This window comes from Chiloscyllium punctatum, chromosome 28 (assembly GCF_047496795.1).
Source record: "Chiloscyllium punctatum isolate Juve2018m chromosome 28, sChiPun1.3, whole genome shotgun sequence".
Classification (NCBI taxonomy): Eukaryota; Metazoa; Chordata; class Chondrichthyes; order Orectolobiformes; family Hemiscylliidae; genus Chiloscyllium; species Chiloscyllium punctatum.
Window position 1 is genome coordinate 33,964,230 of NC_092766.1, and position 144,179 is coordinate 34,108,408.

The following is a 144,179-nucleotide window of genomic DNA, read 5'->3' on the forward strand; positions in this document are numbered from 1 at the left end:
ACTGGAGGCATGTGACCAGCGGTGGAGTGGGTCCACTGTTTTTTGTCAACTGGATAAATGGTTTGGATGGGAATATTGGTTTCCTGGTAAGTAATTGTTTTGGGTGACACTGACATTGGTGGGAAAGTGGACAGTGAAGAAGGTTATCTATGATACAACAGGATGAACAGTACTGCTGGGATAGTGGGCTGAAGAATAGCAGATGGAGTTTCATTAGATAAATGTGAGGTGTTCCATTTTGGTGAAACAAACCAGGGTGGGACTTGTACAGTTAATGTTCGGGCTATGGGTATAGTTGTCAGTCATTGAACCAGGTACACAGTTCTTTGTAAGTGCTGTCCTAGGTAGACAGGCTGGTGAAGCAGGCGTTTGGGGTGGTTGCCTTCATTGGGGAAAGCATTAAGAGTAAGAGTTGGGATGTCATGTTGTGGCTGTAAAAGACATTGGTGGGGCCACCATAAAAACATTGTTGATCAGTAGGAAGAACTCATCTGGTTCACTGACCTCCTTGAGGGAAGGACATCAAATATTCTAACCTGCTCTGGCCGACATGTGACTCCAGACCCACAGCAATATGGCTGACTCTGAGCTACCCTCTGGGTAATTTGCATGGGGTCAAAGAACGTTGTTCCGGGCAGTGACACCCAGACCCCATGAATGAATAAATAAAAATACCTATGTCCCTCCGTACCTCTGCAAACCCCTCCAGCTGCAGCAATCCGTGCTGGCTTTGTAACACCGTTCAGACCCTGACCACTCTCTGTAACACTCTCACCACCTCCAGCACCTTCACCTCTCCCTGTTCCCATTGTGTCAATAAACCCTGACCATGATTCCCCTTCCCACAGCCCTCCTCCTGCGAGCAGACCCATTGTAATCCATTAACATTTACTCCTAAAACACTCTATCACTTCAGGATTTTAAGTACTTTCTGGTGATCTTCTCAGCCTCATAATTTAGTATGATTCTTTTTGTCCTGAGTGAGGGACCGGTAGGGATTTCTTGCTGAGGGTTTTACTGTTTCAATCGAATGTCCTTTTGTTGCGTGTTTTATACTGTTCCTTCAAATGTTTTCCACTGTTAATTTACAGGCACATATTTCAGCCTGTTTAGCCTATTTACCTTGGTCAGTTCTCCTCTCAAACTCATGTCATTGGCTGTTTTTGTTTCTAGTTGTAGCTTGTTCTTTCTGTGATTCACTTTAAAACTTTATATTTCTTTAAACTGCACTTTATCACAATTTCCCGAAGGATCTCTCCAGGTGACATTACTCATTCACGAAGTTTCATTACACGGTCGCTCTGCGATAGTTATGTCCCCAGCCAGTTGCACAATGTGTTTTTCAAAAAAATACTGAAAAAAGTTAACCGAACTCCTCTTCCAATATCACTATTGTCAGTGTGACTGTCCCAGATTATGTGAATATTGAAGTTTCCCAAAATTATCACAATACCTTTGTTTAAAAATTCCAATGAGTTCCTGTTAATGCAGTGATGAGCAATGAAATACTGTTCGGTGGCTAAAACTGTTCTGCTGCTTGTGTCCTTGGCAAGTAGGAGCCAGAATTTAAATTCAGACTGACTCTACTTCATGATCTGCGGCCAAATGCTTTCTCTGTAATGCCTTTGTTATCCATTATTGTTAGCGTTAGCCATTTTGCCTGAGTTTGCACAAGATTACGAACCACTGAATATTTTTGTTCACCCTGAATCCATGTCTCCCTGGTGTCTAAATCTCTTTTATCTCTGTGACATCGACCTTATTGCAGCAATGTTGTCCATTCAAAAAAAACATAATATTCTCTCTTCCAAATTTTCTGTCACAAATCTATTTGCTGATGTACAATTTTAGTTAAACTCTGTCCCATCCTGTTCCTTTCTGCTTGTCTTGTGGTCCAGTGTCTTCAATAATTTTAATTACTATAACAGATCCTATCGCTGTAACATCCTCCCTTCCCGATAGTCCCTCCACATATTTGAAATGTACTGCATTCCAGACTACCATCCCTATCCCTGTAACTTGGTTCAGTGTCTACAACATGCCTTATCTCGGTAGTCTCCTTCAATAAGGTAAAAACATGAACTGCAGATGCTGGAAACCGGAGTCTAGATTAGATTGGTGCAGGAAAAGCACGGCAGGTCAGGCAACATCTGACGAACAGGAAAATCGACGTTTCAGGCAAACGCCCTTCATCAGGAACAGAGGCCGGGTGCCTGCAGAGTGGGGAGATAAATGAGAGGGGGGTGGGGATGGGGAGAAAGTAGCATAGAGTACAATAGGTGAATGGGCTGGGGAAGAAGGTGATAGGTCAGAGTGGAGGATGGGGAAGGTAGCAAAGAGTACGATGGGGATGGGGGTGATAGGTCAGAGAGGAGGGTGGAATGGATAGGTGTGAAGGGAGATAGGCCATTAGGACAGGTCATGGGGGCGGGGCTGAGCTGGAAGGCTGGAGGTGGGGTGAGATGGGGGAAGGGGAAATGAGGAAACTGGTGAAGTCAACATTGATGGCCTGGGGTTGAAGAGTTCCGAGGCGGAAGGTGAGGCGTTCTTCCTCCAGGCATCGGGTAGCGAGGAAGTGGTGGTGGAGGAAGCCCAGGACCTGCATGTCCTCGGCAGAGTGGGAGGGGGAGTTGAAATGTTGGGTCACAAGGCGGTGGGGCTGATTGGTGCGGGTGGCCCAGAGATGTTCCCTAAAGTACTCTGCTAGGAGGTGTCCAGTCTCCCCAATGTAGAGGAGACTGCATCTGGAGCAACGGATACAATAAATGATATTGGTGGATGTGCAGGTAAAACTTTGGATGTGGAAGGCTCCTTTGGGGCCTTGGATGGTGGTGAGGGGAGAGGTGTGGGCGCAGGTTTTGCAATTTCTGCAGTGGCAACAGAAGGTGCCAGGAAGGGAGGGTGGGTTGTTGGGGGGCGTGGAACTGACCAGGTAGTCATGGAGGAAATGGTCTTTGAGGAAAGAGGAAAGGGGTGGGGAGGGAAATATATCCCTGGTGGTGGGGTCCGTTTGGAGGTGGCGGAGGATTTGGTTTATGTGAAGGTTGGTAGGGTGGAAGGTGAGCACCAGGGGCGTTCTGTCCTTGTTACGTATGGAGGGGTGGGGTCTGAGGGCGGAGTTGTGGGATGTGGACGAGATGCATTGAAGGGCATCTTTTACCACGTGGGAAGGGAAATTCTGATGCCTAAAGAAGGAGGCCATCTGGTGTGTTCTGTGGTGGAACTGGCCCTCCTGGGAGCAGGTATGGCAGAGGCGGAGGAATTGGGAATAGGGGTTGGGAGTTTTGCAGGCGGTAGGGTCGGAAGATGTGTAATCTAAGTAGCTGTGGGAGTCGGTAGGTTTGTAAAAAAAAAATGTCAGTGTCAAGTCGGTCGTCATTAATGGGGATGGAGAGGTCCAGGAAGGGGAGGGAGGTGTCAGAGATGGTCCAGGTAAATTTAAGGTCAGGGTGGAATGTGTTGGTGAAGTTGATGATATGCACAACCTCCTCGCGGGAGCACGAGGTGGTGCCAATGCAGTCATCAATGTTGCGGAGGAAGACGTGGGGAGTGGTGCCAGTGTAATTAAGAAAGATGGACTGTTCTACATAGCCAACAAAGAGACAGGCATAGCTGGGGCCCATACGGGTGCCTATGGCTACCCCTTTGGTCTGGAGGAAGTGGGAGGATTTGAAGGAAAAATTGTTAATGGTGAGGACTAGTTCAGCCAAACGAATGAGAGTGGAAGGGTACTGTTGTGGACATAGGGAGATGAAAAAATGGAGGGCTTGGAGGTCGTGGTCATCGTGGATGGAGGTGTAGAGGGATTGGATATCCATTGTGAAGATGAGGCGTTGGGCGCCGGGGAAGCAGAAGTCTTCGAGGAGGTGGAGGGTGTGGGTGGTGTCTTGAGCGAATGTGGGTAGTTCCTGGACTGGGGGATAGGACTATATCGAGGTAGGCCGACATGAGTTCGGTGGGGTCGGAGTATGCTGAGACAATGGGTCGGCCAGGGTGGTCAGGCTTGTGGATCTTGGGAAGGAGGTAGAACCAGGCAGTGTGGGATCCCAGACAATGAGGTTGGAAGCTGTGGGTGGGAGATCTCCTCCTGAGGTGATGAGGTTCTGCATGGTCTGGGAGGTGACGGTTTGGTGATGGGAGGTGGGTCATGGTAGAGGGGGTGTTCGGAGGAGGTGTCTTTGAGTTGGCATCATGGCTTCAGTGGTGTCAAGGTCAGTGCACCAGATTCCCACTGCACCCCCTTTATCTGCTGGTTTGATGGTGAGGTCAGGACTGGAGCAGAGGAAGTGGAGGGCTGCAAATTGTGAGGGTGAGAGGTTGGAGTGGGGGAGGGGGTAGATAGGTTGAGACGGTTAATGTCTCGGTGGAAGTTGGAAATGAAGAGATCGAAGACAGGTAATAGGCCAGCGTGGGGTGTCCAGGTGGATGGAGTGTATTGGAGGGTGGCAAAGGGGTCCTCAGAAAATAGGCGGGAGTCTTCATTGTAAAAGTAAGCTCTGAGGCGGAGGTGGTGGAAGAAGTGCTCGATGTCACGGCGTGTATTAAATTCATCGATGTGTGGACGGAGGGGGATAAAGGTGAGGCCTTTGCTGAGGACTGATCATTCGTCCTCAGTGAGGGGGTGGTCAGGGGGAATAGTGAAAACTCGGCAGGGCTGGGAGCTGGGACCAGGCATAGGTGTGGAGCTGGGGGAGGCGACGGAGCCTGTAACTGGAGTGGGTGTGGTGTTAGGGGGGATGGGGATGGAGTCATGAGCAGGGGTGGGGTTCCCCTCAGGGTTCTGGGGGGCAGGGATGTGACGTGGGACCTGGGGGTGGTGTCAGCAGAATGCAGATGAGTGGCGTTGATGTGGGTGGAAGTGGTGGCAAACACGGCAGTAGGGGGGCGTGGAAATCACTGACTGTGTGACATCAGCGATGATGTGAGGGGCGGAAGTGATGTAACTTGTGGTGTATGAGGAATTGTGAGGGACTGAAATGGCATTAACTTTATTTTAACCAATAATTTCCTGTCACAAATCTGTTTGACAATGTCATATTTTAATTAAACTCAGTCCCTTCCTGTTTCTTTCTGTTGGTCTTCATTCACATCTCCAAGGTGTTCCAATATTTCAACCTTTCTCTTTGGACTTGGGAATTTCCATTCACCTCAGACCTGTCCCCCTCCTCATCTGTGTCCATTTATAGCACACTGCATAATCCTGGTACCAGAGGAGCCTATCCCAATAAAATAGCTCAGTCCTCCCTGAGTACTGGTAGTAGTGCTCACTGGTCAGAACCACTTCTGATGATACCGTTGTGTGATCCTGATACATTCCTGCACTCTGCTGGTATCACTGTCTCTCTCCATGTGATATCCCTCACTGTGTGGGTCTAATTGCTGCCTCTGTCAGTGTCTCTCACTCTTGCAGCTACTCCAGATCCTGAGTCAACAGCATTCTCCACTCCAGAGGGAAGCAACTGCACAGGCCATGGATGGAGACTGGGAATTTCCAGATCTCTGTGGGACTCAGTGCCATTCTCTATGTGTAACCTTCATTGCATTAGGCTAATTGCCCATTCTGTCTACTTCTCTGTCTCCTGTAGGTATTCCTGATGTCCCTGACTCAGCAGAATTCCCAATTCCTGTCTTGTCCATCACCACATTGAACACAGTTGGTCAGCCAGAGAGAGATGGAGAGTGAGATCTGGAGCCTTCAGTAAATCCTGCAGCCGGTAAGATCACTCACAGAAAACAGCACAGGGAGGAGTTAGTGGACTTTAATTCAGACCCTGAGGGCATGATGTAGGAACAATGCTGGGCAAGGAACATGAGAAAATTCTCAGGCTTCATTATCACCATCTTGTCTGTAAATTCATCTGTTCCACAGAACCCTCCCTCTGTCTGTCAGTTTCTCCATTGTCTGTTTCATTGATACCACTTCCCCGCTCTCTATCAGCCCCTACAATCCTGCCTATCCCTGTAAGCTCCTCCTACCACTACAACTCTCCAAGTTTCTGCCTTTGCCTTTAATCCCGGGTTCTGTCACATCTCTCCTTAACTGAAGAAAAACAACTCTTCAGTTCCTTAAGCCATCCTGGTCAGTGTAGTCCTTTCCAGACCTGAAAAACCTCCCTGTCTTTGTGACTTTTTGACCTCCTACTACCTTCATGATCTCTGTAACCTTCCCGTCACGACAACAAAAAAGCTCTGTACCTTCGTAACCTCCTCCAGCTGTTAGACTCCTCCTTGTCTCTGGGCACAAAGCAGAGTGACCCTGCTTCTCTCATAAATTAGTTTCTGCATTTCTAATGATGATTATGAACTCTTCCTGTTTCTGAAATGCAGTTAGTCTCTGTAAACTCTGCTGGTCCCAAATGATGTAATTTCCTTCGATAACTACAAATCTTTATGCCTTTAACCACCTCCAGATGCAATCACACAGTTTATTTCTATAACCTCCATGAGTGTTGGAGTCATAGAGATGTACAGCACGGAGACAGACCCTTCGGTCCAACCCGTCAATGCCAACCAGATATCCCAACCCAATCTAGTCCCACAGGCCAGCACCCGGCCCATATCCCTCCAAACCCTTCCCATTCCGATACCCATCCAAATGCCTTTTAAATGTTGCAGTTGTATCAGTCTCCACCACATCCTCTAGCAGCTCGCTCCATACATGTACCACCCTCTGCTTGAAAACGTTGCCCCTTAGGTCTCTTTTATATCTTTCCCCTCTCACCCTAAACCTATACCTTCTCGTTGTGGACTCCCTGACCCCAGGGAAAAGTCTTTGTCTATTTATCCTATCCATGTCCCTCATAATTTTTTAAACCTCTATAAGGTCACCCCTCAGCCTCCGACGTCACAGCCCCAGCCTGTTCAGACTCTCTCTGTAGCTCAAATCCTCCAACCTTGGCAGCATTCTTGTAAATCTTTTCTGAACCCTTTCAAGTTTCACAAAATTTTTCTGATAGGAAGGAGACCAGAATTGCACAAAATATTCCAACAGTGGCCTAACCAATGTGCTGTACAGCCGCAACATGACCTCCCAACTCCTGGACTCAATACTCTGACCAATAAAGGAATGCATACCAAACGCCACCTTCACTCTCTTATCTATCTGCGATTCCACTTTCAAGGAGCTATGAATCTGCACTCCAAGGTCTCTTTGTTCAACAACACTCCCTAGGACCTTACCATTATGTGTATAAGTCCTGCTAAGACTTGCTTTCCCAAAATGCAGCACCTCGCATTTATCTGAATTAAACTCCATCTGCCAGTTAGCCCATTGTCCCATCTGGTCCAGATCCTGTTGTAACCCTCTTCGCTGTCCACTACACCTCCAATTTTGGTGTCATCTCCAAACTGTACCTCTTTTGCTCTCATCCAAATCATTTATGTAAATGATAAAAAGTAGAGGGCCCAGCACTGATCCTTGTGACACTCCACTGGTCACAGGCCTTCAGTCTGAAAAACAACCCTCCACCACCACTCTCTGTCTTTTACTTTTGAGCCAGTTCTGTATCCAAATGGCTAGTTTTCACTGTATTCAATGAGATCTAACCTTGCTAATCAGTCTCCCATGCGGAACCTTGTCGAATGCCTTACTGAAGTCCATATAGATCACATCTATCACTCTGCCCTCATCAATCTTCTGTGCTACTTCTTCAAAAAACTCACTCGAGTGTGTGGGACATGATTTCCCACGCACAAAGCCATGTTGACTATCCATAATCAGTCCTTGCCTTTCCAAATACATGTACATCCTGTCCCTCAGGATTCCCTCCAACAACTTGCCCACCACTGAGTTCAGGCTCATCGGTCTGTAGTTCCCTGGCTTGTCTTTACCACCCTTCTTAAACAGTTGCACCACTTTTGCCAACCTCCAGTCTTCTGGCATCTCACCTGTGATTATTGATGATACAAATATCTCAGCAAGAGGCCCAGCAATCACTTCTCTAGCTTCCCACAGAGTTCTCGGGTACACCTGATCAGGTCGTGGGGAGTTATCCAGCACTTCTTCCTCTGTATCTGAACATTTTGCAAGATGTCACCATCGATTTTCCTACAGTCTATATCTTCCATATCCTTTTCCACAGTAAATACTGATGCAAAATATTAATTTAGTATCTCTCCCATTTTCTGTGGCTCCACACAAAGGCCGCCTTGCTGACCTTTCAGGGGCCCTATTCTCTCCCTAGTTATCCTTTGTCCTTAATATATTTGTAAAAACCCTTTGGATTCTCCTTAATTCTATTTGTCAAAGCTATCTCATGTCCCTTTTTTGCCCTCCTGATTTACCTCTTAAGTATACTCCAACTTCCTTTATACTCTAAGGACTCACTCGATCTATCCTGTCTATACCCGACATGTGCTTCCTTCTTTTTCTGAACTAAACCCTCAATTTCTTTAGTCATCCAGAATTCGCTATACCTACCAGCCTTCCCCAACACCCTGACAGGAATATACTTTCTCTGGATTCTTGTTATTTCACGTCTGAAGGCTTCCCATTTTCCATCCGTCCCTTTACCTGCGAACATCTGCCTCCAATCAGCTTTCAAAAGTTCTTGCCTAATACGTCAAAATGGGCCTTTATCCAATTTAGAACTTCAACTTTTAGATTTGGTCTATCCTTTTCCATCACTATTTTAAAATGAATAGAATCATGGTCGCTGGTCCCAAAGTGCTCCCCCACTGACCCCTCACTCACCTGCCCTGCCTTATTTCCTCAGTTTAGGTCAAGTTTTGCACCTTCTTAACTAGGTACACCCACATACTGAATCAGAAAATTGTCTTGTACACACTTAACAAATTCCTCTCCATCTAAACCTTTGCACTATGGCAGTCCCAGTCGATGTTTGGAAAGTTAAAATCCCCTACCATATCTACCCTATTATTCTTACAGATAACTGAGATCTCCTTACAAGTTTGTTTGGCAATTTCCCTTTGACTACTGTGGGGTCTATAATACAATCCTAATAAGGTGATCATCCCTTTCTTATTTCTCAGTTCCACCAAATAACTTCCCTGATGTATTTCTGGGAATATCCTCCCTTAGCACAGCTGTAATGCTATCCGTTATGAAAAATGCCACTCTCCCTTTCTATCCTTCCTGTTGCATTTGTATCCTGGAACATTAAGCTGCCAGTCCTGCCCATCCCTGAGCCATGTTTCTGTAATTGCTATGCGATCCCAGTCCCATGTTCCTAACCATGCCCTGAGTTAATCTGCCTTCCCTGTTAGGCCCCTTGCATTGAAATAAATGCAGTTTAATTTATCAATCCTACCTTGTCCCTGCCTGTCCTGACTGTTTGACTCACTTCTGTTCTCAGCTGTACCCGTCTCAGATCGAGCTTCCAAAATCTTCCCTGTGATTGTTATCACGTCCCATCCCTGCATTCTTCCAAATCTGTGTAAAGTCCTCCCCTTCCTAAAACCCGCCCTGTATCTGTCACCTGTCCCAGATTCCACAACCCTCCCTATCTCTGTAAGACACCCCCCCCCCCCCCCCCCACTCCCTGTCCCAGTTACTACAGCCCACTGTATCACTAAATGCCAGTAGTCACTATAATATCAGAGTAAGGTGTGAAAGCAGGAATACAGTACTGGGTTAAATGATCAGTCGTGATCATATTGAATGCTGGGACCGACTCTGTGGTCAAATGGCCGATACCTGGTCTTCTTTCCTGTGCTTCTCTATAAACTTACTATCTATATAACCTCCTTCAGTCCCCACAGCCCTCCCTATCTCCATAAACTCCTTCAGTCCCCACGACTCTTCCTATCCATGTAACCTGAATCATTCCCCACAAACCTCCCTAACTCCATAACCACCATAAGGCCCCACAACCCTCCCTATCTCCATAATCTCATCCTGACCCAACGACCCTCCCGTTCAGAGTAACCTCCTTCAATCCCCATGATCCTCCTGATCTGTGCAACCTCCTTCAGACCCAACAGCCCTGCAGATCTCTTTGGCCCCTTTCAGTCCCCACATCACTCCCTATCTCCATAATGTCATTCAGTCCCCACGTTCCTCCTTATTTCCAAAACATCTATTACCTGTTGAACCTGTAAGCTCCCTTTTTTCGGATTGATAAACACGAACACCCATAACTCTTTCTTCGGCCAGTCTGAAAGCAAACAGTGTTAGCCTGACAGTAGGTCAGGAGCTGAAATATGTTTGAATGGATATGTCAATGAAGAATAACTGGAACCTTAGAAACACTTTTAATAAAAAGAGGATGTGTTTTTGAGCCTGTTGGATTTTATTTTTATTGGTGTGAATATAAATAGCAGAATAGATACGGGTGTAGGAGTGGTTGGACTGAGGATACGGTTTATTTGAATTTTCAGAAAACATTACACAAGTTTCAATAAGGGCTAAAGAGTAACCTGTTAGAGAATAGGGCACCTTAACTGTCAGAAGGTGGGTGAGATATTAGACGAAATAGTGTTGTCAGAATTTACTGTGGAGAAAGACATGGAAGCTCAAGAAGTTGGGGAAATAAATAGTGATGTCTTGGAAAGAATCCTCAACAGAGGAAAAAAAGTGCTGGTATCTGAAAACAAATAAAGGTAGATCAATCCTCAGTCGCTTATTAGGTCGATCCTAGAATATTGTGGGAATCTGGGGAAGAGATTGCAGTGACCCTAACATATATTTATTTTATCAAGACACACAATGAGTTACCGGAAGACTGGAGGGTGGCTAATGCTGTTCCATCACTTAAGGTCTGCAGGGAGCAGCCAGGGAATCACAGCCCAGTGAGCCACTGCTGGGTAAGTTGTTGGAGGAGATTCTGAGAGAAAGGAGCTACATATATTTGGAAAGGCAAGGGCTGATTAGAGATAGTCAGCATGGCTTTGTGAGTGGGAAACCGTGTTTCACAAACCGGATTGACTCTTCGAGGAGTTGACCAAGAGATCGATGAAGGCAGAGCAGTCAGTGTTGTCTACATGAACTTCAGCAAAGCATTTGTCAAGGTTCCAAGGGATGTAGAACATCTAGTCAAGAGGAAGAAGGAAGCTAATTTAAGTTTGACGAACCAAGGATCAGAAGCAGGGCTCTAGAGAGTTACATGGGGCAGCACGGTGGCTCAGTGGTTAGCACTGCTGCCTCACAGCACTAGGGACGCGATTTCAATTCCAGCCTCAGGCGACTGTCTGTGTGGAGTTTGCACATTCTCTCCATGTCTGCGTGGGTTCCCGACAGGTGCGCCGGTTTCCACCCACAACCCAAAGATGTTCAGGTTAGGTGAATCAGACATGCATTGTTCAAGAAAGGGAATAGAGGTAATCCTGGGAATCACAGACCTGTCAGTCTACTGTCTGTGATGTGCAGATTATTGGAGAGGACTCTGAGATACAGGATTTATGATTCCTTGGAAAACTATAGTTTTATTAGATAAAGTCATCATGGCTTTGTAAGGGACAGGCAATGCCTCACAAAACTTATTGAATCCTTTAGAATGTAACAAAACCCATTTATGGCTCATTGAGAAAGTACAGAGCATGGGATACAGGGAAACCTGCCGGTCTGGATACAGAATTCCTGGCCCATAGAAGACAGAGGGTGATGACAGATGGAAATCATTCAGCCTGGAGCTCAGTGACCAGTGGTTTTCTGCAGGGAGAGGTCAAAAACCCTCTGCTCTTTGTGATTTTATGAACGACTTGGATGTGTGAGTGGAAGAGTAGTTAAGTAAGTTTGCCAATGACACGAAGGTTGGTGGAGTGTTGAATAGTGTGGATGTCTGCTGGAGGTTGCAATGAGACATTGACAGGATGTAGAGCTGGGCTGAGAAGTGGCAGACGAAATCAAATCTGGAAATGTGTGAAGTGATGCATTTTGGAAGGTGAGACTTGAATGCAGAATACAGGGGTAAAGGCAGAATACTGAATAGTGTGGAGGAACAGATGGATCTTGGATTTCATGACCAGAGATCCATCAAATTTGCCACCAAGCTGATGGTATTATTAAGAAAGAATCTGTTGTATTGGCTTTCATTAGCTGGGGGATTGAGTTTTAAAGCCATGAGGTTATGCTGCAGCTCTATACAGTCCTGTTTAGATCCCAATTAGAATATTGTGTTCAGTTTTGGTCCCTTCATTACAGGAAGGATATGGAAGCTTTAGAGAGGGTAAAGGGGAGAGTTACCAGGATGCTACCTGGACTGGAGGGCATGTCTTATGGAGAAAGGTTGAGGGAGCTAAGGCTTTTCTCATTGGAGTGAAGAAGAGTGTGGTGTGATTTGGTCGAGGTGAACAAGATGGTGTGAGGCAAAGATAGAGTGAACAGTGAGCGACCTCTTTATCCCATGGCATACATAGTACAAGGGGGCTTAATTGTAAGGTGATTGGCGGATGGAGAAGGGGAGATTTCAGATGGAGGTTCTTTACACAGAGACTGGTGGGTGGGTGTAATGGGACATTTTAACGGACTCTTGGATAGGCACATGGATGACAGCAAAATGAAGGGTATGTAAGTTAGTTTGATCTTACAGTCGGATACAAGATGGGCATGGCATCATGGCCAAAGGGTCTTGTGCTGTACTGTTCGGTGTTCTGTGTTCTCTATGGTAAACTGGGTAATAAGCTCAGATCAGTGTAAAAGGATATGGCATTCAGGAGGAGCTAGTCCACTGGATACAAAATTGGGCTTGATGGTAGGAGACAGAGGGTGATGGGAGACATGTTGTTTTTCTGACAGGAGACATGTGACCAGCGGTGTAGTGGGTCCACTGTTGTTTGTCATTTGGATAAATGGTTTGCATGGGAATATTGGTTTTGTGGTAAGTTTTTTGAGTGACACTGAAATTGGTGGTAAAGTGGACAGTGAAGAAGGTTATCTATGATACAACAAGATGGACAGTACACTGGGATAGAGGGCTGAAGAATAGCAGATGGAGTTTCATTAGATAAAGGTGAGGTGTTCCATTTTGGTGAAACAAACCAGGGTGGGACTTGTACAGTTAATGTTCGGGCCCTGGGTAGTGTTGTCAGTCAGAGACTCAGGGATGCAGGTAGACAGTTCTTTGTAAATGGTGTCACAGGTAGACAGGCTGGTGAAGCAGGCGTTTGGGATGGTTACCTTCTTTGGGCAGAGATTGAAAGTAGAAGTTGGGATGTCACGTTGTGGCTGTACAGGACATTGGTGAGGCCACCATAAAAGCATTGTTGACCAGTAGGAAGTACCCATCTGGTTCACTTTCGTCCTTTAGAGAAGAATATCTGACATTCTAACCTGGTCTGGCCTGGACGTGACACCAGACCCACAGCAATATGGCTGACTCTGTACTATACTCTGGGTAATTAGCAGTGGGGCAAAAAATGTTGTTCCAATCAGTGACACTCACGTCCCATGAATGAATAAATAAAAATACATATATCCCTCCCTGTCTCTGCAAACCCCTCCAGCTGCAGCAATCCGTACTGGCTTTGAAACACCGTTCAGACCCTGACCACTCTCTGTAACACTTTCACCACCTCCAGCACCTTCACCTCTCCCTGTTCCTATTGTGACATAAAACCTTGACAATTATTCCCTCTTCCATCTGACCTCCTCCTGCGAGCAGACCCTTTGCAATCCCTTTAAAACTTACTCCGAAAACATTTTCTCTCACTTCAGGATTTTAAGCACTTTTTGGTGATCCTCCAAGCCTGATAATCTAATATGATCCTTTTTACTTGAGTGAGGGACCGATAGGGATTTCTTGCTGAGGATTTGTCTGTTTCAATGGAATGTCCTTTTGTTGAGTATTTTATACTGTTCCTTCAAATGTTTTCCACTGTTCATTTACAGGCACATATTTCAGTCTGTTTAGCCTGTTTACCTTGGTCAGTTCTCCTCTCAAACTCATGTCATTGGCTATTTTTGTTTCTAGTTGTAGCTTGTCCTTTCTCTGATTCACTTTAAAACTTTATACTTCTTTAAACTGCACTTCATCACAATTTCCATGAGGATCTCTCCAGGTGACATTACTCATCCACTAAGTTTCATCACACAATGGTCGCTCTGAGATAGTTACGTCCCTAGCCAGTTACACAATGTGTAATTCAAAGAAACACTGAAAAAAAAAATTCTCTGAACTCTTCCAATGTCATTGTTGTCAGTGTGACTATCTCAGATTATGTGAATATTGAAGTTTCCCAAAATTATCACAATGTGTTTCTTAAAAAAATTCCAATGAGTTTCTGGTTAATGCAGTGATGAGCAACGGAATGCCGTTCGGTGGCTAAAACTGTTCTGCTGCTTGTGTCCTTGGCAAGTAGTAGCCAGAATTTACATTCAGACTGACTCTACTTCATGATCTGAGGCCAAATGCTTTCTCTGTGATGCCTTTTTTACCCATTATTGTTTTTGTTACCCATTTTGCCTGAGTTTCTGCAAGGTTGTGATCCATTGAATAGTTATGTCCAACTTTTGTTCACCCTGTAACCACGTCTCTCTGGTGTCGAAATCTTTTTTTATCTCAGTGTCAGAAATCCATCTACCTCATTGATAAGACTTCGTCCTTTTTAAAAAAATCATAATTTACTCTTTCCCACAATTTCCTGTCACAAACCTATTCACTGATGTACAGTTTTAGTTAAACTCTGTCCCATCCTGTTCCTTTCTGATTGCCTTCAGACACATTCTCATGTTGCTCCCATACTTCACATTTTCTTTCTGGATTTGGAAAGCTCCTTTCACCTGGACCCTGTCCCAGCATCCTCTCTGTCAGTTTAAAGCCCTGTCCATAAACCTACAGACATGATTGGCGAGGTCACAGGCCCTAGCACAGTTCCAGTAGGACCATCGGAATGGATTTTTTTATAAATCAGGTATGGGATGTGGGTGTCTCTGGCTGACCAGCCTTTATTGCCCAGCCCGAGCTGCCCTTGAGCTGAGTAGCTTGCTTGGCCATTTCAGAGGGCAATTGAGAGGCAAACACTTTGCTGTGGGTATGTCGTGCAGACCACGTGAGGATGATCAGATTTTGTTGTCGAAAGGACAAGTGGGCGGCACAGTGATACGATTAGCACTCCTGCCTCACAGCACCAGCGTCCCAGGTTCAATTCCAGCCCCGGGCGACTTTGTGGAGTTTGCACATTCTCCACGTGTCTGCGTGAATTGCCTCCGGATGCTCCGGTTTCCTCCCACGGTCCCAAGATGCGCAGGTCAGGCAAATTGGCCATGCTACATTGCCCATAATGTTAGGTGTATTAGGTCGAGGGTGATGGGTCTGAGTGGGTTACTCTTGGGTCGAAAGGCCTGTTTCCACACTGTAGGTAATCTAAGAGATTGTGTTTTTTGTACATCAGCAATGGTTTCATATTTGTTTATGGATTGTTAATTGATATTTTTAAAATTATTGATTTTAAATTCCACCTTATCTTATGATGGGATTCAAACCTGCCGCCCCTGAGCATTAGCTGAGGTTTTTGACAAATGCCCTAACAATAATACCACTCGGCCATCACTTCACCTGCTCACTGGTTGCTCATCCCTGAGCACTGATACATGAAGCTAAACCCATTCTTCCAACATGACTGTGTGATCTTGAAGTCTTCCAGCACTCCAGTGATATCACTCAGTCTCTCTCCATGTGGTATCCCTCACTGTGTGGGTCTAATTGCTGCCTCTGTCAGTGTCTCTCACTCTTGCAGCTACTCCAGATCCTGAGCCAACAGAATTCTCCACTCCAGAGAGACGCAACCGCACAGGCCAGGGATGGAGTGGGATTTTCCAGATATCTGTGGGGCTCATTTCCATTCTCCTTGTGTAATCATCACTGCATCAGTCTAATTTCCCATTCTGTCTATCTCTCTGTCTCCTGTAGGTACTCAGGAAGGTGCTGACTCAATAGACTTCCCAACTGCTGGGTGTCTCATCCATCATCTCATTGAAGACGTTTGGTCAGCGAGAGAGACAAAGGGAAGGGAGATCTGGAGCCTTCAATAAATCCTGCAGTGAGGTAAGATCACTCATAGTGCACAGAGCAGGGAGCAATGAGAGGGCTCCAAACATGACTAACAAGACATGACATAGATACAGTGCTGGATGGGGAACACAGTATAGACACAGCCCATGCTCAAACACCACGTCTACTTTAACTTATGTTGCACTGAGACAGCATCGGGAGTTTACAGTTATCAATCCAGTCCTGTGCTGTCTTAGTGAGCATTAGGACAACAGAGGGGAGAGCAGGCCTCCGACGAGAGGTTGTGAATGCTGCCTGGGATCTTTCTGTTGTGTGTTCTCCCTCCAACACTGTGCTAAGACTCACTACTCTACAACACTGTATCTGTGGCATGGCTTGTGCACCAGTGTCTTCAGTAATTTTTAACTCCTACAATAGTCCCTGTCCCTGTAACCTCCTCCCTTCCCGATACTCCCTCCACATATTTGAAATGTACTGCATTCCAGACTACCATCCCCATCGCTGTAACTTGCTTCAGTGTCTACAACATGCCTTATTTTGGTACACCAATCCTCTTTAACTGGATACAGAGTGATACAGCACGGAAACAGAACCTGTGGTCCAACTCCTCAATGCTCCCCATGTTACCTAAACTGAATGAGTCTCATTTGCCTGCATTTGGCCCTTATCTCTTCAAACCTTCTCCTCTCCATGTACCTGCCCAAATGTCTTTTCCATGCTGCAATTGTTCTTGTTTCTCCCATGTGCCTGAGGCAGTCTGTTCCGTCTATGCACCATCCTCTGTGGATAATGTTCCCCCTCAGCTCCCTCTTTAAATCCTTGCTCTCTCACCACCTGTTTATATCCTCTAGTTTTGGACTCACACGGTGGCACAGTGGTTAGCACTGTTGCCTCACAGCACTAGAGACCCGGGTTCAATTCCCGCCTCAGGCGACTGACTGTGTGGAGTTTGCACGTTCTCCCAGTGTGTCTGCGTGGGTTTCCTCCGGGTGCTCCGGTTTCCTTCCACAGTCCAAAGATGTGCAGGTCAGGTGAATTGGCCACGCTAAATTGCCCGTAGTGTTAGGTAAGGGGTAGATGTAGGGGCATGGTTGGGTTGCGCTTCGGCGGGTGCGGTGTGGACTTGTTGGGCCGAAGGGCCTGTTTCCACACTGTAAGTAATCTAATCTAATCTAATACCCTTGGTTATTCACCATTCTTAGGGTCACCCCGTGGCCTCCTCTGTCCAAGGGAAATATTTAGGACAATGTTACAAATATCTCCAACGTATGTAACAACGTGCTGGCCAATGTCGGCAAATGTGCCAAATGTCGCTTTCCCCACCCTGTCCACCTGTGATGCCACTTCCGAGGAACAATGTAACTTGCACCCCCTGGTCTCTCTCTCTCTCTCTGTTCGGCAACCCTGCCCAGAGCCCTTCCATTAACTGTTATTCCTCCCTGGTTTGTCTTAACAAAATCCAACACCTGAATTTAACTCCATCTTTCATTCCTTGGTCCACTGGCCCAGTTGGTCAAGATCCCCTTTGATAACCGTATTTACTGCCCACTACACCATTCATTTGATCATCAACAAACTTTCGCACAATCACTCCTATATTTTCAACGAAATCGTTAGTGGAGATGATGCACATCAGTGGACCCAGCCCTGATCCTTTCTTCAATAATGGAATCAAACCATATTCTTGTCATAGAGCCATACAGCATGGAAACTGACCCTTCAGTTGATACACACCATAATCTAAAACTAAACTCTTCCCAGCTGCCTGTTGCTGGCCCATATCACTCCAACCCTTCCCTATTCACCTGTTTATCCAAATATCTTTTAAATATTGTAATTGTACCCACATCAACCCCTTTCTCAGGAAGTTCATTCCACACTCAAACCACCCTCTGTGTAGCAAATTGCCTCATACCTTTTTTTGAACATCTCTCTCCTCTAACCTTAAAAATGTGGCCCCTCCTCTTGAGACTCCCCCATCCTGAGGAAAAGGCAACTACCATTAAATTGATCTATAAATCATTTTTTTTTTCATAAACCTCTATAGCATCATTTCCCAACCTCCAGGCTCCAGTGAAAAAAGACTCAGCCTATCCAGCCATTTTTCAGAACTCAAGCCTTCCATACCCAGCAATCTCCTGGTAAATCTCTTCTGAATGTCCTGCAGCTTAATAATATCCTCCCTGTTAACTGGGCGACCAGAACTGGACAGAGTATTGCAGAACAGGCCTCACAAATGTCTACGCAATCTCAACATGACGTTCCAAATCCTCCACTCAATGGACTGAGCAATGGTCAGGCATGCCAAGCACCGTCTTATCCATCCTGTGATGCAAACTTCAAGGATTATGTACCTGAACCCGGAGGTCCCTCTGCTCTAAAACACTAACAGAGACCCTAACATTAATTGGATAAGCTCTATCCTTGTTTGTTTTACAAAAAACATAACCTTGTATTTATTCCGATTGAATTCCATCTCTAGTTTTCCAGCCCATTCACTCCCTCCATCAAGATCCCTTTGTAATCTCAGAAAACCTCCTTCACTGTCCATGATGCCACCCTCCAACCTGCCAGCCCATCACAAATGGCTGTCTGTAGTACACATACCTTTGCTAGGGGCTCCACAATTTCTTCCCTAGCATCCCACAGTGTCCTGTAATACACTTAATCAGGTTCTTGGACTTGCAATAGTTTTGTGTTTTGAAACCTCCAGCACCACCTCTTTTATAATATGTACTCTTTTCAAGTCATAGAGATGTACAGCATAGAAACAGACCCTTCGGTCCCCAACTCGTCCAGGCTTACCAGAAGATCTAAATAAATCCATTCCCTTTTCCAGCATTTGGCCCATATACGTCTACACCCTTACTATTCAGATGCCCATCCAGATACCTTTTAAATGTTGTAATTGTATCAGTCTCCATTACTTTCTCTCTCAGCTCATTCCATACACACATCACCATGTGTGTGAAGAAGCTGTCCCTTCAGTCCCTCTGTAAACCATTCACCTATAACCTTAAACTTATGCCCTCTAGTTTTGGACTTCCCAACTTCTGGGAAAAGGCCTTGAATGCTTACCCTATCCATGGCCCCCATGTTTATTAAACCTCTGTAAGGTCATCCCTCAGTCTCCGATTCTCCAGTGACAGTAACCCCAGCTTATTCAGCAACAACCCGGGCAATATCTTGGTAATCTTTTCTGAGCCCTTTCAAGTTTCACAACATCCTTCATGTAGCAGAGAGACTGGAATTGCACAGAACTGCAATGGTGGTCTAACGTATTACTTTCATTCCCTGAGTTGCCCAGTCTTTCTCCACAATAAGTTCTGGAGTGAAAAAATTGTTTAGGATCTTTGCAAATATCCTGCAGTTCCACACATCGATGGCCTCATTGATCTTTAATGGACACTATTTTGTCCTGAGTTACTTATGCACTCTTAATATACTGATACAATCACTTGGATTCCCCTTTCCTTCTCTGCTGAGGCTATTTCATTTAGACTTTCTCCATTCCTGTTTTCTACTCAAAGTGTATTCCAACAGCCCCTGTATATCCTCAGGGATTCCCTTGATCCAGTTGGCTGTACATGACATATGCCCCCTTTTCCTTGGCCAGACCCTTAATAGACAGTCAGTGTTTCCGAATGCTGTCAGCATTGACCTGCACACAAACAGGAAAATGCTGGCGCTGATCACTTAATTTATCTCACTTTTAAAATATTCTCACTTGCCAAACTTCCCTTTCCTTGTAAATAATTCCCTTCCCCAATCACATTTTGAAAGTTCCTGTCTAATACGATCAAGATTGGTCAGGATTCATTTTATAACTTGCACTTTTTCTGGAGCACAATTACCAAATTCCTCCCTTGCAAACACTGAACACTGGCAGTCCCAGTCTAGGTTTGGAAAGTTCAAAAACCCCAACCATAACAGCCCTATTATTATGGTTGATATTTAAGCTGTCCCAACATATTTGTTCCTCAGTCTGCCACAGATTATTCGGGGTCAGCAGTCCGATCGTATCAAAGTGATGACCCATTCTTATTTCTCTGTTCCACGAACATAGCTTCACTGGGCGATCCACAGGAATATCCTCTCTAAGTACTGCTGTGATATTTCATGCAATCAAAACCCACCACCACACGTCGTCTCTTGCCTCCCCTTCCTGTAGCATCTCCACCTTGAAACAATGAGCTGCCAGTCCTGCCCCTCCCTCAGCTGTGTTTCTGTAATAACTATAATATCCCAGTCCCATGTTCTAATCCATGCCTTGAGTTCATCTTCCTTAGCTGTCTGGCCCCTTGCATTGAAATAAATGCAGTTTACTCATCAGTTTTCCCCCATTCCCTGCTATGTTCTTGCCTGCCTTGTCTGCTGAAATTGCTGTCTTTTACTTGTGCACCAACCTCAATCTTCTTTCTGGCCTTACGTTTATTTAAGGTCCAACACCCTGCCAGACGAGGTTATATCCTCTGAAGCAGCTCGAGCAATTCACCCCACCAGGATATTTGTCCCTCTCCCACTCCCAGTTGAGGTGCCTTTCCCACCCTGTCTCCCTGTGCTGACACCTTCTGGGATCTATGGACTTGTCCACCAAGGTCCCTGTATTCCTCAGTTCTCCGCAAGGACCTACCGTTTATTATGTCTGTACTTCGCTAATCGTACCCCCCACAGAGTATTCCCTCACTTCGATCAGAACTAAACTCTGCTTAGATTATCATCCGATTGACATCGGACTGCAGACGGAGACCATCCTCCTCACTGTGAACAACACCCTCACCTTTCATGTCATCTGCAAACCGACTAATGATACCTTCTGCTTTCACATCCGAGTTATTAATGTTCAATGGTTCCTGCACAGATCCCTGTGGTACACCCGCTGGTGAAAGTATTCTATCCACCAATTTTGCATCCAATTTGCCAACTTGCCTTGGAACCCAGTCCTTTTGGACCAGCCTTCCATGTTGGATCTTGTTTAAGGACTTATTCAAGTCCATGTAAACCACATCATCTGCATAGCCCTCATCAATATACTTAAGCACCATTTCAAAAAAACTGAACTGAATTCCTTTGACAGTATCTCCCTCTGCCAAATCCATGATGACTAAACCGAGTTTACCCTTACCTTTGAACGTGTCGATTCATCCTCACAATTGTTTCCAATAATTTCCCTCCCCCCTGCTGTCAGACTATCTGCTCTGTAATTACCTGGCCGATCACTGCTGCCCTTCTTGAACAAAGGAACCACATTAGCGATCCTCCAGTCATTCAGCACTTCACCTGTGTCCAGCAAAGTATTATATATATCCACCAGGGCCCCAACAATCTCTGGGTAATTCACATGGGGTCATAGAATGCTAGTTCAGGCAGTGACACCCACATCCCATGAATGAATAAATAAAAATAGATATATCCCTCCCTACCTCTGCAAACCCCTCCAGCTGCAGCAATTCGTACTGGCTTTGTAACACCGTTCAGTCCCTGACCACTCTCTGTAACACTCTCACCACCTCCAGCACTTTCACCTCTCCATGTTCGTATCGTGTCAATAAACCCTGACAACGATTCTCCTTCCCATTGCCCTCCTCCTGCTAGCAGACCCATTGCAATCCCTTTAAAACTTACTCTAAAACTCTCTCTCACTTCAGGTTTTTAAGTACTTTGTGGTGATCTTCTCAGCCTCAAAATCTAATATGATCCATTTTGTCCTGAGTGAGGCACCGGTCGGGATTTCTTGCTGAGTTTGTGTGTGTTTCAGTGGAATGTCCTTTTGTTGAGTATTTTATACTGTTCCTTCAAATGTTTTCCACTGTTCATTTACAGGCACATATTTCAGTCTGTTTAGCCTGTTTATCTTGGTCAGTTCTTCTCTCCAACTCATGTCATTGGCTATTTTTGTTTCTAGTTGTAGCTTGTCCTTTCTGTGATTCACTTTAAAACTTTATATTTCTTTAAACTGCACTTTATCACAATTTCCCAGAGGATCTCTGCAGGTGACATTACTCATTCACTAAGTTTTATCACACAACAGTAACTCTGAGACAGTTCCGTCCCTCGCCAGTTGCACAATGTTGCACAATAACACATTGTGCTATTCTAAGAAACACTGAAAAAAATTCTCTGAACTCCTCTTGCAATATCACTGTCAGTGTGATTGTCCCAGACTTTGCGAATATTGACGTTTCACTAAATGTTCACCATGCCTGTATTAAAAATTCCAATGAATTCCTATTTATTGCAATGACGAGCCATGAAATGCTGTTCGGTGGGTGGTCTAAAACTGTTCTGCTGCTTGTGACCTTGGCAAGTAGTAGCCAGAATTTACATTCAGACTGACTCTACTTCATGATCTGATGCCAAATGCTTTCTCTGTAATACCTTTCTTACCCATTATTGTTAGCGTCGTCCATTTTGCCTGAATTTGCACAAGATTGTGAACCATTGAATATTTATGTTCCACCTTTTGTTCGCCCTGTAACCACATCTCTCTGGTGTCGAAATGCCTTTTATCTCTGTGTCACAAATCCATCGACCTTGTTGCAGAGACTTTGTCCATTCATAAAAAAAAACATAATTTACTCGTTCCCACAATTTCCTGTCACAAATGGATTGGCTGATCTACAGTTTTAGTTAAACTTTGTCCCATCCTGTTCCTTTCTGTTGTCTTCAGTCACATTCCCACGCTGCTCTGATGCTTCACCTTTTCTCTTTGGATTTGGAAAGCTCCTTTCACCTGAAGCCTGTCCCTGCATCCTCTCTGTCAGTTTAAAGCCCTGTCCATAAATCTACCAACGTGATTGGCCAGGACATTGTTCCACTGGAATGTGCTGGGACCAATCTGAATGGATTTTTAAAAAAAATCAGGTATGCGATGTTGGTGTCTCTGGCTGACTAGCCTTTATTGCCCAGCCCTTGCTGTCCTTGAGCTAAGCAGCTGGCTCGCCCATTTCACAGGGTCATTGAGAGGCAAACACTTTCCTGTGGGTATGTCGTGCAGACCACGTGAGAGTGAACTGTTGTCTTTCTCTGAAGATCAAGTGCTTGGATTTTTATCAATACTTATTTATGGATTGTTAATTCTAATTTTTAAAACATATATTCATTTAAAATTCCACATGGTTCGAAGTTAGAAAGAAGAAGAGGGTGGTCACTTTGTTGGGACTGTATTGTAGGCTGTTGTAGATACCAGAGGAGCAGCTGTGTAGAGAGATTGAGATAACTATAGGAATAATAGAGGAGTGCAGGCTGGAGAATTTAATATTCCCTGTACTGACTGGGTCACCTCGAGTATAAAAAGAGTGCAATTTTTCAAATGTGTCCAAGGAAGGTTCCTAAATCAATATGCAGAGGGCCCTACTGTACTCAGGCGGGTGCAACAGTGGACCTCCCCTCAGAAGACTAGGTCGGCAAGTGACTGAAGTGTCATTTAGAGAGCACTTTGGGTCCAGTGCCCACAACTGTCTTCGTTTTAACATAGTTATGGAAAAAGATCAGCAGGTCCACAGATTGAAGAGGAAAACTGGAACAGGGCCAGGTTTGGGGCCATTCTGCAGGATCTGGCCAGCGTCAATGCTGTGAATTTAAAATTGCACAACGTCCAGTTATAATCCAACTCGCTTTGGAAGCGCTGGTGATCACCGTAACAGATCAAAGGCTTAAACTAAATTTGTTTCATATTATATTCCATGACACTGCCATCCTGTTGCTATAAATTCTGTACCTTAGGATTGTGCTCCCCAACCACCTGATGAAGAAGCAGTGCTCTGAAAGCTAGTGCTTTCAAATAAACCGGTTGGACTGGAACTGAGTGTCGGGTGATTTTTAACTTTGTCCACCCCCAGTCTGACACCAGCACCTCCATATTATGATTCTAATCGATTGGGTGAGTCTGTTTGAAGGAAAAGGAACAACTGGCAAATGGGAGGCTTTTCAAAGTGTGATCTCCAGAATCCAGGACCAGTATACCCCATTGGGATAAAGAGAAAAGCTGGCAGGGTTAGGGATCCTTGGCTGGTGAGGGATAATAAGGCTCTGGTCTTAAAATGAAGACTGCGTGCATTGGGTTTAAGATTTCCGTATCTACATATTCTTAAAGACACAATCAATCTGTGGAGACCCTACAATCCTCTCAGTCCCTGTAATTCTCCAAATCTGCAGAAGTCATTCCAATGTCTGTGACTCTTTCAATGCAGTTCTACAAGACCCACTATCGATGTGATACCTTTTCATTGCCAGCACCCACCCTGTCAATGTAAGCTCCTCCAGTGTCTCCATCCATCGACTCATTTCCACAATCTTCTCCAGCTCTTCCATGTGTAAACATCACCCTCCCCTCCAACCCTTCCCACTCTGACCAAACTGGAGGAGGTTACTAATGCTCCCTAATCTGTGAAACTGTCTCCAACCAAAATTGCTGTCTTTATCACTTGGAGAATCTGTCTGATTCCACACCCTCTTTATCTAAATAACCTGCAGAACCTAAGCCTTCCTGTGTCTATAAACATCTTCAGTCACGACTACCCTCCATACATCTATTTGTTTTTCCAATCTGTACAACCCACTTTATCTCTGTACTCAGCTCCATTCACCTGAAACATTCCTGTCTGTGTAAAACACCCCATCCTACCAACATCCTTATCCCTGTAAACTGCTTCATTCCTCCCAACCTCCCCATCTCCATGAACTCCTGTAGGGCCGACAGCTCTCCACATTTCTGTAACCTCCTGTGGCTCTATGCTCCTCCCTCCCTGTGAAAGCACCTCCAGTCCCCACAATTCTCCCAGTCTGGTCATCTGCCCCAGATCAGACCATTGCTGTCTCTGTTACCTCATACAACTTTAGCAATGCCTCCTATTTGTGTCACTTCATTCAGATCTCATCCTCTCACTCTTCCCGAAACCTCTTGCTGCCATCATAACCCTTGCTATTGAGAACATGGAATGGCACATTCCAGTACAAGCCCTTCCGCCCTCAATATTGTGCTGACCTTTTATCCTACTCTGAAGATGAAACGAACCTACATACCTTACATTTTACTATCGTTGATGTGCCTATCCAAGAGTTGCTTAGATGTCTGTAATGTGTCTGAATCTGCTACCACGGCTGGCAGTCCATTCCACGCACCCACCACACTCTGTGTAAATAACGTACCAGTCCCTTCCATGCAGACAGGATATCCCAACCCAATCTAGTCCTACCTGCCAGCGCCTGGCCCATATCCCTCGGATATCTAAGCTAAACCTTCCGCCAATTACCTTAAACGTATGTCCTCTTGTGATAGCCATTTCGCCATAGGAAGTAGTCTCTGGTTATCCACTCTATCTATACCTCTCATTCCCTTGTACATCTCTATCAAGTCACCATTCTTCCTCCTTCGCTGTGATCAGAAAAGCCCTAGCTTCCACAACCTACCTTCTATGGGTATGCCCTCCAGTCCAGGCAGCATCCTGCTAAATCTCCTCTGCACTGTCTTTAAAGCTTCCATGTCCTTCCTATAATGAAGCGAACAGAACTGTTCACAATATTCGAAGTGTGGTCTAACTGGGGTTCTGTAGAGCTGTAGCAAAGTCTCACATCTGTTAAATTCAATCCCCCTGCTAATGAAAGCCAACACACCATTCACCTTCTTAACAGCCTGTCAACTTGGGTGGGAACCTGAGGGACACAGGATCCCTTTGTTCCTGCACGCTTCTAAGAATCCTATCTTTAACCAAGTAAAGGTTTTCTGCAGAATCCTCCAATCTAAAACTATCCCTATCTTTGTAAGTTCCTCCAGTCCCTACAACACTCATAAACTGTGAAACCTCCTCAAGTCCATATATTCCTAATGTCTGCAATATCCTCCCGTCCTGATGTCACTCCATATCTCTGTAACCCCCACCATCCTCCAGTGCCCTTCTGGGGAACATTGCAGAGGAAGGAGGAGTTGGAGAGTCTGGGCCATGTTCCGAGGTATGAAGGGCTGCAGAACCTGGAGGATGGTACAAATGTCGGAAGGGACGTGGAATTTGCAGAAGGTTAGAGGTTCCGGGATTCATTGAACCTGCAGGATGGGACAGGGGATGGCTTGTGGAACCTGGAGGATATTATGATTTGAACCACAGGTAATTTTTGATTGGACCATTCAGCCGATCTTACAGTCATAGAGATGTACAGCATGGAAACAGACCATTCATTCCAACCCGGCCATGCCGACAGGATATTCCAACCCAATCTAGTCCCACCTGCTAGTACCTGGCCGATCTCCCTCCAAACCCTTTCTATTCATATATCCATCCAAATACTTCTTAAATGTTGCAATTGTAGCATCTGTAAGATTGGCTGAAAGATCCAATCAAACATTACCTGTGGTTCAAATCATAACATCCTCCAGATTCCACAACCCATTCATGGTCCCATCCTGCAGATCAGATATCCCAACCCAATGTAGTCCCACCTGATAGCACCCGGCCCATCTCCCTCTCAACCCTTCCTATTCAGATACCAATCCAGGTGCCTTTTAACTGTTGCAATTGTACTTGCCTCCACCACTTCCTCTGGCAGCTCATTCCATGTATGTACTATCCTCTGCGTGAAAAAGTTGCCCCTTTTTATCTTCTATATCTTTCTACTCTCTCCCTAAACCTCGCCCTATAATTCTGGACTCGCACACCCCAGGAGAAAGACTTTGTCTCTTTACCCTATCCATGCCCTTCTTGATTTTATAAACCTCTATAAGGTCACCCTCAGCCTCTGACTCTCCAGGAAAAACAACCATCACCTGTTCAAACTCTCCCTATAGCTCATCCCTGGGAACGTTGTTGTAAATCTTTTGTGGACCCTTCCAAGTTTCTCAAAATCCTTCCGATCGGAAGTAGAACAGAGTTGCATGCAGCATTCCAAAAGTGGCCTAACCACTGTCCTGTACACCTGCAGCATGACCTCCCAACTCCTGGACTCAATACTCTGACCAATAAAGGAATGCATACCAAGCGCCTTCTTCGCTATCCTAACTACCTGTGACTCTACTGTCAAGGAACTCTGTATTTCATTTGAAAAATTGCATAGATAGATAGAGTGGCCCGAGGTCTTCTGGGTAATGCTAGTTCAGTCTAAGCTGATAGGTAGAGCCAGTGAAGTATTTGCAGTGCTGTCTGATGAATGGTCGAGAGATAATCCATATGTCAAAAGGCTGTTTTAAGTGTTTATGGATTGCTTATGAAAGGGAAGCCACTACAATTCCCTTTACTGTACCATCGCTATCTGTCAAAGCTCCTTCAGATCTATATCCTCCGAATTGTTGAAACCTGCTCTCACCATTGCAACTCCCATTATTTCCTAACATTGTTGAGTCTTGAAAACCATCCCTTTCAGGTTAATCTCCTCCACTGCATACAACACTCCTAGTCTGTGTAATCTCTTCAATTCCTTCAGTTCCTATATACCGATATATAGGTGTGACTGCTTTGTGGCCATTGTATCCTCATTTATATCTGCAAAAGGCTCTGCTCACTGTAGCACATCCTATGCTCATAAGTGAATCTGGTCTCTCACAAGACTCTCGATCACTCTCTCCTCCAGTCTCGACAAGCTTCCCTAGCCCTGTCGTATCTTGCAGCATGCACACCACTCACTCTCTCTGACATACCTTCCAGTGCATAATACATCTCTCCTTCTAACTGCATCCAGTCTACAACTTCATCCCTGTCGGTGCAACATCCTCCAGTCCATATACTCCTCTCTATTGCTGCAGCATTCTCCAGCTTATTTCCTCTTCCATGTGCTGCAACATTCTCCAGTCCATACTACCCACCCTTTCCCTGTAATATTCTCCAGTCCACACCATCCTCCCTTTCCCTGTGATATTCTCCAGTCCATACCATCCTCCCTTTCCCTGTAATATTCTCCAGTCCATACCATCCTCCCTATCACTGTGGTATTCTCCAGATCCCACAACTGTTGTTAAATGTACGACATCCTGGAATCCTGTGAATGTTTCTACGCCCTGATCAACATAGTCCATGTAACGATCCAAAACCCGATACTCATCCCTATCTCTGGAATCTAATCAAAGACGCTGTATCTCTCTAACTTCCTCCAAACAATAAAATGTTTTCTCCTGCGAACATTCTGTAGCAACTGTAGCTATGTCTAACCCTGCAACACTGTTGCGCCCCCAAACATCTCTCCTACTCTCTAGCCTCTATCAATCCCTCCAAGGCCCTCTCTCGGTGACACGCGCCATGCATTTGCAACAAGGCAGATGGAATGACAGCAGTAACTGAAGGGAACAGATATAATCGAACTGTTATTGTGGAGGTGTGGCTGCAGAATGATCATGACAGCAATGTGATTATTGAGGGGTTGTAGGGATTTAGGCAGGATCAGCAAACAACGAAACAAGGTGCCGTTTTGTTGTGAAGAAAGGACGCAGTCCGTGCATGAGTGAGACAGCCAATTTAATCTGGGAATTAAAATATAGAGTCAGTTTGAATGAACAGCTTCCAAATAGCAAGGGGGATCTGGAAGATCAAATCACAATCCATGCTCGTTGGTAAGTTGGATACAATATTTTCTTGGTGATGGTGGACAGAGGCATGTGGAGTGGTCAATTTCTGATTGAACGTCTGTCGCCAATGCTGTTTCACAAGGATCAGTGCTGCGATGTCTGTGTGTAATTTATATCTGTGATTCAGATGAAAAGGTCAGCAGTTTGAGTGGTAATTTTGCAGACGACATTTGGAAAGGCATGTAATGATTAGGGATAGTTAGGGGAATTGTGGATAGTGAGGAAGAGTGTTCAAGGTTGCAGCAGTATGTAGATCAGCTGGAACATTGGGCAGAGATGTGGCAAATTGAATTTCATCGGGACAAGTGTGAAGTGATGCATTTATGAAGTCAAATGGAAGAGAGAAGTACACTAATTGACTAGTTGGAAACAATGATAAACAGATGACCTTGGATACAAATCCATAGCTCCCTAAAAATAACAGTAGGATGTGGTGGTAAAGGAGGAGTATGGTATGCTTACCTTTATTGGGCACAGTATTGAGTACAGACGTTTGCATGACATGTTGTGACTGAATGAAACTTCACTCGACCATGTTTGGAAGGTTGCGTGTTGTTCTCATCGACATACCACAGGAAGGTTTTTGGGAGGTTGCAACAGAGGGTTGACAGAATATTGCCTGGATGAGAATGTGTTTACTGTAAGGAGGTTGGACGCAGTTGGATTGTTTTGCGTGAGTATCGGAGACTGAGGGGTGACCTGGTACAGGTATGTAGCATTAGGAGAGGCGTGAATAGTGTGGATAGTTGGAATCCTCCTTTCAATGTAGAAATATCAAATACTAGGGCGTACTGGTTTAAGGTGAGAGTGAGAAGTTTTAAGTGAGATGAATGAGGCCAGTTGTCTTTACTGAGAGGGTAGAAGCTGCTCAGGAGGTGGGAGAGGTGTCAATGAGAGCAAACATTTGAAGGGCATTTAGACAGAAACATGAACAGGCAGAGAATAGAGAGATATCGCCCATGTGCAGGCAGATGGGATTAGTTTAGAATAGCATCATGGTCAGCACAGTCATGGTGGGCCGAAGGGCCTATTACTCTGCTGTACTGTTAAATTTTCTAAATAAAAGATGTCGAAACTGTCAAAACCCCTCCGAATCCTGGATGTTTCATTCAATTTCTCTCCCATTCTTCAAAACCCCAATAGGTTCCAAGGGCAATCTACTCCACCTCTTCTCGTTGGAAAATCCCGCCATCTGCAGGATCAACCGAGTGAACCTTCCCTGGCCTGCCTCCAACACAAGAATGTCTTTCCTTAGGGCATGCATACTGTTCAATATAATCTAAGTGTGGTCTGACTTGTACCTTGCATCGTTTTAGCAAAACCTCCCTACTTTTAGACTCCATTCCCTTTGTAATAAATGGCAACATTTGATTTGCCTTCTCTATGACCTGCTGATCCTGTAAGCTACCTGTTTCAGATTGATTCACAAGGATTCCCAAAACCCTTTGTGCAGTCAGTCTGAAACCAAACGGTGTTAGCCTGACAGTAAGTTGGGAACGTGCTGGAATGTGCTATAAAGAATATGACAATAAATGATAACTAGATACTTAGAAACAACGGGAGATATATGATTTGTATAAAAGGGGAAAATTTTTAAATCTGTTGGATTCTATATTTTGGTGTGATCTTAAATGGCAGAATAGATAAGGGTGGGGGAGGCTAGTTGCGGTTGAGGGATATTTGAAATTTCTGAAGCATTTTGACAAGTTTCAACCAGGGTGAAAAATTAGCTCGTGAGAGAATAGGGCCCCTGAAATGTCAATGAGGCTGTCTGTGTGGAATCACTGCTGATGGGGGAGATACTGAACAAATATTTTGTGGACTGGAGGATATTACAGAGATCACGAAGACAGCATGGGCCAGGATTGATGCCTGCGATCCCCTGTGCTGTCGCATTGAGGACCAATACAGAAGAGGTGAAAGCAGGACCCTCACAAGATGGTGGGAATGAAGTCTAGAATGTTGCTGTTCCTTGCCCAGCTCTGTATCTATGTCCTATCTTCCAGGTCTGAATATAGACGTCTACTACCTCCACCCTGTGCTGTTTACTGTGAGTGATCTTACCGGCTGCAGGATTTACTGAAGGCTCCAGATCTCCCTCTCCATCTCTCTCTGGCTGACCAACCAGCTTCAATGAGGTGATGGATGAGACAAGAGTTAGGAACATCCTGATTACCTGTATGAGACAGAAATAGACAGAATGGAAAATTAGACTGGTGCAATGAGGATAACACATGCAGAGTGGCACTGAGCCCAGCAGAGATCTCAAAAGTTCCAGTCTCCATCCCTTGCTCGTGCTGCTGCGTCTCTCTGGAGTGGACAATTCTGTTGACTCAGGATCTCAGACCATCTGTAAGAGGGAGAAATGCTGACAGGGGCAGCAAATAGACTGACACAGCGAGGGATACCACATGGAGAGATACTGAGTGATATCATATTATTAGACACAGTATTAACAGGGAATTGTTTGAATTTGTAACAAAGGTACGGGGATAATTGTGAAGGGATTCAGCCTTCCTATCTCATCATCTCTTTGGCGGTGGGTCACAGACGAGGCTGACTCTCTCCCACTCTTGGGCGGTGTGGGTCCTGAGTTGGCTGTACAGACCGATGTGACCTTTCACAGACTATGTTACACTTAGGGCAGAAGGTGGCCATGGGAAGGGGGTGGGTGGGGTGTTGATATGACAGCGCGCTCCTTGTGCTGTTTTCTCCTGGATTCCTATTTTTCCCCACAGAAAGTCTCGAGGGGCTCGACACCTTCCCAATGCTCCTTCCCCACTTCAGACCGTCTTGGCCCAGGACTTAACGGATTTGATTAAGAGATGAAAAAAAACCTATCAATTCTGAAGAAGCCAATGTTTAGAAATGTGGACACATTTGTTAAAGAGTTCGCTAGGGAGTCTCCGAGCAGGAGGAGTGCAGTAGGAAGAGGAAACGTCAGCGTTTAATCAGATGATCAGAACAGGGAGAATTGAATGTGCTGAAGGTGATGAGAGTGTTACAGAGAGGGGCAAAGGCCTGAACAATGTTACAAAGCCAGTACGAATTGCTGCAGCTAGAGCGGTTTGCAGAGGTAGGGATGGACATCTGTATTTTCATCGGTTCATTCATGGCCTGAGGATGTCACCGGATGGACCAGCATACATGACCCCACTGTTAATTGCCCAGAGGCAGCTCACAGTCAGCCATTTTGCTGTGGGACTGGAGTCACGTGTGAGCAAGACAAGGTAAGAATGTCAGATGTCCCTCTCTCATGGACATACGTGAACTAGTTGATTTTTACCAGATAATCAACAATGCTTATACAGAGGCCTCACTAATATCCTGTCCAGATACACCATGACATCCCAACTCCTACTCTCAATGCTCTGCCCAATGAAGGGTAACCATCTCAAACGCCTGATTCACCAGCCTGCCTACCTGTGACGCTACTTTCAAAAAACTGGACCTGCGTCCCTGGGTCACTGACTGACAACAGTACCCAGGGCCCGAACAATAATCCTACCTCTGTTTGGAATCTCCTCTAGTCCACACCATTCTCTCTGTCTCTGTCAGGTTCTCCAGTCCCTAACACCCTAATCCCTAACCTTCTCCAGTAGATACTAAATTCCTTCATCCTGGTAAACCCTGACAGCCCTGTCTATCCCTGTGAGCTCCTCCCACCAATACCACCCTCCATGTCAATGTATTTGTCTTTAACCTCTCCATCCGTCCCTACCTATGTAATCTTCTCCAGCTCCTACAACCCTTCCTTAGCTGTGAAAAATGTGTAATCTCCTTATCCTTCTCCAATTCTTTGATCTTTATCTTGTTAAATTTCACCCTCATTCCCGACACCATACCCCTCCCGACCACAGGAACCTCTTTCAGTTTGTGCAACCCTCCCCATCTGTGTAACTGTCTCCGACCCAGTAACCTGGTTACAGATTCTAACACAATTGAAATGAAAGGTAGTGACAAATATAATTATTGCAGATGAAATGAAAATTGGTGGAGTTATGATTAATAAGGTGATCCAAGGTTGCAGGAGGTTACAGATCAGTTGGAAAGATGTGCAGAGAAATGGCAAATTGAGTTTAATCTGGACAAGTGTGAGATGATGTCAAAGTCAGATGAAAGTTAGCATCCTGAAGGGACATCGATATACAGAAGGATCTTGGTGCAAGTCAGTAACTCCCTGACAATGGCAACAGAAGTGTTTCAGATGAGAAAGAAAGCAAAGGGAACACTGGCCTTCATTGGTCACAACGTTGGGTATAGTGGGTTACATCTGATGTTGTAATTGTACAAAACTTCTGTTTGGCCACATTTGGAGTACTGCGTGCAGTTTTCATCTCCACACAATAGGAAGGATGTGGAGGCTTTGGAGAAGGTACAAAAGGGGTTTATCAACATGTGACCTGTGTTATGTTTTTAAGGGTGTGTTAGGTGTTAAGAGGAAATTAAACAAAGTTGGATTGCTTTGTGAGAGTATCACAGGCTGACAGGCGACCAGGTACAGGATATAACATTAGGACAGGGACAGATAATGTGGATAGTCAGAATCTCTTTTCCAATGTGTAAGTTTCAAATACTAGAGCGCAGAGGTTTAAGGTGAGAAAGAGAAAGTTTAAATGAGGTGCGTGAGGCAAGTTTTTTTTTTTCTTTACAGAGAGTGGAAGTTTTCGAGGAGAAAGTGAGGACTGTAGATGCTGGAGATCAGAGCTGAAAATGTGTTGCTGGAAAAGCGCAGCAGGTCAGGCAGCATCCAAGGAGCGCGAGAATCGATGTTTCGGGCATGAGCCCTTCTTCAGGAATGAGGAAAGTGTGTCCAGCAGGCTAAGATAAAAGGTAGGGAAGAGGGACTTGGGGGAGGGGCGTTGGAAATGCGATTGGTGGAAGGAGGTCAAGGTGAGGGTGACAGGCCTGAGTGGGTGTGGGGGCGGAGAGGTCAGGAATAAGATTGCAGGTTAGGAAGGTGGTGCTGAGTTCGAGGGATTTGACTGAAAAAAGGTGGAGGGAGGGGAAATGAGGAAACTGGAGAAATCTGAGTTCATCCCTTGTGGTTGGAGGGTTCCTAGGCAGAAGATGAGGCGCTCTTCCTCCAACCCTCGTGTTGCTATGATCTGGAGATGGAGGAGTCAAAGGACCTGCATGCCCTTGGTGGGGTAGGATGGGGAGTTGAAGTGTTGAGCAACGGGGTGGTTGGGTTGGTTGGTCCGGGTGTCCCAGAGGTGTTCTCTGAAACGTTCCGCAAGTAGGCGGTCTGTCTCCCCAATATAGAGGAGGCCACATCGGGTGCAGCGGATGCAATAAATGATGTGTGTGGAAGTGCAGGTGAATTTGTGGCGGATATGGAAGTATCCCTTGGGGCCTTGGAGGGAAGTGAGGGGGGAGGTGTGGGCGCAAGTTTTGCATTTCTTGTGGTTGCAGGGGAAGGTGCCGGGAGTGGAGGTTGAGTTGGTGGGGGGGTGTGGACCTGACGAGGGAGTCACGGAGGGAGTGGTCTTTTCGGAACGCTGATAGGGGTGGGGAGGGAAATATATCCCTGGTGGTGGGGTGCATTTGGAGGTGGCGCAAATGACGATGGATGATACGATGTATATGGAGGTTGGTGGGGTGGTAGGTGAGGACCAGTGGGGTTCTGTCCTGGTGGCGATTGGAGGGGTGGGGCTCAAGGGTGGAGGAGCAGGAAGTGGAGGAGATGCGGTGGAGGGCACTGTCGATCACGTCTGGGGGAAATTGCGGTCTTTGAAGAAGGAGGCCATCTGGGTTGTACGGTTTTGGAACTGGTCTTCCTGGGAGCAGATGTGGCGGAGACAAAGGAATTGGGAATATGGGATGGCGTTTTTACAGGGGGCAGGGTGGGAGGAGGTGTAGTCTCGGTAGCTGTGGGAGTCAGTCGGTTTATAGTAAATGTCTGTGTTGATTTGATCGCCCGAGATAGAAATGGAAAGATCTGGGAAGGGGAGGGAGGAGTCTGAGACGGTCCAGGTGAATTTGAGGTCGGGGTGGAAGGTGTTGGTAAAGTGGATGAACTGTTCAACCTCCTCGTGGGAGCACGAGGCAGCACCGATACAGTCATCGATGTAGCGGAGGAAAAGGTGGGGGGGTGATGCCAGTGTAGCTGCGGAAGATGGACTGTTCCACATATCCTGCAAAGAGGCAGGCATAGCTGGGGCCCATGCGGGTGCCCCTGGCACTCTATTGGTTGGGAGGAAGTGGGAGGATTGGAAAGGGAAGTTATTCAGGTTGAGGACCAGTTCAGTCAGTCGAAGGAGGGTGTCAGTGGAAGGGTACTGGTTCGTACGGTGGGAAAGGAAGAAGCGGTGGGCTTTGAGTCCTTCGTGATGGGGGATGGAGGTGTACAGGGACTGGATGTCCATGGTGAAGATAAGGTGTTGGGGACCGGGGAAGCGAAAATCATGGAGGAGGTTGAGGATGTGGGTGGTGTCCCGAACGGAGGTGGGGAGTTCTTGGACTAAGGGGGACAGGATCGTGTCGAGGTATGCAGAGATAAGTTCGGTGGGGCAGGAGCAGGCTGAGACAATGGGTCGGCCGGGGCAGTCATGTTTATGGATTTTGGGCAAGAGGTAGAAACGGGCAGTGCGAGGTTGTGGGACGATGAGGTTGGAGGCGGTGGATGGGAGATCCCCTGAGGTGATGAGGTTATGGATGGTCTGGGAGATGATGGTTTGGTGGTGGGATGTGGGGTCATGGTCAAGGGGGCAGTAGGAGGAGATGTCCGCGAGTTGGCGTTTAGCCTCAGCGGTGTAAAGGTCGGTGCGCCAAACTACTACTGCGCCTCCCTTGTCTGCCGGTTTGATACTGAGGTTGGGGTTGGAAGAGAGTGGAAGTTGCCAAGCGAGGTCATAGAAACAGAAATGTGAGTAAAGTTTTGAAGTGACATTTAGACAGAAACATGAACGGCCAGAGAATAGAGGGACATGGACCATGTACATACAGATGGGATGAGTTGAGAATGATATCAAGGTGGGCCATAGGGCCTATTGCTGCACTGTTCTATTTTCTAACTTCCCAGCATTTAACCGGTCAAAGCACTTCAGAATCTTGCATATTTCATTCAGTTTCTCTCTAATTTTTCTCAACTTCAATGGGTTCATTCTCAATCTACTCCACCTCTTATTTTATAATCTCTCCATTTCCAACATCAGCCGAGTGGACCTTCTCTGGCCTGCCTCTGATGCAAGAATATCTTTCCTTCGGGCACACACACTGTTCATAATATTCTAGGTGTAGTCCGACTTGTACTTTGCATCGTTTTAGAAAGACCTCCTTATATTTAGACTCCAGTGCCTTTGTAATAAATGGCAGCATTTGATTTGCCTTCTCTATTACTTGATGACCCTGTCAGCTACATTTTTTCAGATTGATAAACAAGAACTCCCACAACCCTTTATGTTTCCAGTCTAAAAACAAATACTGTTAGCCTGACAGTAAGTCAGGAGCATTCTGAAATGAGTAAGAAACGACATATCAGTAAAAAATAACTGGACCCTTAGAAACACATTTTATAAAAGAGAATTTGTTTTTGAGCCTGTGGATTTATTTGTGGTATGAATATAAATGACAGAATAGATAAGGATGTTGGGCGGGGTGTTGGTACGGACAATATGGTTTATTTGAATTATCAGAAGCCTTTGTGCAAGTTTCAATAAGGGCTAAAGAGTAACTGGTAGAGAATAGAGCCCCTTAAATATCAATAAGGTCGCCTATGTGTGGAACCAGAGGAGATGGGTGAGATATTAAATAAAAAAAAGTCTTGTCAGTATTTACTCTGGAGAAAGACATGGAAGCTTGGGAACATTGGGAAATAAATTGCGATGTCTTGGAAAGAATCCTCAACAGAGAAGAGAAAGTGCTGGAATGTTAAAACAAGTAAAGGTAGATTTATTCTTAGTAGCTCATTAGGTCGATCTGAGAATATTTTGGGAAGCTAGGGAAGAGATTGCAGTGTCCCTAACAGAGATATTTTAATTTATATTATCAGCAGACGCAGTGATGTGCCGAAAGACTGGAGGTCGGCTCATGCTGTTCCATCACTAAAGGATTGCAGGGAAAAGCCAGGAAATTACAGCCCCGTGAGCCCAGTGATGGGGAAGTTGTTGGAGGGGATTCTGAGAGAAAGGAGCTCCTTATGTTTACAAAGGCAAGGGCTGATTCGAGGTAGTCAGCATGGCTTTGTCCGTGAGAAACCGTGTTTCACAAACCGGATTGACTCTTCGAGGAGGTGACCAAGAGATAGATGAAGGCAGAGCAGTGAACATTGTCTACGTGGACTTTAGCGAAGCATTTAACAAGGTTCAAAGGGATGTAGAACATCTAGTCAAGAGGAAGAAGGAAGCTTACTTAAGGTTGAGGACGCTAGGATCGTTAGACCTCTATAGGGTTATATGAGGGCGGCATGATGGCTCAGTGGTTAGCATGGCTGCCTTATAGCACCAGGGACCCGATTTCGATTACAGTCCCGGGCGACTGTCTGTGTGGAGTTAACACGTTCTCCCTATGTCTGCGTAGGGTTCCTCTAAGTGCTCCAGTTTCCACCCAAAGATGTGCAAATTAGGTGAATCAGCCATGGTAAATTACCCATAGTGTTCAGGATGTGTAGGATTGACACATTAGTTAGGGTAAATGGAGAGTACCTTAGTTAGGATGGTCAGCGTGAGAGTAATAGGGTGGGGGAATGGTTTTGGGCGGGACGTTCTTCAGAGGGTCCATATGGAGTTTTTGGGCCAAATGGCCTGTTTCCACAATCTGGGGACTCACTGAAGGTAGCCAGGAAGGAACTGAAGAATGGACTTTAAGACAGCTAGAATGGGACATGAAAAATCTTTTTTGGGAAGGATTAAGGAAAACCTTAAGGCATTTTCCACTTATGTGAGGAACAAGAGGATGGTCAGCGTGAGGGGAGGGCCGGTCAGGCATAGTGGAGGGAACATGTGCCTGATGTCACAGAAGGTAGGGGAGGACCTTAATGAATTCTTTGCTTCAGTATTCACTTCTAAGAGGGACTTTGTCATTTGTGAGGACAGCTTGAAAACGACTGACATATGTGAATAGGTTGATGTTGAGAAGGAGGATGTGCTGAGGATTGTGTAAAACATAAAGATAGCTAAGTCTGTTGGACCAGACCAGATATGCCCAAAGTTACTGCAAGAGAAGGGATTGCCTTTGGCGATGACCTTTGGACCCACACTAGGAGAAAGGTCTTGAAGAAGAGCTTATGCCCGAAACGTCGATTCTCCAACTCCTTGGATGCTGCCTGGCCTGCTGTGTTTTTCCAGCACCACACTTTTCAACTTTGCACCCACACTGTCCACCGGAGTCATACCAGATGATTGCAGGGTGGCACATGTTGCTCCCTTGTTCAAGAAAGGGAATAGGGCTAATCCTGGGAATTACAGACCTCCACTTTCTTATGCCTGTGGTATGCAACTTATTGGAGAGGACTCTGAGAGAGCGGCTTTATGACTCCGTAGAAAACCATAGTTTGATTCGAGATAGTCAGTGTGGCTTTGTAAGGGATAGGTCATGCCTCACAAATCTTATTAAATCCATCAAGAATGTGACAAAACGTATTTATGGCTCATTCAGAAAATACAGAGGCATGGGATACAGGAAACCTGTCTGTCTGGATATAGAATTCCTTCCTCATAGAAGACAGAGGGTGATGATAGATACGAAGCATTTAGCATGGAGCTCAGTGACCAGTGGTGTTCTGCAGGGGTCGGTTGCAAGACCTCTGCTCTTTGTGATTCTTTTTTATAAACTACTTGAATGTGGTTGTGGAAGAATGGGTTAGTAATTTTGCCAATGACATGGAGGTTGGTGGAGTGGTGGATAGTGTGGAGGTCTGTTGTAGGTTGCAGCAGGATATTGACAGAATGCGGAGCTGGGCTGAGAAGTGGCAGATGGAGTTTAATCTGGAAAAGTGTGAAATGATTCATTTTGGAAAGTCAAACTTGAATGCAGAATACAGGGTTAAAGTCAGAATACTTGGTAGTGTTGTGGAACAGAGAGATCTTGGGTTCCACATCCATCTATCCCTCAAAGTTGCCATCCAAGCTGACAGGGTTGTTGAGAAGGAATATGTTGTGTTGCCTTTCAATAACTGGGGGATTGGGTTTTCAAGCCGTGAGATTATGCTGCAGCTCTATAGAGCCATGGTTAGACCCCACTTGGAATATTGTGTTCAGTTCTGATCCCCTCATTACAGGAAGGCAGTGGAAGCTTTATGGAGGGTAAATTGGAGGTTTACCAGAATGCTGCCTGTACTGGAGTGCATGTCTTACGAAGAAAGGTTCAGGGAGGTAAGCCTTTGGTCATTGAAGTGAAGAAGGGTGAGGGGCGACTTGGTAGAGGTGATCAAGATAATGTGAGACATAGATAGAGTGAATAGTGAGAGACTTCTTTATACCATGGCATAAATGGCTATTGTTAGTGGGCATAAATAATTTTAAGGTGATTGTTGGATGGGTAAAGAGAAATTTCAGAGAAAGGTTCTTTACACAAAGAGTGTTGCGTGGTTGGAATGCACTGCCAGCGTTGGTAGGAGAGTCAGATACATGAGGGACATTTAATAGACTCTTGAAGAGGCACACGGATGGCAGTAAAATGAAGGGTATGTAGGTTAGTTTGATCTTACAGACGGATAAAAGATTGGCATGGCATCATGGCCAAAGGGTTTTGTACTGTACTGTTCTGTGTTCTACGTTCCGTGTGGTAAACTGGGTAAGAAGCCTAGACCATTGTAAAAGGATACGGCATTCAGGAGGAGCGAGGAAACTGGATACAAAATTGGGCTTGATGGTCGGAGACAGAGGGTGGTGGGAGACATGTTGCTTTTCTGACTGGAGGGATGTGACCAGCGGTGGAGTGGGTCATCTGATGTTTCTCATTTGGATAAATGGTTTGGACGGGAATATTGGTTTCCTGGTAAGTAAGGATTTTGGGTGACACTGAAATTGGTGGTAAAATGGACAGTGAAGAAGGTTATCTGTGATGCAACAGGATGAACAGTACTGCTAGGAGAGTGAGCTGAAGTATAGCAGATGGAGTTTAATTAGATAAATGTGAAGTGTTACATTTTGATGAAACAAACCAGGGCGGGACTTGTACAGTTAATGTTCGGGCCCTGGGTAGGGTTTTCAGTCAGAGACCCAGGGATGCAGGTCCACAGTTTCTTGAGTGGCGATACTGGTAGACAGGCTGGTGAAGCAGGTGTCTGGGATGGTTACCTTCATAGGGTAAAGCATTGAGAGTAGGAGTTGGGATGTCATGTTGTGGCTGTACAGCACATTGGTGGGGCCACCATAAAAGCATTGTTGATCAGTAGGAAGAACTCATCTGGTTCACTTAGCTCCTTTTAGGGAGGGACATCTGACATTCCAACCTGGTCTGGCTGACATGTGACCCCAGACCCACAGCAATATAGCTGACTCTGAGCTACCCTCTGGGTAATTAGCAGTGGGGCGAAGAATGCTGGTCCAATCACCCTCATCCCATGAATGAATAAATAAAAATACATACGTCCCTCCCTACCTTTGCAAACCCCTCCAGCTGTAGCTGGCTTTGTCACACTGTTCAGGCCCGGACCACTCTCTCACCACCTCCAGCATCTTCACCTCTCCCTGTTCCTATTGTGTTATTAAACCCTGATAATGATTCCCCTTTCCATTGCACTCCCCCCTGCTAGCAGACCCTTTGCAATTCCTTTAAAGCTTACTGCTTACACGCTCTCTCATTTCAGGATTTTAACTACTTTGTGGTAATCGTGTCAGCCTCATAATCTGATATGATCCATTGTGTCCTGAATGAGGGATGGGTGGGAATTTCTTGCTGAGGATTTTCCATTTCAGTGGAACGTCCTTTTGTTGAGGGTTTTACACTGTTCCTTCAAATGTTTTCCACTGTTCATTTACAGACACATGTTTCAGTCTGTTTACTCTGTTTACCTTGGTCACTTCTCGTCTCAAACTCATGTAATTGGCTTTTTTTGTTTCTAGTTGTAGCTTGTCCTTTCTGTGATTCACTTTAAAACTTTGTATTTCTTTAAACTGCACTTTACACAATTTCCCAGAGGATCTCCCCAGGTGACATTACTTACTAAGTTTCATGACACAACGGTCGCACTGAGATAGTGACGTCCCGAGCCAGTTGCATAATGTGTTATTCAAAGAAACACTGAAAAAAAATTCCACAATCTCTTCTTCTAATATCACTCTTGCCAGTATGATTGTCAAGATTATATGAATATTCAAGTTTCACTAAATTATCACAATGCCTTATTACAAATTCCAATGAGTCCCTCTTTAATGCAAATGATGAGCAATGAAATGTTGTTAAGTGACCGAAAACTGTTCTGCCGCTTGTGTTGGCAAGTAGTTGCCAGAATTTACATTCAGACTGACTCTACTTCATGATCTGATGCCAAATGCTTTCTCTGTAATACCTTTGTTACCCATTATTGTTAGCATTACCCATTTTACCTGAGTTTCTGCAAGGTGGTGAACCACTGAATATTTATGTTCCAGCTGTTGTTCGTCCTGTAACCATGTCTCACTGGTGTCTAAATCTCTTTTATCTCTTTGTCACAAATCAGTCTACCTTGCTGCAGAGACTTTGTCCATTCCAAAAAAAGACATAATTTACTCTTTCCCACAATTTCCTGTCACAAATTGATTCACTGATGTACAGTTTTCGTTAAAATTTGTCCCTTCCTCTTCCTTTCTGTTTGTCTTCAGCCACATCCCTGTGCTGTTCACATGCGTCATCTTTTCTATTTGGATTTGGAAAGCTCCATTCACCTGAACCCTCTAGGTTTACCTGTCCATAAACCTACCGACATGATTGGCCAGGACACTGGTCCCAGCTCAGTTCCAGTGGGACCCCATCCTAATGGATTTTTTAAAAAAATCAGGTATGGGATGTGGGTGTCTCTGACTGACCAACCTTTCTTGCCCAGCCCGAGCTGCCCATGAGCTGAGTAACTTGCTCGGCCATTTCAGAGGGTAATTGGGAGGCAAACACTTTGCTGTGGGGATGTCGTGCAGACCACGTCAGGATGGGCAGATGTCCTTCTCTAAATGACAAGTGTTTGGATTTATTGTACATCAGTAATGGTATTTATAGATGGTCAATTACTATTTTTAAAATAATTACTTGAAATTCCACCATTTCAGATAAGGTGGTTCAAACCTGCCTCTCCTGAACATTAGCTGAGGTTTTGGGATACATGCTCTAGCAACAATATCACTCGGCCATTACTTTGTCTGCTCACAGGCTATTTATCCCTGAACACTATACCTGTGTATCATGAAGCTAAACCTGTTTTCCTTCATGATTGTTTGTTCCTGATACCTTCCAGCACTCTGGTGATATCACTCAGTCTCTCTCCATGTGGTATCCCTCACTGTGTGGGTCTAATTGCTGCCTCTGTCAGTGTCTCTCACTCTTACAGCTACTCCAGATCCTGAGCCAACAGCATTCTGCACAGGCCAGGGATGGAGACTGGGATTTTCCAGATCTCCATGGGACACAGTACTATTCTCCATGTGTAACCCTCACTACATCAGTCTAATTTCCCATTCTGTCTATTTCTCTGTCTCCTGTAGGTACTCAGGAAGTTCCTGACTCAATAGATTTCCCAGCTGCTGGGTGTCCCAAGCATCACCACATTGAAGATGGTTGGTCAGGCAGAGAGACAAAGGGCAGGGAGATCTGGAGCCTTCAGTAAACCCTGCACTGAGGGTAAGATCACTCACCGTGCACAGACCAGAGAGCAGCGAGATGGCTCCAAACATCAGCTAACAGTGCTGGAGGGGGAGCAGTGTACAGACACACCCCAGGCTCAATCACCACGTCTACTGTAAGTTTTGTTCTTCTAAGACAGTATCAGGAGTGTCACAGTTATCAATCCATGCCTGTGATGTCTTAGTGAGCATCAGGACAACAGAGGGGAAAGCAGGCTTCCCATGAGTGGGTGGGAAAGCTGCCTGGGATCTTTCTGTTCTGTGTTCCTCCTCCAACACTGTACATATTCCATGTCTCGTGGACCAGTGTCTTCAATAATTTGTAACTCCTACAACAGTGCCTGTCCCTGTAACGTCCACCTTCCCTATTGTCTCTCCCCAGATTTGAAATGTACTGCATTTATTATCCTTCCATGCAACTAGTCCATGCTGACTACTGTTCATGAACGAGTCGCATTTGCATGCGTTTGGTCCATATCCCTTCAAACCTTCTCTTATCCATGAATCTGCTCAAATGTCTTTTCCATGTTGTAACTTTACTTTTCTCTACCCCTTCCCCAGACGCTCATTCCATACATGCACCATTCTCTATGTGGAAACGTTCTCCTCTGGTCACTTTTAAATATTTCTTCTCTCACCTCATATTTCTGCCCTCTAGAAATGGATTCTCCTACCCTGGGATAGAAACCTTTACTATTCACATTAAGTATGCCCCCCATGGTTTTATAAACCTTTATAAGGTCACCCCTCAGCCACCTCCGCCCAAGGGAAATACGAAGGATAATGATACAAATATCTCTGCCATGGTCACGGCTGCGACTTTGCCACAATGTTAAGGACCTCGGACGTTCTATACCTTTGTGTTCTAAGATCTCCAGCACCACCTCTTCTGTAACGGAGACTCTTTTCAAGACATCATTGTTTCTCTCCCTTTGTTTCCTGGTCTTTGTCCACTGTATGTTCTGACATGAACTATTCATTTCAGGTCGCGCCCATCTCCTGTGGTTCCAGGCATGGATGGCCTTCTTGATCTTTGAAGGGCTCTATTGTCACTCGATTTGCTTTTTTGTACTTGTGTGCTGTAGAATCTCTTTGGATTCTCCTTAACTTTATCTTCCAAAGCTATCTCATCGCCCTGTTTTGCTCTCCAGCTTCTCCAGCCTGTCTGTTTCTCCACGTGTGAAGCCACATCCAAGGAACAATGTAACTGCACCACTTGGTCACTCTCCTTGAGACAACACTGAACAGAGCACTGCCATTAACTGTGCTAGTCCTCCCTGGTTTGTCTTAACAAAATCCAACACCTGAATTCAACTCCACCTTTCATTTCTTGACCCACGGCTCAGTTGGTTAAGATCACCTTTGATAACTATATTCATTGCCCACTCTAACACATATTTTACTATACACAAACATGCTAACACTAATTCATATATTCTCGTTTATGTCAATAATACACATGTATGGACGCTGCACCAATCCTCATGGCATACCGTTGGTCCGAGGCCCCCAGTCTGCACAACAATCCTCTCCCACCATCCTCTGTCTCCTACTGTCAAGCCCATTTTGTGTTTGATTGGCTTGCTCTCCCTGATCCCATGTGATCTAATCTTACTAACCAGTGCACAAGGCTAAACCCTGTCTAAGGCCTTGCTGAAGTCAGTATAGACAACGTCTACTGCTCTGTCTTCATCCATCTCCTTGGTCACCTCTTCAACAAACTCTGTCATGTTTGAGAGACACCCCTTTGTATGCACAAAGCTATGCTGACTATCCCTAATCAATCATTACCTTTCCAAATGCATGTGACTCCTGTCCCGCAGAATCACTTCCAACAACATTGGCACCACTGGCATCAAGCTAATTGGTGTTGATGTCCCTGGCTTTCCCTCACAGCCTTTTCTAAGTACTGGCACAACATTAGCCACCCTCCAGGCTCCCAGCTCACCACCCGTGGCTGTCAGGGATACAAATATCTTTGTAAGTTTCTTCCCTAACTTACCCCAAATTCCTGGGGTGTACTTGATTAGTTCCCTGGGAGTTGTCTGATTTTAATGCGTTTTAAAACCTTCAGCACCTCCTGTTCTCCAATGTGGACTCTTTTGAAAACATCACTGTTTATTTCCCTGCTTCCCCAGTGTGCTTTCCACATTAAGTTCTGACTTTAAATTTTTCTTTCGGATCTCGCCCATTTCCTGTTGGTTCACACACAGATGGCTTCATTGATCTTTCAGGGGTCACATTTTGTCTCGAGTTAATTTCTGTTGTTAATATACTTGTAGAATGTCTTTGGATTTTCCTGAACCTTCTCTGCCAAAGCCCTGTCCGTTCCCCTTTCGGCCCTCATGGTTTCCCTCTTAAGAGTATTACTACACCCACAATGTTCTTCAAGGGATTGACTTAATCCAGCTGGCTATATAGGACATGTGCCCCCTTTTGTCTGGACCAGAACCTCAATATCCCAAGTCATCCAGTGTTTCCCATTTGTGTCAGCATTGTCCTTCATACTAATAGGAATATGCTGCCCCTGAAATCTTAATTTATCTCGCTTTTGAAAGAATCCCACTTGCCCAACGTCTCTTTCCTTTCAAATAGCCTCCACGTATCAACTTTTGAACAGTCTTGCCTAATACCTTCTGGACTGGGACAAGGCCAGTTTTGATCTTTAACTTGTGGACCAGGCCTGTCCTTTTCCATCGCTATTTCTAAACTAATAGAATTGTGGTGACTTTGCCAAAGTGCTCCCCCACAAACACTTCAGTCCCTTTCTCTCCCTTGTTTCCCGAAGGGAGGTCAGGTTTTATCCCTTCCTCCAGTCGGACCAGTTACATACTGACTGAGACGGTTTTCTTGAACACACTGAACAATTTTCTTCTATCCAAGCTGTGAACATTCTGGCAATACCAGCCTCGGTTTAGAAAGTTAAAATCCCCGACCATTACAGCCCTATCATTATTACAGATATCTGAGATCCCCAACATATTTGCTGCTCAATTTCCCACTGACTGTAGTACCGTCATATCAAACTGGTCATCTAGTGTAATTTCTCAGTTCCACTAACACAGCTTCACTGGACGATCTCCAGTAATATCCTCTCTCAGTGCTGCAGTGATGTTTTCACTGATCAAAACACACCAACCCCCCTCCTCTCTTGCCTCCCCTTCTATCCTTCCTGAAGCATCTGTTCCTGGAACATTGAGCTGCCTGTCCTGTCCCTCCCTCAGCTGTATTTCCGTAATTCCTGTGATATCCCTGTCCCATGCTCCCATCCATGCCATGTGTTAATCTGTATAACCTGTTAGATCTTTTACATCAAAGTAAATAAAGTTTAATTGATCTGGTTTCCCTCATTGCCTGCTGTGCTCTTCCCTGACTTGTCAATTGAAATGACTCACTTGAAATTCTGTCCCAGCCCCAAACTTCAGACTGTAGCCTAAGACCACCCCCTCACTGTGAACAACACCCTCACCTTTCATGTCATCTGCAAACCTACTCGTGATACCTTCTGCTTTCACATCCTAGTGACTAATGCCCATAAGAAACAGCAATGGTTCCTGCACAGATCCCTGTTGTACACCCGCTGGGCAAAGGCTTTCAATCACAAAAACAACCCTCCAACAATTTTGGATCCAATTTGCGATCTTTCCTTGGATCCCATGGGCTCTTCCCTTCTGGACGAGCCTTCCACGTGGGACCTTGTCAAAGGCCTAAATGAACTCCATGTAAACCACAACATCTGCACTGCCCTCATCAATATCTTCAATCATAATTTTAAAGAAACCTCAGCTGATTTCATCAGACATGATCTTCCTCTTCCAAATCATGCTGACTATCACTAATCGATCCCTGCCTTTCCAGTTATTGATTCAACCTGTCCCTCAGAATTGTTCCCAATTTCCCTCCGCCTGCTGTCAGACTATCTGCTCTGTAATTACCTGGCCTATCCCTGCTGCCCTTCCTGAATAAAGGAACCACATTAGCGATCCTCCAGTCAATCAGCACTTCACCTCTGGCCAGCAAAGTATTAAATATATCCACCAGGGCCCCATCAATCTCCTCCCTTACCTCCCATAGCAGGATGGGATACATTTAATTGGGCTCTGGGGATTTCTCCACCTTTATGGCTGTGAAAACATTTAATACCTCCTCCTTATTGATCTTAACATGTTCTAGAACCTCAGCATCCCAACTGAAATCCCCGGCTACAATGCCTTTCTCCTGTGTGAATACAGATGGAAAGTATTCATTGAAGACCTCACTTCCTTCCTCTGGCTCCATGCACAGATTGTCCCTTTGGTTTCTCACAGGCCTTCCTCTTTCCCTGGGAATCCTCTTACTCTCACGATGCTGATAAAATACCTGTGGCTTTTCCACAATCGTATCTGCCAAATATATTTCATGACCATTGTTTGTCCCTCATTTTCCACAATCCCCTTGCACTCTCCATACTTGTGAAGGGCTTCACCTGATTTTATTGAACTGTATTTTCTTTATCAAACTCACGATATCACTGGATCAGTATTCCCTGGACTTGCTGCCTTTACTATTCACTCTTCAAGGAGCACACTGGCCCTGCATTCTCACTGCATCACTTTAAAATACTCCACTTTCCTAACATGGACCCAACTGCAGGGAGTTCCTCCCAGTCTCTGTTTGCCAGATCTTCTGTAATGATCGTGATACTGATAGGAGGCACAGTACTGAGGGGGACAGACAGGAGACTGTGTGGCTGCAGAGGAGACCCCAGGATGGTGTGCTGCCTCCCAGGTACCAGGGTCAAGGATGTCTCTGAGCGATTACTGAACATGCTGAAGGTGGAAGGGTAACAGCCAGAGGTCATTGTGCACATCGGTCCACATGATAGGGGTAGACAAAGGGATGGGGTCCTGTGAAATGAGTACAGGGAGTCAGGTGAGAAGTTAAAAAAGCAGAATATTGACGTTAATGATCTCCAGATTACTCCCAGTGCCACGTGCCAGTGAGGATAGAAATAGAAAGGTAGGCCGGATGGATGTGTGGCTGAGGAGCTGGTATAGTGGGCAGGGTTTTCAGTTCAGGGGTCATTGGGATCTCTTCTGGGATGGAGGTGACCTGTACCAGGGGGATGGATGGCACTGGATGCAGAGGGGAACCAGTATCCCTGGGAGGAGATTTGCTCGTGTTACCCGGGCAGGATTTAAATTAGTTTGGCAAGGAGTTGAAACTCTGAATAAGACAGGGGCCATCAACTAGTCAGGGGAAAATGCATCAGCCATCGAGAGCAAATTTCCTATCCAGGATATCCGGGGCACAGTATAGGGAGGGAAAAGACTTCTAGTTTAAAGGGCATTGATTACAAAGCACGAGGCCTGACTGGTAAGGCAGACAAGTTCAGACCATGGATTACCTCTGGGGACTGGGATAATATAGGCATAACAGAAACATGTCTGAGAGAAGGACAGGACTGGCAGCTCAGTGATCCAGGATACAGAAGCTACAGGCGTGATAGAAGGACAAGTAGGTGAGGAGGGGGAGCAGTCCCTTTGATTAGGGAGGACATTACAACAGTGCTTAGAGACAATATTGTTAAGCGGTCCTCAAATGAGGCCATATATTTAAAAGTTAGAAACAAAAAGTGGTTGGTCAGTCTGCTGGGATCGTGTTTTAGACCCCCAAATAGCCAGCGGGTACAAGAGGAGAAAATGTGTAGTGAAATTGCAGGTACCTACAACAATAATTGAGTAGCATTGGTTGGAGATTTTAACTTCCCCTGGATTGACTGGATCACCCAGAGTGTGAAAGGACCATATGGGGTGGAATTTGTCAAATATGTGGAAGAAAGTTTCCTAAACCAAGATATAGAGGGCTCTACGCTACTCTGGCGGGTGCAACACTGGACCTCCCCTCAGAAACCGTGGTCGGACAAGTGACTGAAGTGTCAGTCAGAGAGCACTTTGGGTCCAGTGCCCACAACTGTCTTCGTTTTAACATAGTTATGGAAAAAGATCAACGGATCCACAGATTGAAGAGGAAAACTGGAACAGGGCCAATATTGGGGACATTCAGAAGGATCGAGCATGGTGAAGGTAACAATTACACAACACCAGGTTATCATCCAGCTGGTGTACACAGGAACCTCGATTATCTGAACGAGATGGGCAGTCAATAGTTCATTCAGATAATTGATGATTCAATTACTCAATTCAATGCCTTTCCTCTCTGGCTTGGAGTTTTCGGTAATGTCTCGTCCCCGTTGAGGTGACTAGGCAGCACCAAACCATGTGTGAACACTCACGCCCAGCCAGTCACCAAAAACGCCCCGCTGCTCGCCCCCAAACCCTTCAACACCATCACCACCCACCCCTCAACGTCGCCCTCCACGCCAGACCCAAACTCATCCAACAGAGACCCACGCCTGCCCCCGCCACCAAAACCGTCCAAAGCCACCCTCCACTCGCCACCCGCCCCTGCCCCCAAACCCATCCAACAACATCCTCTGCCCGCCTCCAACATTGCACCCCTCCTGCCCCCAAACCCATCCAACGTCACCCTCAGCCCGCCCAAAACCTGTCAAACACTGCCCACGTCTGCCTCCAACAATGCCCCTCCAGTCCCAAACCTGTCCAACACTGCACCCCCGCCCGCCCCACCCACCGTTTGCGCCCATACCCCCGGCTGTCCCACCCCTTGTGCGCCCCTGCCCCCGTCATCTCCTCCCCCTCCTGGGTAGCCGGAGTGGACACCAACAGTAAGACAGCTGCTGCCTTTCGTGGTTAATTCTCTAAATAGCGCATGCACACACACGCACACATAGCTGCACACACAAAGTTTTACTACAACAGTTTGAAACGTTCCACCTCTGCACTGTACAGGACAATGTTCAATAGAATATCTAGGGAAGGGGGGAGTTTAGGATTTACCTCTATGTAGAACTCCAGGCTAAGTGTGGGGAGAGCCAGAGAGGGTGGGGGGTCAGTCATTTGGAGATGGTACGTGGGCTCAATGTCCAGGACTGTTCTCAGCAGGATTTCTGTGAGCCGAGATCGGTTTTAATCAGTGCGAACAAAATGAACACAATCAGGGTTGAATCAGCTCTTTGATGTAATGTTTCTATCGGGACCTCGAGATCTCCTTTGGATAATCCGATATTCAGCTAATTGATATTTGGATAATCGAGGACACTCTGTGTGTGGAAGCGCTAGATTTACAAGCGCTGGTGATCATTCTAAAAGATGAAAGAATTAATCAAAACCTGTTTAATATTTCATTCCATGACACTGCCATCCTGTTGCTATAAATTCTGTGTCATATGACCGTGCTCCACAACCACCTGATGAAGAAGCAGCATTTCGAAAGCGAGTGCCTCTAAATAGACTTACTGCAATGTAAGCTGGTGTTATGTGGTTTTTAACTTTGCCCATCCCAGTCCTACACCGGCACGTCCAAATCATGGGTCGGTATGTTTGAATGAAAATGAATTACTAGCAAATGGGAGGTTTTTAAAAGTGTGATCTCAATAATCTAGTATGTCCCCGTTAGTGTGAAGGGAAAATCCCTTACAACCCTTCCCATTTTGACCATTCTGGAGATAGTTACTAATGCCCTCATCTGTGAAACTGTCTCCAACTAAAATTACTGCCATTCTGGAAAATCTGTCAGACACCACACCCTCCATATCTAAATAATCTGCAGAGCCTAAACCTTCCTGTATCTATAAACATCTTCAGCCATGACTACCCTCCATATCTGTTTGTTCCTCCAGTCTATACAACCCACTTTATCGCTGTAATCTGCTCGAATCGCCTAAAACATTCCTGACTGTGTAAACTACTCCATTCAACCAACATCCTTATCCCTGTAAACTGGACCATCCCTCCTAACCTCCCCATCTCCATGAACTCCTACAAGCCATACAGCTCTCTGCATTTCTGTAACTTCCTGTGGCCTCTATCGTCCTCCCTCCCTCTGAAACAACCTGCAATTCCCACACCCATCCCAGTCTGGGTCATCTGCTTCAGATCAGGCCATTGGTGTTTCTGTTACCTTTGGCACTCCAAGCAAACCATCCTAATTGTGTCTATTCATTCAGATCTCATCTTCTCCAGCGTCCTGAAACCTCTTCCTGCTGTTGTAACTCTCTCTGTTTAGAACACAGAACAGTACAGCACAGTTTCTCCTGTAACCACATCTTTCTGGTGACCAAATCATATTTATCCCTGTGTCACAAGTTCTTGCTGATGCTTTGACAATTCCAAAAAAAACTGGAATTGACGTTTTCCCAGAATGTCCTGTCACAGCCTAATTCAGTGATGTACAGTTTTAGTTAAACTCTGTGCCTTCCCGTTCCTTTCTGCTTGTCTTCAGTCACATTCCCACGCTGTTCTGATGCTTCACCTTTTCTTTTTGGATTTGGAAAGCTCCTTTCACCTGAACCATGTCCCTGCATCCTCTCTGTCAGTTTAAAGCCCTGTCCATAAACCTGCCGACATGATTGGCCAGGACACTGCTCCCAGCAGGGTTGTTTTTAATTCACTCCATGGGATGTTGCTGTCTCTGGCTGGCCAGCATTTCATGTCCATCCCCCTAGTGGCCCTTGAGCTGAGTGGCTTGCCAGGTCATTCCTGAGGGCAGTTCAGTCAACCTCCTTGCTCTGGGTCTGGATTCATATGTAGGCCAGACCGGCAGTCCATAACAGATTTCCTTACTTAAAGGGTATTAAGCAGTCAGATGCTACCAGCATTAAATTCTGGATGAACAGTTGAGTGAGAGTAACACTAGACCATTGCCTGGCCGACTGATAGCTCTCTCATCCGTGCGTACCAATCCCAGTGCACCTCCTTCCTGACTGTGGTTTGATCTTGATGCTTTCCTGCACTCTGGTGATATCACACAGTCTCACTCCATGTGGTATCTGTAACTATGAGGGTTTAATTGTTGCCGCTGACTGCACGTTTTGCGGCTACTTCAGAACCTGAGCCAACAGAATTATCCACTCCAGGGAGACACAGCAGCACAGACCAGGGATGGAGACTGGGATTTTTCAGATCTCTGTGGGACTCGGTGGCTTTTTTCATGTGTAACCCTCGCTGCGTCAGTCTAATTTCCCATTCTGTCTGATCCTCTGTCTTCTGTAGGTACTCAGGATGCTCCTGACTCAGCAGAATTCCCAATTCCTGTTTCGTCCATCACCACACTGAAGACAGTTAGTCAGCCAGAGAGATGGAGAGTGAGATCTGGAGCCTTCAGTAACTCCTGCAGATAAGTAAGATCACTCACAGTGAACAGAGCAGAGTGTATTTAAGGGATCGAACGTTGGTTCAGAAGACATGACATAGATACAGTGTTGAAAAACGAACACAGAGCACGATTGTCCCAGTATCAGTCCACACCCTTTTGTTAATTTTCATCTCTGCTGTACTGAGCCTTCCTGTGTCAATATAGGAAGTTGACAGTTATCAATCCAGGCCTGTGCTCTCTTACTGAGGATCAGTACAACAGAGGGGAAAGCAGGCCTCCCTCAAGGATAAAAATCACACAACACCAGGTCATATTCCAACAGGTTTAATTGGATGCACACTACCTTTCGGAGCGACACTCCTTCATCAGGTGATAGTGGAGGGCTCAATCCTAACACACAGAAATTATAGCAAATATTTACGGTGTGATGTAACTGAAATTATACATTGAAAAATTGATTGTTAAGCCTTTCATCTGTTCGAATGCAGTGATAGTTTCACTTCTTTCATGAGTAAATCACAAAACCTTTTTGTCATGGTGGACGCTGCAAGACGTGTCAGATTGTGGACATAGATACCATCATTACACGTGGGGACACCTCCCACCTTGTGAATGGCTGGTACTCATGTGACTCAGCCAACATTGTCTATCTTATCCGTTGCAGGCAAGGATGCCCGGAGGCATGGTACATTGGGGAAACCGAGCAAAGGCTACGACAACGGATGAATGGGCACCACACAACAATCAACAGACAGAAGTGTTCCCTCCCAGTTGGGGAACACTTCAGTGGTCCAGGACATTCAGCCTCGGACCTTCGGGTGACCATCCTCCAAGGTGGACTTCGAGACAGGCAGCAGAGAAAAGTGACCGAGCAGAGGCTGATAGCTAAGTTCGGTACCAATAGCGAGGGCCTCAACCGGGACCTTGGGTTCATATCACATGACAGGTGACCACTATTGCACTATGCACACACACACACAGATACTCCTACATACACGCTCTCTCACATACACATGGACACACGTACACACAGACGTGCACACAGATACCCACACACACCCTTACAGACACACACACTTCCACACTCACACATGCACCCCCTCACAGACTTAAGACACTCTGCACTCACTACACACACGTACACTTTCTCACACTCACAACCCCCAACCCAGACAGACACACACACACAGACAGACAAAGACCCACATGCAGACATATATTTTGTGGGGTGAATTTGTACTTTCAGGGTTACATTGTACTTTGCTCAAAAGCTGCATGCATTCATGTCGAACTCTGAGCTCAAAAACTGCATGAATTATGTAAAACTCCGTTATCTCACTTTTTAGATTAGAATCAATCTAAGCATTATGGCATAGACAGAGAGCACAGGGGGCCAACACCTTCAACATATTGTCTAGCTATCACCATTGTTAACAGCTAACCCGAGAATGCAACTTTGTTAAAAAAAAAAGGTTTTGTGATTTACACATGAAAGAAGTGAAACTATCACTGTATTCTAACAGATGAAAGGCTTAACAGACAATCAATTTTTCAATGTATAATTTCAGTTACATCACACTATAATTTTTTGCTATAAATTTTGTGTGTTAGAATTGAGCAATCCACTATCACCTGATGAAGGAGCATCGCAACGAAAGCTAGTGTGCTTCCAATTAAACCTGTTGGACTATAACCTGGTTTTGTGTGATTTTTAACTTTGTACACCCCAGTCCAACACCGGCATCTCCAAATCATGACTCCCTCAAGGAGATCGCATTGAATCCTGGGATCTTTCTGTTCTATATTCCCTCCTCACACTGTCTCTTGTCATGTGATACAGTCATACAGCAAGGAAACATGCCTTTCAGTCCAACGTGTTTGTGCCAATGTCTTGAATGCTTGTAATTCCCAGAGGTTTTCCTGTTTCTGTCAACTCCGTCCTCCCATATTCCTGCTGTATATTTGAAACCTACTCCAATGCTGACAACTCTCCCTATGTGTAAATTGCTCCAGTGTCGATAACATGCCCAATTTCAATAATCTCATCCTGCACTCCGTACAATGCTCCCTATTTCTGTCGTTTTGCACAATACTTACAGTGCCCCCATCTCTGTAAAATCCTCCAGTCTGGACCAAAGTACCCACCTGTGTACCTTCCTCAAACCCCAAGAGAACATGATATCACTGTAACCTTCTGCAGGCCCTATAACACTCCTGCCTCCTGGCCTATAGCACCACACGACCTCAGTAACCTTCAAACCATCCTTACCGACCTCCTTACGGATATAAACACCTCCTGACCCTTTTCAAGCCACAACAGCCCACCACATCTCTGTTTGCTCATCCACTCCCTACAGTCCCCCCAGTACCTCAAACACTCTCTCTTTGTGGAATTCTGCAACTTGGGACAGCACAGTGGCTCAGTGGTGAGCAATGGTGCTTCATAGCCCCAGGGACCCATGTTCGATTCCAGCATTTGGTGACTGTCTGTGTGGAGTTTGCACTTTCTCCCCGTGTCTGCATGGGTTTCCTCCCACAGTCCAAAGATGTGCAGGTCAGATGAATTGGCCACGCTAAATTGTCCATAGTGTTAGGTGCATTGTCTGAGAGAAGTGGGTCTGGGTGGGTTACTCTTTGGAGAGTTGGTGTGGACTTCTTGGGCAGAATACCTGTTCCCATGCTGCAGGGAATCTAATCTAAACTATCCCTCTGCTTAAATATATCCCTCAATCCATAATCAGCCCCAAACCCTTCAAACTTCCAAGTGTCTGTGAACTCCCACAGCTTCAACATCCCTCCTTAACTGTATAACATTTTCCATTCCTGAAACATTCTGAAAACGTGGATATCCTACAAACCTCCCTATTTGCGTAATCCTCTCAGGACCCTGTGAAACCCCGGATTTGTGGAATCAACTCCAATACTTCTGAGTCTCCCGATCAGTTTCTACAAGACTTACTATCTCTGTAACATTCTCCTGTCGCTATCACCAGCCCTGTCAATGTAAGCTCCTCCAGTCTCCCCACCAATCTAATCATCTCCATAACCTTCTCCCGCTCTTATACCCCTATCTGTGTAAACGTTACACTCCCCTACAACCATCCCTAAAGCAGGAATCTCCTCCAGTGTCTGCAATACTCCCTATCTGTATTAGTGTCTCCAGGCTCTATTGCTGTTCCTGTGTCTCTAAGCTCTGACAGATTGTCCAGCTTTCCGGCCCATATACTTTCCAAAGGGTCAGCGTGGACGTGCTATTTGAAATGGCCTGTTTTCCCAAAGTAGGGATTCTATGATTCAATGATTTGTTCATAAGAAGGGTGGTCGGTGACAGGATCAAGATTGTCTCTGAGCACGCTCAGGGCATATTGAAGTGGGAGGGTAAACAGCCAGCGGTCGTGGTTCACATTGATACCAATGACATAGGTAAGAAGAGCGAAAGGTCCTGCAAAGGAAGTTCGGGGAGTTAGGAGTGAGTTGAAAAGCAGGATCTCCAGGATTATATTCTTGGGATTACTCCCGGGCAACTGGAAGTGAGTCAAGGAAGAGGAAGATAGTCGAGTTGAATATGTGGCAAAGAGCTAGTTTGGGAGGAGGGTTTCTGATTTTTGGATGATTCCGATTGCGTTCAGTGCACGTGGGAACTACAGAAAGGAAAGTGTTCACTTTAACTGGAGGGGTCCCAACATCCTGAAAGGGAGGTGTGATCATGCAGATTTACAGGAGGATGGGATACAAAGCAGCAGGTCAGAAAATGAGCAGAAAGTAAAGGTTTGTCAAATAAACATGCGGAGCCATATTAATGACCATGCTGAGGGAACTAATCACAACAATTTTTAAAAAATGTGAGTTGCAAGTTGGAGTAAATAATCGACTCACTATTATCAGGGATCAATAAATAAGGATGGAGCGCCTGTACACACAATTATTAAAAGAGAAAGACAAATCGATAGAATTTATATTAAAATGTTTTTGAACTAAATGTGTGCAGTATTTGGAATAAAATGAATGAGCTGATAGCGCTAACAGGTATAAATAGGTATGGCATGGTGGGCATGACTGAAATGTGATTACATGATGGTCAGGACCGGGGTGTTAAATGTCCAAGGCTGCTCAGTATTCAGACAAGAAGGAACAGCAGGTGGAGTGCCTCTATTCGTTAAGGATTATGTCAAGGGTGTATTAAGAAATGATATTAGCACGTGGGGCAAATCTGATGATTCAGTCTGTTTTGAAATAAAACGCATTGAAAGAAACCTATTGGTAGGAGCATTTCCAGCCCACAAACTAGCCCCCCTCCCAACGACAAATTACTTTCAAAGTAGGGAATAGCATGAACCAGGAAATAACGATGGCTTGAGACAAGAGCACATGAGTGATTATGGGAATGTAAGCATGCAATTTGCTTGGATTAATCAATTTGGCAAGGGGAGTCTCAAAGAACGATTTGTCGAATATATGATGGATTATTTATTTGATTAACATGTCATGGAACCAAACAGAGAACTGGCTTTGGCATGATGTAATGAGGAAGGAGTGAAAAATCATATTGTAGTACAGGATCATCTTAGAAAGAGTGACCACAACATGTTCGAATTGCACATTCAGACTGTAACAGCGAAGACAGAGTCACATAGGAGAGGTTTAGTGTTGGACACTGATAATTTTACTTGTCTGAGGAAGGGCTTGGCCTGAGTGGACATGTCAAAAAGATTAAAGCACAAGACATTTGAAGAACAGTGGCAACTACTTAGCAAGATAGTCCAACTCCCTCAAATAAAGTGTAATCCTGAGTGGAAGAGGAATTGTAAAAAAGTGAAAAGCGATCCATGTCTTAACAAGGAAGTCAATAATAACATGACGGTTCTTTTCTGGTGGTATTATCACTGACTACTAATCCAGATAATGTTTTGGGGACATGGCTTCAAATGCCGCCACAGCAGATGGTGGAATTTAAATCCAATATGAACCTGGAATTAAGAATCTATTGGTGGCAATGAATCCATTGGTCATGGTTGGAAACATCCATATGTTTCATGAATATCCTTTAGGACCGGAAAACACCACCCTTACCTGGTCTGACCGACATGTGACTTCAAACCCAGACATATTAGGTTGACGCTTAACTGCCCTCTGGGCAATTAGAGACAGGCAATGAGTGCTGTCTAACCAGCGACACCCTCATCCTTTAAGGAATTAAAGAAAAACACTTTAATTGTCAGCAAACAGTTACTAAAAACATAATCAAAATGGCTATGAAGGAAAATGCGGAGAAAACATAAAAAATGATAAAGAACACTTCTCTGAGTAGACAAAAAGTTTAAAAATGCTGAAAGTAAATGTTGGCCTCTGAGAGGATGAAAATGGCGAGGTAATAATGGGAAACTCAGAAATGTCAGAGGTAAAACCAACACTTTCTGTTTTCACAGTGCAAGATAATTTCATCCTAAAATTAAAAACAACTGCAAAGGATCATGATGGAAGTACGATGACGAAGAAGAAGATATTAAATACATTGATGGGATTATAGACAGGTCAGACCCTCAGTATGTCACATTAAAGGATATAAAGCACAGATAGTGGATGTGTTAGTTAGGATATTCAAAAAACCCTTGAATTCTGGAACGGTACCGATGTGTTGGAAAATTAATAATGTAGTACTCGTTGCCAAAACAGGAGATAGGCAAAAATTCACAAACTGTAGACCAGTGAGTTTAACCTCTGGAGTGGGGAAGTTTCTTCAGTAACCGTCAAGTATGAAATAACTGAACACTTGGAAAACAAAGCTCAATTCACCAGAACAGTTTCATGATGGGTAGGTTGTGCTTGACAAACCTGCTGGAGTTCTTTGAGAATGTAACCAGCAAGGTGGATAATGGGGATGCAACAACTGCTGTTCATCTGAACTTCAGAAGGCATTTGACAAGGTGCTGCATGAAGGACTGATCTCGGCGGTTAGAACCGAGGGGTTAAGGGTAGAGTATTGAATTGGATAGAGGATTGACTGACTAACAGAAAGCAGAGCATTGCGATAAATGGTCTTTCCCTGGCGAACTGAAACTCGTGAGGTGCTGCAGGGTTCAGTTCTCAGCCCTCAATTGTTTAGAATCTGTCCAACTGACCTGGAAGGAGAGACAGAGTGTAGCAACTACATTCCCAAATGGTATTAAACTAGGTGGTAAAACAGGCTGTAATGAGGAGCTAAAGAGTTTACAGATGAATAATGGTAGGGTTAGAAAATGGGGCAGATTGCTATATCTGGCAGATAGTGTTTAATGTGGATAACTGCACAGTTGAATTTCCTACCGCCACTCATAATTTCTATTTTCTTGTGTTGCACCACCTACAGTTCTTTGGATGTTATTCACCGTTGGTGGCTGGGGTTGCAGGAGTCGAGAGGTTTGTTTGAGGGAGATGCAGGTTGCTCTGTGTGTCCGGAACAAGACATGAATGTGGAGAAAAGACCACAGTCAGGCCTTGTTGATTCCCACAGCAGGCCTGGCAACCAGATGGCCTATTCCTGTTCTTACCTCCTGATGTTTAATTGCCTGGAGTAATCCACTTCAAAATGTTACAGTCAGACAGACAGTCTGTAATTAATACGCCCATTTCATAATAAAGGGACAAATGGCCACATAGATCAGAAGTAAAGACTTGGCAATTCTTTTGAGATTTAATGACTATTTGCTGCAACTGCATCTGGGGACTGGGTGATGGGACAACAAAACAGTTCAGCAACGTTGCAAATTTATAGGTTAGATATTGAGTAAAAGTATTATGTTATCAATTCTGTTACAAAGTGTCTCTCATCTATATCTTATGAAAAATGTGTTGAATGTATTGTGGGAGAATACAAAAATTGAATTGGTTAGAAAAGGAAGATGTGAAGTGGATATAAGTCATAGAACATAGAACATTACAGCGCAGTACAGGCCCTTCGGTCCTCGATGTTGCGCCGACCTGCTGTGGTTCTGTTCGCCGAACTGAGAATTTGTGTTGCAGATGTTTCGTCCCCTGTCTAGGTGACATCCTCAGTGCTTGGGAGCCTCCTGTGAAGTGCTTCCTGATCTGTCCTCCGGCATTTATAGTGGTTTGAATCTGCTGCTTCCGGTTGTCAATTCCAGCTGTTACTGACTGGAACTGACAACCGGAAGCGGCAGATTCAAACCACTATAAATGCCCGAGGAAAGATCACAGAAGCGTTTCCCAGGATGGTCCCAAGCACTGAGGATGTCACCTAGACAGGGGACGAAATGTCTGCAACACAAATTCCCAGCTCAGCGAACAGAACCACACTAATGAGCACCCGAGCTACAAATCTTTGCACAAACTTTGGATACCAATCTGAAGCCCATCTAACCTACACTATTCCATGTGCGTCCATATGCTTGTCCAATGACGACTTAAATGTAAAATTGACGAATCTACTACCGTTGGAGACAAATCATTCCATACCCTTTCTACTCTTTGAGTAAAGAAACTACCTCTTACAACTGTCCTATATCTATCACCCCTCAATTTAAAGCTTTACCCCCTTGTGCTCGCCATCATCATACTTGGAAAAAGCATCTCTCTGTCCACCTTATCTAACCCTCTGATTACTTTATGTCTCTATTACGTCACCTCTGAACCTTCTTCTCTCCAATGAAAACAGCCTCAAGTCCCTCAGCCTTTCCTCGATACCCTCCATATCAGGCAACATCCTAGTAAATCTCCTCTGCACCCTTTGCAAAGCTTTCACATCCTTCTTATAATGTGGTGACCAGAACTGTACACAATACTCCAAGTGCGGCTGCACCAGAGTTTTGTAAAGCTGCAGCATAGCCTCATAGTTCCATAACTCGATCCCTCTATTAATAAAAGCTAAAACACTGTATGCCTTCTTAACAACCCTGTCAACCTGGCTGGCAACTTTCAAGGATCTGTGTACCTGGACACTGAGATCTCTCTACTCATCTACACAACTAAGAATCTTACCATTAGTCCTTTACATTGCATTACGTTTACTCGAACCAAGGTGAATCACCTCACACTTGTCCACATTAAACTCCATTTGCCACCTCTCAGCCCAGCTCTGCAGCTTATTTATGTCTCTCTGTAACCGACAACATCCTTCGTCACTATCCACAACTCCACTTCGTTTCATCTGCAAATTTACTAACCCACCCTTCTCCGCCCTCATCCAGGTCGTTTATAAAACTGACGAACAGCAGTGGACCCAACACCGACCCTTGCGGTACCCCACTTGTAACTGGACTCCAGGATGAACATTTCCCATCAACCACCACCCTCTGTCTTCTTTCAGCAGGCCAATTACTGATCCAAACTGCTATATCTCCCACAATCCCATTCCTTCGCATTTTGTACAATAGCCTACTGTGGGGAACGTTATTGAACGCCTTGCTGAATTTCATATACACCACATCAACCAGTTTGCTTTCATCTAACTGTCTGGTCACCTTCTCAAAAAACTGAATAAGGTTTGTGAGGCACGACCTACCCTTCACAAAATCGTGCTGACTAATAATCAAATTATTCTTTTCTAGATGATTATCTAGATGATTATAAATTAAATCTCTTATAACCTTTTCCAATACTTTACCAACAACTGAAGTAAGGCTCACTGGTCTATAATTACCAGGGTTGTCTCTATTCTCCTTCTTGAACAGGAGAACCACATTTGCTATAATCCAGTCTTCTGGCACTATTCCTGTCGACAATAATGATTTAAAGATCAATGCCAAAGGCTCGGCAATCTCCTCCCAGACTTCCTAGAGGATCCTAGGATAAATCCCATCCAGCCCAGGGAACTTATCTATTTTCACACTCTGCAGGATTTCTAATGCCTCTTCCTTGTGAACCTCAATCCCACCTAGTCTAGTAGCCTGTATCTCAGCATTCTCCTCGAAAACACTGTCATTTTCTAGAGTGAATACTGTCAAAAAATAATCAGTTAGTGCTTCCCCGATCTCCTCTGACTCCTCACACAACTTCCCACTACAATCCTTGATTGGCCCTAATCTTACTCTCGTCATTCTTTTATTTCTTAAATACCTATAGAAAGCCTTAGGGTTTACCCTGATCGTATCCGCCAACAACTTCTCATGTCTCCTCCTGGCTCTTCTCAGCTCTCTCTCTTTAGGTCTTTTCTGGCTACCTTGTAACCCTCAAGGCCCTAACTGAGCCTTCACATCTCATCTGAACATAAGCCTTCTTCTTCCTCATGACCAAAGATTTCACTTCCTTCGTAAACCACGGTTTCCACGCACTACAGCTTCCTTCCTGCCTGACAGGTACATACTTATTTCGCACACTCAGGAGCCTTTTGTTGAATAAGCTCCACTTTTCTAACGTGCCCATCCCCAGCAGTTTCCTTGCCCGTCCTATGCTTATAAATCTTGCCTAATCGCATCGTAATTGCCTTTCTCCCAGATGTAACTCTTACCCAGTGGTATACACCTATCCCTTTCTATCACTAAAGTAAACATAACAGAATTGTGATTGCTATCACCAAAGTGCTCACTTACTTCCTTTTCTAACACCTGGCCAGGCTCATTACCTATTACCAAATCTAATGTGGCTGTACCCCTTGTTGGGCTGTCTACATGCAGTGGTAAAATGCCCTCGTGCCCACTCTGGGCAAAAACTGACCCATCTATATTACTCGTACTATTGTGATCCTAGTCAATATTTGGAAAGTTGAAGTCCCTCATGACAACTACCCTGTCTCTCTCATTCCTATCAAGAATCATCTTTACTATCCTGTCCCCTACATCTCTGGAATTATGTGGAGGCCTATAGAAACTCCCAACAGGATGACATCTCCTCTCCTGTTTCTAACCTCAGCCCATTCTACCTCTGTTGACGATTCCCCAAATATCCTTTCTGCAACTGTAATACTGTCCTTGACTAACAGTGCCACACCTCCCCCTCTTTTACCATCTTCTCTGTTCTTACTGAAACATCTAAATCCTGGAACCTGCAACGACCATTCCTGTCCCAGCTCTTACCTTGTCTACGAAATGGCCACAACATTGAAGTCACAGGTACCAACCCATGCTGCAAGTTCACCCACTTTATTCCGGGTGCTCCTGGCGTTGAAGTAGACACATTTCAACTTCTTGCTTGGCAGTGCCATCTTGTGTCCCTGAAACTTGATTTTGGACCTCCCTACTCTCAACCTTTTCTATATTTGAACAACAACTTTGGTTCCCATCCGCCTGCTGGATTAGTCTAAACCCACCCGAATAGACTTAGCGATTTCCCCTCCCAGGATATTGGTACCCCTCTGGTTCAGATGAAGACCATCCTGTTTGTAGAGGTCTCACCTACACTAGAAAGAGCCCCAGTTATCCAAATATCCAAAACCCTCCCTCCCGCATCATTCCTGTAGCCACGTGTTCAATTCCTCTTGCTCCCTTTTCCTTGCCTCACTAGCACGTGGCATGGGCAACAAACCAGCGACAACAACTCTGTTCGTCCTCGCTCTAAGCTTCCATCCTATCTCCCTGAATTTCTGTCTTAAATCACCACCTCAATTCCTACCTATGTCGTTGGTGCCTATGTGGACTATGACGTGGGGCTGCCCCCCTCCCCTTTAAGGATCCCAAATACACGATCAGAGACATCACGAACCCTGGCACCTAGGAGGCAGCACACCAACCGTGAGTCTCTCTCGTCCCCAGAGAACCTCCTATCTGTCCCCCTAACTATGGAGTCCCCAATGACAACTGCTCTGCTCCTCTTCCCAGTTCCCTTCTGAGCAGCAGGGACAGACTTTGTGCCAGAGCCTTGTGCCTGCTTCTTTCCCCTGGTAAGTCGTCCCTCCCAACAGTATCGAAAATGGGATGCTTATTGTTGAGGGGAATTGCCACAGGGGATCCCGGAGCTGCCTGCCGGTTCCCTTTCCATCCCCTGACTGTAACCCATTTGCCTTTTTCTTGTACCTGAGGAGTGACTACCTCCCTGTAACTCCTCTCAATAACTCTGTCTGCTTCCCGAATGATCCAAGGTTCATGCTTCTCCAGCTCCAGATCCCTAACACGGTTTTCGAGGAGCTGGAGTTGGGTGTACTTCCCGCAGATGTAGTCAGCAGGTACACTAGTGGTGACCCTTACGTCCCACATTCTGCAGGAGGAACATTCAACTGCCCTCACCTCCATTCCCATTATTCTAACTTCCCAAAGAGTCTGTTAAAAAAATAAGGAAGCAAAAAAACTCGCTACCTTACCAATCTGGCGCACAGAAGGATTTTTTTGGTCAGAGGAGGAGGAGACACTGCCCGGGTAGTGTTTTTGGTAATGCACCACACAAATATATGACTTCCCAGAAGTCGTTTGCTCCTCCCTCACACCTCTCAGAAAACGGAGGCCCGACTCCCGAGGTAAGTCCCTTTTAAGTCTTTATATAGGTCTACGCATGTCAAGGGACGGGCAAATATTGGTCTTTGGATCATAGTTAGGAAAATGTGTCTGTGTATGAACACAATGACGAGTTGAATGTAAGAACAGTGCATTATTTCAATGAATTATTTCCTTATTATTGAGCCTTCGAGTAAGTGGAAGAGCTACTCTTTGTTTTCCTTGTCTAGACCCCTCACGTTGTTAAACACTTCCATCAGGACCACCTCTCAGCCTTCTTTGCTTAAAAGTAAAATCAAGTAAATCCAGCCTCTCTTCAGTTTGAGTACACTCTTCTCTTGTTACTTCTGAAAGGTATCAATATTAAATTTCATGAGCGATTGATCTGTTCACCTGAACAACAGGTTTATACCATCCTGTAACCTCACACGTTCCTCCTCACTGTGAACCACGAGGTCATCTTTCTGTCATTCACAATATTATTTATCATTCTCTCCAAATTCCATCCCTCCCATTCTCATAATCGTTTATGAAGTTCACAACTAAGCCTTGATTTTCTCCTGTTCTTCAGATGTTGTTCACAGGGAAAGTATTGAGAATTCCATTCACTTGTTTTTCCGATTTTGGTGAATTTACAACGTGACGCAGTTCAGTTCTTTTTCACGAGGGAGCCACAAATTTTATTTTAGATATGGAGCTGGATTCCACTTTTATACCATGCTCCTCTCTATGTTTTAATAATTAAGCTTGTACATAATTAGTATTGGATTAGGTTTAGATGGCTTTCCCTGCAACATTTGTGTTCCACGTGGACCTGGATAATGTTCTTTGTATCGTTCCCTGCAATAGTCAGAGGTGAAGGAAGTTTCCGTCTCTACGATAGAGACACATTCATAATTTTGTTTGAAAGAGTTGGAGTGATGAGGATAAAGATTCAACTAAATTCTATATTTAGACTCACAGCAGGAGATCGAATCATATCGTCAAGTCCACCTTGATCTGGAAACAAATTATTAAATCATATGCCCACTTTTCTCTATATTGTAAAAACATTTTCAAACTATGTTCTTAGAGCAGTGTGGATTTATAGCTGCTCCTGGGATTGCAGGCAATTAAATATTTAATATAGTCTTTTTGCAGTTGATATTATAGTTTATTAATTTAACATAATTGTTTCTATTTTGTTCTATTAACATTCAAAAACATACAAAACAGCAAAAAAACTCACGATTTTCTTTCTAACGAACTTTTTATTAAAAGAGTTTTTAAGGGCGGTTTACAAAAAAAACGGAAAGTCTATTTTTGTTTTAAAAGGTTTCTTTTATTATACTGCAGATGTTTTTTTGTTTTGTAAAATTAATTAATTAAAATAAGGAGGTATACCTTCCTTCCAGAGATTCCTACACATTTTAAGCTCTGGAGAAGACTATTTTCTTCTCGGATTTTATTGAAGAGGAATATTTTTATTAATTTAATTAGCTAAATGGTTGATTTTGTTTAATTTTTCTACGATTGATACGTATATGTAAATATTTTTACAATTTTAACATTATTGTCTATTGGTAATGAAAAGTAACAGAAGGTGTCGTAAAAAATTCTGTTTTTAGGCATAACAATACTAAGGTCACATATAGGGCACAGAGAGGATGACTGGTAGATTAAGAAAAAAGTATTATCCAGGATATCTGTTTTATAGATGTGTGGCTCTCAGGAAAGATAAGAAAGTAGTTCAAAATTCTCCGGTGGCTATTCCTCTATCAAAATGCTTTTCAGCTTTTCAAACAGCTGAAAGGGATTGTCTCTCTGAGGAAAATGGAAGAGCAATCAATTATTGGGCACTTGGAATGATTCTTATGTTCAGCAGCGTTTGAGAAGATTTAGTAGAATTATTGCTTCAGTGGACTTTTCTATCAAGGGCATTAACAGAAGATTCTGTGGCAGTGACCGTTAATTGAGGAGGGTTTGTTGATTTCCCTGTGCGAGGATTAAGAACGTCTCGAAACATTTCAAGCACGTTGTTAAAGGTGAGATTGAGTAGAGAAACATTATTGTAGATATTGGCAGGAATGATATTTTTTAGGGAAAAATTAAAGCAGTACAGAGTGAACTTAAGAGGTGAGGTAAAGTATTAATAATAAAACCTTTAAAGCAATTTACTCCCAATGCCAAACCCAACTGGGAAGGAAGAAAAGGTTAACGGAGAAAAACCAATGGCAGAAGAGCTACTGTGTTGTTGAGGGGTTTCGATTTTTGGGAAATTGGAATCTATTTTAGAACAGAAGTGACCTGTTCAGAAAGGAATTTGGTCTAATCTAAACCGGAACGCAGCCAATACCTTAGCAGGGAGATTTGCTCCTTCTATGTAGGGAGACTTTATGTTGATAGAGTTGACAAGGGGGATATTCCAAGTAGAATTATAAATGGTAGGATGGATGGAGAAGTTTATGAATTGAGGAGTGCACATCAATTAGAAAAGAAAAACGAGAGAGTCAAAAGTATATAGTAATTCTGAAGCACAAAATTGCATTTATTTCAAAGTGAGTGGTCTCACAGGGGAGGTTAATGAACTCAGGGCATGTTTATTTAATATGGGATCAGGACATCATATGTATGACAGAAAATTGTTTGAGAGATGTTCAACTCGGAAATGTAGTGCTGGGAAAGCACAGCAGGTCAGGCAGCATGTGCGGAGCAGGACAATCAATGTTTTGGACAAAAGCCCTTGATCAGGAATGGACTGATGAAGGGCTTTTGCTTGAAGCATCGATTTTCCTGCTCCTTGGATGCTGCCTGACGTGCTGTGCTTTTCCAGCACCACACTCTCGACTCTAACTTCCAGCATCTGCAGTGCTCACTTTCGCCTGAGAGATGTTCAAGACAGGCAATTCAATGTTCCAGTTGTAAAGTGTCATAGAAAGGATGGAAAATATATATGGAGGTCAGAGAGGGGCGGTCTGCCATTTTTCATTAAGGAATAAATTATTTCCTGAACTGGGGAAGATATTTCTGGAAAAACTATCCAGTTAAAATATGCAGGTAGTGTTAAAACTTAGAAAACAAAGTTCACTTTGAACAGATTGCACTAAATGCTCTGTTGTGAAAAACCGTCCAGTGAAAATATATTGATCAAAATTAAAAATAAGAAAGGAAAGAACACCTTGATTGTATTGTACCATATGCTTTCCAACAGTAAGAAAGAAATTGAGAAACAAACATGTAAGGAGAACTCGGATATATATAAGCTTAATAAGGTTGTAATAATGAAGGATTTGAATTTTCTTAAAATTGATTGGGGCTACCGCAGTGTTAAATGGTTGGATGGTGAAGAATTTGTCAAATATGTTCACGAAAATTTTCTTCGTCAATATCCGGATGATTCTAACAGAGAAGGAGCAAAACTAGGCCTTCTTTTGTGCAATAGGCAGGACAAGTGACTGAAGTAAACGTGAGGGAATATTTTGGGCATTACAATCATAATTGTATTAGTTTCATAATAGTTATGGAAAAGAAAAAGCCTTTCATTAACGTTTTTTTTTAATTGGAGTACCATAAACTTTAATGGCATGGGACAAGGACTTAACAAGTTTGATTGGAGTAGACTGTTAGTAGGTAAAACAATGTCTGACAAGTGGGAGGCGTTCAACAGTGTGACGACGGGAGTTGAGAGGCATTATGTTCCTATTAAAGTGAAGGGAAGATTAAGGAACAATGGACAACTACAGTTATTGAGCTTTTATTCAAGAATCAAAGAAAACCTTACATTAGATGTAGACAACTGTATTCAATTTTATCGCTTAGTCAATACTAAGTGTGTGGGGCATTATTTCGAGAGAAATCAGAAAAGCAAAAAGTCGATATGAGATAGCATGGGCAGATAAGTTTAAGGATAATCCAAAGATATTGTGCAACTACATTAACAACAAGAAAGTAACCATAGAGATGGTTGGGCCTCTCAAAGATCATGAAGGATATCGATGATTTGAACCCTGAAGATGGGGAATAAAATCATCCCATCTGGTTCCCTCGACAGCAACAAACACACACTATTGCCTGCACCTCACATTCATCCAGCTTGAACTCTATCTGCTATCTGTCAGTCTATTGACCCATTTCATCAAGATTCTTTTGTATTCTTATAAGACATTCTTCACTGTCCACTGTGCCATCAGTTTTGGTGTCATCAACAAACTTACGAACCATGCCTTCGATATTCTCACGCAAATCATTTAGATAAATGACAAACAAAGAAAACCCCGAACCAACCTCTGTGGAACACTGCTGGGCACAAGCCTTCAGTTCGAAAAGCAACCACCCACCATTACTCTGGTTCCTGCTATTGCACCAATTGAAAGTGCTGGAGAGAAACCCCACAGTTCAGGCAGTATCTGAGCGGAGAATAATGGAATTAACCTTTTTTTAAGTCCAACATAACTTGTTCCAGATAGGTTCATATAAGACTTGGTATGTTAACTCTGTTTCTCTGCCCAGATCCGGTGTCATCTGTTGCATTTCTCCATTATTTTGCATTTGTAATTCAGATTTACACTATCTCTAATATTTTGCTTTTTCTTGATTGGTCTGGATGTTGGTTATATTTGGACAATATGCTCCATTCCTGTCCCTATCACTTGTGTCAGTGATACAAGTATTACACCGGAGTCTGTTCCTTCTTTAAGTTCTGAAAATAACTGCGCGGATCTCACCAATGTGATTTTGATTTTAAAGGCCTTTTAGAGACAGCTACACTTGATGAATAATTTGGAATAGTTTATTAATTATGATATTGTCTCTGTGTTTTATGACTAGACTTGTCTCCTCAGTCTCTGAACATTTTCAATACGTTTCACTAAATAATTACAACAAAGATGGTTGTCATGCAGCCCATCATCTCTGTACCAGCTCCACATTAGCTGTGTCTTCACTCTTACTCTGCTGCAACTCATGTAACCCAACACATTTTGTAGTCTGTATTTTTATTTCTGTACATCCCATCCCGATATAAACAATCTTAACAGCCTATATAACCTGTGTCTATATATAAAATATAATTATGTACATCACACTTAAATTGTCCTATTCCATTCACATTGTCACTTTGCATCCATGTACCAAAGGTCATCAGTTATCTTGCTCTGCATTGCATTTCATTCCATTTGTCAGAATCAGAGATAGCTGAATGCTCGTGACTGGGAGATATTACTGCACTCCCCTCAGGTCTCCTCAGACACTGGCCGCAGCCCTTTCTGTCTAATAGCCATTATCATATTCATTCCATCCCTTACTCATTAATTCATGACTTTTAATAGACAAAGTTATTGTACATTGTGAAGGACCAGGCCCGACCACACAAAACATTCTTAAGCACGTAGCCCAGTGTTGCCATTTGTTGAAGGTAAGTGTATAGTGGATATTCCTAGCGTGAATTAGTTAGTCCAACTGCCTACTTTTAAACAAACAGAATGTATTTGTAAAAATAAGGTATGAAAAACGAACCGAAAACACCGTAGCTGAATAATTCATCCTATCCAAAACTCTCAGGCTACCTCGAATTAAGGATGCTGATCCAAATTACTTGCAACAATCCCAATAAACAAACCCACGCACACAAAGAGTAAAAATTACATAAAAAGCTGATAGTTTACAAAGTCCGAGGACTGAAGGAAGGGGAGAGCGTCCAGTTTCAACAGTGACCCTGACTCTTCTGAACTGAACTGACCTGTTCAGCTGGAGAACTGGCCACATCCCCTTGATTACACCGGTTTTTGTTTAAAAGGCTCGAAAGCCTTCTGCCCGAGGCATTATCTGTTAGGTAAGTAAAAGACAAAGGACCCCAATGAAGCATTCAAAATTGAGACATGTTGGAACATTTGCTCCTTTAGAAACTCTCTGAAATAAATCAAGGACAACATAATCTTGTAAAGATCCCACCTGTGTGACAACTCCCCCAATATAAAACTGAATCTTCAATATCCAAGATGGTTTCAGTTGTCAAAACTCCCAGAAATAGTAGTTTCTACTCTACAATGGGCATGTACATTTGTTTACTATAAACATGTAAACATGCACAACTACATCCAGATTCAGTGTGTGGTCCTTCCATCATTGATTGCCTCCATTTGTCACTCAAGTCTCAACAATGCATTGGAAATCATGTTTTCAAGACCTGCCATGTGCACAATTTTCAAATTGAATGGCTGAAACAACAGGCTCCAGCTAAACAGTCTCGCATTTTTGTCCTAAAAAAAATTCTCAAAAAGACTTCATTGAATTGTGATCAGTGTAAATGGTTGTCTCCAATGCGTTGCTGTTAATATAAACACTGAAATGTTGCCAGACCAACACAAAGCTCACAGTCTCTTTCTCAACTGTTGAATATTTCTGCTAATGAACGTTCACCTTCTTGGAGGAATACCCAGTATGTTTCACTGACTTCTCGTCATCTTCCTGCAAGAGCCCAACACCGATATCCACATCATTCGCACTTAAATCCACCTTTTTTTGCATAATCAGGTGTGTCTGATCGTGGGGCAGTGGTTAACACATATTTCAAATTCCGTCAAATGCCTTCTGACAGTCCTCTGTCAAAGGAAACTTCTTGGCTTTCTTTAACAATTCAGTGAGCGGAGCAATCACACTGCAAAAATGAGGCACAAATATCCGATAAAAATGACAATCTCAGGAACTACTCATTTTGTCAACAGGATGCGAAATTTCCCAATTACAGTCACTTTTAAATCTCATGGCACTGTTTACCTATGTTCAATAGCATGGCCAAGGAAGGTGACCTTTGCTTTAGCAATTCACTTTTCGCTAGGTTTACCACCAAGCCTGACTTCTGAATTCGATCGAACAAGTCCGATAGATGCTGTAGTGTTCCTTCCATGAGTCACTAAATATCACAAGTTCATCAATGTACACCACAGGTTGGATAATCCGGCAACTTGTTGGTTCGTGCGTGAAATGTGGCTGGCACATTTTTCATGTAAGTTGCTTGTCCCACATTTTCAATGCAGTCTTCCAACCGTGGAACTGGGCATACATCAATGTGTTTAACTGCTTTGACGTTACGATAGTCCACACATAATCACTGGGTAGCATTTGGCTTTGGCACCATGACTATGGGTGATTTCCAGTCACTGTAACGCACGTTGATGATGTCATCTTAGAGCATGCGTTCAAGCTCCTTCTGAACCCGTGCCAACTTTCGAGGACGATGCCTGTAAGGATGTTGTTTAATCGTAATGGCATCTCCTATAGCTACATTATGCGCTATTAAGTGAGTACTTCCAAGTTAATATCTGCATATCTCCACGTATGATAATAATAAATCTTTCTGATCATTTCAATTTTTCTCATGAAGGTTAATCAATAAATTATCCCAATTTTAGACAAGAACCTCATTGTCCCACTTTAATTTGAGGAATGTCCGATTCAGAATCCTCTCAACTTGGTTCTTCCTTCTGTGCCAAAATCATTAACTCCTTATCCTCTGGCTTTCCTTGCCTATCAAAGTACATTTTGAGCATTTTCACATGACATACACTGTGAGATTTCTTTCTTACTGGAGTCCCTATCAAGTACATATCCTCACTCAATATCCTTTGTATTTGATAAGGTCTACTAAACCTTACTTTTCAAGGTTCACCTATAACATGAAGTAACAATAATACCTTATCCCCGATCGCACAAATGCAATTTTTTGATTTCATGTCGGCTTCCTGTTTTATTGCATGCTGCAATACTTTTTACTGCTGGCTAGCCAATTCCCTACCACTATTAATCGTTCCCTAAAACGTGAGACCTAGTCCAAATGTATGGCCTTTGAATTCTGATTTACTATTTTCTCCTTAATCAATATTAATAGTCCTCTCACTTAATGCCCAAAAAATAATTCAAATGGATTGAATTTGCTCTGTTAATTTGGTGCATCTCTTATCACAAAAAGCGCAAATGGAATTCCCTTACCCTAATCATCTGGATAATCTTGATCATAAGCCCTCAACATGGTCTTTCATGTTTAATGTCACCTTTCCAGCGCTCCCTGCAATTTTGGATGGTATGCAGTCGATTTGAATTGCTTTATTCCTAAGACACTATAGTGAATAAATTAGATGTGAAGTTTGAAACTTGACCTCACGCTATCTCTATTGGTAGTTCGTGTGTATTTTTTAAAAAGCGTAATTTCTTTGCAATTCCTTTAGTTGTGATACTGCATCTTGGGATGGCCTCTGGAAATCTAGTCAATGTATCCAGTATTGTTAACAAATACTGGTGCCCAACCTTTTGTTTGATGTTGGGACGTGGCCAATCAATTAAGACTCTTGTGAAAGGTTCTTCAAATGCAGGAATAGTTCAGAAAGGCGCAGGTTTTATTCTCACTTGTGTTTTTTCCAATTACCTGACATGTATGACACGACTTGCAAAATTCAACTACATTCTGTTGCAGTCCAGGCCAGTAAAAATGTCTCTGTGTTTCAGCCTGTGTTTTCCTCACTCCTAAATGACTTCTGCTCATGTACCATTCACATCATCTCTTTTCTGTATCCCATTGGCAATATGATTTGATGAACTTCTGCCCAATTATCATCTCCTTGAGTATGTTATAGTCTCCATTTTCCTCATTTGGACATCATTTTTAGGGTAATGACACTCAGGGATACATTCAAAATTCCTAACGTATATGCTTTTTGATAAAACTGCTTTACCCTTTTTTTTCTTTCTGCTGTAATTCAATTAGTTTAAATCAGCTAAAAATATTTGCATGATGCCCTTTTTGCTCAATAGTTTTTTTTTTCACAACTATCTGATGGAACAACGTCTCGGCAAATGCCACTTCTGCTTCCTTATCTTTACATTTTTGATATCTCCTGTTTCAACTGGTCACATTGGGGCTTCATTACCCACACTCAGGAAACTTCCAGGATAAGACTTCTGCATTGCTTTAGTTGCCTGCGTCTCCACTGGCTTTTCAACCAGAGTTGGCAATACTCCTACCGGTGAATCAGCTGTATTTTTGCAAGGGTACTTTGTATTGCTGGAGCTCTGAGTTTGTCCAATACTCATACCACAATTTCACCACACTATTCTGGATACCCTATCCTCATTTTACATCATTGTGCGCTTTTTGACTCAGGGTGAATTCCGTTTAGCAGTACCTTTTCTGGAAATAGTCCTTCCGGTGTATATATCTCCTGATCTTTCAGCATCACGGAATAAGAGGATCCTGTGTTCCTTAATATTGCATCCTCTTTACGTGCTCTATGTCAGAAAATTTCCTTTTGAGGTGTATTTTCTACGCAGATCTGCCATTTCCTCCTTAACAAACCTCTTATCAGCTTATACACTCTGATGCAGCTTTCTAGCTTCCACTGTGTTTTCTGTTACCACTCCAACAAAACTTCCAAGCTTATCCTATTTTCCTGCACCTGTTTATTTTTCCCTGAACCCACCAACACAGTGCTTTCATGTGACATAATTTATTGCAATGAAAACACCGGAGCTTTTTAACTTCTTTGTTTCCTTCAAGTGTTTCCTTTGTAGCCTGTGTCATGTTATCCTTATGACCTTCTTTGAGATCTGCCTTTCCCTCCCACGTGAGGATTTCTCTTTGCTCCAGTTTCTATCCCTCACGGACTGAAATTGATTCTAGAAGCCAAACCACGTTTTATGGACCAATTCATAATCATCAGCCACGTCAGCTGCCAGCCTTGCCGTTTTAACTCTCTGCTCTTCCAAATGTGTTTGCACTATGTCAGGCAGTGAATCTTTGAACTTCTCCAAAGTAATTGTCTCTCTCAGAGCATTGTAAAGCGCTTTTGCAGCTATCAAAATTACTTCGTTTGATCCTTTCAAACTCAATATAGGTTTGACCAGTATCCCTCCTTATATTCCTGAAACGTTTCAACAATATAAGGAGGGATCCTGGTCAAACCTATATTGAGTTTTAATGGATCAAACAAAGTAATTTTGATAGCTGGAAAAGTGCTTTAAAAATACAATAAACCCACGATGCTCTGAGAGGAACAATTACTTTGGAGAAGTTAAAAGATTCAATGCCTGACATAGTGCAAACACATTTGGAAGAGCAGAGAGTTAAAACGGCAAGGCTGGCAGCTGAAGTGGCAGATGATTATGAATTGGTCCATAAAACGTGGTTTGTCTATCTCTGAAGCACAAACCCTTTCTATTTTTCTTTCTCTCCTGCTAAGGATATTCATTGTTTTTTTTTTCTTTGCTCTGCTAAACCTATTCATTCTCTTTCTTTCTCCTTTGATTTTAGCCAAAACTCAAACTGCTTCATTTCCGCTTTTAACTCAAGCTGCGTCATTTGCAATTGAAGTCTGCTCATCTCTATAGATCCTGATGGAGTTTCCAGCAAATTGGAATGCTGTACTGCTGCTGCAATCATCTCCTCTTTCCTCACGTTGGGAGGTAGCTTCAACGCAAGCTTGTCCACTAATTTCCGCTTGGACTTAAGTACATTCTGTAAAAAAACCCAAGGTTTTTCCACCTCAAAAACATCCTTTGTTCCTGCAAGAGCCATTACTATCTGAAGCTCTTTATCCCCACCAAATCAACACACGGAATAGGAGACACTAATACTTGCCACTCACTGCCTAAATCCCGCAAATGGCCCCCATTCTGTTATGGAACAGGCCCGACCCCACAGAACATTTTTAGCAGCTAGCTCAGACCGTAACTTTGATATTTCTTAAATGTTAGAGTGGAGTGGATCTTCCCAGAGTGAATTAGCTGGTCAGACTGCCGAGATTTAAACAAAACATTTATTTACCAAATTACCGAATGAAACAGAAGATACCAAAAATAGAATACCTGAATAACTAATCCTATATAAACACGACAGGCTATCCAGACTTAAGGATCCTGTTCCAAAATACTTGCAACAATCTCAATAAGCAAACTCCTTAGCACCAAGAGTAAAACTGACACAAAGGCTTACAGGTTATAAGGTCAGAAGGACAGAAGGAGGAGGAGAGCATCCAGTTCCAACAGTGACCCTGACTTAACTAACCCCAGAACTGATCAGACCTGTCCAGTTAGAGAGTTGGCCACGTCCTCTTGATTGTCCAAGTTTCTTATTAAGTACTAGAGAGCCTTCTGGCTAAGGCATTACCTGTTAGATATAAATAAAATGAAAACTTTCAGAGTTCAGACATATTGGAATCTTTGTTCATTTAGACTCTCTGTAAAAAACTAAGGACAACATAACCTTGTAAAAGAACTGGTTTTGTGACAACATGCCATACATGGCTTTGAACTGAATTCGGTAAATGTAAGTCTACCTGCTTTGAAGCCAGTAAAGTGTATTCAAGTGTTTGTGGGTTTACATAAAACAAAGCTGAATCGCATTGTGTGTTGAAGGTTCAACAATGTTTTATTAGAGCAACGAGAGGAATATCCAGACAGATCCACACTTCCTGTGTATGGTCAGGGAAAATATGCCCACTGAGAATTGATTGTCTGGCGTCTGGTCTAGTTGAGGAGAGATTAGCACTTTAACTTCATCTAGATCGCATATTTTGTGGGTGGCTGTGTTGGAGGGTGGTGGTGGTGGAGGGGTGGGGGGTGGGTGTTCAGGTACTTACAGCATTGCAAACGACAACACAGCAGAATCATCTAGCCTGTGGTCAGGAGACTTCCATCATTCTCCCTCACAACTAGCTTCACGAGAGCAATAGGTGATGGGAGATGTGACCAATAGTCAGCGATGTCAACATTCAATCAAGTTCAGTTGTTATTTGTGATCTGAAGGTACCATACTGAAAAGGGTTAACTGGATCTGTTTGTTCAGTGACTGTGATTGATGTCAGTCTCCATGGATCCTAATGATGTCGCTGGATGGTTTCCCTCTTCTATTAGTAAGGGGCTTCTTGCAGTGATTTAGCCCATTGTAGCAGCAGAGGCAGCACCTGCAACACCTAGAGGAATCAGCAGTTGCAGAGGCGGGGAGAGGAGAGGTCACAATCTGAGAGTAGACTGGAATGTTTTAACAATGGTTCAGAATCTGAGAACAGTAGACTGGAATGTTCCAACAATGGTTCAGAATCTGGGAACAGTAGACTGGAATGTTCCAACAACGGTTCAGAATCTTGGAACAGTAGACTGGAATGCTGCATCAATGGCTCCAAATCTGAGAACCCGAGGATGGAATGCTACAACAATGGACAGGAATTTATCCTGGGGTCTTTTATATGTTTCCCGGTATTGGAATATATTTTACCTTCGGATATTATGTGTACTGTGGATTATTCAGGCTGGTTACTATCCCATGCTCGCTATTGTTGGCGTTCCTGGTAAGTCTCCCCATCTCTATCTACTTATTAATCCCATAAGCCATGGTGAACTTCAGTGCTATTTCTGTTAACTATATTTGGCAAAGTTGGAAACTAATGTCTTCAGTTTCAGATGCAAATGCATTCATTACCACAAATTTCAAAACCGCCCACACACACATCTGAGGACAAGACCGTTCACAATCCAGAAGTATCTTTTTGCCCTGAATTGATTTATGTCTTCACATTCTCTCCATCACCAAACAGACCCACTACCAGCTCCATGGTATCCCCATTCCACAGCTTGACGTTTGTTCAGTTGCTAAATACACCATTTTACATGCCTTGGAAAATTTCAGACTTCATGGTTCCACCTCTCTTCTAATCACTCTTTCCATTGCAATGTTTCCATTATGACCTTGCTCTTGTCTCTAAAGTAAATTCATGTCAGGGACACTATGTCAGAATAAGAATGTCACTGGCCACGTAATTCAGTGGTCCAGGTTACTACACTAAAGACACTGTTTCCAATCCTATCTCAGACGATGAGAGAACTTAAACTTAAATGACAGGAACTGGAAATAAAATCGAATCTCACTAATATGACCCCACTAACATTTTGTCAATAAGTTTATCTATTTCACTGATGTCCTTTGATAAAAAAATCTAACATTATTACTTGGTTTCAATAAAGACGACGTCAGGTCCATAGCAATGTGTTTTGCTCTATACTGCTTTAAGGAATGACCTCACAGTAAAGGGCATTTAGTGAGGGCAATAAAACGGTGCCCTTAACAGCGATGCAGACATCTGGGGAAGACATCCCATCTAATGACATCTGGGGAAAAAAGAATGATGCGTGAGGTCAGAAGAATGAGGAAATACCAGAGAAACTGAGCAGATTTGGCAGCCTCGGATCGAGATAAAAATAGAATTGGCATTTTGAATCCAATGACCATCCATCAGAACTGCACACAACTGGGAAATAGTGTGATTGATGTTAGTGACAGGGACGTCTGTTGTGAAGGGGTGAAGGAGGGAATTGAGCAGATAGAGAAAGAGAGAGATAGAGAGAAAGAAGCAAATAGAGGGATTGTTGATGTACAGCTGGAATGGAAATAAAAATCAAGATTAATCTTATTTTTTTTTCCTGTTGCGATATTTACAAAAATCCTGTACATGTCAGGTATACATCTTAGTCACGGTTTGAAGTGAGTTATGTCCCTTTGTCTCCCTTTCCTAAGAGTAATCATCATTTAAAAACTCATTAATGGGATATTGGGAAGCATGTCATTCCCTTTCCACGTTGTCCTTGAGAAGCTGTTGGTGAGCTGCCTTCTTGACCACTGCAGTCTGTGTGCTGTAAGCATTCAATACTTAGTTCCGTCTGGTTTAATTTCTTTGAGATTGATATACTGTGTGATATAACTGAGTGGTTGGGCTTGGACATTTCAAACGGCAGACGAGAGTTAACCACATTGCTATTGATCTAGAGTCACATGTGAGCCAGATCAGGTGAAGATGATAGATCTCATTCCTTGAAGGGCATTAGTGTGCCAGGTAGGTTTTCTGACAATCGTTTCATTGTTTCTTAATTCGTGATTTTTTCATTGAACTCAAATTCCAATATTTGCTGTGGTGGGAATTGAATCTGTGCTCTGGGCCATTACCTGGGTCGCTGCATTAATAATCCGGAGATAATACAGCTAGGCCATCGCCTCCTCAGCATCTCCAAACATCTCCAGTGATGTTGCTGTTGGGGTGGCTGTGCTGGAAGTAAAGTGTTTCGCAGGGCAAAGAAATGATTTGGCAAAACATACCATCCTTCTCATTTTGTATTTATGAGAAGGTGAGATGGTGGGAAGTGCTCTTGGTGAAAAGGAACTGAATGCCCTTGGTCATGAGTCACTGACAGAATTCAGACAAAGCAGCAAGTAATCAGCACAGTATATTGAATAATGTCCTTCATTGAAAAATGATTCAAATATAGGCGTGAAGACACCTCCCTGCAGTTGTAGAGAGATATTGAGACAGCACGTGGGGCACTGTGAACAGATTTTCTCTCCCTTATAAGGAATAATATCCTTGCCACAGTGAGATAGTGTAAAGGACTTTGACCAGACTAATCCCTGCAGTGATGGTACCACGAGGAGAGTGTGAAGGAAATGAGTGTTTAATCTGTAATGCTGCAAAAGATTAAAAACTGGTTGCAATAAAACTTGAGCGTTTTTAAGCAGGACTCATTATTTCCATAACAAAACAATGATAGCGTGAAATATAAAATGTTTTCCTGCAGAAAATGTTTTCATATGTGTACAGATACATTGATAGGAAAGGTTTAGCAGGATATGGGCCAAGTGCAGGGAAATAGAGTTAACATGAATGGACATTTTGTTTGGCATAGTCTAATTTGGGCTAAAGGGCCTGTCTCCCTGCTGTTAAACTCTTTGACTCTCTGATAGTTTACACTCTCTGTGGAGACCCCATGTTGGTTGTGAGACAGCTGCAGATTCTGAATGAGCTATCACCATCTCAACGTACAGTTGGAGTGAGACCCTGCACTAAGCATCATGTTGTTCACAAACATGTCAGCAGATACACTCTGATAGAGTTGGCCATTCCCAAAAGTTTCTGATCTCCATGAAGAAGACGAGCCTGTCTTCTCGGAGATGGCAGATGCCTCCTTGCGACTTGGGACAAGGCATCCAGTGTGCTTTTCTCCATCAGAAAACCACATTAATGTAACACATGTGTAAGCATTATCAATGGAGCCAGGAGGAACAACTTGGGCCAGTGTGTCGGTGCAGTCTCTGCTTCATTGGTTTGTCGTGTTGCAGCATCAATGACAGCCTTCTCTTTCCGTGTAACAATTTGGAGGAGCTGAATGGCCTCTTCTTTTCGTGTGTCAGCGTCTCGAGGGATTGCATGTCCTCCTCCTCATCCCAGGGAAGAGGTTCATTGTTGGGTGACTAATGATAGCTGCTAACCAGCTTGTTGTGCTGACTAGACTCCTTATCGTCCTGTGTAATAACAAACAAACAGGAGGCTGGAAGAACACAACAAGCCAGGCAGCATCAGGAGGTCGAGAAGTCAATATTTCTGGTATAACCGTTCTTCAGGATACGGGGTGGGGGTATGGGGAACTGCAGATAACGTGAGAAGGAAATGGTCGGGGATGGGGAGAGCAGAGGAAGGGGAATTGAAATGGGTGGTGACTGGGAGTTCTCTTTGGGCCCGGCTGTGTTGGTTGGGAAAATGTGCTCTTAGTTTATGTTTGGTCTCTCTAATGTAGAGAAGACCACATCGGAAGCACCTGATGGAGCGCACTAGGTTGGAAGGGAGGCAGCTGTATTTCACCTGGAAGGACTGTTTGGGGCGCTGGATGGATGTGAGGGAGGTGGTGTACAAGCAGGTAGTGTAACTTTTCCGTTTGCAGGGGCCGTGCCAGTGGGGATTGGAGGGTTTGGTGAAGAGTGTGGCACGAACCAAAGATTAGAGAAGGGAATGGCCCTTGTGGAAAATGTTCCAGGTGTTGGATCCAACCTAGTTTACTGTATCTGGTGCTCCCAATGTCGTCTCCTCTACATCGGCGATCCCAAATGTAAACTAAGGGGATGTTTTGCTCAGCATCTCAGCTGGGCCCATAAGGGCTGAGCGGACCTCCCAGTCACTCCCTATTTCAATTCCCCCTCCCACGCCCTTTCCAACGTGGCCATCCTTGACTTCCTCCATTGCCACTATGAAACAAACCGCAAATTGGAGGAACAACATTTCATCTTCTGCCTGGGCAAGCCTACAGCCCGGGGGACTCAACATTGAGTTCTCCAATTTCAAATAACCTCTCCTCCAATCTCCCAAATACATTTCCAGCCCCTCCTCCTCCCTTCCATTCCTCTGATCAGCCATTCTTCCATCTCCCAATTGGCTTCATTCCTCCCATCGACCAACCCGGTCACAACCTCTACTTTTGTTCACCTATCCCCACCCCACCATCCTGATTCCACCTCTCCCACTACACCTCTTTGAATGTAGACCCCCTTAACCTCCCACACCAGTCCTGAAGAAGGCTTTTACTCAAGTCATTGACTTCTCACCTCCTGAAGCCGCCTCTCTTGTGTTGTTCCGGAGTCCTGACTGTCTACTTTGAATTCCAACATTTGAAGATTTTAAAAAAAAATCTCTTCTTGTGGAAGAACCAACAGAGGGTGAATTGGTTGTGTCTCTTCTTATCGAATAGTTTTGATGATCTGAATGGCTTTCTCACATTCCAATGAAACCAGCTTGACATGCTGAATGAGCTCCACTTTCTATACTGTGGAAATGTCCAGGGTCCAGCAGTGCTGACACACAAATGTCATCTGCACGTTAACAGCATGAGCTTGATTATTGTCCAGAATTTGATGCTTTATGTGATCTTCACTGAACATCTTCACTTCTGATCGAATGACGGAAGGAAAGAGATTGATGAAGCAGCTGAAAATATTTGTGCTAAGGAAGCTACCCTGAGGATCACCTACAGAGATATCCAGGGACTGAGAGGATTGATGTCCACCGACTACATTGTGTTCTGAATGACCCAAACAGTGGGGAGTTTCCAACTGATTCCTATTAAGTTCAATCTTGTTCGGACTCTTTGAAACCTTGCTCATTCAAATCTTGATGTAATGTCAGGGCCAGTCACTCTGACGCTGTGTTCATATCTTTTGTTCATGTCAATAGGCCAAGGTATATTTGTGGGGAGTGTTTCCTTCTCTCAGAGGGTAGTGACTGTTGGGGCCTCTCTATACCAGACATTTGCATCCCTGAAATGAATGGGAGGGGTTAAGGAGGGTGTCAATTGATTTTGAGAGAGTCGAGGGCTGCAAAATTATGGCATGAAAGAGAAATTGCTGCCAAGAGCAGATCAGCCCTGACTTTACTGAAGGGAAGGGCAGGCTTGAGGAGCTAAATAGCCTCATGTTATTCCAGCATTCCCCAGAGTCCAGTCAGTTTGTGCTCTCTTCTATTTCCTGTGTTACTGACCTGAAGTAGCCGAATAGACTGATCCTGTCGCTGCATAACAGGATACCGGTGCTGCATGATATAATCTCGGTACAATTGTGTAGGTTCGATGGGCTGATTGGCCTCCTCCTGTAACTGTATGTCAGGCTCCTGGGGTTGAAAAGACTTATCTTGTCCTGGTGTAACTGAAATCCACTAGAATTTACCACCCTAGATCTAGATCTACCACCATAGCAGAAAGTGAGCACTGCAGATGCTGGAGATCAGAGTTGACAAGTGTGGTACTGGAAAAGCATGGCAGGTCAGGCAACATCCGGAACAGGATCATCGATGTTTTGGATATTCCTGATGAAAGTCTTCTGCCTGAAATATCGATTCTCTGGTTCCTGCCTGATCTGCTGTCCTTTTTCCAGATCCACACTTTTTGAAGTCTACCACCCCGACCTAACAACCTTCCTGGTCACATCATCAAATAACTATAAGAAACTTTTCAAACATATAGCCATTCTCAATATTCCTAATCAAACCTGTATTTACAAACTAATGTATATTTTATCTTTCAGAATTTTCTCATGTCACGTACCTATCACAGATGTTGAACTTACTACTCCATAGTTACAAGGCTCTTTTTTCAGTCCTTCTTAAATAAGGGCACAATATTTGATACCTCCAGCCTTCCAGGATCTCAACTCTGATTAATGATGATCAAAACTATCAGCTAGGTCCCCTGCAAATGCTTCTCTAGCTCCCTACAGTGTTCTTGGATATATCTGGTAAGGAACGTGAGATTTATCCAACCTCAAGCATTCTAGTGTGTCCAGTACCTCCTATGCTGTGATATGGACTGTCCCTAAGAAATCACCATGAACTTCGCCAAGTTCCTAAGTATTCGTGTCTTTCTCCATGTTAAACACATCGGAGAAATATCCATTGATGATCTCGCCCATCTCTTATGGTTCCACACATACATGTCACTTTCGTCTTTGAAGGGTCCTACTTTCTTACTAGATTTTTGTTTTTCCTTTAATATACTGAAGGTATCATTTGAGATTCATCTTAATCTTCTCAGCCCTCTTTCATGCCCCCTTTTCACCCTACTGATTTCCTTCTTCAGTAAATTCCTTTATCCCTTATATACCTCCTGGGATTCACTTGATCCCAGCTGCCTGTAACGGAGCTGCTTTTTTGGAGGGCGTCAAAGTCTAAATATGTCTTGTCATCCAGGGTTGCCCATTCCTGCTAACTTTCCTTTCACCCCTAAAATAACAAATAGACCTTGAACTCCAGTATTTCACATTCAAAGGACTCCCACCTGCCAGAGGTCCCTTCGCCAACACCGAACTATTCCAGCAAACCCCTGCAAACTCCTACCTAATTCCATCTAACTTCATCTTGCCCCAATTTAGAACTTGAAGCTGTGGACCAGTTTTGTCTCTCTCCATAAATATGTGAATATTAATAGAACTATGGCCATTGGTTCCAGTGTGCTCCCACACTGTCACCTCCGTCACCTGTTTTGTCTTATTTCGTAAGAGCAGTTCGAATTTTGCCCCTTCCCGAGTAGGCCCAACTACATACTGCTTGAGGGAATGTTCCTGGCATAATTAACGGATTCCACCCCACCAAATCCCTTAACGCTCTGGCAGTCCCAGTCAATGTTATAAAAATTAAAATCCCCAATTGTGTCAAGCCTTTTGCTTCTGCATATCCCACCTCTCTGCAAGTATATTAGTTACTCTAATTCCTGGTGACTATTTCAGGTCCTATCGTACAGCCCCCATAACATCACCATACCCCTTCCTAGTTATTAGCTCCATCCACAAATCCTCGCTATTTGATCCTTCAGTTATTTCATCTCTGATTACTGCTGTGATACTCCCTTTAATCAGAAATGTAACCCCCTCCCCCCTTTCCACCATCCCTGTTCTGCCTAAAGCAGCTATGCCCTGGCACATTAAGCTGCCAGTCCTGTCCCTCCCTTAGCTATGTTTCTGTAATGCCTGTAATATCCCAGTCCCACATACCTGTCCATGCTCTGAGTTCTTTGGCCTTCCCTGTCAGTCCTCTTGCATTGAAATAAAAGCAATTTAATAAAAACAGGCATTCCTGCTCCCTGTTGTGTTCGAGCGTGACCTGTCTTTTCACTGGACTGTTTATGATTACTGTATCTCCTTCCAGCCTCGCACTTGCCACCCTGCTCTTGAGGATCTCACCCCCTGTCAATCTCATTTAAACCCTCCTTGGAGCATGAGCAAACCTGACGCCAAGATATTTGTTCCCCCCTCCAGTGCCGGTGCCACCTGTCCCTATTGAACAGGTCAACTCTGTCACAGAAAAGACCCCAATGATCTAAAAATCTGAGCGCGTCCCCCCTGCACTAATTCTTTAGTTATGCATGTATCTGCCATATCCTTCTATTCGTACTTTCCTGAGCTCATGAAATAAAAAGTAATCAGGAGATTAACACTTCTAGGTCTTGGTTTTTAACTGTTCTCCTAGCCCTCTGTAATCACACTGGAGGACCGCAATCCTATATCCATGTGTACCATTTGTGATGCCAACGTGCACAATGACTTCGGGCAGCTCACCCTCCATCTTGACAACTTTCTACAGTCGCTCAGAGACTTCCTGGACCCTGGCTCCTGGGACGTAGCACAACTTGCTGGATTCCCGTTTGAGGCTCCAGAATCTCCAATCTGTCCCTCCAACAATCGACTCTCCTATCTCTAAGACCCTGTTTAAATTTACCCTTTCCCGATATGCTCCCACACCAGTGGTAGTACCACCAATTTGGCTACCGCTGCTTTCCCTTGAACGGTCGTTCCCTCCAACAGTATCATAAGTGATATACATGTTTTCGTGGGGAATGGCCACAGGGGATAGCTGCATTCTCTGCCTTCTCCTTTTGCCATTCCAAACCTACTCTCTGCCTGGAACATGATAGGGAGCAAGGACTGGCTGTTGGATTAAATTGTGTTTATTTAAATGCAACAGGGCTGACAGGTAAGACTGATGAACTCAGGGCATGGACCTTTATGTGGGACTGTACCATTATAGTCATGATAAAAACATGGTCAGGATGGTCGGTCTTGGGTGTGACCACTACACTAAAGCACTTATATACGAAGTTCACAGCATCCCCGATAATCCCGAGTGCATCCAGCTCCAGCTCCCAAACATGGTCTTCCAGGAGATGCAGCTGGGTGCACTTTCTACACGTTGTGTCAACAGGGACAGTGTAAATCTCTCTGAGCTCCCACATCCCGCAGGAGGAACGTACAACTGGCGTAACTGCTATCTTGACTGCTGTAATACTAAATTAAAAGGACTTTATTTGAACTTGTCTGTACGTTTTTTCTGAGCTGCTGCTGTCTGAAGCCTCTCAAACTAATGACTTACTAATTACTCTGCTACCAACTGCATTTTCTCTATTCCTCCACATTTACTTTTGTTTAGGGAAGAAGGGAGACACGACAGTAATGCGATGTTTGTGCCTTAAACACTCCTTGACACCCAAGCCCATGACGACCTGTCCTCCAGAGCACGTCATTACTTGTACTTGGAGGGTGTCTTGCTGAGTCTTTCTCCTGCTGGTGGTGGCTGCGCTGACACAAATATTCATCCCAACAGCCAATCCGCGTTGTCCCAGTCTCCTGGTCCTTTCTGTCTATTAAAACTGCATTTATGAAATCCTTGAATCCGTCGATTGCATTCCGAACTGTGTCTCACACCAAAGGGAGAGAAGTTATCTTCAAGTGAATACAGGGCTGTTGGAAAAAGAATTGCATTAGACATTGAAGCAACATTCTTGCTATCTGCCCACTAAGTCTGCTTTTCTGTTCAATTCCGTTATGTTTATTCTGATAATACCCCATTCTACTTTATTTCATTTTCCCTATAAACAACCCTTGTTTAAAAATCAGTCTGCGTCACCCTTCAACATGTTTAATGATCTAGCCTCAACAGCCCTCAGAATATTCCACAATTATTTCTCTCTCGCTGTTGGAAAATGTGGTGATCTTTAATCCCATACCTTATTTCTAGCACTCTGTGTGAGAGTTGTGCCAACATTAGATGTTATCATGTCCCATCACACCTTCGCTGTGGCCAGAGACAAGAGAAAAAATAAAAATGTCAGAGCCTGTACTCTTCTCCCTCAGCTTCCCCCATCAGCCTAAGTTACAGCTCACTCGGATCTAGGGATTTGCCCACTCTTTCCCCTGAATAAACTTCCAATTCTTTCTTGGCTTCTCTATCATTTCGTTCAAGGGGCACACTGTCACTCTCCCTGAATCCAGGAACTGCTTCTCCCAACTGAAGACCGATATGAAGCCCGTGGTTAACATATCCTGTGGCTCCGTGCACAGGTTGCCCCTTTGGCCTCTAATACACACCCTTCTTTCTCTTGTTACCCACTTTCTCTTAATAAACTGATATAATGTCTTTGGATTCATGTTAATCTTACCCACTAATGTTTTATCGCGATTCCCCTTCTGCTCTTCTACTGAAGTTTTAAGATTAGCCTGACACTTTCTATATTCATTTAGTGCATCCATTGACCTGTTCACTTTGTACCTGCTTTAAGCTTCTCTTTCGTTTTTAATTCTGTTCTGATTTTTTTGGTTGACACGCGAGGTTCTCTGGGATTATTTTCCAAATTTTCATCTTTCGTGTAACACGTTGGGTGGACACTCTCATTAATTCCATTTTGATCAAGTGATTCCCCCATCCCCCCGCCACATGGTGTTCTGCTACAGTTTCACTCAGAAGCCACTGCACTTTGGCCAGATCCCGTCATATTATTTCATAAAATCGGTATCCCCAATTCAAAAACCTTTTATTTATCAGATAGTGCGTTTTTAAAATCTTTTCCTTACCAAACATAAAATGTATGATGTCATGGTTACTGGCCGTATACTGCTCTCCCAATCCTGCCTGCAATATCCTGACTGACTTCATTCCCTACAGTGAGGCACATCACTGCCCCACCCATTGCTGTATCTGCTCCTTGATGATACAAGGAGCTTTCTGGAATAAATTTCAAGACATCGGTCCCCTCTTAAAACGTTATCACGGCCCTAATTATTGCTAGGAAATGAAATGCCTGTGTATAATAAACCTATTATTGTTTTTACACACCTCAGTAAAGTGGTTTTATATCTGCTCCTGTACTCTATTTTATCTGGGGATCTATAATATGTCCCCAGCAGTGCCTCTGCCATGGTTTTGATCCTGAACTCTGACCACCAAGCCTCATTAAAAAATCTTTCCAAGATATTGTCCCTCCTGACTGTAGTAACTGACTCCATAACTAATAATGCAACACCACCCCCTATTTTACCCCTCTCCTGTCCTGCCTATAGTTCTTGTACCACAGCATATTGAGTTGTCAGCCCTGACCTCCCTCAAATGAATCTCTGTAATGGCAACAATGTCACATTTCCACATGCCGTCTTTTTCCCTTATCACATCTGCCTGTCTGATAATATTCCCAGCATTAAGGTAAAGCATATCCACCCTGGAGTATAACACCTGGAATACTCTGCACCTTGGAGTTCTTGAATCAATCAGTGTACCTTATCAAGCTGCCCAATTCATGAACCAAAACTGTAACTTGGGGCTGAATTAGTATTTGTTGGAATGCAATTTAGTTGTTAATAAATTTATTAATCTAATGCAATTTTTCAGAACTGAGCAGTCTGCTCCACATACAACGAGTTTCTGCTGATGAATTCCCTGCTCAGTGTGCAGATGGGACAGCCATCAATAATAGGGAAAATGAGGATGGCAGATGCTGGAGATCAGAGTCGAAACGTGTGGCACTAAAAACGAACAGTCAGTCAGGCAACATCTGAGGAAGAAGAGAGTCAAAGATTTGGGCATCACCCCTTCATCAGGAGCGCATTCATGCCTTCCCATATTTTCAATCCATGGTTCACAGGATATTGGGAACCATACATGCTAAGTGAAGCAGCATGGTATATAGCCCTGAAATGGAAAGAAGTCAATCAGTTGGTTGGACAGGGAGTGGACAATTTCAGGCAAAGTACAGACTAATTGAAATACAAACATAAGAATAGATAAATCCCCTGGGCCAGAGGACAAAACACCCTAGGTTGCTACAAGAAGAGATTTCTGCGCCTTGGCGATGATCTTTGCGTCCTCACTCTCCATTGCAGTAATGCCAGATGATTGAGGGTGGAAAATGTTACTCCCTTGTTCAGGAAAGGGAATTGGGATAATCCTGAAAATTACAGTCCAGTCAGTCTTACATCAGTATCGGGCAAAGTAGTGGAGAGGATTCTGGGAGACAGACTTTATGATTACTTGGAAAATCATAGCTTGATTAGAAATAGTCAGCATGGTTTTGTGAGGGCCAAATCATGCCTCACAAACCTTATGGAATTCTTTGAGGATGGGATCAAACACATTGAAGAGGGTCGAGCTGTGGATGCGGTGTGCATGATTTTAACAAGGCGTTTGATCACATTCCCATTATTGATTCATTCAGAAAGTAAGGAGGCTTGGGATATGGAGAAACCTATCTGTCTGGATACAGAATTGACTGCCCCATAGAGACACAAAGTGGTAGTAACTGGGAAGTACTCCGTCTGCAGCTCGGTGAAAAGTGGCGATCTGTACGATTCGGTTCTGGGATCTCTGCTGTTTGTGGTTTTTGTAAATGATTTGGATGAGGAAGTGGAAGGGTTGGCAATTATATTTGTCGGGGAAACAAAAGTCAGTAGAAGGTCGGTAGAATTGTGGATAGTGTTGAGGGCTGTTGTAGTTTGCACTGGGGCATTGATAGGATGAAGAACTGGGATGATAAGTGGCAGGTGGATATCAACATGGAAAAGTGTGAAGTGATTCATTCTGGAAAATCACTTTTGAATGCAGAATACAGGATAAAAGATCGGAGTGCTCCTCAGGTCCACAACAATTCACCCTCCTGTCTAGGCATCTTTCCCTGCCACCACAGGAATATAAGACCTGTGCTCACACCTCCCCGCCCCCCCCCCCCCCATGGCCCTAAAGATCCTTCCACATCCATCAAGGTTTCACCTGCAGTTCCACACATGTCAGCTACTGTATCCGTTGTTCCTAATGCGGTCTTCTATACGTTCGGAAGATAGGACCTTTACTTGTAGAGCACTTCAGAGAACATCTCTGGGACACCCGCAACAACCAACCCCACTGCCCCGTGGCCCAATGCTTCAATTCCCCATCCCATTCTGCTGAGGACATGCAGGTCCAGGGCTTCATCTATTGCCACTCCCGTACCACCTCATCTTCGACCTCGGGACACTCCTACCCCATGGCATCAATATGGATTTCACCAGTATCCACATTTCCCATCCTCCCACCTTATCACAGTTCCAAACTTTCAGCTTAGCACCGACCTCATGACCCGTCCCATCTTTTTATTCAAAGTGGGAATGGTTTTTTTAGATTTCCCACAGAGTGGAAGCAGGCCCTTTGGCCTAACAAGTCCGTACAAAACCTCCGAAGAGTAACCCATTTCTTTCTGACTAATGCATTTATAACTATGGGCAATTTAGCATGGACAATTTACCTGGCCGGGGCATCATTGGACTGTGGGAGAAAACCAGAATACCCGGAGGAAACCCATGCAGACATGTTGGACAAATGTGCAAACTCCACACAAAGAGTCGCCTGAGGCTGGAATCGAAACTGGTCCCTGGCACTGTGAGACAGCAGTGCTCACCACTGAGCCACCATGCCCAGCTGTCCATCTTCCTTCCCACCTATCTGCTCCACCCTCGCTCCGATGTATCACCCATTACCCACACCTCCATCCAACTATCACACTCTCGTTACCTGTCCCTAGCCCCAACTCCTCCCATTGATCACTCCACCCTCATGGATCCCATTCTTATTGCTGATGAAGAGCTATTGCATGAAACATCGATTTTCCTGCTCCTTGGATGCTACCTGAGCTGCTGTGCTTTTCCAGCTCCAGCCTCACGACTCTAACTTCCAGCATCTGCTGTCTTCGCTTTACGTCTCCACTCAGTGCCTGTCAAGGTTGCAGATGTACGGAGTCTGGGAGGTAGGCCAGATGTCATCACCGTAAGTAATTTGTGTGGTGTGCTTCTGACTCTCCATGTCCACACATCTGCTCTCTGGGCCAGGGTCTGAGTGAAAATGAATTTGTAAAGCATGGTTGCTAGCCAGTCATTGATGTCTAATTTGGACAGCATTTGTATTTACACAGAGACCAGTGATAGCGTGGTGGATAATTTACCACCCCCACCCCCCCGCTCCCCCAACCAAGGTGGATTCCAAATGATTTGTTGTGAAATAATTCTTGAATGACTGCCCTGAATCACGTGGTCGTGCTCTGGATACATTGAGGTGCCGGCCAGGATCTCACTAAGTGCCACAGGCAGCGATGAGGTTCAGTAACACGCTGCCTGAATTCAGATCCTTTTAAATCTATTTTCAACGAAGCTTATTATTACAAGGTGATGAGTTTATGATCCGAATATTGGCAATGTTTCATGAATTGCACAAAAATAAGATGTAAAGTATGATTATTCAACCAAATAATAATTACATCATCTCTGAAAACAATGAGTTTGATGTTATATTTATGGAACAAAAATACAAGCTCCTGTCAACATTTATTGATTCAAAAATAAAGATGGACATTTTATTTTATTTCGAACAAAGAATATGCTATCTGACTATGGACGTAATTACAATTACATACTCATTGTCAGTATTCAAATAAATACATTGTCACACCAACATTTGGAATGTGCTTGGCGTCTGACCGATTGCATATTCAGATTGAGAAAATAATTGAATAATCATAAATAAAAAGCATTCTTATATATTTAAATAACAATCAGTTTAATTTATCACTTTAATGTACGAGCGTCAGCTATTTATCAAAAATTGAGAAATGACTAATTCTAAATGCACTGTGAATATTAACTTAAATAAATGATTTGTGATATTACTTTGTAGTGAACAATAATTTGAAATCTTGCATTTTTTTAACGAATGAAAGGCATTTAATACGACATTTGGTTAATGATATAAAACAATGAACATATTTCCGTATGAGAGAAAAGTCAAACATTTGCACAGTGTTTTGTGCCAAAGCAAAGAAATATTTGTTTCAGTTTTGCATATAAGATTTAAAATAGTTATGTGCTGAGTAATAATTAGACTTCATCATCAAGCTGACATTGCAATACTTGCATTTTAAATGGTTATGCTGCAGCAAATATGATCAGATATTCGCCAGCATTTGCAACGGGAAATAATCAGATACTGATGTTGACTTGCATCTGTACATGATTGAATACAGAACTTTAATGGACAGAAGGAGGCTATTGGGCCACTGTGTATGCATCAGCTCCGGAAATTTGCCAACCGGTCTCCGCAGCCCTTTACTTTCATAACTTACAAATATATATCCAGTTCCCCTTTGAATCTTCATTCGCAACTCTCCCAGGCAGAGCATTCTAAATTCTAACAAATCTCTCAATAAAGAGTTTTTTCCTTATCTCACTCCTAGCTCTTGTGCTGACAATCTTGAAACTAGGACTCCTTAGACGCTGAAATGCCAACGAACAGAAACAGAGTATTCGTATTTTCAGCTGCCATTTTTTCCATAATTTTGAGCCCTGCAATAATTTCACAGCTTTGTCCGTTCTGCTTAATGAAGAGTAATCCTAAATGTTCGCATCCTACCTTTAACCAGTTCGTTCATTCCAGTTGTCATTCTGATTATTTATAAGGTTACTGGGTATACTTCTACAAAGTAATGCGGTGTTTGTTTGTGTGTCTGTATATGTTCATGTGTGCATTTGTGTGCATACGTCTGTCTGTGTGTGCAGGCGTGTGTGTGTGTGTGAAAGAGAGAGAGAGAGAGAGAGAGAGAGAACAATCCGCTGGAATGCCTGAATTGATCCCAGTGCCACCTGGAAAAGGTAATGATTAGGCAGGTGGTATAGTGTGACATGTGGTTAAAGACCTAGTACAGGGGTGAGGGTTTCAATTTTTGGATCATTAGGTTATCTTCCAGTGCAAGTGAGAGCTTTCAAAAGTGGACAGGTTGCATCTTAACTGGAGGAGCACCAACACCCTTATGTGGAGGTTTGCTAGTGGAAATTGGGTGAATTTAAACGAATAGACCAGGAGGCTAGGAACCAAAGCAGCTAGTCAGAAGCTGAGCAGAAGATAAAGGTGAATAGGACAGCAGCCATGGCCAGTCTCATGGCCATGATGAAGGATGGAACATGTCAATTCAAAATGTGAGTTGGAGATTGGAATACATCATAGAGATGAGGAGCATAATTATCAGGGAATAACAAATAAGGTTGGACAGTGTGGGGTTGTGAGGGAGCGAAGTGTGTGAGATCAGGAAGCTAAAGTATGAGAAGGGAAAGTCAAACCAATAAAACATATTTAAATACTTTGTACCTAAAAAGCACAACGTTGTTGGAAAATACTGATGAGCTGACAATAGGTACAGAGACAAATGTGTATGACCTGGTACAGATTGCTGAAACATGGTTGCAGGGAGATCAGGACTGGGCAGTGACATGTCCGAGGGCACTCATTATTCCAGAAGGTTAGACAAGGAGGAGCAAGAGGTGGAATTGATGTATTGGTTAAGTATGATATCAAGGCTGCACTAAGAAATGATATTTGCAGGATGGAACGGCATGTAAATCAGTTCAGGCGTAAATAAAAAGCAAGAGAAGAAATCTCTTGGGAAGAGTAATGTTCTGCTACTGTCCCCCCGAAGTATTTCTGAGGTTGGAAATAATGACGGCTGGTGACAAGGGCACAACAGCGGGCTGAGCATGCATGAGGACTCAATTAATCAACTTGGCTAAGGTAGCCTCGAAGAACAGTTCGTAGACTGTATGAAGGATTGTTTTTGAGAGCAACATGTCATGGATTCAACCAGAGAACGGGTTACTTCAGATTTGATTTTATGTGACAAGGAAGGATCCTTTTGTAATCAGTGTCCGCAACATGCTGTAGATTCAAACTCAGATTGAATGTAAAAGGCAAGAGTCGCATATGACGGTTTTAGTGTTGAGCAATGATAATTATATTGGGCTAAGAAAGGAGTTGGCTTTGGTGGAATGGCCAGGAAAAAGAAACAAAACTATCAAGGCCAGGACAGATAAAAAAAACGTAAAGACACAAGGAGATACTAAATAACCTCTCAATTAAAGTATATAGGTGAGGGGAAGATGAATTGCGTAATGGAGAAAAATCATCCATAATTTGACAAAAAATCAATAATAGCTTGAGGGAAAAGTCTCGGGCAATTCATTTTACACAAGTTAGTCACAATCCGGAGGACTGGACAAGGCAGTGGCATAGTGGTGTTATCGCTGAACTGTTAAGCAAGAGAGCCAGATAATGTTCTGATGACCTGGATTTTAACTCTGCCATGGTAGATGGTGGAGCTTGAATTCAAATGTGGAATTAAGAGACTGATGGTGTTCATGAATCAATTGTAAGGGAAAATTCATCTGGTTCATTAATGTCCTTTAAGGAAGGAAACTTCCATTCTTACCATAGATTCATCACTCTCTGACTGAAGACCTTTCTCCTTATCTACGGTATAAAAGGTCTTCCCTTTACTATGAGACTATGCCTTTGGGTCCTTTCCCTCCGAACAATGGAAGCATCTTTCTAACACCTACTCTGGCCAGTCATTTAGTATTCTGAATTATTCAATTAGATCCCTTCATCCTTCTCAACTTCAACGAGTTTAATCCCAGAGACCTCATATGTTAGGCTTTTCATTCCTGATGCCATTCCTGTGAACTGCCTCTGAACACGCCCCGGGGCAGTATATCCTTCCTGAGATATGGGGCCCAAAACATCACACAATAATCCAAATGTATTCTGATTAGAGCCTTAGAGAATCTCAGAAGTACATCCATGTTATTATATTCAAGTGCTCTCAAAATAAATGTCATCATTGTATTTGCCTTTGTGACCAGCCGTGCCACCTGAAATAATGAAATTATTATGGACAATAAAAAATTTCCATGGAGTTACAAAAATGAACAATGATTAAGGCATGCTGGGAAATGGATCCCGGCCTTGAGTAAACTCTCTTGAGTAATCCACATGCTGTCGAATCCAGACAGGCTGCAGCTACGGACAGACGGTTTTTAAACAAACTTGACAACTACAGACCATGGCATACAAACCTGGAGCTGAACTTGAATTGGACAACGGAATGCCTCCATTGGGCCATCAATGCGCCAACCCTTGCTTGGGTCTGATTGATCAGAGTTATCCAACATGGTCATTCTGTTGACAGATCATTGCATATCCTCTCAAAATGAGGTGAAGTCTCTGAAGAATGAGAATCACTGCAAAATCCCATTTAGCGCAGTAAATTGAGAATAACCACCAAAGCAGAAGTTACCTCCAAGTCCATCGTAAGAAAGAGAAATCAGCACGTGGAGCAAGGCAATATTCTGTTGGAGTGGTATATGATCATACAGAGTTAGGTTAAAGCATATGGTAGTTGGTAGTGTGTTTTATCACGTTACAGTACAATTTATTGTGGTAATATTAATTGAGTTCAATAAAGAGATGTTGTTGTTTATTAGTCGACTCACAGTTCTTTGGTGAATGCAAGATTTTAAAATACACTGTGTCGTGATATAAAAGTTTCCTAACAATTGGTTCGCCTGCAAGTTTACCTTGAGAAAACCTTGGTCAAGAACTCCCAAGTCTCTTTGCACTTCAGACTGAAGAATTTTCCCGAATTTAGAAAATAGTCCATTCCTATATTCTTCTTACCAAAGTGCATGACCTCACACTTATCCCCATTGTACTCCATCTGCCACTCCTTTGCCCACACTCCTAATGTGCCTAAACCCTTCTGCAGCCTCTCCACTTCCGCAATGCTACCTATCTCTCCACCCATCTTTATATCATCTGAAAAGTTAACCAGAATGCCCTTAGAACATTCATCTAATTTACAAAGTAAAAAGACGTGGACCCAACTCTGAGCCTTGTGGAATATCACATGTCACTGGCTACCATACTGACATGATCATTTTTATCCTCACTTGCTGTTTTCTGCCTTTTTAACCTTTGTTGTTCTCAATTCCACCCACACAGATTCTACACCATCTGTCCATATTTCAGTGATGGGAACTGAGTGATGGGACTGCAAAACACTTTAGCATTGTCGCTAATTTATAGCTTGGACATGGACCAAATATATGACATTTTCGTTTCCACTGAATTGTGGCGTCAACCTATGTGTTTGACGAAATATTCTGTTTGCATTATGAAAGAATATAAACACGTGAACCTGCTTGAGAGGACACAGACAATTTCAAATGTTTGTATTCTTCCATAATACAGTCAGAATATTTGGTCAAAGACATCGGCTGCCGCCACATTCTAATGGAATTGACAATGTCATTTTTTTTTGTTTTTATTTGCATATGAATAATACACGAGTTAATAAAGAGATATAAGTTGGTCAAATGAACAAATATTGCTGTATGGAGATATAATGGAAAATGTGTCTGTGTTCAAATATGTTGGAAGATTAATGGAAACGCACGAATTATTTAAATGAAGAGATTGAATTGAGGAACAGAGGTATCAGGCACCTGGATCATACAAAAAAGATCGTGTATATCAAGGTTTTAGAGAGGCCAGACAAATGTTGAAACTTTTTTGAAACAAAATTTATTAAGAAGTAGGAAGAATATTCTACAGTTTTACAGGGTACTGGTGAGACCACATCGAAAGAGCTATGGTCATACTGAAATGTAAAGCAGTCCAGTGAAGATACACTCAACTGACTCCTGTGAAGAACTGTATTTCAGGAGGAAATATTGACCAGACTGGCCCTGGATCTTCTGGAGTTTAGCTGGACAATATGTGATCTTGTTTAAGCTCATAATGTTCCGAATAGTCTTTTTAAATTGAATTCTGAAATGATACTTCAGTTTGTATGAGAGATTACAATAAGTGGATGGAAAGTAAAACTGAAGAATATCTCATTTAATATGACGTGTGTTGTTTCAGCCCTCTCAAAGTATTGTATATTTGCAAAACTCTCTTCCTAGAGAGTGATGAAGGCGAGGACATTTAATATTCCTGAGGCAGAGGCAGGCAGACTCTTGACTAAGAATGACACAGTAACGTTGTAAGGGCAAAGAAGGAACACTTACGCCTGATGCTCGCTTCTACTTTTTGTTGCCTTCAGCTTCCAAAAAATTAGGAGATCATTCTCATAAACATGAAGAGTTTTCCTTTCAGCTTGATGGGCACAACTTTCCAAATGTGTTTTTTAAACAAGTGAAAAACTCCTTTGAAACTGCTTTAGAAATTAGATAATGTCGAATAGATGTCTTAATAGTGCAGCTTCCTTCCAGTTGTTGTTGTGAGGTGAGTTTCATTCGCAAAGCCACCGATCTGTTGCCTATGTTTAATTTCCACTCATAATGTGTTAGTGAAACCCAGTGGACCTCGTGGTGCAGGAACAGTAACATTTTTGTTTCAGAGAGAGTTGCAGGATTCAGAACAAGTGACAGCGAAGGGACAATGCTTTCTATTCAAGTCAGAATGCAACGTGACCTTGGAGACTATATTCTTCACCAAATGATGCTCACAAGCTATTGCAATGGCGAGACTATTTTCTGTTTTCAAGAATTAAAGTGCTAGAGTCTTATAGCACACAAACAGGCCATTCAGCGCAACATGTCTACACCAACCAGAAAACACCAAACTGCATTAATGGAAGTTGCCTCAAGGCGCATGGCCGACTCTGCTCTGGAATTTTGTGCTCATTCAGCTGCTGATTAAATGCTGCATTAACTTGTAGTTATTCGTGACCTGGGCTGTCAGTTGGCCTTTTATTTCAATGTATTTACGAAATGGTTTCTGCAAATGCATCACACTATTTCAAAGTCCGCAACAAGCTCATCAGATCAGTAAACATGGTTATATTGTTCAATTATTATTAGGAAATTGGATTTTTCAAAAAATCCATTAGGGATTTTAATGGAGCTCGTCCAACATTAATTGCCATTGAGCAGTTCCAGTCCAGTTGGTGTTAGACCACCCAAAGTGGCTGTTAGAAGGGAGTGCCAGCTGTGCATGTCATCTGCCAGTTTAGCTGAGAGTAAGTATTACTGGTGGTGGAGGTAGTGTTAAACAAGCTGCGGTACTGTGATGAACAGCTGGCAGAGGGTGGTGTTTCACAATATATCATGGAATTGTATAATAAAGAAGATGCCTATCAAATCGGGCACCATCAAGTGTTGATACAAGTGCTTTGCCAAGTTTGTACGGTTTCGTTCCTCAACCACCCTCACAGGCAATGCATTCCAGAAGCATATCACCCTCTGGGTTCAAAACAGATTTCACAAATCATCACTCAATCTCTTGTCTTTCACTTTAAACGTGTATCCCCTTGTATTTAACCGTTTGACTAAGGGCAACAGCTGCTGTCTGTTCCCTCTGTCTATATCTCTCATGCTGTTATACACCTCTTCGGGTTCACCCCATAACCTTTTATGCTCCAAAGTAAAGCAAAAGCAAATCTAGCCTATCTCCATGGTTTGAGTAATCTCTTGTTTTGTTATTTCCGTCAAAGTGCAGCATTTCACATATTGCAGTGTTAAGTTTTTGGGTCATTGATATGGCCATGGGAACAATCCTTTTGTAACCTCCTGTAACCTAATACTTTCGTTCTCACTGTGAGCCATAGGACAGATGTCGAAGGTCGTTTCTTTACTCAGCGACCAGCAGGGGTGTGGAAAGCACTGCCTGCAACAGTCGTAGACTCACCAACTTTAAAACCATTTAAGTGATCATTGGATTGGCGTATGGATGAAAAATGGAGTAGTGTAGTTTAGATGGGCTTCATAGGTCGGCGCAACATCGAGTGCAGAATGGTCTGTACTGCGCTGTAATGTTCTATGTTCTCTATGTGCACAACCCTGTCAAACTGTATATCCAATGATTGAAATACTTATGTAGCATACTATTCTTTCCAATTGGGATACCCCTGTTCACATTCATCGAATGCATGTAGTGTGGAAACAGGTCCTTGGAAGAGTAACCGGACCAGACCCATTCGTCTACCCCATCCCCCACCTCGATATTGACCCCTCACTATTGTGCCTAACCTACACATCAGTGAACACAGTGAGAAGATTAGCTTGGCCAATTCACCTAATCTGCACATCTTTGAACTGTGGGATGAAATACATGCAGATCAGGGGAGAATATGCAAACTCCACGCAGAGATTCACCTGAGGTTGGAATCGAACCAGGCCCTAACACTGTGAAAGTGTCATGCTCATCCCTAACCCACAGAGCCACATCAGCTATCAGCATTCTGTCTCATTTTGGTTGCTTTGCTTTGCATTTCATTCTGTCTGTCAGAAAGCGTGATGCTGACTGGGGGAATATAGTTGTCTTCCCCTCAAATCTCCACAACCACCGCTCCCATTCCTTTCTGTCTCCTAACTAATGTTATTTTCATTCTGTCCCTGGCTCATTAATCCAGGGGTTTTAATGAACCAGGTCTTAGTACATTCCGTTTTATTTTTCGTTGGACTGAAGTCAAAAAATGTAAATCTCACAGTTTTAAAGCGAATAAAACAGCAATAAGATGCTTGTCGATTTAAAAAAAAACCTGAAGAGCATTATGTGTTGACATTACAGTGTTGCCTTCAGACAGCAGTCAGAGTCAGGTCCAGACGAATCCAAGCTTCCTCTGTACGTCAGCAGCAACTATGCCAGGGACAATCTTTTGATTGGCAGTTGTTCTAGTGGAGGAGAGAACAATATAATAACAACAACTTGATTGTCTGATGTTTGGGGCTGCAAGCCATTACAACATTGTATATGAACAGCACAGCAAAATAAGCTAACCTGCAAAAAGAAAACATCCATCACTCCCACCCCGCCCTCACCTCGCCACTGACATTGGAAGAGCAATTAGTGTCTGGAGATGTGGCCAATAGCGAGAGATGTCGACATCCAATCCAGTTGTTAATGTGAGCTGCAAGTGCAGTAGTGAAATGGTTAATTGGAACTGTTTGTTTAGTAACTGATTGATGTCAGCCTCCATGGATTAAACTGTGTCAATAGAGGTTTTCCCTCTCCTATTAGTAAGGGACTTCTTTCGGTGCCTTATCCCATGGTAGCAGCAGATACGCCACCTCAGCAGCTACAGAGACAGAGAGAAGAGAGATCAGAATCTGAGAACAACATCTGGAAAGTTCCAGTAATGGATCATAACCTGAAAACATTAGACTGGAATATTACAACAACGTACAGGAGTTTATCCGATGGTCTTTACTGGTTTTTCCTGGTCTGGGTCAACATTATCCTTGCAAATATACGGTGTACTGATGATTATTCAGGCAGGATATTATCCCATCCTCGTTATTGTTGGTGTTCCTGGTAAGTTTGTCCATCTCTATCTATTTATTAATTACATAAACCATGTTCAACGTCATTGCTTTTGTTTTGGTTATCTTTATCTGGCAAAAACAGAAAATACTGTATTTAGATTCATTATAAATTCCACTCATTCTCCACAAATTTCAGACATCTTTCTCAAAAACATCTGAAACAAAACTGTGAGGACCCTCTTTGCATTGAAGTGATCTTTTGTCTTGGTATTGTCTCCATCACCAAACCTGCCCATTACACGCTTCATAATACCCTGAGTCTCCACCATTGTGTCAGTGCTGTTGCTGAATTAACCATTATCTATGCCTTGGTAAAGGTCAGATTTTATAGATGCAGTTCTCTTTTCGCCACTGCTCCAGTTACGAATAGATCAATTACAAACTTGTAATGTCTCTAAAGTAAGTTCATGACAGGGACACTGTGTCAGAGTAGTAATGTCGCTGGATGGGTAATTCAGAGGCACAGGTCAGAATACTAAAGATACTGTTTCAAATCCTACCATAGCTGATCGCAGGACTTAAATTCAAATGATAAGAATCTAAATAAAAACAAATGCACAAACTGTAACCATAAAACGAGGAGAGTTTTGCCTAAAAATCTACCTGTTTCACTGATGTCCTTTGCTAAAGAAATCTAACATCGTTACCGGGTCTGGATTGAGAGTGAGTTCCGACCCACAACAATGTGCTTGGCTCTGTACTGCGTTGTGGAATGATCACAATTAAGGGCAATTAGTGATGGTCATCGAATGCTGTCCTTGACAGTGATGATGACATCCCATCAAATACAAAAAAATAAACATTAAATCAAAGAAAGAAAGCTACTGAAGATCTAAAACAAAGAGATACAAAGTGGGGAAACGGGTCAGGGTTGGCAGTTTCTGTTGAGAGAAAAACAGAATTAACATTTTGAGTCCACTCACCATGCATCAGATCTGAAAGCAGCTGGGAAATAGTTAATTTGTGTTGGTCGAGTGAGGTGAATGTATGGAGAAATAGAGAGATAGTGAAAAATAATCAAACAAAGGAATTGTTGATAATCAGCTGGAATGGAAATAAAATGTGATATTAATCTCGTAGATTTTTTTTATCTTTCCCATATTCCGGAGTATCATGCCTATATATCCAAGTTGAAGATTAGGCACTAACACTCATATTGTCAAGACAAAGACAGTGATCATGTGAAACATTACGTTTTCCCATGATATTTGACTCCCAATAGTTCACATCCCTGTGCGGACCCGCATGTTGGTTGAGAGGCAACTCCAGGCTCTGAATGAACTCTCACAGTCTCAATATGCAATTGGTGTGTGAACCTGCACTGTTCACAAATCTGTCAGCAGCCAGATCTGACAGGAATACCGTATTCCTGAAAGATGTAGCCATTTCCACCAGTTTCTAGTCTCCATAAAAACACCAGTCTGTCTTCTCGGAGACAGAAGTTGAGACTTGGCACAAACCATCCACCTTCCTTTCTCACCTTCAGTAAACCAAGTTAAGTAACACGTGCACCACTGGCAATGGATCCAGGAGGAACAACATAGAGCAGTTTATCTGTGTAGTCGCTGCTTCACTGTTTGTCATGTTGGGGCATGAATGACATCTTCCTATTTCTGCATAATTGAGTTGACAGGTGAATGGCCTCTTCCTGCTCACATGGAAGAGGCTCAAAGACCAGACTTGGCAACTCCTGCCTCCTGTTTAACACCTCGATGTTCTGTCTACACTCCTTCCGTCCTTGTTTAACAGGCAGGAGGAACTGAATGGGCGACCCCTGTTCTTGTCCAATAGTTTCAGTGGGTTGAATACATTCTGTCGCAACCAGCTTGAGGTGCTGATTGAACTCCTCTTATTTAAATGGGGGACTAGTTGGACAGCTACATGAATGTTACCTTCACTTTACCAACACAGTTTAGATGCTATCCAGGCATTGCTGCACATGGACATGGACAGCTTCAGCAGTGGACAGGTGACAAATTACTCTTAACAATCTTCAGTGAACATCTCCCACTTCTGACGTATGATGTGGGAAAGACGTTGAAACAGCTGAAGAAAGCTACCTTGAGGGTGCGCCCTGAGATGTCCTGTGACAGGAATGATTGGTCCTCACCAACCACAAATATCTTCCCTTGTCCTCTGAATGCATCTAACCAGTGGGGAGTTTACAATTCATTCCCATTGTATTCAGTTCTGTTCGGGTTCCTTGATACCATCCACAGTTAAATCCTGTCTTAATATCAGGGCCAGTCACTCTAACCACGTGTTTATATCTTTTATTCATGAGAATAGGTCACGGCGTGTTTGTGAGGGGCGTTTCTTTCTCACAGAGGGTAGTGACTGTCAGGACTTCTGTATTCCAGAGAGGTGGGGAGGTAGATCACTAAGATGTTTGAAAGGGGGCACAATGGATATATGAGGCATCAGAATATTGAGGGCTGCAGGGATTGAGCATAAAAGAATAGTTGAGGATTTTGCGGATTAGCTATGATCATATTGTCGGGAAAAAGGAGACAAGAAGGGCTGAATGACCTATTCGTCTATCTGACGTTCTCTCATTCTGTTATTGGGAAGTTATTTTCCTGGAAGCTCTGTTATTGGATGTTGCAATCAGGGAGACAAGAGGATTTTGTGGGGCATCGCTGGGTGAGGTATGGGCGCTGTATTTACAGTGAATCTGGATTGGCAACATGACCAACAATTGAAGACAGTTCTGTAACCACAGAGGAATGAGATGTTTCACTCCACCACATACCTTTTCTTTTGCCAAGAATATTTTCCAACGCCATGTCAAAATGTGTGTGACAGTCTTCATTGGCTGAATGGTTTCCGCTGTTTCTGTGCACCAGGTTATAGGGGTAAATGGCCTCCGACTGTTCCTGTCCAGCAGATTTGAGAGGTTCAATGGAACATAAGAACATGGGACAGAGGAGAAGGGTTGGTCATTAGACATTTTGAGCCTTCTCCACCAGGCACTAAGATTGTGGCTGATCAGGCTGTAGTTCATTGTCCTTTACTATCCGATATCGTAGTCGCATGGCGTTGAATAAATGCAAACACACAAGCACCACAAACTTTTGGGGAAGACCATTCCCACTCAAACAGCCTTTTGTGAATTTCTCCTCATCCCTGTTCAGACTTGACATGGAGATGTCTCTGTTTCATTTTCTACTCCAGCTCCTCCATTTCTCATGACACATGTTAAATGTAACTAGGTTGGTGATATGACCAATGATGTCGTTCTCAGACTAGGTCAGGTTCTTTGTTCGGGACAAGTCAGGGAGATAGCTTAAATTTGGAAAGGTAATTTATCAAAGTAAACTTACTCAACCTATGATGTAAAGATACATGACAAGCAGTGTGGACAAATATGAACTTTAATATTTATCTTTCAATTTATACTGAGACGCAGTTTGTATACACTGACAGTGTCACATACACAGGTGCACACAGACACACACATACACATGCATGAAGACAAACAGAAAAACAACTCTGCAGAATATCAGTTTGAAAGAGTTTCTCGTAGCAAAAGTTAAATTCAAGACAAAAGGAAATATTAAATTGTATTCTGCATCTGAGGTCATTCTGTTCACACAAGCTGCTGTCAATCGGATTCCTTCCTGGAACATTTGGATTTGGCTAAATTCCCTTTGCTTCTGGCAGTGTGGAGATTACAATGAAACTTCAACAAGAATCCTTCACCAGTGCTAAAGATGAGTTTTCCCCTCTCATACATTGCTGTGAGAAGGAAAAAGGAAACTAAGGGAACAATAAGCCGTGACTTCTCCAGCAGGTTGCATTTTCTCCAAATTTTAAATGAAATATGCAATAATGGTACCTGACCACCTAATTGGACCACGTGAAGCCTCGTTGAACATGCTTGGGACTAAATGAATCCGTCCCTGTTCCCTGCTCCATTTAGGAGAAATTTATAAGCTTCATTTGAAGATGCGTTTGTCTGTGTCCTCATAATTTTGTCCAATAAATTCATTTCTTTGGACTATCTGTGTCAAAATGAATACATTGTTCTCTTAAATTTGAACCCTTAGTTCTAGTTTCCCACACCAGAGTAAATGTCCAACAGCCAAGCCCCTGATGGACTCTCCTCAAGATCTTATATGGTTTATTATGAAAATTTCTCATTCTCAAACCTGAAGTGTTCTGGCCTTGTCGAGGTTTATAAAATCATGAGGGGCATGGAAATGGCAAATAGCCAAGGACATTTTCTGAGGTTTAGGGAGTCCAAAACTAGAGCACATAGTTTGAAGATGAGGGGGAAAGATTTAAAAGAAATAAAAGTAGTAATCTTTTCTCTGAGTGTATGGAATGAACTGCCAAAGGAAGTGTTGGCGGCTGGGAACATTACAACATTTAAAAAACATTTGACTGGATACTTGAATAGGAAGGATTATGGGCCAAGTGCTGGCAAATGGGACGTGATTAATTGAGGACATCGGGTCGTCATGGACAAGGTGAACCGAAAGGTCTGTTTCTGAGGTGTAAGGCAGAATAAGGCCTTCTTTCCAGGAACAAGTACAACTTCATAAAGCTCCCGAATCAATTGATTATATTTGTTTTTCAGTTTAGGGAATCATAACTACCTGCAATACATCAGATGTGGCCTCAGAAAGCACCTTTACAGATGCAGTAAAATATACAGATAAACTTTGTATGGAATAGAATAATTGCATATACTTTCCTAACCACTTATCACATCGGCATAATAACTTTGTGTGATGCGTATACCAGGATGCACGAATCCCTTTGTACCACTGAGTTTTGTGATCGCTCTCCTGTTAAGTTGTTTACTGTTGTTTTACCCTATTGTTACAGCATAAACTTCATTCGCGCAGGTTATACTGTTTTTGCTAAAGGTTTACACACTAACCTCCCCTGTCTCTACCCCCATTACAGACTCTCTACCTCCTCTTGACATCTTATTGAATGAATGTCTTGGTGGCTGAGCCAAATGAGCTCAAATCCAATCAATCCCCTCATCCAAATCATTGACAGGTTCGAAATAGTTGTTGATCTTGCATTAACATCGAAGGAACTCGACCACATTAAAGATTTCCAAACTCAAAAGAAACATCAATCCCTACTGTCTGTTTCCTGATACGTACCCGGGGTTCCCTGTTCCTGCATAGCAGCTCAGAAAGGTTGGATGGCCGCCTCATGTGACTTGTAATGTACTGAAATGGCTGAATGACTTTATCATCTTCCTTTGTAAATCCTTAAAGGGCAAAAATTTCTCCTCGTGTCTCATTGATGACGGGTGGAATTGGATCTTCCTCTCCCTCTGTAACAAATCGAGAGTTTGAGTGAGAGTACAAGACATGGGTTCGGAACAGCAGGTGGCCATTCAGCCCTTCGCGCCTGCTGCTCCTTTTAGAATGTGCATGGTTGATGTGATTGTAACTAAACTTCCATTTCCTGTCTGTTCCCAATAAACGTGGATTCTTTTGTTCATCAATGATGTAGGAAACCCAATTTTGAATGTTTTTAGTAACACAGTCTTCACTGCTGCTCGGGCGTGGGAACACTATAGATCACACAACCCTAAAGAAAAAGGAACATCCCTGTCTCAGTCAGAAATGGGAATGCCCTTATTCTTAAAATGTGTCGCCCTCAAGCCAATCACCACTCTTTTGACACAGGGACACAACAATTAGAAACAGACATAGGCCATTCAAAACTCAAACTGTCCACATTTCCTTTAACAACCGACAATCAAATACTGTCCAAATTTAGCCTCAACTGAGGTTAGATGAACTCCAGATACCATAACCTCACAAGAGTGTAGGAAATTGGAACATAGAAAGTGCAGCACAGCACAGCACAGTACTTCAACCTTAGATGTTGTGCCAATCTTTTATCGTAGTCTAAGACTAAACTATACTTCATACCCTTCATTTTATTATTATCCATGTGTCTATCTAAGAGTTGCTTGAATGTCCCTAATGTATCTGATTCTACTACCACCGCTGGCTGTGCATTTCACGCACCTACCACGATCTGTAGAACAAAAAACTGTCTCTGACATCTCCCCTCAGTCTTCCTCCAATCACTTTAAAATTATACTTCCTGTGTGATAGCCATTTCCACCCCGCTAAAAAGTCTCCAGTTTTCCACTCTATCCATGCCTCATCATATTGCACACCTATGTTATGTAGCTCTCATCCTTCTTCACTTCAATGAGAAAAGCCTAGTTCCCTTAGAAATTCTCCATAAGACATGTCCTCCTGCACAGACAACATCCTGGTAAATCCTGTCTGCACCCTCTGGAAAGGTTCCAATTTCGTACCATAATGGGGCAACCAGTACTCAACACAATACTTCCTGTGTGGTTTAACCAGGGCTACAGCATAATCTCGCGGCTCTTAAACTCAATCTCCCTGTTAACGAAAACCAACTCACCATACTCCTATTAACACCCCTATCAACGTGAATGGCAACTTGGAGGTACCTACGGACGTGAACCCTAAGATCCGTCTGTTCCTCTACATGGCCATTAATGCTACCTTTGACCCTGTAATCTGCATTTGGATTCGACCTTCCAAAATGAATCACTCCAGAAAATAGGAAATTGGAGCAGAATTAAGCCATTTAGCCAATCGGATCTGCTGTGCCGTTTGATCACGGGTGAAATGCTTCTCAGCCGCATTCGGTTTTCCTTCGTCAACCGATCAAATGGTTCCCTTGTTAACGAAAAGCGTATTGATCTCTATAGTTAGTAAACTACTTTTTCTGAGTGCAGGAGTTTGCATGTGTTAGTGTGTAAGTATTCATACCTGTATCTATATGTGTTGTGTGTTCAATGTGTCTATGTATGTTTGTGCGTATCTCTGTCTGCATCTCTGTTAAACGTGCTCTTTGTAGCTTTTAGGGTAAATCCCCTGAAATTGATACCAACACCCTCCCTCTTCCTCCATCTCTACTGTCTGTCAACGTTAAGTGTAGAGCCATACAATGCCACCCTCTGCTGGCCTCCCCTGCACAATGTCAGATTTTTTTCTCTCTCAGGGGACATCAAATTCTGTGAATCTCTCAGATTGCACAGCTGCTTGGGTTTTCAAACAACCCTTTTTAAGCACAGAGTAGTTTTGTCTGATACCTAATAATATTGTTCCAGAGATATTACCATCATCACTGTGTCAGGTTCAGGACTTTTCAAACCTTTCTCACTTATAATTTGTAAGAGCGCATTACAAAAGTTTTCAAGTTAAAGAACGTGCAATAAACGCATTATATCACCTTACAAATGTTTCGTTCGACATTGATTGGGTGCAGTTGCAGACGAAATACTTTTTATTGTGTACACTGTGTGAATAATCTTCAAAGACAAATCACTTCCACGTTGTAGTAGGAGCGCAGGCATTACTGTACATAAACATTCTCACTCTTAGGGTCCTCAGTACAATTACGATCCTCCCTATACCTGCCTATATGTGTGTGGGGTGACGGTGCTCTCAGTTTGGATGGTGCTGTGAACTGTCTCCCTCCCAGACTGAAACTCTGATGTGAGAAAGTGAGGTCTGCAGATGCTGGAGATCAGAGTCCAGAGTGTGGTCCTGCAAAAGCAACCAGGTCAGGCAGCTTCCGAGGAGCAGGAAAATCAATGTTTTGGGCCGAAGCACTTCACCAGGAATGCCGTCGACGTAGTAGAGTATGAAAGCTAACCGAGTGGGCATTGCTTCACTTTAAACACCACAGAGACTGACATATCTGCTATGTACACGGATACAAACAGAGACACTCAGGTACACACAGAGACTAATAAAGACACGGAAAGACACACAGTAATGAATACAGATACACACACACACACACACAGAAATTGATGCAGTCACACAGATACTAATACAGACATACAGCGACACATACTGATACACTGATGCACATGCACACACAGATACACTGTAATCAATACATACATACTATACACACATTGACACACTGATGTTTATACAGACATGGAGAATCTGCCAGTATTTACTTTATTCGTGTGGTGACACTCAATATTTCACTTGCTCTGTGTGCTGTGTGTCAATATTTCTATTTCACTGCAGGAAATCCTCTGCACCATCTCTATAGCTTCCACACCTTTTCTATGACAAAGCGACCAGAACTAAACACAATTTTCCACGTGTAGTGTTACCTCACGGCGATGAACCCTTCCGCTAATTAAACCAAACAGCCAGAAAAGCTATAGTCGCCTCATAAGCTGTTAAAGTACGAGTGACAAATCCCAATTTTCACTCTTTACGGATAAATAATATCAATTTATTCCTTAACTCTAAAAGTGAACATTGAACAACTATTCACAACTCTAAACTCCTCTTTCTCTGAACTGATTGGTATCTGCCTCTAACTTTATAACAACATCATGTTCCAACAATAAAAGCACATATTAAAATTGCATCTACTTAATTTCAAAACCACACAGCATCTGTCATCTCCAGTGTTCTCCTTCTTTCAACTGAAGATCTTCCTGGGTTGTCTTCTGAATTTTAGTGCAAGAATGTTTCATACAAAAACAGTATCTTTGACAGAAAGAGTTTTGCATGGCAGTTTCTCGCTAGATGGCATTTATTCTCAGCCTAACTCACGAACTGCCAGTTTCTATTATGCCCCTCAATATTAGATCATCTCTTTGGTTGGATGTTGGCAAAACAATAAATTCAAAATCGATGGACTTTAGTATCGTGGGGCATAATTTAAACAGATTGGTTAAATTCGAATTGTTGTCAAAACAGCAACCACAACTCAAGGTATCTGTTTCACAGTCAAACATTGCATGTTTTATTTTTTCCAGTATACGCTGGAACTGCTAGCTAGTCATACAACAAGTGCTTGCAAGCTCTCAGTGGAGAACAACATTCACTCTTTCTTAAAAGGTACTACACATACCTTCAACTTATAAAAAGTGCTTTAATCCGTGCTTTATAGAGCTGTAGCACAACCTCACAACTCTGAAACTCAGTTCCCTAGCTTGTGAAAGCCAACACAATATATACTTTCTTAACAACTACATCAACTTGGGTCCAGATTAGGGTGGAGTTGGAGAAGCACGGCAGGTCAGGCAGCATCCGAAGAGCGAGAAAATTGATGTTTCGGGCAGGAGCTCTTTATCAGATGATGAAGAGCTCCTGCTTGAAATGTCGATTTTTCTGCAGCATTTGCAGTCCTCTCTTTTGCCGATTTGCCATCAAACTGGGTAGCAATTCTGAGGCATATCTGGACATGGAGCCCAAGATCCCTCTGTTCCTCTGCACTGCCAAGCATACTGCCTTTAGCCCAATATTCTACATTCTAATTCGAACTCCCAAAGTGAATGACTTCACACTTTTCCAGGTTTAACGTGATCAGTTCTGAATCCTGTCAATGTTCCATTGCAACCTACAACATACCTCAAAATTATCCAGAACTCCACCAACCTTTGTGTTTTTGGAAAACGTACTAACCCACACTTCACTTCTTCATCCAAACCATTCATAAAGATCGCAAAGAGCAGAGGTCCGAAAACTGATACTGCAGGACACCACTGATCACAGAGCTCCAGACTGAATGCTTCGATCTACTTCCACCCTCTGTCCTCTATGGGCCAGGAATTGTGTATCCAGATAACCAGATTTCCCTGCATCCCATGCCTCCTTACTTACTGAATAGGCCTACTGTGTGTAAATTTATCAAAAGTCTTGCTAAAATCCATATACACCACATCCATTGAACTACCTTCATAAATGTGTTTTGTCATATCCTCAAATAGTTCAAAAAGATTCGTGAGGCATGACCTGCCCCTCACAAAGTCATTCTGACTATCTCAATCAAACGATGTTTTTTTTCACGTAATCATAAATCATGTCTCTCAGAATCCTCTACAATTCTTTGCCCGCCACTGTCATAAGACTGATTGGTCTATAATTCCCAAGATTATCCCTATTCCATTGCTTAAACAGGGGAATAACATTTGCCAACCTCTTTTTATCTGGCCTGACTCCAGTGGACAGTGAGGATGCAAAGATCATTGCCAAATGCGGAGCAATCAATTCTTTCGTTGCCTGTAGCATCCTTGCTTATATTCTGTTTGGCCAAGGAGAATTACCTATCCTTGTGTTTCTCAAATTTTTCATCACATCCTCTTGTTCTCGCATATCAGCCTGTTTCACATTCTCCCCATAAACTTCAATGCCTCTCTCAGTCGTGAATACTGAAGCAAAGCATTCATTAAGGACATTCCCTACCTCTTCCAACTCATGAGGCAAATTCCCTCCACAATCTGTGATACCGCCTACGCTCACTCTGGCCGTCCTCATGTTCCTGACATACGTGTAGAACGTCTTCACTTTTACCTTAATCCTACCCACCAAGGACATTTCATGGCAGCTTCTTGCTTTCCTGAGTTCATTCTTCAGTTCCTTCCTGGCTAACTTGTAACCCTCTAGAGTCCTGTCTGATCCTTGCCTCCTCAACCTTAAGTAAACTTCCTCCTTCCTTTTCACTAGTTGTTCTACATCACTTTGCACAATGGAAGTATGAAGCTGTAAATGGATGGGAGCTGCATATCCTGTCACTTCCAGCATGGGCTGCAAGTTTCCCCACGCTGGGAAGTGATCTAACACAATGTTACTGAACAATGTACTAGCGTGATGGACACAGCTCTACATGCTGGGAGGGTAACTGCACCAGCTTTACAGAGCAATTCACTGTTATACACTGCACAGCACCCCATGGACTGGTGTGGTCTGCAATGTCAGTGTACAGTATGGGTTGGCATTGTGAAGCCATGTTTGTTGAGATTCTTTCCTCCCGTGGGGCATCTAGGACACCAGACACAATGCTTATGGTTACAAAAAGGCCCTGAACAAAATAGCCAATAAGTCCGCGCCTACATGGTTCAAAAAGGGCCGCTACATCCTATCAAAGAGTTCAATTTTCTGATGCAAGATAATTGCAAGGAAGTCCAGGGGGATGTGCTCCATAACTAACCTACACCACTGCGAGAACCCTGGGGGATTTTCCGGCATCCACCTCATCAGAATGTTCTTCCTCACACAAAATGAAAAGATACTGAACAATCTCTTCCCAAAGACGGGTGATTCGGCGAACCCAAGAGGCGGGAAATCAGATCTATCTTGACCTCGGTTCCCAAGACCCCTTCCAAAACCCTCGCTATAGTGCCCCAAAATCTACGATGTTTGTGGCGTGGCCACAAGCAATGAATAAGAGTACCAACATCTGTTTTACATTTGGGCACATTGGGGACGATCTTGTCTTAAATTTGGCAAGCCACTCCGATGCCAAATAAACCCTGTGGAGTACCTTCAGTTGCATAACTTGCGTCCGATTGCAAATTAAAATCTTCCAGGCATTCTTCCAAATATTTGCCCACTCCTCTGGTGAAGATATCCACTCCCCAGTTGCTGAACCCAAAATCCACACAGCTGCTCGATGTCCTTTGAGACATCGAAAGCAGTTGACTGAGTGGAGTGGCCATACCTCTTTTATGTCCTGGAAAGGTTTGGCGTTGGAGGGGTCTTTGTCAGGTAGGTGGCAGTGTTATGTAGGGAACCTCAAGCAGCGGATTTCACTTATGGTGTAAGGTCTGAGAATTTTACCAATGGCTGAGGCAGCCGTCAACGGTGTCCCGATGTACTGTTACTATTTACACTGGAGATTGACCCGTTGGCAGAGGCAACTATGGTATTGGAAGCTCCTCCCAGCACTGGCAGTCCTGCCCTATGTTCTCAAGCAACTGCAGGAAGTAAGCTTTATCTAATTGATTGAAGGCTGGGGTGATAAAAATGCCTCAATACAGGAAACCTCCCTTTGACCATCTGAAAGGGAATCGGATTCAACTTCCAGGATCAGGTACTCTAAGAAGATCCGAGACAGGCATGGCCTCTGATTTCATAAAATTGATTTTATATCCCGAGAAAGATCCAAATGAATTAATCACTTGTATTAAATGGTGCATAGATATCATCGAGCTAGTTAGAAAGAGAAGAGCGTCATCTGTGTAAAGGGTGATCTTATGCCATCCTGATCCTGCCTCCAGGGCAATTATATTGTGGTCACTCCGGACGGCCTCTGCCAACGGGTCAATCTCCAGTGTAAATAGTAACAGTACATCGGGACACCGTTGACGGCTGCCTCAGCCATTGGTAAAATTCTCAGACCTTACACCATAAGTGAAATCCGCTGCTTTAGGTTCCCTATATAACACTGCCACCTTACTGACAAAGACCCCTCCAACGCCAAACCTTTCCAGGACATAAAAGAGGTATGGCCACTCCACTCAGTCAACTGCTTTCTCTGCATCCACTACCATTCCTGGAATCGACCCTTGCTGGCACACCTGATCCATGTTAACACTCTCCTAATATTATTAGACGACCTGTAACCCCTAATAAAAACTGTCTGGTGTTATTTCACAATGAAGGGCAAGACATTCTCCAGCTTCAACGCCAGCATTTTCACCAAAATATTATAGTCCACCAGCTGACTGGATTGCAAGGAAATATCCTCGAGAACCTGAAACATGTTATCCACCTTAGGATCCAGATGTCGGGTTAAAGTCTCCCCCTTTAATTGTATGACGCCCCCCCTCCCAAGGGACATCAACCTGAAGAGCGCATCTGTTACAAAGTTGAGGGGTGTACCAGGGGCAAGATGGAGGACAGGAAACATTTCTGGCTGTAAGAGCTCCTCCTTTTTTGAGGTGTTTTAGGTGGTCGAGGTTATTTCCTCGAATTCCAGGAGCAGCAATTGCTGTTTTATGCTGTTGTATTGTTTTGGAACTTTGGGGAAAAAAAAGTCAAAACAACAGCAGTTTAAAAAGGGAGAAGAACAGACAAAGGAAGCACATGGTGAGGACAGTGGAGGGGAGACAGAGAGAGAGAGAAAGAGAGAGAGAGAGAGAGAGAGAGAGACAGAGAGAGGGACAGAGAGAGAGAGAGAGGGAGAGAGAGAGAGAGAGAGAGAGAGAGAGAGACAAAGGGGGGGGGGGGAGGGAGAGAGAGAGAACCTACACAGTTATTCCCTTTGCTGTTTTTGAATTCATGTTCACTGGACATCGGAGTGCATCTGGGAAAATTAACAAACAAAGAATTTCACGACTAATCTTGGAGAAGCCTGTTTGGGTGAAGTTCACAACACAGAATCAGATAAGTTCATCGTTGTTTTAAGTTTGTCCAGTAGAAAGGCTGCAGTAGTGAGTGCAGTGGGTTCTTTATTGATAATATGTTTTTAGAGATAAGTATCTTGATTAAACTTAAAATGTAAGCCATAACTATTAGTTTAACCTGGTGCAATGTTTTGTAGAGGAATAAGGCGGTGTTATTTTCTGGGTCTGTAGATTGTGAAGGACCAAAAATGGCCTTTTCAGTGATATGTACTTCTTGTCAGATGTGGGAGTTTAAAGAGAGTTTAAGGATTACTGCGGATTATATCTGCCATAAATGTTGTTGGATGCGAATCTTACCAGATCGAGTGGATCGGTTGGAGAGACAGATGGAAGCGATAAGAAATTTGCAACAGCAACAGTATGTGATGGAAGGCCGTTACAGGAAGGGGGGAAAGTCTCAGATACAGTCACAAAGACATGTTAACTCCAGGAAGTGTAAGAGAGATAGGCACCTAAGGCAGGAGTCGATTGTGGATATACCCATTTTAAACAGGTATGCTGTTTTGGAAAATGTAGGGGGTGATGGATTCTCAGGGGAACGTAGCCCGAACAGCCAAGTTTCTGGTACTGAGACTGGATCTAATGCAACGAGGGGTACGTCGGCTTCCAAGAGATCAATTGAGTTAGGGGATGCTGTAGTCCAAGGTGCAAACAGACGTTTCTCTGGCCAGAAGAGAAAAAGCAGAATGGTGTGTTGTTTCCCTGTTGCCAGAATCAAGTATGTCTCAGAGAGGGTGCAGAATGTTCTCATGGGGGAAAGGGGCCAGCAAGAGGTCATTGTCCACATTGGAACCAACGATATAGGAAGGGAAAAGGTTGCGATTCTGAAGGGAGATTACAGAGAGTTAGGCATAAATTTAAAGAGGAGGTCCTCAAGGGTAGTAATATCTGGATTTCTCTCAGTGCTACTAACTAGTGAGTGTAGGCATAGGAGGATAGAGCAGATGAATGCATAGCTGAGGAGCTGGTGTAAGGGAGAAGGATTCATATTTTTGGATTATTGGAATTTCTTTTGGGTAGGACTAACCTGTACAAGAAGGACGGACTGCACCGAAATTGGAAGGGGACTAAGATACTGGCAGGGAAATGTGCTAGAACTTCTCGAGAGGATTTAAACTAATAAGGTGGGGGTTGGGGGTTGATCCAGGGAGCTAGTGAGGAAAAAGATCAATCTGAGACTGGTACAGTTGAGAACAGAAGTGAGTCAAACAATCAGGGCATGCAGGGATAATGTAGGACTAATAAATTAAACTGCATTTATTCAAGCAAGGGGCCTAACAGGAAATGCAGATAATCTCAGTGCATGGTTAGGAACATGGGACTGGGATATCATAGCAATTACAGAAACATGGCTCAGTGATGGATAGTGCTGGCAGCTTAATGTTCCAGGATACAAATGCTGCAGGAAGGATAGAAAGGGAGGCAAGAGAGGGGAGGGAGTGGCATTTTTGATAAGGGATTGCATTACAGCTGTGCTGAGGGAGGATATTCCCAGAAATACAGCCAGGGAAGTTATTTGGGTCGAACTGAGAAATAAGGAAGAGATGATAGCCTTATTGGGATTGTATTATAGATCCCCCAATAGTCAGAGGGTAATTGAGAAACAAACATTTAAGTAAATCTCTGCTAACTGGAAGAATAATAGGATCGTTATAGTAGGGGATTTTTTAACTTTCCAAACATCGACTGGCACTGCCATAGTGTTAAAGGTTTAAAAGGAAAGGAATTTCTTAAGTGCATAGAAGACAATTTTCAGATTTAATATGTGAATGCACCTACTACAGAAGGTGCAAACTTGAACTGCTATTGGGAAATAAGGCAGGGCAGGTGACTGAGGTGTCAGTGGGGGAGCACTTTGGGGCCAGCGACCATAATTATATTCGTTTTAAAATCGGGAAAGAAAAGAATAGACAAGATCTAAAAGTTGAAGCTCTAAATTGGAGAAAGGCCAATTTTGACGGTATTAGGCAAGACCCTTCGAAAGCTGGGGAGCGGGGGCGGGGGAGGGGGCAGATGCTCGCAGGTAAAGAGACAGCTGGACCATGGGAAGACTTCAGAAATGAGATAACAAGAATCCAGCAAAACGATATTCCTGTCAGCGTGAAAGGAATGGCTGGTAGGTATACAGAATGCTGGGTGACGAAAGAAATTGAGGGAATCCTTAGAAGAGTATAAAGGAAGTAGGAGTATACTTAAGAGGGAAATCAAGAGGGCAAACGGGGACATGAGATAGGTCTGACAAATAGTATTAAGGATAACGCAAAGGGTTTTTTTTTACAAATATGTTAAGGACAAAAAAGTAACTAGGGAACGAATAGGGCCCCTCAAAGATCAGTAAGGCGGCATTTGCGTGGAGCTGCAGAAAATGGGGGAGATACTAAATGAATATTTTGCATCAGTATTTACTGTGGAAAATGATATGGAAGATATAGACTGTAGGGAAATAGATGGTTACATCTTGCAAAATGTCCAGATTACAGAGGAGGAAGTGTTGGATGTCTTGAAACGGGTAAAGGGAATAAGTTCCCAGCACCTGATCAGGTGTACCAGAGAACTCTGTGGGAAGCTAGAGAAGTGATTGCTGGGCCCCTTGCTGAGGTAGTTGTATCATCAATAGTCACAGGTGAGGTTGTGGAAGATTGGACGTTGGCAAATGTGGTGCCACTGTTTAAAAAGGGCGGTAAGGACAAACCAGGGAACTATAGACCGCTGAGCCAGATGTCGATGGTGAACAAGGTGTTGAAGAGAATCCTGAGGTCAGGATGTCCATGTATTTAGAAAGATGAGGACTGATTCGGGATAGTCAGCATGGCTTTGTGCGTGGGAAATCATGTCTCATCAACTTGATTGAGTTTTTTTGAAGAAGTAACAAAGAGAATTGATGAGGGCAGAGCTGTGGATGTGATATATGTAGACTTCAATAAGGTGTTCGACAAGGTTCCCCATGGGAGACTGATTAGCAAGGTTAAATCTCATGGAATACAGGGGGGACTAGCCATTTGGATACAGAACTGGCTGCAAGGAAGAAGACAGAGGGTGGTGGTAGTGGGTTTTTTTCAGACTGGAGGCCCGTGACTAGTGGAGTACCACAAGGATCGGTGCTGCGTCCCCTACTTTTTGACATTTGCATAAATGATTTGGATGCGAGCATATGAGGTACAGTTGGTAAGTTTGCAGATGACACCAAAATTGCAGGTGTAGTGGGCAGCGAAGAGGGTTTCCTCAGATTACAACAGGATCTTGACCAGATGGGCCATTGGGCTGAGAAGTGGCAGATGGAGTTTTATTCAGACAAATGCGAGGTGCTGCATTTTGGGAAAGCAAATCTGAACTGGACTTATACACTTAATTGTCCTCGAGAGAGTTGTTGAACAAAGAGACCTTGGGGTCCAGGTTCACAGCTCCTTGTAAGTGGAGTCGCAGGTAGATAGGGTAGTGAAGAAGGCAATTGATATGCTTCCCTTTATTGGTCAGTGCAGGAGTTGGGAGGTCATGTTGCGGCTGTGCAAGACATTGGATAGGCCACTATTGGAATATTTGGTGCAATTCTGGTCTCCTTCCTAACGGAAAGATGTTGTGAAACTTGAAATGCTTCAGAAAAGATTTACAAGGATGCTGACAGGGTTGGAAGATTTGAGCGTTAGGGAGAGGCTGAAGAGGCTGGGGCTGTTCTTTCTGGAGTATTGGAGGCTGGCTGGTGACCTTATAGAGGTTTACAAAAGTATGAGGTCATGGATAGGGTAAATCGGCAAAGTCTTATTGATGGCGTCAGGGAGTCCCGAATTCGAGGGCATCGGTTTAGGGTGAGAGGGGAAAGATATAAAAGAGATCTGAGGGGTAATTTTTCACGTATAGGGTGGTACGTGGATGGAATGAGCTGACAGATGAAGTAGTGGAGGCTCGTACAATTGCAACATTTAGGAGGCATTTGGATGGATATATGAATAGGAAGGGGATGGAGGAATATGGGCCGGGTGCTGGCAGGTGGGACTAGATTGGGTTGGGATATCTGGTCGGCCTGGACTTTTTGGACCGAAGGGTCAGTTTCCATGCTATGCATCTCTATGACACTTTGACTCTATCTCATGTTCCTCTCTATGTATTAAGCTTTAAGGATCAGAACCAGCTGACATTCGTCCTTAATTTAGTCAAACAACTGAAATGGAAGGTTCTTCTGATTGAGAAAAGCTACTCCTATACATTTCGAATTAAAGAATGATAATAACACCAAGCAAAACACTCTCTTCTGTAACTTTAAATGTTCCTTATCGGTTAGATATCTTTTTTGTGGCACCAAGGCTACATCGACCCTCTCCTTTCTAAGGCCTGAAAGCATCAATTGGTGAATGACATCTGTTTAATGTTCCAGGCGCACCATTTAAACGAGCGATAAGCCATAACCATCCGAAACAGCCTGTGCCCCACCTGTGGGGAAGGACCCCTTTTATTGTGCATCGAGCAAACGTGGCAAACAGTTCGATTAAACTTGAAAATACAACTGCAAAAACAACCAACTCAAAACTCCTAATAACTCCTTGTGCAACGAACCATCATAAACACAAATAAGAAGAGATTGTGCCCCCTTCCCCACAGGGAGAGCTCATACTACTCACTAATCCCCCTTGGCTCCTACTAGCTTAAAGTATTGTGGTCAGATTTTCTATCTTTGAAATGGAGAGATCTCCATACCACAGAGAGAGTGAAGAGGAGTTCGACCAGATTAATCCCTGGGATGATGGCACCATGAGGAGTGAGCGAAGGTTGATCTGTAGCGCTGTGAGGGAATAAGAGATGATTGCATTGAACCCTGAGAGAGATGGACAATCACTCCTTATATTCGAAACAGACAATGAGATGGTGATATATACATGACTGCTGATTCACTCAGGATGCATGATTCAGGATAGTTGAAATCAGGACGATGTTACGCCCACCCACCCCAACCCCTACTTTCCATTGTGAGAGACAGAGAGGTCCAGGTTTTAGATTAGATTAGATTACTTATAATGTGGAAACAGGCCCTTCGGCCCAACAAGTCCACACCGCCCCGCCGAAGCGCAACCCACCCATACCCCTACATTTACCCCTTAACTAACACTACGGGCAAGTTAGCGTGGCCAGTTCACCTGACCTGCACATCTTTGGACTGTGGGAGGAAACCGGAGCACCCAGAGGAAACCCACGCAGACACGGGGAGAATGTGCAAACTCCATACAGTCAGTCGCCTGAGGCGGGAACTGAACCCGGTCTCTGGCGCTGTGAGGCAGCAGTGCTAAACACTGTGCCACCGTGCCGCCAAACGCACTCTCAGCACATTAGTACAAGGCAGTTGGTGTGTGATCCTGCACTGAATGTCATATTATCCACCAACCCGATAGCAACCACAGTACCTTCATTCTAAAACAGTTAACTATTCCCACCAGCTTCTGACATTCATGAAGAACATGAATCTATCTTCTCAGAGATGTAAGGTACTTCCTTAAGTTTTAGACCAGAAGTCTATAAGACATTGGAGCATACATTAGGACAGTTAGCCCATCGAGTCTGCCTCGTCATTCAATCATCGCTGATAGGTTTCTCAAACCCATTCTCTGACCTTCTCCCCGTAACCCTCGATCCCCTGGATAATCAAAATCTATCTATCTCCGTCTCAAATATACTCAATGACCTGACCCCACGGCCTTCTGTGGCATTAAATGTCAAACATGCACCATTTTATGGTTAAATAACTTTCTCCATATCACAGTTCTAAAACGTGTTCCTTTGTGCCCTTGGAACCTAGTCCAATGGAAACATCTTATCAACATCCACTCACTCCAGGTCATTCAGTATTCTGTATATTCAATTTTATTCCCTCTCATCCTTTTAAACTTTATCGACTATAGACACAGAGTCCTCAAACATTTCTCAATACAATAAGCTTTTCATTCCGATGACCATTCTCGTGAAAGTCTTCTGAATACGTGCCAGGACCAGTACATCTTTCCTGACATATGGAGCTCAAAAGTGAGCAGAATACTCCAAATGTGGTCTGATAAGAGCCATATATCTCCTGTTCTTATATTCAATTCTTCTCGTAGTAAATGCTCCCAATCCTAATTACAATTGCCCTCCTAACTACTGCCTCAACCTGCAAGCTTACCTTAAGAGAACACTGCACTAGAACTCGCCAGTCACTTTGCACTTCAGATTTCTGAATTTCCTCGCCATTTAAAAAATAGACCATGCCTCTATTCTTCGTTGCAAAGTGCATGACGTCACACTTTCCAACATTGGAATGCATCTGCCGATCTCTTTACCTGTCCAAATCCTTGTTCAGCCTCTCTGCCGACTCAATACGACCTGGCCATCTGCCTATCTTTGTATCGTCTGCAAACCTAGCCAGAGTGCACTAAATTCCCTCATCTAGATTGTTAATGTAACAAGTAAAAAGATATGATTCCAACACTGAACATTGTGAATCACCACTTGTTACCAGCTGCCATCCTGAGAAGTACTCTTATCCCCACTCTCTTCTTTCTACCAGACAGACAAGCTTCTATTCATATCATTACCCTTGCTCTAACACCACGGATCGTTATCAAAACGAGTAATCTCCTGTGTGATACCTTGTCAAAGGCCTTCTTCAAGTCCAGGTGGATAACATCCATTGGCTGTGCTTAGTCAAGCCTGCTCATTCGTCTTCAAAGCATTCCAACAGATTTGTCGGGCATGAACTTCCCTTGACGAAATCATGCTGACTTTGCCCTATTTTAACAATCACTTTCAAGTATTCAGAAATCTTATCCTTCACAATGAATTCCGGGATCTTACCCACGACCGAGGTTAAACTATTCATGGTGGGTTTTTGTTGTCTTTTTCTTTATTCTCTTTTTAAAATGGGGTGTCACACTAGTGGGTTTCCAGTGCTCGGGATCGTTCCTTACTCTAGTGATTCCTGAAAGATCACGACGATGGCCTCCACTCCTTTTTCAGCTATTTCCCTTATAATATTGGGATGTAGTCCATCTGGTCAAGGTTATTTAACCACCTTAGGACCATTACATTTTTTTCTAGCATGTTCTCCATGGTAGTGGCCATCATACTCAGCTCTGACCCCTCAATCTCTTGAATGTTTAACGTATTACTCGTGCCTTCCACAATCAAGGCTGATGCAAAGTAATTATTCAGTTCCTTGGCCATATCTCGTTCCCTCCTACTATCTCTCCAGTATCATTTTCCAGCAATCCAATGTTCACTTTTGCCGTTCTTTTCAACTTTATATATCGAAACAAACCGTTACAGTCTTCCTTTATCTTACTGGCTCGCTTACCCCCCTTATTTAATAATCTCCCTCCTTATTTTATTTTATTTGTCCCCTGTTTTGTCTTTGTAAGCTTCCCAATCCTCAGGTTTCCCACTGCACTTTGCCACATTATATCCTTTCTCTTTTGCTTTTATGCTATACCTGAGTTCCCTAGTCAGCTATGGTTGCCCCATCCTCCCTATATAAGCCTCTTTTTTCCTCAGGATAAATCTCTGCTGTGCCCTGAATTACTCCAAAAATCTCCTGCCATTGCTGTTGCACTGTCTTTCCTGCTGGGCCCGTCTCCCAGTCAATTCTACCCAGCTCCTCCCTCATGTCCCTGTAATTGCCTTTATTCAGCTGTAATAACGTTACTACTGATTCTACCTTCTCCATCTGAATCTGCAGTATAAGTTCAATCATATTATGATCACTGCCTGCTAAGAATTCCTTCACCTTAAGCTCCTTCATCTATTTCACCTGTACAAGCTGCTCCAAAAAGCCATCTCATAGACATTCCACAAATTCCTTTCCTTGCGAACCACTACCAACCTGAATTCTCAGTTCACCCGCATAATGAAATCCCACAGGATCACTGTAACTTTGTCTTTCCTACAGAACTTTCTAGCTTCTGGTGTATTTTGCACCCCAGCTTCCTGCACATAACTCTAACTGCATTTTTTTTCACCTTTTTGATTCTTCAATTCTACCAACACAGATTCTACATGATCTGACCTCACTTCATTTCTTATTATTGATTAATGATTCAATTCCATTCTTAATAATGAAACAACTTTATCACTCTGCCCACCTGCCTATCTTTTTGACAGGATGAATATCCTTGAATATTCCGCTCCGAATCCTGATCCTCTTGCAGTGATATCACTGTAATGCCCATGTCGTAACTGCCAATTTGTGAATGAGTCACAAGCGTGTTTACCTTATTCCTGAAGCTGCATGCATTTCGATATGATAGTTTAGTCCTGTATTACCCGTCGCTCTTTTCACTGTCATTTATTTGTCCAGCCATTGGTACCTACATGGATCCTGACCACTGGATCATTCCCCGCCCAATCCAAGTTCTTCTGTAGCCCAGATGATATATCCCACACCCAAGCACCAGGTAGGCAACACATCATTCAGGACTCTCAATCCCAATCACAGAGAACAGTAGCTATGTCTCTAACTCTGATTATCCATCATTGGGCGGCACGGTGACACAACACTGCAGCTTCAAAGTGCGAGGGACTCGGGTTCAATTCCAATCTCTGGACCCTGTGTATGTGGACTTTGTAAATTCTTCCCGTGTTTGCATTGGGAACATTAATTCTTTCGTCTCTCCACAGTATGTCTCTGTGTTTGCTTCGGATTTCTACCATCTACAGTATTTTTGCTTTGGTTCGACAGAGAAATCTAGCAAACGTGACAGGTTTTTGTAAAAGCAGCCGTGCATCGCGGCTTCCCTGGTTGTTTAGGAATCTTTCCCGGCCCCTTCCGTGTGTGCAGTGTCCCTGGATACCCATTCCATCCCTTTCAGTCTGTCAATCCATCGTCACTACATGCAGCCTTTTCTTGTGCCACCCCTGGGACTCCCCAAACCCCATGCCTGGCACTGGACACTCCCTTCGCAGGACTGTGCACACAACGACACTGGGCACTTTCTGACCCACTGGGGATGTTGCATAAAGATCCTGCCATTGAAAGGAACAGAATAACGAAAGTCCAATTGAATAGCAAAGCAGAGTAAACAAGCTGCATGACATCCGTCTGCTCTGACATTTTCTAGTTTTCTGTTTATCCTCCTCTATCTGCAATTATATGGTTCATATGTATACCTTGGTAAAAACAATGACTGCAGATGCTGGAAACCAGATTCTGGATTAGTGGTGCTGGAAGAGTACAGCAGTTCAGTGGTGCTCTTCCAGCACCACTAATCCATATGTATACCTTGTCAAACAGGTTTAGTGGCGGGGATAGATATCAGATCCTCTGGGCATTGGACTGATTCAGTGGACCCCACTTTCCTGAGGTCACACTTAAGTTTTTATTATCAAGTCTATCCACTTTAAATAAAAGGCCTTGCGAGAGTTCTGTTGAAAGGATATTTGAATTTTGGAGACACCAGAATATGCGAGTGAGGTTAGGACTAGGAAGGTAGCAAAGTTAAATACATGGCCAAACAGCTGGCAGGGCAGGCAGCACTTCTGATATGTGGATCATTGGGATTCCCCAGTTGGTAGGACCTAAACAAGAAGGACTGGATGGACCTGAACTTGCAGCAATCTCTGATTTGTGGAGAGGGGTATAGCAGGAAAGACAGTGGAACAGCAATGGCAGGAGATTCCAAGATTAATTCAGGAGACACTGCAGAGATTCATGCTGAGGAATAGAGGCATGATACAGGGAGGATAAGGCAACCAGGGCTGACGAGGGAAGTCAGGGATTTCATGCAAGCAAAAGTGTTAGCATACAATGTGGTGAAGGGCAGTGGAAAACGAGAGAATTGCAAAACTTATAAAGACCAACAGAGGACAAAAAAAAGGAGGGTCAAGATTAAATATAGGGTTAAGCGAACCAGCAATATAGAGGAGACTGTAAGAGGTTCTTTAGATATATAAAGTGCAAAAGAGAGGTAAAAGTAATATTGGACACTGGAAAATGATGCTGGAGAGATAGTAGTGGGAAACAAAGAAATGAATGAGGAACTTGGCATCAGTCTTCATGGTGGAAGACATGAATAATTTCACAGAAGTTGAAGAGAGTGAGAGGGCAGAGCTGAGTATGGTGGCCATCATCAAGAATAACATGTTAGAAAACTGAATGGCCTGAATATGGATAAATCACCTGGACCAGGTGGACTACACCCCAGCTTTGGAAGGGAGATAGCTGAAGAGGTAGTGCAAGTATAAGTAGTAATCTTTCAGGAATGACTAAAATCAGGAAAGGGCCAAGAGGCTGGAAATTGCTAATGTCACACTCCGTTTAATAAGGGAAAAAATGGAAAATTACAGACTGATTAGCCTTACCTTAGTTGTGGGTAACAAGCTGGAATCCATCGTGAAGTATGGGATTTCTGAATACTTGGAGGTCTTTGGTAAAATAGAACAGAGTCAACATGGTTTCATCAAGAGGAGGTCAGGCCAGACAAACCTGTTAGAATTCATTGAGAGAGTAACAAGCAGATTAGACCAAGAAGAACAATAGATGTTATCCGCTTGCTCCGCAAGAATCTTTTGATAAGATGCCACACAGGAGGCTATTGAGAAAGATAAGGGCCCATGGTGTTCGAAGCAATGTACGAACATGGATAGTAGCATGGCTGTCTGACAGAAAGCAGGGAGTTGGGATTAAAGAGTCCTTCTCAGGATGGCAGCCAGGGACAAGAGGTGTTCCATAAGACTCAATGTTGGGACCACATCTTTTCCCTTCATGCATTAATGATTTGCATGAAGGAACTGAGGGGATTCTGGCTAAGTTTTCAAAAAGTGCGAAGATAGTTAGAGGGACATTGAAGAGGTGGTTCAGCTGCAGGAGGGTGCTGTAGCGCATCTGCTCAATTTCCCGCACCTCCGCCCTTGATCTACACCCTTCCAACAACAACAAGGAGAGAACCGCTCTGGTGTTCGCCTTCCATCCCACCAACCACAGGATACAACGCATCATCCTCCGCCATTTCAGCCACCAACAGTCAGACCCCACCACCAGAGGTATAATTCCCTCCCCATGCATACCAACAGAGAGCATTCCCTTCACAACTCCCTCGTGAGGTTCAAGCCCCCCCAACACAACCCAGCCACCTTCCACTCCTGACACCTTCTTTGCCACTATAAGAGGTATGAAACCTATGTCAACACTCCCTCCTCACCTCCATCCAAGGCTTCAAAGGATCCTTCAACATCAGGCAAAGAACATCCTGTGCATCCAAACACCACATCGACTCTGGCCATTGCACCGGATTTCCTCCCCATTGGGGAGGCAGAACATCAATTTGCAGAACGGTTCAGGTAACACACTCGGACTCACACACCCAACAGCCCCACTTCCTTATCTTTGAAGACTTCAACTCTCCCTCCCACTACAACAAGGACATGCAAGTTTTTGGCCTCCTCCATGACCAATTTCTAGCCAGTAGCCGTCTGGAGAAAGAATGCATCATCTTCCACCGAGGGACCCTCCAATCACACGGTATCAAAGGCAATTTCGCCAATTTCCTCATCTCCCCTCCCACCACCTTATCCCAGATCTAACCCTCTAGTTCAGTACCGCCCTCTTGAACTGTCCAACCTGTCCATCTTCACTCCACCTTCCACTCTGACCTTTCACTATCACCACTCACCTTCATCTAACTATCGCTGTCCAAGCTAGCTTCCTCCCAGCCCCAGCCTCTCCCATTTGTCTCTCAGCGCCATTCCGCCCAACCCCCTCGTTCCTGATGAAGACTTTATGCCTGAAACATCGAATCTCCAGCTCCTCGGATGCCGCCTGACTGGCTGTGCTTTTCTAGCACCACACTTTTTGACTCTGATCTCCAGCATCTGCTGTCTTCACTTTCTCCTCCTGAAGGATTTGTTCAGGTTAGGGGAGTGAGCAAAGATGTGGCAGATGGAGTATAACGTGGGCAAGTGTTACATCATGCACTTTGCCAGGAAGAATACTGGCATGGACTATTTTCTAAATAGCGAGCAGGTTCAGAAGTGAAAAGCACAAAAAGCCGAGGGACTTCCAGTCCAGGAGTCTCGAAAGTTAATCTTGCAGGTTGTCAATAGTTAGGAAGGCAAATACAATGATGGCATTTATTTCAAGAGGGCTTGAATATAAATGCAGGGATGTTCTTCTGAGGCTGTATAAGGCTTTGGTCAGGCCACATTTGGATTATTGTGCACAGTTTCGGGTCCCATATCTCAGGAAGGATGTACTGGCCCTGGAGCATTTTCCAAGGAGATCCACGAGAATGGTCCCAGGAATGAAAAGTTTAACATATGAAGAACATCTGAGGGCTCTGGGTCTATGTATGATAGAGTTCAGAACATGTTAGGAGGTCGACTCAAAACTTACAGGATACTGAATGGCCTGGACAGAGTGGATTTTGGGACGATATTTCCAATGGTAGGAGAGACTAGACCCCTATGGGAAAGAGTAAAGAAAAGACCTTTCAGAACAGAGATACGGACGAACCTCTTCAGCCATAGAGGGGTGCATCTATGGAATTCACCGCCACAGAAGGCTGTCGAAGCCAGGTCACTGAGTATATTTAAGAGTGAGACAGATAGGTTCTTGATTGTAAAGGGGATCAAGGGTTACAGGTAGAAAGCGGGAGAATGGGGTTGAGAAGCTTAAAAGCCATCATGGAATGGTGGAGCACGCTCAATGGGCCTAATGGCCAAATTTCTGCTCCAATGCCTTCTGGTTGCATGGTTAATATTGGCTCTCCACATTCCTCATTGGAGTTGTATCATGGAATTTGATCTTCATATGATTTATGAAGAATAAAATTCCAATACTGATGGCTGGGAAATATCATATTCCCTCCCTCTGGTCTCAGGAGCCATGTCCCCAATATCATAATCACACTGCAATCGAAATCCAGTAAAATTTACTTCATCATAGTTGATTGACATCGATAACATGAACAGCATGACCCTCACCTGCCCTCTCTGATCCTCGAATAACCATCTGAAATCTGTGTCACATCATATTCTCTGTTTACATATCCATGCCATTTATCTGTTATCCTCATGTTGTTGTATGCACATTTTCCTGTCAGAATATGGACTAGAAAAGTTCTCTCCATATTTTACTGACATTATAATCACTGATCAGTAGTTACAGACTATATGTTTTGATTTATAAACGGAGAAACTTTTTTTTAAAGTTCTGACAATCCTTTGACATTATTCGCATATCTAAGGCAGATTGAATGATTACATACAATCAATCTACCATCTCAAATATTTCTTCCCTCTGTTCATCCCCCCCCACACATATCCCATGCCAAATGTGTAGCTTTAACGTTTTTTTGAATTTTAATAAAATCAATATTGAATTCAAAGGGGTTAACTGAAGCTATTTGTTCAGTGACTGTGATTAATGTCAATCTCCATGGATCCTAATTATCACAATGGAGAGTTTTCATTGCTGAAAGATAAATGGGCTCTGTTCAATGTGCTATCCAATAGTATGAGGAGGAGCATCACTGACAGCACTAACAGGGATCAGCAGATCGAAAGAGAGAGAGACGGGAAGGAGAGATCAGAATCTGAGAACATTAGACTGGAATGTTCCAACAATGGACAGTAGTTTATCCTCGGGTCTTTAATGGCTTTCTCGGCCTTGGATATCATTAGCATGGCGAATCCAGGATATCCTTTGGATTATTCAAGGTGGTTACTATCCCATCCTCGCTATAGTTGGTGCTCCTAGTAAGTCATTATATTTAATAGGAGAAAGTAAGGACTGCAGATGCTGGAGATCAGAGCTGAAAAATGTGTTGCTGGAAAAGCGCAGCAGGTCAGGCAGCATCCAAGGAACAGGAGAATCGACGTTTCGGGCATAAGTTCCTGAAGAAGGGCTTATGCCCGAAAAGTCGATTCTCCTGCTCCTTGGATGCTGCCTGACCTGCTGCACTTTTCCAGCAACACATTTTTCAGCTTTCAAGTCATTATATTTGTCTACTAAACCGGATTGACCTGAATTTCTGCTCATTATATATAAATTTTGGAAAGTGCAAGTCAATGCCTTCAGTTCCAAACAAAAATTCCTTTCTTTATATATTATAACTATTAAACTACTATTTATAAGTTACTCACTGACATGTGAGAAGGAACCAGACTGTTCTCAAACTCCATAATCCATTTTGTCCTTCACAGATTTACATCCCCATATCCTCCCCACTCACCAATCCTGTCCAATATCACCATCATGATATCCCAGTCTCGTCCTCAGTCTCAGTGCAACCTCTGAATAAACCATTTGTGCCTTTGTTCAATCCGAATGCAATAGTTTCATGTTCCTTCTAACCACATGTCCCTCACTAAATAATTGCTCTTGAAGATGTTTAACTTGTTCTCTGCACATACGGGAAGACAGCTTATGGTGGTCAAGCCATTAACTGATAATTTAGAGCCATAGAATAATGGTCTGTTGATATCTCATGAAGGAAATTGGGGTGTTTAAAAGCAACCATTATTATTTGCTATAAAAACCAATCTGCTTGACTCAAGAACTTTAGGGAAGTCAATGTGTCATGCTTCCTTCGTCAGGTTTTGGTGTGACTTGTATGATGAACACGTGGGTGTACTGTACCATTGAGAGAATTAAAAGGCAGCAATAACTATCTGACAGCACCAAGTGTTCTGAAAAATAGATATGATGTTACATTTGGTTGAACAACCTGATTAGCTCATTGTCTCGAAACAAAAACAAATTCAGCGAAACATTTTAAATTATACCCCAAAATACCCACCTCCAACCAAGTATGAATTTGTTATATTGACAAATCTTAAAAGCCAATGATACAATCCCCAATAGTTTAGCGGTACCAGAACATGGAAAATTGATCAGTTGAGAGGAGAACTACCAAGCTACCAGCATGCAAAGACTGCCTGAAAAATAGCTCTCCTATTGGTACATTTACTGATTAGTAACTGGTGAAGCAGAATCCCCAAGAAGAAAAGAAGACAGGAATATGGAGAAGAACTGAAAGCTTCCTGATTTTGAGATAAGAAGTTTTGTTTTGTAAATCTTAATTAGGAGTCTTATCGGACTAGTATTGTGGAGGGGGAAGATAAAAGACAGGTTAGAGGAAGAAGTTGTAAATCGTCATTCGTTTATTATTCTCTGTTATACTTTAAGAAATAAAGTTGTTAATTTTAACTTTAAATAGATTTGGACTCGAGAATTATAACAGATTACTGCATGGGATAAATATTTTCTCTGTTGCTGGTTTTAATTAAGCAGGAAGATTTATCCTGTGTTGTAACACTACAAACCCATAGCTATGCGATTTACTCTTTACAGTACTGTGGAACAGCTGAATCAGCCACTCAGTTCAAGATCTGCAAAGCATGCTGCCCTGACCAGGGCTTCATACATCCTGTTAGAGAAGAACAGAAGTAAAGATAGTTCCCTTTCTCTGCCTGTTTTCAGTATTGCTACATCTCATTTCCATTCAGGTCCGTGATCATCCCCTATTTTAGGTGTACTCAATCTCAGTGAAATTCTCCCTGAGAGTGATGCAGAGCTCCATAGGCAAATCTGGTGCTCGCTTTCTTGATGCTGACGTACAGATGTAAGGGACTTATAAATTCCATGTCAGTCGTAGTTCATAGAGAAGGAATGGCTTTTTGTGGCACAGGAAAGAAATGGCAATGTTTAAAAGAGAGAAAAGGTGCTTTGTGATCATCCAGGGGAGGGTTGTTGAGGCAGTATTTGGGGGACTGTGGATAGACTTTCTCCAAGTTTCACCAGACTACTCTCTGGGATGATGGCACCATGAGCAGCGAGTGAAGCTCAGTGAGAGAATAAGAGGTGATTGCATTGAACCTTAAGGGGGATGGACAGTCACTCATGATGTTCTAAACAGACACTGATACGGTGATAAGTTCCATGGCTTTTTTCACGCAGATTACATGATTCTCGATAGTTTAAGAGCCTCTGAGAACTTTCCACATAACCACTCCCACTCCTTATTTCGACTGAGAAAGAGAGGAGAAAGGGAGGGGGTGGGGAGAGAGCGACAGAGAGAGAGGGGTTCAGGTTTTTGAATAAACTGTCCCAACATTAGTACAGTTCAATTGATGCGTGATCCTGCAATGAACCTCATGTTATTCATAAACTCGACAGCAACAACAATGCCATCATTATAAAACTGTTAACTCTTTCCAGCAGTGTAGAGAGAAGGAAAGACTTTTTACGCTATAGGAAAGAAATGGAGATGTCTAAGAGGAAAAAAAGTTATAGTGATAATTGCTGAGAGTTTTGTTGAGGCAGCATTTGGGATATTGTGGACAGACTTTCTCTCCTTTATAAGGAATGATCGCCTTGCCACAGAGAGAGTGCAATGGGGTTTCACCAGACTAATCCCTGGGATGATGGTGCCATGAGGAGAGAATGATGATCAATCTCCAGCGTTGTGAGAGAATGAGAGGCGATTGCATTGAACCTTGGGGGAGGGACAGTCACTCACGATGTTCTAAATAGATACTAATACGGTGAAAAATTCCATGACTTCTTTTATACTCGTGTTAAATGACTGTCAATAGTTTAAAACCCTCTGAGAATATTCCCCTCACTCCACACCCAATCCCCATTTCGCATGAGAGAGACAGCGGACCAGTCTTTGAATAAATCCTCCCCACAGTAATACAGTGCATTCGGTGTGTGGTCCTGCACTGAAATTCTCGTTATTCGCAATCCCTACAGCAGCCACAATACCCTCATGCTAAAACAGTTAACTTTTCCCACCAGATTTTGACCCCCATGGAGAAAATGGGTGTGTCTTCTCGGAGATGCAAGTTGCCTCCTTGAAACTTGGCACAAATCATTTGGCTTCCCTCCTCACTGCCAGCAAACCTTGTTCAAGTAGCACCCGTTCTACAAACAATGGAACCATGATTAACATAATTGAGTCCTCTATCAGTGCAGTCTTGGTTTCATTCGTTTGTCGTGTTGGAATATAAATGACCCCCTCTTGTTCCTGTATAACCGTCTCGTGGGCATGAATAGCCTCCTCCTGGTCTCATGGAACAGGTTTAAGCGTCTGATTGGGCTCTGCCTGTTCGTGTTTAACAGCTCGATGCACTGAACAGACCACTCTTCTTCCTGTGTAACAGGCAGGAGTATTGAATGTGCTGTCACTTTTCCTGTTCCTGAATGTTAGCTCATATCCGTGTGCAACCAGCTTGAGATGCTGAATGAGCTCCTCTTTTAACTGCGGAAATGGGCAGTGTCTGGCCGTGCTGTTACATAAATGTTACCGACACTTTAACAGCACAAACCGGAATGCTGTCCGGGTCTTGATGCACATGGACGCAGAATGGTTCAGGAGCTGATGGGGGACAAAATGTTCTGAACATTCTGTGATCTTCAGTCATCATACCCACCTCCGATCTTATGATGGGAAAATACATTGATGGAGCAACTGAAGATGTTTGTGCTGAGGAGGCTAACGTGAGGATCTCCTGCAAAGATGTCCCGGGACTGAGAGGATTGTTGGCGACTGACCCCAAACCTTATTGTGTTCTGAAAGACCGCGTCCAGTGGGAAAGTTGCACCTGATTCCCATTCGGCTCAAATACATAGTGGACCCAATGCCATCCTCAGTCAAATACTGCATTGGTACACTAGCCATTCACTCTTTCCTGAGCCCCTGTGTTCGCCTCTTGTTCATATCAATAGGTGACAATGTATGTGTAGGGAGTGCTTTCCTCTCACAGAAGGTAATCACTGTTAGAAATTATCTGGGCTAGAGAGCTACGGGAGCTACATTACTGAAAGCATTTAAGGAGGAGGTAGATGGATTTTTGACCTGTCAGAGAGCTACGGGGTGAAGAATTGGGCATTAAAGAGGAGTTAATTTCAACAGTAGATCAGCCATGATGGTATACAATGGCTTGATCATCCGAATTACCTGATCATGTTCCGTTTGTCCTCATATTCAGTAATTGCAATGTTAATGGTTGTAATTTTCCTGAACGTTCTTTTATTGAACTTTGCAATCAGAGACAGTAAAGTATTTTGTGAGTCATCTCTGGTTGAGGTATGAGGACTGTATTCACAGTGAATATGGGTCTATAATATGACCAACAAATGAATCACAAGTTGCAGAGAGGAAACACTCTGTAATGAGATCAGAGGCGTCTTTTGAACCAAATAACATTTTCCAACCTACACCAAACCATGTGTGACAGTCTTGAGGGACTGAATGAGATCCTGTGTTACTGTTGACCAGGTATCTGGGACAAGTGGCCTCCATCTGCTCCTTGAAGGAGCGGTGAGGTGTTGAATACAACATAGCAACATAGGACTGAGCAGCAGGAGTGGACCATTAGATACTTTATCACCGCTCCATGTGTTTTTGCTCTCAGCAGCACGTTTCTGTCTGTATGCCATTTTACTACATACCAAAAACAACTTTGAATAAATGCAAACATCCAGAAACCACAATCCTCTGGGGAAGGGAATTTGAACAGCCCTTTGAGAATTTCTCATTTGTGTTCCAACAAATGTTGGAAGGTCACTATGTCCTTTTCCAGTCCCACTCTTCCACTGGTTACACCAACCTTAAATGCAACCAGTTTAGTGATGTGGCCAATGATATAGATCTCAGAGTAAGTCATTTTCAAGAAAAATGTGAGACACAGAAAGTTGAACTCATAACAAATGGTAAAATGACAGAGTACCGCAAATGTTATTCTGCCTTTGAAGTTACTCTACTCACACAAGCTACTGCTAGTGGGATTTCTTTCTGGAACACTTGGATTTGGCTGAATTCCCTTCGTTTCAGGCAGTGGAGAGATTCCACTGAACCCTCACCAGGAATCCTTCATAAGTGGTACAGATAACTCAGGGATTTTCTGGTCTCACACTTTGCTATCGCGTGGAACAAAGTAAGAGAGCGAGATCAATCGGCTGCTGCTTCTCAGACAGGTAACATTTTTCTCCCTCTCTGTGTTGGAGCAAACAATTATGTCAACTGAACACCAAACTGGACCATTCTCTGGAAAACCTGATTATGGATTATATGCAGGTGCGTCATTGCTCTTGCTGTACACAATTCCTTCCAATCCCAAAAATGTCCCCACTTTATAATTTGATGACATGCTTACATGTGTCTGTTTAATTTGTAAATATTGGTAGGTGTCTTCATAGTATGTGTGTAAATATCAATGTATCTTTTCCTTAAATGTTATTCTCTTGCTTTAGTCTCCCTGACAGGAGATAATATATATCCAGCTGCTACACTTTTCAGAAAGTCATGGATGGTTCAATAAACTTTCTCAGCTAAGATCAAAACTGATAATCCCCCAAAACAAAAGGCCGGCATTCCAGGAATGAGTAAACGGAAACCTCTTTGAAAATCTTCGAAAAGAATTATATCTTTTTTATTTTTGTTTAGGGGATCAAACCTGCACACAGTGCATCAGGTGTGGTCTCAACAATGCCCTGTACAGATGCAGTAAAACATTCCTGCAATTAAACCTGATGCTTTTTTGGCAAAAACAGCATTCTTCTACTTACCTTCCAAATCACTTGCTGCATCTGACTTCATATGATTCATGTCGCAAGAACATGGAAACCTCCTGTATCACAGAGTTCAGCAATGTCTCTCCATCTAATTTGTTTACCATTGTTTCATCTTTCATGCCAAAATAAATAACTTACCTTGTGTTATTTCTGCTGAAGGTTTACTCACTAACCTTCTCTGCCTGTAACACATTGCAGACTCACTACCTCCATTTGATGACACATTGAATGGCCATCTTGGTGTACGAGGTAATTGAGCTCCAAGATATTCCCTCCCCTTCCTCCAGATCTTCGATAAATATTATTGATAATTGATGACCCCACAGTGATCTCTGAGGCACTCCATCAATTACAGCTTTGCAGCCTGAAAATAAACATTTGTCTCTACTCTCTATTTCCTGTTGGTGACAGCTTCCCTGTTCCTGTGTAGCAGCTCAGGTGGTTTGAAAGGCCTCCTCCTAGACTGTGTAGTGTACTGATCGAGCTGAATTACTTCATTCTATATTCCTGTGTAATTCCTTAAAGGGGCAGAATGGTCTCCTCCTGTGTCATTGTAACGATCCTGTCTGACTTAATGGAGTGGTCACCAACCCTGTAACAGCCTTGAGGGGTGGATTGAGGGAACACATGGGGTAGGGGCAGAAGTTGCCCATTCGGCTGCACCATTCAGAATGCTCATGGCAGATCCGAGTGTGCCTGACCTACCATTTCCTGTCTGTTCCCAATAAACACTGACCCTTCTGCCCAGTAAAGATCTCAGCCTGGAATATCTTCTATAACCGAGTCTTCACTGCTCCCTGAGGATGAGGGCACCACAGGTAGCACAAGACTAAAGTGAAAGGGACGTCCTTATTTCATTGTGGGACAACTGTTATTTTAAAACTGTGTTTACTGAACATCAAATCACCACCTCTTTTCAGACATAAGGACAGAATAATTAGGAATAAAGATAAACCATTCCGGACTCCAACCCTATCCCACATTCCCACTGACCCTTTCCAATCAAATATGTATCACGCCCAGTCTCTGCTGCTGTCTGAGGAAGAGAATGCCTGATCACATAATACCGCAGGAGCATGAGGGAAATGAGCAGATTGAAGCCATTCAGCCTATCGAGCTTGAAAGTCCGTTCAATAATTTCTTATTAGTACCTCGACATCATTATTCTGCTTTCTCCCTGGAATCCTTGATCCACTTACAAATCAAAAACATTACGATTTGTGTCTTAATGACACAATTGTCCGTGCTTCTGTGTGTCTGTATGTGAGTAAGTGTTTGTGCGTGCATCTATATGTGTGTGTGTGTCTGTTTGTGCCTGTGTTTTTGTGTGTCTGTATGTGTGTGTGTCTGCGTGTGTGTGTGTCTGTGTGCTTGTTATCTGTATGTTTTCGAGTCTTCATCTGTCTGTCTGTTTTTCAGCCTGTGTTGCGATCTGTATTTATGTCTATTTAGATGCGACTGTATTTGTATTTGTGTGTGTATGCCTATCTCCTTGTAAGTATTGTGTGTGTTCGTCTGTGTATTTCTGTGTCTGCGTCTCTGTGCAGTGAAGTATCTGTGGGGTTTTTTTTGGAAGTGAAAGGACTGTTGTGACTGTTGTGGGAGCTGCCAGTAGGTTTAAACTGAGAATTGTCTTTCACTGAACATTGCTCCTTAACTGGTCAGTAGGACGTGGATGTTTCAGGTTCGCCACACGAGGCGTCCCGGTCCTCTCCAGCTCTTTAAGAGTCCTCCCCACATGGCGGAGTGAGGGGAGTGACGGAACAGATATCGGGCACTCCACTACCCGGCTTGGACATTTCTATCCTATTCCAGGCAGTTTCTCCTGGAATGGGAGAAAGGGATGGAGGATGAGTGTGAATGGGTCACCCTGCTGTTTGTCCTGGTGTAGGTGGAGGGAATTGTGAGGTGTCTGGAATGAATCAGTCGACAGTTTTGAATCCGTATAGTGTTATTAGTTGCTGAATTCAATAGTGAGAGTGGTAGTGCCTGAGCCTTATTTGGAGACAGAGCGTGAACTTTGTTCGGGGTTAGGTGCTATAACAGATATACAGTGAGTGTGAGGGAGCAGAGAGTATATGGGAACTCATATCCGAACAGAGCGAGGAGGATATTGTTGCTTGTCCAGTATTGTGGAACATTTCTTCAGAGCATCTCGGCGTCGAGGTGAGCCTCCCTGAATGTCTTGCCCAGGTCTATCACTAATAACGACACAGACCTGTCCCTCAACTTTCACAGAATCAGGTTAGGTAGAGTTTACAGATAGCAAGGAGAAGCAAATATTGGTTTGTTATATGTCGAACCCAAAACGGTAGCAGAAAATCGGATCATTATTTGTTCTGGAAATTAGACAGGCAAGTATTGTGGATACCGCAGTCTTATTGAATGGTCTCGAGTTGTATCTAAACTGCGTTAAGTAAGTGACTGCTGAAGCTGTGAAAAATAAGTTCTGTAAGTGTATATGAGGTGGGTTGAAGAGTATGTTGTGAAGCAAACTAGAGAGCAGGTTATTTCGGATTTGATGTTGTGTGGTCAGAAGGACGAGTTATTAACCTTGGTCTGAAGCAGCTTTTAAGGAATAATGCCATTTAAAAGGTGCAGTTTACAAGGTGGCTGCATACAATATAGAATGCTTGAATAGTCCAGTCAAACATCATTGAAGATTGGAGGTTAGAGTTCAAGATATCTACAGTGAATTTGGAAAGTACAATATAACATTTAGTGGGAGACAAGCAGTGGTTGTTAGAGTCCGACAGCACGGAGACAGGCCCTTCAGCCCAAACTGGTCAATTCCGACCAAAATGCCCATCCACGCTAAACCCATTTCCCTGCCATTGTCCCGTATCTTTCTCATCTTTTACTATCCATGTATTTGTTCAAATGCCTTTTAAATATTGTCAATGTATCTGCCTCAACCACTTCTCATTCCACATGCATAACAGCCCCGAGTTAAAAAAGTTGTTCCTCAGATTCCCTTTTATTGTGTCCCCTCTGACCTTAAACTGATGCTCTCTAGTCTGTGATTGCCCAACCCTGGGAAAAAAGACTGGGTGCATTCACTCTATCCATGCCTGTCATGATCTTATAAACTTCAATATGATCCTCCCTCAGCCTCATGCACACAAAAGTAAAAAGTCCTAGCTTGTCCAACCTCTTTCTGTACCTCAGACCATTGAGACCTTGGCAACATCCTTGTAATTATTTTTCTGCACACTTTCCAGTTTAATAACATCCTTCCTATAGCAAAGTGAACAAAACTGAACATAACGTTACCAATATGGCCTCACCAGCATCCTGCATAACTGCAACACAACTCCCTAATTTCGATACTCAGTGATATAAACCAATTAAGGCCAGTGTGCCAAAAGCTTTCCTCACTGCCCTGTCTACCTCTGAATCAACTTTCAGAGAACCATGCACCTGAATTCCAAGGTCCCTCTGTTCCACTACACTCCTTAGCACCCAACCATTCACCATGAGACTCCAAACTTGATTTGACTTCCTAAAATGCAAGAACTTATACTGAGCAATATTAAAATCAATTTGACATTTCTCAGCCCACTTCTCCAGCTGATCAAGATACTGCTGTAATTTCTGAAATTTCTGATAACCTTCCTCACTCTCCGTGATGCGCCTGTTTTAGTGCCATCTTCAAACTTACAAATCATGCCTGTACATTCACATGTAAATCATAGATATATGTAATATGTAGTGGTCCCAGCATCAACCCCTGACGCATTCCACTATTCACAGGTCTCCAGTCTGACCAACATGCTTCCAGTATTAATCTCTGCTTCCTACCATCAAGGAAATGTTGCACCTAATTTGCCAGTTCCCCCTCAATTCCATGCGATCTAACCTTCCAGAGCGGGGTACCATGTGGAACTTTATTGAAGCCCTTACTGGAATCCATCTGGACTAGGTATACCACCCGGACCTCCTCAACGTTGCTGGTCACTTCAGCAAAGAACTCCAACAAAATTGTGAGTCATGATCTCCCTTGCACAAACTCCTGTGCTGAATTTCATGAAGGGCTTTTGCCCGAAACATCGATTTTCCTGTTCCTTGGATGCTGCCTGACCTGCTCTGCTTTTCCAGCACCATTCTAATCTTACTCCGAACCATACCCTGTCTTTCCAAATGCATGTATATCCAATCTCTCCGAATCTTCTAAAGTAACCTACCCACTAGATTGTAGAATTACTGGTCTTTAATTCCCAGGTTTATCTTTGTAGCATTTCTTGAACACGGGCTCAGCATTCGCTATGCTCCAGTCGTCCAGGACCTCACTCGTTGGCCAGCGATGATAGAAAAGAGCCAAGTAGTGCTCCCGCATTTTCTTCTCTATCCTCCTATCCTTCTGCTGTGTTCCTCAATATAACTGGGCAGGACCAGGAGTTTTGAGAAATACTGCAAAGCCTGCAACATACATCTATTTATTTCAGGTACAAACACCAAAGAGTGAGCAAGTGACTCAATGATGGTTAACATAACAAATTAGAAAATACATTAATCATAGGAAATTACTTCAGGAGAATTCCAGCTATTGTGAAAACCTGAGAATTCTCAGAAATTAACGATCCAAAAATGGAAGGCCATGAAACTGTAAAGGAAATCAAAAAGAGAACATACATGATAACAAACAGGAACACAAAGACTGCATCAATCTGCAATCGATATTTCAAAGGAAACAAAATATAAGCAAGGTCAAACGTGGAAATGTGTAATTGGGAGAGGAGAGGTCTTTGTGGAGAACAGGGAAATGGCCGAGAAATAACCAGTTACTTTGCATCTGTCTTCATGGAGGAAGATCCAGACAATCCCCCAGTAATACCAAGTGATCAGATCGGACTCCTGGAACTAAAGACATAAAGTCAATTCATATCAGAAACAAGGTAGTACTTGAACATGGAGCTGGATTAAGCATTGCTAAATCTGATGAAACAGATGTATGTCCTATCAAAATGTCGGAAATAAATTACCAATAGTAGTATTAATTGTACTGTCGATCGCTGTGTTTTATTTTTCACTTGATAACGAACCTGGTGCCAGGTGTTCTGTCCGGTTTTATCCTTTCAGACCTCAGAGCAGTTTGATACAATAGAGTGTCTTGCTTGGCAGATTCAGAGACCATTGAAGAGTTTCTCACATGTCTGTGTGTCTGGAGTCACTTTTAGGCCAGATCAGGAAGGCACAGGAGATTCACTTCCTGGAGGTACACTGGGGAAGGAGATTGATGTTTACAATCAACATTGGACACAAGATCAGTGTTACTGACACCAGATTTTAGGTCTCAATATTTTATTAATTATTTTTAACTTCCACAAGCTGCCAGAGCATTAGCCTGGTCTGGATTAGTAATCCAATGATATTTCCACAACAACATCGTCTCCACATGGGGACCTATCGGAAACCACACTGACCTGATTATTTCGGTGTTACTTGACAACTCTGTCAAAACAATCCCACCAATTTGACTGTCGTGATGGGAGTTCGAGGTGGCAATTGGTCAGATTTAATTATTCTCCTCTTCGGGGAGTGGACATAGTTGAGTAATTTTCCACATTGCCAGGGAGATGTCAGAGTTGGAGCTGGAATGAAACAGCTTCCCCAGTGACACGGCGTGTTGTGCAGCACAAGTCTTCAGTCCCATTGCAGGAATGGTGTCAGGGCCCATTGCCTTTGTCGTATCTATTGTGTTCAGCTGTTTCTTCATGTCACGTGCAGCAAATCGAATTGGTTGAAAATTGGTATCTGTGATTCTGTGAGCATCATGATGAGTGTGAGTTGGATCATCCACTCAACACCTCTGGCTGAGGGTAGTACAGACACCACATCTTTTTTCACTGATATACAGAGTTGTTCCGATATTTAGGATGAGGATATTTGTGGAGTCCTCTCCTCCAGTAAATTGTTTAATAGTCCACCGACATTTATGCTTGGATTTAGGAGGACAACAGAGCTTAGATCCGATCTTTTAGTCTTGGGATCATTTCCCCCTCTCCATCAGAAGTTAGTTCTGCTGTTTGGAATGTAACCAGTCAAGTGTGGTCGCTTTAATGGGTTGTCATCAGGTTTAGGTGCACGTGATTCCAATCTAAGCATCAGCCCTGTATCCAAAATAAAAGTTCTTACACAAGACAGAAGCTCGTAGGATGATGGATAATGTATTAACATGGGATGATGATTGGTGAGCACATAGAAATCGGAGAGTCTGGATTAATGAATCTTCATGATAAAGGTGTATCTGATAGAGTACCACAGCTATGAGTCCGATGGCATCAGTTATCCAGAACCTATACTGACAGCCTGAAGGAGGGATTTGAGTGCAACATATGTCTGAGTTTATGGATGACACTGAGAACCAAAAGACAGGCTGTTATTTAATGGAGAGGACTTCCAGAAAAGGAGCAGTACAAAAGGATTGGAGTCTTCCAGTGTATGCAACATAAAGTCAGCATGCTGATGCAGCAAGTAACTCGGTTGGTACATTAGGCGGTTTCCTGGAATGAAATGGTTGAGTTATTGAGAATCTCTAAAATAGTGAGGCAATAATTCATTGCGGTTTAAATGAATGAGGAGTGATACTGCTGAAAATGACAAGACACAGAAGGGGTTTGGAGAAGGTAGATGTTGAGAAATTGTTTTCATTCTTGGGCAAAGTGTCGAACTCGAGGATAAAGATACCGAATAAGGAACATCGATTTCAATCTGAGATGCAAAGTAATGGCTTCTCTCCGAAGGTAATGAATGTCTGGAATTCCCGATCTCAGAGAGGTGTGGAGGGATACAAGGAGTCGGCAAGAGAGTGGAGTTGAGGCCTGGGGTAGATCAGCCATGTTCTTATTAAATGTTCTTATTGAGGGGCCGATTGACATACTCCTGTTCCTATTTATTAATTTCACATGTTATGCTTTTGGAAAGTAACGGGTTATTTTGCTGGAAATCGTGTTGTACAATGTTGCATTCAGGGAGAGCAGAGGATTTGTTGTTTTAACCCTGGGTGGTGTATGTGGCTGTATTCCCAGCGTATCTGGGTCTGCAACATGACCCCCATCTGGAGCAGAAGTTACAGAGAGGGGAAGCCTGGAAACAGGGACTGGGGGATAGGGGTGGGGGTCACTTTCTGATCCAGTCTGGATTTTCCAACTACATTAACGAGGTATGAAGGTAAATTGGCCAATAATATAAAGAAGGATAATAAAAGCTTTTTTAGGTGTGTGCAAGGCAAAAAAAATGGTTAGGACTAAAATTGGACCCTTGAAGACAGAAACAGGGGAATATATTACGGGGAACAAAGAAATGGCAGAGGAATTAAATGGGTACTTCAGATCTGTGTTCACTGGGGAAGACACAAGCAATCTCCCTGAGGTAATAGTGGCTGAAGGACCTGAACTTAAGGGAATTTATATTTGCTAGGATTTGGTGTTGGAGAGACTGTTAGGTCTGAAGGTTGATAAATCTCCAGGGCCTGATGGTCTGCATCCCAGGGTATTGGAGGAGGTGGCTCGGGAAATTGTGGATGCGCTGGTGATTATTTTGCAGAGTTCGATAGATTCGGGGTCAGTTCCTGAGGATTGGAGGGTGGCTAATGTTTTATCCACTTTTTAAGAAAGCTGGGAGAGAGAAAGCAGGAAATTATAGACCAGTTAGTCTGACCTCAGTGGTGGGAAAGATGCTAGAGACTATTATAAAGGATGAAATTATGACACATCTGGATAGTAGTAACAGGATAGGTCAGAGTCAGCATGGATTTATGAAGGGGAAGTCATGCTTGACTAATCTTCTTGAATTTTTTGAGGCTGTAACTCTGAAGATGGATGAGGGAGATCCAGTAGATGTAGTGTACCCGGACTTTCAGAAAGCTTTTGATAAAGTCCCACACAGGAGGTTAGTGAGAAAAATTAGGGCGCATGGTATTGGGGGCAAAGTACGAGATTGGATTGAAAATTGGTTGGCTAATAGGAAACAAAGGGTAGTGATAATAGGCTCCATTTCGGAATGTCAGGCAGTGACCAGTGGGGTACCACAGGGATCCGTGCTGGGACCGCAGCTTTTTACAATATATGTTAATGATATACAAGATGGTATCAGCAATAACATTAGCAAATTTGCTGATGATACCAAGCTGGGTGGCAGGGTGAAAGTGATGAGTATGTTAGGAGATTACAGGGTGACCTGGACAAGTTAGGTGAGTGGGCAGATGCATGGCAGATGCAGTTTAATGTGGATAAATGTATGGTTATCCACTTTGGTGACAAGAACAGGAAGGAAGATTACTACCTCAATGGAATCAGTTTAGGTAAAGGGGCAGTACAGAGAGATCTGGGTGTTCTTGTACACCAGTCAATGAAGGCAAGCATGCAGGTACAGCAGGTAGTGAAGAACCTAATAGCATGCTGCCCTTCATAACAAGAGGAATTGAGTATAGAAGCAAAGAGGTGCTTCTGCAGCTGTACAGGTCCCTGGTGAGACCACACCTGGAGTACTGTGTACAGTTCTGGTCTCCAAATTTGAGGAAAGACATTCTGGCTATTGAGGGAGTGCAGCGTAGGTTCACGAGGTCAATCCCTGGAATGGTGGGATTACCTTACACTGAAAGACTGAAGCGACTGGGCCTGTATACCCTTGAGTTTAGAAGACTGAGAGGGGATCTGATTGAGACATATAAGATTATGAAAGGATTGGACACTCTGGCAGCAGGAAACATGATTCCGCTGATGGGTGAGTGCCAAACCAGAGGACACAGCTTAAAAATACGGGGTAGACCATTTAGGACAGAGATGAGGAGAAACTTCTTCACCCAGAGAGTGGTGGCTGTGTGGAATGCTCTGCCCAAGAGGGGAGTGGAGGCCTAGTCTCTGGATTCATTTAAGAAAGAGTTGGATAGCGCTCTTAAAGATAGTGGAGTCAAGGGTTATGGAGATAAGGCTGGAACAGGATACTGATTGAGGAATGATCAGCCATGATCATGTTGAATGGCGGTGCAGGCTCGATGGGCTAGAATGGCCTACTCCTGCACCGATTGTCTATTGTCTATTGTCTATTTCCAAAACTACACCTAACCATCTGAGTGGCCTCGATCTGCCCCTGTTTAGCATGTCCGAGGGCTGAATGGAACATCAGAACACAGGATTGACGGACATTATTGGGCCATTCGGCCCTTTCACACTACTCAACCACTAACTAAGGTCATGGCTCATCTCATAGTGATCCCAGCTGCACTTTTCTTTCCATGCAACATTATCCCTGATTCACCTGTCCATAGAAAATCAGACAAAGCCAGCTTCGTTGTAATATAAAGGTCCAGCCACCCCAAACTTCTGGGAAAGAGAATTCCCACTTGACTGAAATCCCACTTTGTGGATTTCTCCTAATTCCTGCTCTGACGAAGGTTGGATGGTGTCACTGTTTCCTTTTCTCGTCCCATTCTTCCACTGCTGACACCAAATTTTAAATGTAACCAGTTTGGTGATATCACCGATGATGAAGTTCTCAGACTGAGTCAGGTTCAGTGACAGGAAAAAGTCAGGCAGATTTCTTTAGTAAGCCACAAGTAACTAATAAAACTAACGGATGCGCATGGTGGATCTGTGGTTAGGACTGATACCTCCCATCAGCAAGGAACTGCGTTCAATTCCAACCTCGGGCAACTCTCGATGTGGGTTTTCAACATTCTCCCCATGTCCGTGTGGATTTCCTCCCACTGTTCCAGTTTCCTCCCATAGTCCAAAGATATGCAGCTTAGAGTGGATTGTCCATGCTAAATTGCCCATAGTGCCCAGGGATGTGTAGGTTAGATAGGTTAGTGATGGGAAATGCAGGGTTACATTGATAGAGTAGGGGGGCAGGTCCGGGGTGGGGGGATACTGTTCCGAGGGTCAATGTGGACTTGTTGGACGGAATGTCCTGCTTCCAAACTGTAGAGATTCTATAAAAGCAACAAGAAGTTTGGACGATACAAGCACCCAGTGGGTATCTATCTGATCACTCTCCTCTAGGTTTTGTATGTTTCAATAAGATATTCTCTCATTCCAAGAGTAACCTGTTAAAGCCTTCATAATATAAGACCCTCATCCCTGGAATACATGTAGTGAAACATCTCCGAACTGCTTTCAATTTAATTATATCCTTTCTCATGTAAGGAGACAAAACTAATCTCTCACACAGATGAAGTTAATTTTAATTTTCTCAGTGGTGAGAGTATTTGAAACTCTCTTCCCTGCAGAGCATTGGAGGCAGAGATATTGAATATGTTTGAGGCACAGACAGAAGGTTCACAAAGAATAACGGAGTCAAGGATTATCGGGGAATGGCAGGAATGTGCAGTGTTGGGGAAATGCTGACAGTGGTTAAAAAAACACACTGCTCCAGCACGTCCAGGAATAAAAAGCAAAATGAAATGATAATATCGATAAAATGTTAAGGGGAAATCCAAGATGGTAGTGATCTGGAAGGTCTGGTTGTTGGGCTCTGTATCACAGCACGGGCAAAGGGGTTCCCTAACCCACTCCATCCCAGCCATTTACTTGAAATGCTTAGTTTTTCAAAGTTTTGAGAGTTGGCAGTTGTAGTAGCCTTAGTTTGTGTAGTTTTTAAGCTCTATGAGACTTTGTTTATTAATGATCAGTAATTCGAGTTCTTCCTCTCTCGAGTTCAAATGTTGCTACAGTGTGTTCTGGGTAAGGATGTGCTTAAATGGTCTACCTGGAGCATTAAGATGAGCCATTGGCCAGTCAAGAGGAAAACTTTACTTTCTAGTCTTAAACAGAGAGGGTGGATGTTGTCCTATTGCAGGAGATGCACCTTGATGACAAGGAACATTTGACATTACAGCAGGTCGAGTTTGATCGGGTTTATTTCTCGTCTTTTAATATTACGAGAAGGGGAGAAGCCATAACGGATAAAAAGAATCTTCCACTTAACCTAACAGATTGTATTTGACACTCACGGGAGGTTCATAATACCCAAAGCCTTGAACTATAGTAAAGAATATAGTATTTTGAATGTTTAATGCCCCCCCCCCCTCCCAATCCCTGCGCACCCTCTTAAATTCCTGGTAGATGCATTTTCCAAATTCAGTTATCTTGCATCGTGGCACATTATTGTAGAAGTTTTCAAAAGTCTTATGGATCACACGGTGGACAGAATGTCCAAAGGTGCCCCAATACCCTCGTTATAATGTAAGCAATTAGTGGATATGTCTGCAGAACGAGAGCTGGTGGATGTCTGGTGGCAGATCCACATCACAAGTCGGGATTTTATTTTCTTCTTTAACCGGCATAAATGCCACACGATGGTTGATATCATCCCCATTCCTGCAACAATCTTAGATTCGGTAGCATCCTGCACAATTGGGAATATTACCATTTATGATCATGAAGCAGAAGACTTATTGATTAATATTAAGGGCAATATAATAGAGTCGAGACACTAGTGAATGCATCCCTTCATTCTTAAGACTAGTTAGTTAATTGAGTAGTTAGATTAGATTACTTACAGTGTAGAAACAGGACCTTCGGCCTAGAAAGCCCACACCGACCCACCCCCTGACATTTACACCTTCACCTAACACTACAGGCAATTTAGCATAGCCAATTTCCCGAACCTGCACATTTTTGGACTGTGGGAGGAAACCCACGCAGACACAGGGAGAACACGGAAACTCCACACAGACAGTCATCTGAGGCAGGAATTGAACCCAGGTCTCCAGCGCTGTGAGGTAGCAGTGCTCACCATTGTGTCACTGTGCTGACCACTGTAAGGAGTTCAGATCTTTCTTCGCCATTAATGCAGATTCAACCATTAACTCATCCATTCTATGGGAATTTGCGAAGGCTTATGCTAAGGGAATAATTATTCCTTATGATGTAGCAGAAGGGGGAGCAGGAACGTTGGTTTGAGGCAAAGCTGAGGGCAGCCGAGAGGGGATACTGTGATTGTCTCTCAGCGTCAAAGCTGCAGAGGATCACAATGCTTCGGTCTACAGTGAATTCCACGCTCACACAGACAGCCAAGAAGGAACTTACTTTTGCAAACCAAAGGCTGTTTGAACATGGTGATAAGCCAGGCAGGTATTTATTCTATCTTGCCAGGAAAACGAGCGTCCCCTCAAGCCATTACCTCAATTAGGGAAGGTATTGGGATCCTTACCTTCAATTCCAAAAAGATAAATGTCTCCTCTCCGAGACTTTTTCACCGAATTATTTCAGACTGAGCATTTTGAGGATAGATGGATTAAGATGCAGTCATTTTTCAAGAACCTGGGTCTTCCAGGAGTAACCCCTGAATAGGTGTTGTGCCTTAATGCACCATTGTCAGCGCAGGAGGGTGTGAAGCAACTTCAGAATGTAAAGGCGCACGTTCCTGACGGATTTCCTAGTGAATTTTATAAATAATTTATAAACCTATTGTCAGGGCTGATGTTTAACATGTTCCGTTACTCATACAGTTACGAACCCCTCCCTCCATCCTTAAGAGAGGCTCATATCTCTCTGATGCTGAAGAAAGGAAGACCCTGGAGGATTGTGCTTCTTTCACGCCAATCTCACTTTAAAATGTTGGTCTCAAAATCCTGTCTGAGATCCGTGCATTAAGGTGGAAACTTTGCTGCCTTCCGTTACCAAAGAGGACCAAACAGGCTTTATAAAGGGCCGCAGATATTCCTACAATGTTAAGAAGTTACTCAATATGATCCAAGAGTGTCAACAATAATCTGTCCAGTGATTACTGATCACTTTAGACGAGAGAAGGCACTTAATTGGGTTGAGTGGCCGGATCTCTTCGTACATTAGAACGGTTTGGTCTACGCAAAATTTTTATCAAGTGGGTGAGGGTCCTTTACCGCGATCCTCTGGCTGCGGTTCTTACTAATGGTGTTCCCAACCAGTAATATTAATATTTCTCCAGGCAGCCGACAAGGTTGACACCTTTCACCATTGTTGTTAACGTTGGGGATTGAGCCACTGGCGGAGGCCATCCGTAGGGATGCCAACAGATCTGCCCCAGAGGTGGGATTGAAGTCTCGAAAGATTACATTTGTATGCAGATTAGGATGTAATGTTTTTGTCAAATCCCGCAATTTCAGTAGTTCATGTGATACAATGCATTGATTCGCTTGTTGCCTTTCCAGGCGATAAGATTAATTTTACAAAGTTGGAGGCCATGCCAATGGGAGGTCTTAGGGAAATACCTGATACTTAGGGCAAATCCTGGTTTCCTTTTAAATGGTCACTGGGGTGGTTTCCCTATTTCAGTATATTCATTACATCTGTCTTTGATCATTTATTTAACGTGAACTGTGTCCATTTGTTGGACAAAATTAAACAAGACCTTCAAAGATGGGAGGCATTTCCAATATTCCAATAGGTCAGATAGCTGTTATTGAAATGAATGTCCTTCCTCATTTCCTACACCCAGTTCAAATGCTTTCTATGATGTTTCCCAGACAGATATTTCGGAAACATAATGGCTGGTTTAGCTCTTTGATTTGCCACCATAAGCGATTCTTTATCTAGCTAACAAAATTTCAACTGCCCCACGGATTGTGAGGAGTAGATCTCCCTGAGTAAAAGCAATCAATGAAGTTTTTTTTCATCGTATGTTCGTGCCTGGGCTGCTGTGGTCTCGGCATCAATATGGCTAGACATTGAGCCCTCTCAGACAAAGTGAACCCTTATTAGTCTGTTGTTCTTAAATAAAATGACAACATTTATGGAATATTGTCATAAAATAATGATTATGAATATTGTTAAAACTTGAAGGACAATGCGTCAGATCGAGGCAATACAACCAAAACCATGTTTCTTACCCCTATAATTGGTATACCGGGGATAATGGATTCCAGGTTTAAAATGTGGGCAGCGAGGGGGATACCTTGTTTGGGTTATTTAGAATTAGTAGTATCCCTACAGTGTGG